Below are 144,179 nucleotides of genomic sequence, written 5' to 3' on the forward strand. Positions count from 1 at the left end.
GCAGCTTTCAACAACAACAACAACAAAATCATGGGCCATGGAAAGCAATATGGAAGTATGGTCCACGTAAGAGAAAAAAATAAATCAACAGAAACTCTTCCCTCACAAAACAAAACAAACAAAAAACACTGATGATAGATCTAACAGAAAAGGACTTTAAAACAACTGTTCTAAAGATAATCAAAGAACTGTGGGGAACTAAGTAAAAGTAAAGAAATAATGTTTTTTAAAATGGAAATATCGATAAGCAGTTAAAAACCAAAACAAAATTCTGAAACTCAAAAGTGCAATTACTGAAACAAAAAATTCATGAGAGTGATTCAAAGGCAGATTTGAACCAGCAGAAGAGTCAGTGAACTTGATGAAAGGGTCATGGAAATAATCAAAAGCTGAGGAACTAAAAAAAAAAAGATTGCACAACCATGAACAGAGTCTAAAGGACTTATGGGACCCCATAAAGGATATCAACAAAGGCATCATAGGGGTCCCAGAAAGAGAAGAGAGGGGGATACAGGCCTCCCTGTCGGCACAGTGGGTTAAGACACAACCTATGAAGCTGTCCACAGCCACTGCAGCACAAGTTCAATCCTCGGCCAGGGAGCCACCCACATGGTGCTGCAGACCTCTCCTGTCTGCTCCCCTCAGCAGTGTATTTCAGTCAATCTGCCTGTTCTACTCCCCACTCTGTCCCTGGTGAATCCTCTCACCCCCCCCCCACAACTCTGGCCTGTACCCCAGTTCTTGTATGAATAAATAAATAAATCTTTTAAAAAAGAGATAAAGAAGCGAGGGGGACCTAAGGGCAGAGAGAACATTGGAAAATACAATGGCTGAAAACTTCCCAAATTTGATAAATGGGCATAAATATAAACATCCAAAGAGGTGAATAAATTCCAAGAAAGTTGAACTCAAAGATATCCATATTGAGAAAATATAACCAGACCTTCAAAAACAAAGAGAGAATCTTGAGACCAGTAAGAGAGAAGCAACTCAGGACATACAGGGAATCTTTAATAAGATTAACAACATATTTCTCAACAGAAACTTTGGATGGCAGCATACAAATATTTTATAATGTCTTTGCAAACCACCGCAAGAGGATGAACTCAGAAATTATAACAGTAGAAAATTCAGTAATTTGTGGAAATTAAACAACATGTTTTTAACCAACAATGGATCAAAAAAAATTATAAGGAATATTAGAAAAGACTTAAAAGACCAATGAAAATGAAAGCACAAAACTTATGGGTTATAGCGAAAGCAGTACTGAGGATGGGGAGGATTTAAAGCTATTTAAAAGAAAGAAAGAAAGAAAGAAATCTGAAATCAACAACTTAACTCTATAACTTAAGAAAGTGGAAAAAGAATAAACTAAACCTAAAGTCACATAAAGGATGGAAATTAGAGCAGAGGTAAGTGAAATAGAGAACAGAAATCAATGGAGAAAATTAATGAAACCAAAACTTGATTCTTTTTTTTAAATGTACCAGGATATATTTTTATTTATTTTTTAGATTTTTTTTAATTTTAACATTTATCATTTTTTACATTTTTTTAGATAATATTTGCTTCCCCCCCACCCCCTCAGATTGAGTCCCCATAGAATTTCCTTCCCCAAGGCACCCATGCACTATCACCACAGTCCCCTGTGCTCCTCCCTTCTCTCTCAACCTTCTCCCTCCTCCTCCCCTGCAGGTCTCTGATTTATAATTGTATGGTTTTGCTTTGCTGTGCTTTGTACTGCTATTATTTTTTTTTTACACTGATGTCTTATTTGGTTCCCCTATATTCCTGTTATAAGTGAAACCATCCAAAATTTTTCTTCTTCCTTCTGGCTTATTTCACTGAGCATAATTCCTTCTAGCTCCATCCACGTTGCTGCGAATGGCATGAGTTTATCTTTTTTGATTGCTGAATAATATTCCATTGTGTATATATACCACATCTTCATGATCCAGTCATCTATTTTTGGGCATTTGGGTTGTTTTCAGGTTTTACCTATTGTAAATAGTGCTGCAATAAACATATGTGTACTAGTGCTCTTTTGAATCACTGTTTTTGTGTCCTTTGGGTATATCCCTAGTAGTGGAATTGCCAGATTGTATGGTAGCTCCATTTTTGGTAGACTGAGGAACCTCCAGACAGCTTTCCACAATGGTTGGACCAGTTTGCACTCCCACCAACAATGTAGGAGAGTTCCTTTTTCACTGCATCCTTGCCAACATTCGTTGTTGCTTGTTTTTTTGATATGTGCCATTCTTATTGGAGTAAGGTGGTATCTCAGTGTGGTTTTGATTTGCATTTCCCTGATTATCAGGGATAAAAACTTGATTCTTTAAAGAGACCAACAAAACTGACAAAACTTGAGTTAGATGAACTAAGAAAAAAAAGGAAGACAATTCAAATGACTGAAATCAGATGTGAAAGTAGAAGCATTATTGATTTTACAGAAAAACACTTGAATGCCAGAAAAAATTAGATAAGCTAGATGAAATGGACAAGTTCCTAGAAATGAAAAATCTACCAAGTTTAAATTACAAAGAAATAGAAAGTGTTGAGTAGAACTAAAACTAGTAAGGAGATTGAATCAGCAAGCAAAACCTCTCAACAATGAAAGCTCAGGATTTGATGACTTCAACCAAACATTTAAAGATGAATTAAGCCAACACTTCTCAAAAATCTTCCAAATATTGAGTAAATAAAAATACTTCCATATTCATTTTATGAAACCAGCATTACCCTGATTCCAAAGCCAGACAAAAACTCTAGAAGAAAAACTACAGACCAATATTCCTTATGAACTTTAATGTAAAAATCCTCAACAAAAAACTAGCATATGACTCAGCTGCATATTAAAGGATTATGTACCATGACCAAATGGTATTCATTCCTAGATTGCAATGATTAGTCAACATACAAAAATTGATCAAGGTAATACCACATTAATAGAAGGAATAAAAACCCCATATGATCACCGTGGTTGATACGGAAAAAACATTTGACAAAATTTAACCCCCTTTTAAGATATTAAAAAAAAAATCAACAGAATAGAAAAAAACTATCTCACATAATAAAAGTTGCATATGAAAAATCCACAACAAATGTCATACTCAGTGGTGAAATATTGAAAGATTATCTTTTTGGATCAGAAATGAGGCAAAGATACCTGCTTTTACCACTTCTAACATAGTAATGGAAGTTCTAGTCACAGTAATTAGGCAAGAAAAAGAAATAAAATGCATATAAATTAGAAAGAAGGAATAAAATTATCTCTACTGCAGATGATAATTTTATATGTAGAAAAACCTAAAGATCATATCCTCCAAAACCCTATTAGAACTAATAAATGAACTCAGCAGAAGAACAGATTATAAAGTCAACACACAGAAATCAGGTGCACCTCTACACACTCACAATGAAGAATCTGAAAATGAAATTATGAAAATAATTTCAATATCAATTGCACCAAAAAGAATAAAATACTTAAGAATTAACCAAAAAGGTAAAAAAAAAAAACTTTTAAAATAAAAGCTATAAAAAAAAACACTGGAAAAAAAAGCACTGAAAGAAGACATAAATGGAAAGATATTCCATGTTTATGAATTGGAAGATTTATTAATTTCATTAAGATGTTCATACTACGCAAAGTGATCTACTAGTTCAGTGCAATCCCTACTGAAATCTCAATAACATTTTTCTTGCAGGAATATAAAAATCTATCCTCAAATTTATATCGAAACTTAAGAACACCAAATAGCAAAAACAATCTTGAAAAAAACATCTAAGCTGGAGGGCTTATACTTCCTGATTTCAAAACTTACTGGAAACACAATGGTACTACATACAGATAGACATATAGATCAATGGAACAGAATAGAATAACAAATTGTCCAGAAATACACCCTCATGTATATGGTAAAATGATTTTTTGACAAGGGTGCCAACATTATTCAGTGGAGAAAGAACAATCTTTTCAAAAAATAGTCCTGGGAAAACCAGATATACAATGCAAAAGAATGAACTTGGAGCTTTACTTGACATAAATAAAAATAAACATACAGAAGTAAAGATGCATCCCCAAATTTATATAGTTTAGTAAATCAACAGTGAATAAATAAAATGTATTAAATAAAATTAACAAAAATGGATCTAAGATCTAAAACTATAAAATCTTCAAAGAAAATGCTTGCCAAAGAATCATGACATAGGATCTGGCAATGATTTCTCTGATATGACATCAAAGTCACAGGCAACAAAAGCAAAAATGGACAAAGTGGATCTCATCAAAATGAAACACCAGCATACATCAAAAGGCACTATCAATAGAATAAAAAGACAATCCACAGAACGGAAGAAAAATATTTGCAAATCACACATCTGGTAACTAATTCATAGTCAGGGTATTTAGAGAACTCCTAAAATTCAACAACAACAACAAAAAGCTAAGATGGGCAAGGACTTGAACAGACAATTCTCCTAAAGAATAGATATACAAATGGCCACTGAGATCAGGAAAAGATATTCAAGTTTACTAATAAAAATGCATATCAAAGAGATACAATGTGATACCACCACCTCATATCCATTAGGATGGTTAGCACTTAAATACAGAAACCAACAAATTAAATTAGTAAGTACATGCTGGCAAGGATGTGGAGAAATTTGAATGCCTTTACCTGTTGTTGGAAATGCAAAATAACACTGCCTCTGGAAAATATTATGATGGTGCCTCAAAAAATTAAAAATAAAATGATCATATATTCAGCATTTCCTTTTCTGGATATAGACCCAAAAGCATTGAAAATAGAGTCTTAAAGTAATACCTGCACACCCATGATCATAGCAGCACTATTCACAACAGCTAAAACAGGGAAGTAATTCAATTGTCCATCAAGAGGTGAATGGAGGGCCTCCCCGGTGGCGCAGCAGTTGAGCGCTGGGTTGCAAAGCTGCCTGCAACCTCTGCAGCGCCAGTTCGATCCCCGGCTGCTCCCCGGCCACCGGAGGAGGGTCCCACATGGCGCGCAGACCTCTCCTGCCGCCCGCTGCTCCCCTCAGCAGTGTACTTCGGTCCTTCTGCCTGCTCTGCTCCCCGCTCTGGCTCTGGTGAATTCTTTCACCCTCCCGCGCTTCTGACTGTACCCAGTGCATGTATAAACAAAACAAACAAACAAATAAATAAATAAAAACATGCCTCTATTAAAAAAAAAAATCTTTAAAAAAAAAATAAAAAATAAATAAAAAATAAAAAAAATAAGAAAATGGTGTTTTGTTCAAAGGGTTTTTGGTTTTGCAAGATGAAAAAGTTTTAGAGATCTGTTGAATAACAGCATGAATATACATAACACTACTGAACTGAACACTTAAAAAGGTTAAAATGGTAAATTTTGTGATGTATTTTTTACCACAGAAAGAGAGATGATGGAAATAAGTTGTTGGGTTTTTTTTAAATATATATCCAAAAGGGCAGGTTTATTATAAAAACAGAAAGGAAAGTGCCTGCTTACAGAGACATGGTGGACAGAAGAGCTGCCCCTGAAAGGGATAGGTTTGTAAAAAGAGATACCTGCATAGTCACAGGTGGACAGGAGAGTTACCTAAAGTTCTTCTTTAAAAAAATGGTTGGAATCATGAAAACAGAAGCTAAGCAGCAAAAACAGTGGTGTGTGTTAATGATCTGGCTGCTTGCATTACCTACCCTTCCCCTATTCTGAATGTATCAGAGGTAGCAACATTTTTCAGACGTTTTAGTAACTCACCAGGGCTGAGGGTCAGCAAATGGCACGGTAGAAAACTGGAGTATAGTGGGGAGGGAAAGCCAGGGTCCTTGTCCTTCTCTTACTGTGATCCCCAACTCCAAGAGACAGCCCCTTTCTTTGTGATACCACCTCCCTGAGGCAGCCTCTGCTATGGATTTAGTCCTGATAACCCAATCGTCTCCTGATTTCTGCTGGCTTAAAAGTTGCAGTGGCTCGTGGATGTTGCTAATATCTGATTTGCCTCAACATCCATTGTTTGACTTCATTTTTTCCTCCCCCATTTAACTAATTACCTATATTATACTCAACTTGATTGAAATGGACTAGTTTCTGTTTTTCTAAGTGCATCTTAACTTAATGCAATTCCTTTTATAAACACTTTTAAACTTAATCCACATAAGATTGCAAATCCCCATAAATTGCACCATTTAATCCACATTGACCTTTAAAATAAGACCTACATGCTTATTTATAGGTTTTGCAGTTTTAAGTGCTTGGTATTTTCTTAAATAATATATATGTACATGCATGTATGTGTATATGTGTGCATGTGTATATATGCACATATGTGTATGTACGCAATACACCTGCACTTATATACATACATATACATTCTAGGAATCTTATATACCAAGTACTATAGTTTTCTGTAGCAACATTTTTAGAATCCAGGAGCACTAGTATAATTACCTACCATACATTTACCTTAGGAAACAGAATTCGAGGAGATTGGCATTTGGGAAAGTTTTCTTCTGGGGGTGGGGATAGTTCTCAGGATCAAACTCAGAAGTAAAGAAGCAATGCAGTCACAATGAAGGCCTTAGTCATTCCTATTGGCATGTCATTTTGAAATTCTCATTCCTTTGCCAGTTCTTGGCTGCAGACAGGCATCCCATCCCAGAACGGGACATAACCTGGGCAGGTCAGTCGCCCCTCCTCAGTCTAGGCTAATTCTTAGGGGAAGTCTCTGCAGGGAGCCCATTCCCATAGATGAATGAATATTGCATTCCTGAAGCGGGGAATAAGGGCAATGCATTATATCTTGGGCCGCTCAGTCACTAGCTTTGTGTAACATAAACCATCATAGAATGTGGAAAGCATCTCTGCTGCTCCTGCAAGGGAAACATTAGCCATTTCTGTTACAACTGCCCTAGGGCCACAATTGATACCTATCTTCTCCCTCTACTATCTTCACCCCCAAGCTAGCACCTCTGCTGATTTTGATGGCTGATCTTAGTCAGGTAACCTAGAATCTGGTTACTATGTCCTTTTCAGGTCATGATTTTTGCACTTGTCAATATAACAGCAAAACGGGTGAAGGGAGTATCACGAGTCACCACACTGTCCCCATGAGTGCCACGTGTATTCCTCCCTGCTCTTTGCTTCTGGACCTTTAACACCATAGCCTGCAGGGTCTCGTGGCCCAATTAGAATGGTCTCTTGCACTACAGCCTAGGCCTACTACTGTTTCCTGCATCACCTCATACCCAAGATCATGAATTTTTTGGGTTATTAACTTATCTGAGCCTCAGTTTCCACACCTGGGAAATTAAGATAATTAAATTTTTCGGAGGGCTATTGTGAAAATGAAATGAGTTAATGTGCATAATGCATATAAATAGTACCTGGCATATCTTAAATCTTCTAACAGTAAATTATAGTTTTTATATTACTTTACACATTTGCCAAGATCTACAAATAATAAAGGGATACAAGTGTATACAATATGTTTAGAAAAAGAGGAATGTTCTTTTAACAAGAACTTTTTCATTTACTGCTGTAACTTTAAGAATATTTCCTTGATTTGCTTAAATAGAAGGTTAAGATCCCTCATCATATTTGAAGACAAAAGCTAAGCCTGGACATATGAAAGAGTTAACATGCAGGTAATTCACCTTTGATGAAGAGGGTCTTGGAGTCATTAGATAAATCTTTTTCCAGTCCTCAGGTAGGCATGCTCGGGTGACTTTTACAAGGCTCCCCAGAGGATCCCTAAAAGGATCAAGACTCAACTACCCACAGAAGTGATCAGTTGAAGAACTCCCTGCTGAATTGATTTGTTCTTCCTCCCTGTTTGACTCTTCGTAGTTCTCATTTGTCTTGAGATCATATCCCGAAATAAATTACCTGCAAGGATGATCTCTCAGGCTGTGTACTTGGGAAAGCTTATGCTCAGAAAGTACAAGGTGGGTCACTTTTTCATCACTCTGTTGGTGGTTAATGATGCTGGTATAATTTCTTTGGTGATAGACATGAAGTTTAGGTGGAGGAGAAGCAACAGTTTATGTGGGAAGCAGCAGCACATAAACAGTATAGGCATACCTCATTTTATTGCACATCACAAATAATTGCTTTTTTTTTTAAAGTAAATTGAAGGCTTGTAACAACCCTGCAAGGAACAATTCTATTGCACCATTTTAGCAACATCAAGTGCTCATTTTTTCTCTCTATGTCCCATTTAATGGAGGTATATACATACACTGTTTAGAATTAGTGCTACTTAACAGATTGCAGTATAATCGTAATTTTTATATGTACTGGGAAACCAAAGAAATTGTAACTCGCTATATTTTCATTTTTGCTTTGTTTTGATGGTCTGGAACTGAACCTGTACTATCTCCAAAGTGTACCTCTATACTTTCAATTTTGTGTATTTAAAGTATTGTAAACCTGGAATGAAGTTACTCTAAAATCTGGGGTGAAGACATTTGGGTAGAAATTTTGGAGAAATTTTAATCCCCATTCTTGAGTCCTCAGGGCCCTCTTTCTTGGTGTAGGAACAAAAACTCCCTTTGCCTGTATAACTTGCAAAGTTCTCATTTGTAGCCAGTTCCTCAGAAGGTAACTGTCCTCCGACATAACTATGACAACATGGTCTGAGCAAAGGAATACAGCACCCACACCAGAAGAAAATAGCTTTCTTACCCAAAGAATTCTAAGACATGGGTTAACATTATGACCAAAACCTAAAGAAACATTTGTTAGTGGATATTGAAAGTATTGGAACAGAGAGAACTGAGTAAGACTGCAAAAGGAACAATTTATTGACATAGTGGCACTCCCCAGTGAGTCAAGATTTAAAGTCTTAGCATGAAGCTCTTAAGGCACTTCTAATATGCTGCTGGCATGACTTCTTCAAACTTGGTGAGGCAGACTGTGATCCTTGGGAATCTTACTCTGAGTGTGGAGGACACATTACTAGTGAGTGCTCTCAGAATCAAAGCCTGTGAAAGAAATGAGGACTGGAGCACACCCTGGGAAATTCTGAAGATGGAATAGTCCTTCAGAGTTGCTGAGACGGACGAAAATTTGGCTTTTCTACTCACACATTGTCCAGGCATTAGATGTGTTCTGTGCCCCCAGGAAGGTCATTTGAGGCTCACAATGCAGACACAGAATCAAGGATTCATCATATTGGCATAAGCATACAGGGTTGCTTCTACACAATGGAAGGCAGGAAGAAGCATGTCTAGAACCCAAGGGATTCTCTGGGAAGTTCTTGGTTCTTTTGTGCCCAGAGGTGAGTAGGCAAATTCAGCAACCACAGCCCAACAAGCATAAAACATGTTACTGGGTGAAGGTCTGAGTCACCCTACCTTAAAGGAAACTAGACCTCCGACATGGATAAAATCTGAAATGCTTGCTGGGAGAGGGACGATGACAAATATTAATCACAGTCCCAGAATCAGTTGCAGCAGTGGACTATACTTTGTTCCACTAATCCAACACTTTTTGTTGGCCTGTCATGACCTAGGAGGCTGTGATGAGATGGGCTTAACAGTTCTAAACATATCTCATGGTACTCATGTCAGACTCCTTTCGTGCTCTGCTTCTGTCTCTCAACTCACTTCCTTTTTTCACCATTTTCTTGGCAACAGTAGCACATAAAGTGTAACTTAATAGCACTTTGCTTGCAACTGTAACAATTCTTGCTATTTGTTACCTTTTACCCCATTTATCCACAATTTTTTTTTTAAAGATTTATTTATTTATACAAGCACTGGGGTAAAGGTCAGAGGTGCGGGAGGGTGAGAGAATTCACCAGAGATAGAGCAGGGAGCAGAGCAGGCAGAAGGACCTAAGTACACTGCTGAGGGGAGCAGCGGGTAAGACAGTTACCCACAATTCTATAGGATACCTGCCCTATGCTTAGTGAATGACAGATGAAGAAACATAAATACCTGAGGAGTAACCTTTGCACTATGGGAGATGGGTGCCCATATTCTCCACTCCTACCCCTCATGAAGACAACTGACACGCATTCATCTTCTCAGAAGATCTATGGCAGGTATATGCCCCACAGAGATGATCAGTTCAATTATGAACTCTTGTTTAGTTTTCCTTCTTCCCTAGTTTTCCCTTCCTAGTCCCCTACTTTGTGAGATTCACTCCCCCAAGTAAACTACTTGCATGCAAGCCCGTGTCCTGGTGTTTTGGTGACCATTTCATGAGATTAAATTTTTTATGTCCATTTTACCAGTGTGTTCTAGGTCACGTGGTGGGATGCTAGGAAGACATTTGGTGAAAGCTTTGATTGCCCTATTTTAGGGATCTTAAGGTATGGTCCTAAAACCTGGTGTCTTCAAGATCCACTTCAGGGGATCAACTTTTGGACAACTTACGAGAGGATGGCCAACATCAAGATCTCTATAAAGAGAAGTCCTTGAGTGGTAGACTCACACTGGATCCTTGGAAGACAGGACAAATCAGTATACACTGAGCTTTCATTCTGGAAATGAAATTTGTCAACATGAGCAATCTTTTCCATAATAATGCACTGTTACCTTCCTTAAGCACTCTTTAAGTTGGACAGGTCAGCTTTTTTTTTTTTGCTTTATTTTCTCCAAGAATAATAGGATATTAGACACACCATATCTTACATCATTTTTCAACTGCATATCCCCAAACATAGCTTTCACTGTGTACCCTGCCCTAGCCCCTTTCCAAGATTCTAAGATTCAAGATACCTTTACTCTGATTAAAGCGTTCCAATATATTTTTCTTTCTCATGTCATATATAGATGGGGCTTTTGAATGTGAATTCTTGGGGAATGGGGTCCATCAGCAGCACCTTGTTCATCATAGATTATTTGAATGTGGAATGAATTGTCTTCATTTTGGCAAGTTCACCTGTTGAGATTACTCAATACTAGTAAGTCGGCATATCTGTCTGATACTTGTAACATCTCAGGATGAACTAGAGTATGCCATAATAACTTTATAGTGTTAAGACACAGATTTGGTGGTTCTCACATTACATGTCCTACATAGGTCAGCAGGGTAGCTATGTTCACAAAGTCACTCAAGGATCTAATCCCACAACATACACTTCCTTGTTCATCAAGGCAAGAAATGAGACTATGGCAAATTGCACATTGGCTCTTAAAGCCCCACTCAAAAGTGGCACATGTCCCTTTGCTTTAGATTTCTTCAGCCAAAGTAGTCTCATAACCAACTTCTTCTCCAGTTAAAGCCAAGAATGTTTAAATAGTAATTAGTTTTCGCACACACCGAAAAAAAGTAGCATGAACTGAGTTTTACACTTGAATTACCTTGGCTTTTTACATCATTTTAAAGAGATATGCTGACCTACAGACACTATTCTTCACAGATAAAGAGTCAAAAACCAAGACAAATGTATGCAGTTGCAAAATGGCCATTTATTGCCTACAGGGGAAGGAAAGGGAGAGAAGGGGAAGTACACAGGTGCAAGGAAACAAGCATATATTTAGCCCTATACATCATGTGTGAGCAGTACCCAATCTCCGAAATGGAAAAAAGTATTTTGTCATCTGACATAGTAATTAAGGTTCTTAAGCACCTCCCTTCTGAGCTGCCACAAGATTTAAAAGGCAGGACTGCTTTGTTAAGTCAATGTTCACATTAATGAAAAAATACCCAACTGTGTCCTTTTGCACGCACATTTTGTACAGTGTCTATTGTGAAAACATCTCGGCTGAGCAGTTGGTCAAGATTCAGACCTCATCAACTGTTTAACTGTAATAAATAGAAAAATAAAGCAGCTGGTGATTTTGTCAGAGAGAATGTGTTCAGTAAGAGTAGAACCACTTTCTCCAGGGATGACAGAGTGTTAAATGATTAGACCACCACAGAACCAGTCTGTTAAACATCAAACACTTGTAAGCTACAATTAGATGGCACATCATAAAATTTTCTAATTAAAAAAAAAAAAGATAATATTTGATTTTAAACTAATTATTAGAACACAATAACAATTGATTTAGTACTTGGCTTTTTCATAGGACAAAAGCAAAATAAATATACAACCTAAGACAGAATTAAGTTTTAGAATAGTATCAGTAGAAACTACCAAGTACTCAGGGGAAAAAAAATACCAAAACATCTTAGTTTTAAACTCATGTGCTTTGCTTTCCAACCATTGTAATTAGCTACAAAAACACTTTATAGGCCACGAATGACTCAAATGTATGCAAAACAATAAATTATTAATTTAATGCCAAGTAATGACAATAAATGAACCCTTCCCTAGTCAAATGGTGAATTGAGTGGAAGAGTAGATCTCTCATGTACAACTAGTTGGCACTTGTTTTATAGTTCAAAGAAATCACAATAGAAGATATAAATTAATCCACGGTGAATTTGACCAACACCCTGGCCTTTTCAGAGAGAAAAGGAACATCCATCTCTTTCTCTTAAAGTAAAAAAAAAAAAAAAAAATCTCCCTCCATACCATCCCACTCCAGAAACAACACAAAACAAAGTTGAAACATTCATCCTCCTGAAAATATTCCAAGTACCCCAAAGAATTCGATTCCTCAGCTTCTCCTAGACAAAAGAATTGCTTGCATTTGGACTACTGTACGAATGCCCATAGTGCACTTCTCAGTGCTGCTGGTGTTAAGAAATTTGCCACTCACAACACTGAACAGTTCCAGATCCAGTGTGCAGTAACACAGCCATCCAAACCTCTCCCTCCCGAAAAGTTGGCAGAGCACCGCTCAGGAAATTTCACAGGTAAGGGAATATATTTTTAGCAAGTTAAGCACAGAGAAAGGACAGTACAGTTTCTGAATAAACACACATCCAGACTACTGCATACTTACTGCATCAAGATTGAAACAAGCAGCAGGAAACTAAGCCCGTTCAGAAAGAAGTCAAGTCACTGTTTGACACGTCAATGCTGAGCCATTTGTGTTAAGTTATTAAATAACTGTGGTGCATATAACCATTGATAGCTTGAAAGAAAAGTCACATGTCAGTAATTACAAATGAACACAAAACAAAAATGAGCAAAAAAGGACCATTTCTCAGGGTGCTACCACAATTCTTATGCTTTAGAGTTAAAAGTAGTAGACACACAAACAGGAAAATTATCTAAACTTGGGGGAATTATAACAAAAATAACAAGCAGGCACAAAAACTATGCCTTCTGAAAGTTTCTGGAAGCTGAATGTACCACATTATAGTGCCAAAAGTGTCATATCACTTGGTATTTGCATACCCTCTCTGTAATGTGATTGATTTCTAACACTTCTAATTTCAGTACAATACTAGGAGTTTATGCTGAATGCTATAAGAAGTTAACATTAAATAGGTGGAAATGTCCTATTTCATATGCTTTGAAAGTGAAAGCTATTTTACTAAAAAACATTCCATTACCAATGTCATAATGTTTGTTGAATAAAATCTCAACATGCTTGTTTTCCTTTGGTTCCAAGAATAACTAAAATCTAACCAAAGAAAAACACTAACTAGGTTAATAAAGCTTGCTTTTCCTGTTATCTCCCCATTTCTTGTTGTGGGACTTGTAATTTAACAGAAGAATTTACATGAAGGTAGACTTTAAGAGAAATTTACATAAAGGTAGAATTTGATTAAAACAAGAAACAGGCATGTTCTTTCTCACCCCCTTCCTGAAAAGAATTATGGGTTTTTGTTTTTTCCCTACATTTTGTGGCTTTTACTTAGAAAACCCTGCAGAAATGGCATAGGGACTTTCTAAGTTTTAAGTGACATTACACAACAAAGATTTACTTATCATTCTGCAAAATGAAAAGTATTCTTGGCATCCTGGTCTTAAAATAGATTACAACTTCAGTAAATAAGCCAGGTTAAAGATGCACTAATTTGCTTATGTTTGAATTAAAATTTGGTGATGATCATGTCATTAAAAATTTAAAATCACCCAAAGCAACCATAAGTGTCAAAGTTCTTACCTGTCTACAAATTCAAAACTTTAGTTGAAGTTTCTGGCTTCAAAAAATATTCTAATCCCTAGTTTGTCTACCTGTAGCTCACAGAGTTCTGACAAATATGATACGATTCAAAAGGAAAGGGGTAAAACAAATCTAATACACATTAGATTTTTTTTTTTTTTAAAGAGAGGTAAGGTAGGAGAAAGAGTATCTTACAAAAGTGAGAATTTACATTTCTGTCAAAATATACGTATGCTGTTTTGAAAACATGCCCTAAAAGCCCCTTGCTTGCTATAAAAAAAACTATTCTTACGGGCTGCCAAATCTACCAGAAACTTATGATGCATCCTGTGACCAGTATCAGTATATTTTACGGAACTATCAAAATTCCTCAGAAAATTAGGATATAAGACCTTAAAAACAATTAAATATTGGGACACAATCTAGCCTTGTATTAGAATGATGAACCATATACCTCTGGTTCTAAGAAGAACACATATACACGTTGAACCTGTTTTTTCTTGTGCTTTCTCTACTCTTTGCTATTTGATTTGAAAGTATAGATGGCGTCAGCAATTTTTAGAAAATCTTGGAAACGTAAATACAATTTTCACCCACTGAACAATATACATACTTAGGAGATACAATTTTCAAATGGAACACAGTATGTTTATTCCATGTTCCTGTTTAATTAGTGCTACATCTCCAATTCTAATTCACGATAGGGTCAAGTGATATGGGCCTCAGATATCTTTCAACTTTCTTGCTTCTCTGCAATTTAATATATAGCTTGAAAACACCAAATAATGGGGGACAGATAAGAAATGAAGCTTTATACTTCTACAAATTACAACACTAAAACACAGTGGCTTCTTTAATACATTCACACAGGATGCTTATTAGTAAAATTAAATATTTGCCTATGGATATCAGAAAAGTAATTTGAAAGAAAGCGCTTAGAACAAGGCAAATGGGAGGGGGGGAAAAGCTGGTCTCAGAACCCATTGTGCCATACCTGACTTTAACATGTGATATTCAAACGAATGTTCACACGCCTTACATCAAAGAAATGAAACAAAAATATTCAGCTACGTTGTACAAAATTTTTTTTTTACATAAAACATCATAAATCTTGAACAGATTTACTATATCTGAATTCTAAAAAGTTGCCTATAGAATGGTGCTGGGATTCTGTTCTCTGCTTGCTTTTAGGCAGTGCTGTTGCTTAAAAGTTGACACCAGGCACGATATTTTAAAACAAAGTCAACAAGCAAGGAGCAGTAAGTGGATTTGAGCCTTTCTCAGATGTCAGTCCTGAGGATGCTGCAATATTCCCCATCAAAATGTGTAAAGCTATGAGGCGGATACTGATGCCTGAGAGAGTGGGTGACTTGACATGCACTTGTATGACTGTTGTAATGGCAAACAGTGCAATTTTCCCTTCCTCAAACAACACTGTTTAATAAATTTAAAGAACACTCCAGTTCTTAGACAAATATCAGAAATCATATTTAACATTAAAAAAAACACATGATCACAATATAAAAATGCCCAAATTTTCTTTAATCTTCAGATAAAATAAGCAGCAGCCCCATGGCATAAAGTTTATTAACTTATTCTGAGAACTAGAAAGCATATGAGCATAAATATTTTACTTTCATTGAATATATAGACCTTATGTCATTCACCTCTTTCTTTTGGCTTTTTACTGCCAAAATTCCAAATGGCATGCGTTCTAACAAGACAATACTGAGGAGAGCAGCATTTCTGATCATCTGAATTGGCAACTCAAAACAGATACCACTCCTTTTACAAAGGGAACAAAGGGTGAAGGGTGTGTGAAATTTGGGCAGTAGGCTAAAGGGAAACCGTGCACATGAAATTTGGGTTACCATGCCCCAAGTATGTGTGCCACCCAAACCGTAACACAATTACCTACTTCAACAGAGTTACTACCAACATTTACTAAAACCACATGAAAAATACACAGGATAATGAATGGTTTGAAAGAGTGCATTTGGAAGCAGAGAGAACCCAATTACACACCTTCCTGCAACAGAGTGCCTCGATCATACACAAAATAAACTTAAGCTGTTTACAATGTTTCCCAATTTTTTTTTTATTTTTCCCTCTACATTTAACTATTAAAAAAGTTTTTTTTATTAATAAATGGGCTCCTCTGTGGTTCATATACAATCATAAGTGAACTTTAAATTCCATTTTATACAAACATCTCAAAAAATATTGGGAGTGAAGTATGGTAGGAAATATTGCTCACATTGCTAATTAACATGCGTATATGAAAGGAGGAAAATGTTTTGTTAGTGCATATACCTCCAGAGCAGAAAACCCACCCAAAACAGAAGATTTAAAATAAAACATACAGTAGCTAATTACAAAAAAAGGTAATGTCCACAAAATTAAGTTTTTCATGCTATTCTACTTTCCAGTACTATGTTCAGGTAATCAATTTGCATGGCTAGATGTTGAATGTTTGAGGTATATAAGAAGGGATACCTGCACATTGAGGAAAATCTGTCATCTTAAAGGTTGTCTCTTTGTTTATTCTGGTACTTCAACCATTTTTGAAAGACTATTTTATTTACATCCAACTTCACTCAACTACAATGACATTCCAATTATAATAGATGACAAACAATGCCTCTATCACTAGGCACTTTTAAAAGGGAGTTTAGGCTTTACAGAACCCTTCTGATGCAATCCCATATATGATATTACATCATCCCACCACCCTCATCCCACTAAAATTACCCTTCAGGGGAAATATTATCTTATATAGCCTGATTAGTTTACTATGGAAGAAATTAGTATAAAATGACCAAAAGAAATACATCATTTAAGACTAATAAAACAGCCTACGATGTCAGGTTTGAAAAAGGAGACAAATTGTATATATTTAAAACTAATTAAATAATTTAAATTTGACCTGTACTTTATATATTACTGAGACACAAATATAGGCTATTTTTATTTTAAAATTTCATTCACATAATGGAAAATTTCTTGTTTATTAAAAATATCACATTTTGAGACTAGAAACAGTAAAGTGCATGAAAAGTTTAAAATATAAATTTCAGAAAACTCTTATAGCAGCAAAAAAGCAGAATAAAGAAAAACTTAAAAACACAGACACAACCTTTTCCTGTTACTCTGCCATAATTAACATCAAGTAGCCAACCAATTTTTCCCCCAGAAAATGATTATTACTTTCACTGCCTCTTGAGTCATGGATTTTCAACTGGCCACTCTTGGGCAAAAAAAGGATTCCAACATATCTAAAGAGCATCAACAATTGGGAATAAACCAGTAGCTTCTTAATTCAACCCTGACAGACAATGGAAACAAAGATTAAAAGCATATAATGGCCATTTGGCAACTAGAGTTAGCAAAAATGATCTAAGGTTTCAACTACTCCCTGTTCTCTCTCCCCCAAATTCTTTCCATTGTCACCTCAAAAAGCCAAAACCAACCAACATTTGACTACTTTGGGAAATAAATGAAAGTCTGTATAGTTTCCCCCTTCTAAAACTTTGATCAGGACTTTTCATTTCCTAGTCAGTTAACATTTGACAAACATAGCAAAAATGAAACAGATCAGATAGTATCTGTTTCACCAGCACAACCTGCCAGAAAAAGGTGGGTGGGAATAATGAAAAGTACTGGACACTAATTTTGTGGGCATACTAAATAAACTGTATTCTATTTTCAAAATGTGTGGCAGTGGAAATTATCAGCTGTTTCCCTATAAATAAATTGGAGAGACAGTTAGAATTAATACTTCTAATAAGGGTACAACTAATAGGGAAACGAAAGTAAATGACTTCTCCCCCCCTTCAAAAAAAAAAAAAAATTACACTAGTGTTCAAGTGTTCACCTAACAAACGCCATGTACTGTTAAATATGTGATTTTGAAAGCATATTGTGCAACCATCTTCAATTTCTCAATTTTTCTGGCTAGAGGCTATATCATAGTTTACATGTACAAATCTAGAAATTTAAGTGCTTTGTTAATGTGCAAATGACTTGGGGAGCTAAAAATCCGTTTGTTATAATGGAAAACAAGTTCAAGAAAGTTTCCCCTGTGCAGCATGCCATCATTCAGTTTAAAAATTTATATTTATAGTTTAAAATTTCCTTTTACAAAAATGGTTGGCTCATTTGCAATCTTTCAAAAGAAAGTATTTGTTTTGAAAAACATATACATTGTTGTTGGGCTTCAAATTGTTGATTTCTCAATTATGAATGCTAACTCCATTTACAATATGCAGAAAGTCCAATTTAAAAACATGTTAAATTAAAAATTTGGGAAGAGAGAAATACTTTGGTTCTAGCCCTAGTGCCAAATGATACCAATATGCACAAAAATGTACAAAATCTTATAGCAAACACATAATGAAAGGAACCTGAAGAAGCAGCTTAAGGATGGCCATACTTCACTCCTACATACTTTGATTTACAACTGTACAGGTCCATAGCAACATATCCCCGGTCTTTGCGGGGCAATACTCCACTACCTCCGATTAGGCAAGTGAACACCATTGACAAGAGGCAGGAGTGGAGGGTGGAGTTCAAGTTGTGTTAACAGTGAGAAGTGGTCTGAAGGGATGTGAGGGTGTGGACACCCAGTGATGTTGTTCTCAACCAGCCATTGAGGATCTAAAGGCCCCAGGACACCAAGCACGTTCATATGAGTCTTGGAATAGAAAATGTAGTCAATCACACCCTGTAAAGTTGGGGAAAAAAGAAAGAGATATTTTAGAGAGAAAAAAAAAAAACAACAACCTCAGATTATATAAAGAACTATCCATAATTTATAAAGTCAAATAACTGAGTAACCTATACTTCTGTTACCAAGTCTTGACAATGGGTCAAACAAAGCTCAAGTCTTCAATGGATTTTCCATGAAATAAAAGTGGATTAATAGGGAAACACAGTACCCTACTGGAAACAAAGTCTTGCATTTGTGCATAAGTAGTAAGTAAAACTGAGAATCTAAACCACCAAACTATGTTTGGGTATCTTTAAAATTGATTTATTTGGGTTAGTGAACTCTAATATATCAGTATAAACAGTATAGAAATTGCACACTTTAATAGCTACAATAAGCAAAAAATTTGTACAGATATATAGGTAAATGAAAAAGTATGACTTAAATTAATTTTAATGATAATTGGCATTGTTTTCAATTATTGCACATCAAGATATTAAAATATGTCTGAACAAAATCATAGTAAAGCATATTTTTAGATTTGCTAATCCTAGTCATCTTTCCCAGATTTGCTAGCTACATACAAAACACTAAATACAGTTAATTGTTCTGTTTTTTTAGTTCAGAATATGCATTTTCACAAATCCAGGTATACTATAAGTTCTGGGTTCCTTGTTGCATACCAAGAAATACCTTATCAAAAACATCCAGCAGATACATACATATATCAGTTATCTCTCTCACAACTAGATGACTTGGGTTGTCTGATGAGTAAATTTCAAAGCTAGTATGTTTTTATTGCTTCAGGTCTTGTGTGCAAGAGAGTAAAGTCAAGTTTTTTCCGATCCACGTCAAAAGAATGGGAGTCCAAGTATAAGAAATATTTTCAGACCTGGAAATACTTATTTACAACTAACTACACATATGCACTCTAAGTAATATTTTAATTAGGATGAGATAATAAAAAGAATGATTATATTGTGAATTTTTGAAATAATTACCTAAGTTTACTCATTTTGACATAATCAAGACCAAAATTAAAAAATAGTTCCTTCAAGGGAGAAAGTTTTATTAACATTAGATACCTTTACCCTTCTTTATCACAAATTAAGGAACCTACTTTTATTCAGGGGAGGACTTACTGTCACTACTACTGAGTCCAAAGAATCAAGAAATGATTTTAGCATTTCATTGGATAATGTAAAGATTCAATAAAATTTCTGCTTCAATTAGCAACATGTATAAGATCTTTTAAAAAAACATCAAAGGACTTTAAAACAATTCAGGTGATCATGAAGGATGCTATTAATTGTTATTCCATTTTTATTTCTCTGATTTTTAGTTTACAGACAAGGAAGAAGTAACCTCTATAAAAATCCACGTGAAGTAGAAATGACTTGGTCTTTTACCCTACAAAGGCCAAAATAAGAGTAAGAGTTGTAGAATTACTGAACAATTATTTTGAGGGATTTTATTTTTGGTATTTTGGTTGTGCTAGTAGAGATGGACTATCTATCACTATAGTCACAATGATAGGATTTAATCTACAATAAACTGTATATCATTAAATCCAGATTTTTTCCTTTAAGCTTTAAAGAGAAGTGGTGTGCTAGACTCTGTTAGTATGGGTTTCTGAGGACTTAATCCTATTTTTGTGTTACAGAGGAGCTTGAAATTCATTACAGTGGGAATATTCAAACTACAGAAATTAGCAAACACAACAACTTAAGAGTTTCTTTTTCTCAGAAAGTTGATTATTAAATATTTACCATCACATCACTACATGAGTGATTAAAACAAATGAACAAAAACTCGACAGAATGACCTAATCTTATAGAAAAAAATACTGAAACTAGATTCAACTTCTTTCAAGCAATTTTTTCCCATTTCATGATTACAAAAGCTGACTAATATCAGCACACAAATGTCCTTTCTTCTCCCTACTATTAGTTTCTCAGAAAGAGGCTAACAAACATGGAAATTGGAAAAAGATTATTGGAGACATGTAAGAGCCAATTTCACGAATTTCTTTTGGTAGTTTATTAAATTCCCCTTAGGCTTCTTAAACTAAACTACTTTCTAGCATCAGCAATTTTTCAAGATAGTGTAATATTTAAGTATAGGTATATGAAATGCCAGAAAATCAAACAGATATACAGTAGAAGAGTTACAGATAGATAGTGATCAGAAATCTGGCAAAAGGAAATAGTACAGTAAATAAGAAAGCACTAAGATCTTTCTAAAGAACAACTGATCTTTTGCACTGAGTTCTCTAATTTTTTTCTTATTTTACAACAATATCTTCCATTTCCTTTATTAAGTTGGAGTGTCCCATTGCCTGGGAAAAAATTAGGATGACAACATGAATACAAAACAGATCCCACATACAACTGTCTCTATCCTTATCCCCGAAACAAAACTGTAGAATTAAAAGATAAATATCAATGGGCAGTACTAGGAAAATTCTGAAGAAATACTATATAAATTCATTCAAAGCGAGGTTATCTATATCAGGTGGCATTTATTTGGATCCTTTCTGAATGTTTGGGATGGTATGCACAAGTGAAAATTAACTACTTTAAAAGTGGTCTAATAATGAACCTGGCACATAGTAAGCATTTTAAAAGTTTTTGCTGTTAACAATATTACTTGAAATTTGAAAAAAATATGGGTTCAAAAGAATTCTCAAGTCAACAACAAAAGCCACAAAATCAACCAAACCTCCTATGCATATATGTGCATACTCCTGACTTAGTCAAGGCATTCTGAGAATGTAAACATTCCTGGAAATCCTACAATTAAGCATCAATAATATATTTGCATTTACAATACAGTTAAGCATTAGTATTTGAAATAGCTTCTACACCAGTCCAGAGGCTATACTCACTTTGAAATCAAAAGTGTAATTGGTGTAAGGCATCAAGTTATTTTCATAGGCGCTCTTCAGTTGGAAGCCATGTGTGATTCTCCCTTCTGAGCTTCCATTCTTTCCATTGCAGCTGAAGTTCATAAGACACTCATTGTACCTTAGTTCCTTGAAGTCTTTATGGTTGTCAGCTACTCCTCCATTGCTTAAATATTCCACAACACCTAGTAAAAAAAAGAAGGAAGCACTAATATACAGCATTTAGACTTTATACAAGACTTCATGGCTCAAATATGTTGCCAGGTAGATTGAGTTATGCAAAAGTGCCTTTTTATAGATTGGTCCAGCCCCTATGGAAAACAGTATGAAAGTCAATCAAAATATTAAGAATTGATCTGCCATTTGACCCAGCAATTCTACTCTTAGACATCTACCCAAAGAATACAAAAACACTAATTCAAAGGGATGTATGCTTATTTCGCTGAGCATGATCCCTTCCAGCGCCATCCATGTTGCTGCAAATTGCATGTGTTTATCTTTTTTGAATGCTGAGTAATATTCCATGGTATATATGTACCACATCTTCTTGATCCAGTCATCTACTTTTGGGCATTTGGGTTGTTTCCAAAGCTTAGCTATTGTAAACAGTGCTGCTATAAACATAGGGGTGCAGGTGCTCTTTGGAATTGATGTTTCTGTGTCCTTTGGGTAAATACCTAGGAGTGGAATTGCTGGATCATATGGAAGCTCTATGTTTAGTAGGTCCAGAAATCTCCACACAGCTCTCCATAGTGGTTGGACCAGTTTGCACTCCCACCAACAGTGCAGAAGAGTTCCTTTTTCTCCACATCCTCGCCAACATTTGTTGTTGCTAGTTTTTTTAATATGTGCCATTCTCACTGGTGTGAGATGGTATCTCATGGTAGTTTTGATTTGCATTTCCAAAAAGAAAAAGAAAAATACCGGATGGTCTCACTCATAGCAGGAGTCTAGAAAACTTAAATAAGGGACCAGGAAAATGAATATAAGAAAGTGAAAATCAAAATCAACAAAAAATTATGAACCAGAGACACTTTTTGGGGGGTTGGGGGCGGGAGGGGAAGGATTGGGGTCAGAATGGGGCGTTTGCAATTGTATGGGGGAATATAAAAATAAAATTTAAGATTAAAAAAATAAAATAAAATAACACCATCCCATCAAAAAAAAAAAAAAACAAAGGGATGTATGCACTTCTACATTCAGTGCAGAACTTGCAGAACGATTTACAATAGCCAAACTATGGAAAAAAACATAGGTGTTCAAATACAGTTGAGTGGATGAGGAATGTGGTATATGCACACAATGCAATATTATGCAGCAATTTTTTTTTTTTTTAAATGATGAACTCCTCCCACTGGCAGCAAACATGGAAGGAACTGGAGGGGATTACGACACGCAAGATAAATCAGAAGGAGAAAGACTGACACTGGATGGTGTCTCATGTGTGGCATATAGAGAAATAAAACAAAGAGTTTTGCAAAAAATCCTAAAAATGTGACTGTAGAATTGAGGCTACCAGAGAGGGAGAGGAGAGGGTTGAGAGGGGAGGAGGCACAACAGACTATTATGGAGGACTATGGGCATTTCAGTGGTGGGTGAGGTGTGATAATAGCACCTGAAGGAGAGGCTCCTATACCTCTAAACCACAAACAATGCTATAAACCAATGTTGCCTCAATTTAAAAAAGAAATCAGTCAGGAACTGGTTTTCAACAAAATTTTACTTCAACTTGCATTAAGGGATTAAACTGAAAATCCATGAGAAATGTAGTTTCATTAAAACAATATGATTTGGAGATAATGCCACAAAAAAAGGTAAATTAAAAAAAAAATGATGATCTTTAAGTCCTTGGGACAAAGTAAATAGGACTGCCTTTTGTTATTAAAAAATTCAAATATCAGAAATTTCATATGGTTCAATCAAAATTGAAGAGTATTACCTTATTTCGGAGCAAAGTAGCAAGAGCACCCAGAAATAGCTTCAGGCTAAGGATGGCTCCCTAGGTGAAGGATGATGGCATTCACCAAGCTCTTGACACTAAATGTTTTTAGAATATTATTGCAAACTACCTCTTCCGATTTTTATGTTTTTGGCAGCCAATCAACAACTTGGAGAATATGTAAAATGTAGCACACAATAAAAAAATTAAAATTTCAATGTCAGTTTCAGTTAAAATCATTTTGAGCTAAAGTTTTTTTTTTTTTTTCAGTCTGACACTATAAAGAACATTATATGCTAGAGGTATGCTAGCTTGTCAAAAATATTAATGAGTCTAAGGGAGCTGAAGAGAGTAGGAACATTCAAAAAAGTACAATGCTTTTACTGAATAAGTAAACATGGGGAAAAAAATCACAACTCTTCTATGATGATTAACAAACAATATTAGTCATCTATTTATGATTAGGAATGACAACAACATAAATGAATAAGTGATGAAAACAATATCAGTATTGTGAAAGCAGCTATCATTTACCTAGCATTTACTACATGACAGGCACTTTTCTGAAAGCTCACACACTTAAACCTCACAAACAACTCTATGAGGTAGGTAAAAATGATCATCGCCTTATTAAAAACGAGGAACTTAGTCATTGATTGCACAACTCATACGTGGTAGAACCAGAATCCAACGTGAATGGTCTGGCTCCAGAATCAAGCTCACTATTCTGTGCTGCCAGATGACAACTCATTGTCTTAAGCTAACCAAATGAGATAGTGGGGAACTAGTATAATTCAACTCAAAAAAAGGGTTAAAAAAGGAAGACACAGTTGAGGAAGGTCCCAACAGTGCTAGAGGCTGAATCAATGTTTGTGAAAAGATGATTTTTGCATCTATTTGCTGAGGATATAAAGTAGAGATGGGTTCCAGCTTTGTGACCTTTATGAATATCTCAAATTTGGCCTTTTGAGTTATTTAATATTGTTATTTTTAACAATTTAAAATAACATTAAAAATAAGCAAAATTTAGCACGTGCTTGTAAAGGCAAAAGAGTGATACTTAAACATTTTACATTTGAAATTTAATATCTACAAAACATAGCTAATTTTTTTCAAAGATCTGAAATAATGCAGTTTAGTGGAACTCAAGAATGTGGAGTCCTAGGAGAATTTTGATCACTCTTCTGCACCTAATATCAGTATTCAATATATTTTATGGAATTCACTTAAAAGTTGCTAATGTTATTAAACTAGATGCTACCTGTGCTGAAAATTGTCTGCTTAACTTTTCAGACCCGTTTTCCACCACACTCTGCCTCAGGAGGCTGAACTTCACTTGTATCAGTTGCAATCCCCTAGCTTCTATTTGGATTTGTTCAATGGGCAGCACTAGCAGGAGTTCAGAGGCCAGGAGCTGAGTGAGGTAGGAAGGTATACTCCCCTGGCTCCCTCTTTATCGGGTTGCTAAGGATTTGTCGCGTCACTTAATTCAAAGCTATTGCTCCTATTAGTGGCCCTCTCCTTGTTACTAGGTTTTCCACGTTCTCGTAACAGCTCCCACCACTTTCCCTTTAGAGGAGGTACAGGAGCTCTAATTCCCCAAAAGGCAGAATATTGCATCACTGATTGTTTCTTGTCCCTGAACCCCGCACACACCTTTGGAAATAGTTTCTTCACTAAACTCCTCAATTACTCCATTCTCCATCCTTAAATTAAATGGTTAGGATATAAAAAAATGCCTATTTTCAGTTCTTTTTACTGACACACTCTATTTTAGAAGAGAATTTTGTCACTCAAAAGTTAGGAGGTACTCAGCCCTTCAACTAGACCTAAAAGCAAAATAATGAGCAATGAGGAAATGAAGTTATAAATACCTGAATCTGGCAATGAGTTAAGATCTGCACATAGCACCAGCGGGATGGAATTAGGATCTGCAGTTGGGCTGCCAGGCCTACTAGAGGCTTTCTCCAGAATGTTTTTAACCTCTGAGACAAACATCATGGTCTGGATGAGTTTCACATCAGAATACTCTGGGTCCCAATGCATGTGGGCATTTGCCACTATAAGCAGCTGTTTGTCTGCAGCATGAATAGGCTTCATACCTAAATTTAAACATTAGAAAAAAGGCAAGGTATTAAAAGCAGTTATCTTAAAGTTTTCTCCTCAAAGCCCAGTTCTTTACTCTCTTTAATTTATATCTTTCCTTTTATCTCATGAAGTAGTTCTTAGAAGCTAAATTGTTCAGATTCTGGTAATCCAAAGATAGGAATTACTCGTGTAGACTGGGGTCAGCAAACAGCAGTCTTGGGCTAAATCTGGCCCACCACCTGTTTTTGTACAGACTATATGAGCTAAAGCTGGTCTTACACTTTCAAAGATTCTACAAGGAAAAAAAATTAAGCATGACAGAAACCATATGTGGCCCCAGAGTCATGTCTGGTTTACTGACACCTGCTCTATACATCCAAGTTAGAAATTATACCATGATAAAACCAACATTTGATTATACTACCTTGATTTGCTCAGTTGTTGGTATAAATAAGCACATTAAATATATCTGTCCCTTAAATATCACAAAAACCTACTGAGATAGGATTTCAGTTGTATGAGTCACCTAAATTAGCTTAATTTAAGTTTTTCCCATTTCCTAATACTCATTCACTTTGCACATCCTGACATATCAGTGACTAGTCAGTAACAAAATGTTGGGAAAATATATTAACCTATACAAAATAAAGTAAATTTGCCACCAAAATAAATTCAAATCATATACTTGGATGAAGAAATTTTTAAAATGAGAGTTAGGAAGTAGTGTTCTTTTCAAGACTAGATGCTCGTATTTTAGACCCAGCCTCATTATTATTTTGTGTGTCTTGGGCCAGTCACTTAAGCTTTTTGGTGTTGATATTGGATAATGAGAGATATTTAACTAGAAAATATGAATTTCTTTTTCCCCTAATTTTATCATTCTGGCAAACACACACACACACACACACGTTATATATGTATAAAAATCTCAAAATGGCATACAAGATTATACATTAAAAACTGTGAAAATTAAACTTAGTTAACATGTATTGACAGAGGAAGATGTCTACAAAACACTGAAGAGACAAAACCAATATACATGGTATGATGACATTTAAATAAAATTAGACACACATATTCTGCATGTTATTAATATGTTAAGGAATGAACAACAGTTACCCCTTGAAAGATGAGGGAATTCTTTTTATTTTAAATACCTTTGTACTATTAGATATTAGTAAAACCTAAAAAAATAATTTTTCTACTGAAATTTTTTTGTAAGTGTCTTATATTTTTCTACTGAAAATAATAACTATATAAAAATATAAGCAGGAAAATACCTAATTTTCTAAGTCTACTATTTTGGGAAAGCTTTATTCTGTCCTACTATAATTATCTTCAATGTTGAGTAAACACTTAACTAAAGTATCTGTTTTAAGTGACAGTCATTTTTTTTAAAGCAACTTTGATTTTAAAATAAAAGCTTACAGCCAAAATTGTCTAAACTGTCTTCTTTTTCTAAAAGTTTTAGTGTCACTTTTGACAGTAGATTAAATGTTCAATGTACTAAATGCTAAAAACCTGCCCCTTCAAAGAGGCCATAAACTACCTATTATAATATTAAACTCTTCTTCTAAGAGTATAGATAGATTTCAGAAAGTGAGAGTGCCTATTATATAATTTATAATCACTATTATATAATTTTTAATTTAAAAGTAGAGTAATACTCCAGAAGAAATTAAATTTTCAGATTACCAAGGGGAAAAAGTACCAAACTTTTAAGAAGAGTGAGACTGGAAAGGACAAAAGGTAGATAAAAAGGAATGCCTGAAAAAAAAAAAAAGAAAGAAAAATTTTAAATCTTTTATCAAAAACTGTCTTTGATGATGGATGAATTAAAGAATGGTGAAAAGGAGATATGACTGATATGGTCTGAAGAATTCAAATCAATGCACAAGACAAAAATCTTTTCTTCCACAGCTAATAAATACAGAAGGTAAAAAAAAAGTAAAAAAGTAAAAGCCCTGATGTGGTCTTACACCTTTTTCTTGGTCTTGCCTAAAATATAATTAGGTAAACAATGAAATTCTCAAAGGCAGGCAGTAGAAAGGGGGAGAGAAGGAAATAAAGCTCTGAATATGCAAAGTACATAATGAGTTTCTGACTTTGAAGGAAGCTATAAATAATCTAAAACACGAGAAAGAAAAGTACCAGGTAGATAAAAGTTCCCACTCCTACCTGACAATGACTGAGATATAACAAAGAAATTAGAGAAAACGTGCCAAGTACTTAACCTTAAAGACAAAAGATTTCACATTCAAGAAGCTAAAAATATGGCTAAAAAGAGAACCAATTCATCCTAATTTCCAAATTCAGCCTAACTAAAACATTTCCTATTTAAAATAACCTTTTGGAATTAATGGCATATTAAAGACTTTCCTGTTATAGATGAATTGGTAAGTAGTATCTCAAGAAATACACGATGCTTTATACAACTAATGTATTTCCTGACCATGTCCCGTAACTTTCCTCTAAAGACAAGAAAATAACTGCAATAGATAACAGCAAAGAGTCTTTGCACTTGTTTGAGATGGAAAAATGTGGGATGTTATTTATTTTTAATGAGAATACTTTAAACTGCACTCACCTGCTCCAAATAGTTCTTTGTGGACCTCTAATACCACAGCAACACCAATATTATCTTTTGTCATCACTCTGTTCAACATAGCTTCGGATCCATCTGAATTAGCCATTGCCACTTGGTTAAATTCCACTGTATGCTTCTGCACCAATGTAAATCTAAAAAGTACAATGCATTATTAGCGCGGTATTAGACTCTTCTACTATCATGCTAAAAGACAATAAGGGAGAACAAAATAAAGACACCACACCGTCTTTAGCCATTTTCTAGCTGAAAGGGGCAACATGACATAGTTCTGACCAATAAGACTGAAAAAGTCTGATTACTCTAAAAACAATCTTGGAAGAACCACCTATCAAAGATAGCATACATAATATATCCCTTTGCCCTTTTACACCTTTGTCCATATGGTGAAGAAGCAGGAGGACAAAAGTCAACCCACTTTAGATGGGAAAGCAGTTTAACCATTTCTGGACTTCTTGTAAGAAAATGACTCCTCTCTCACTTATTTACTGTTGGGATTTTCTGGTATTTAATAGTGAATACCATTTTAACTGAATCAGCAAGTTAATGAGCGAAGAGAGAATAAAATCTACTCATCTCATTTGCAGTATTTTCCTCACTTTATCAAGAGATTTGTTAAGAAAATAAAAGGACACACCCTAATCTCAGCAAAGGAATGACCAAGTTTCACATTGGACTTTTACTCTAGAAAGCTGGAACTGGTGTATGTGAATGTTCAGACGAACATGTTCTGTTCTTCTCAGGTTCTCCCTGTGATTACAGAGTTTACACAAATAGTATTTTCTCCCTAGTGTCAAATTAAGTATTGCAGGGCATCCCCAGTGGCACAGGGATTAAAATCTCAGTGGTATCAAGCTATCACCAGCCACAGTGGTATGAGTTCAATACCCAGCCAGGGAGCTACCCACATGGCACTCAAACCTCTCCTGTCTCACCCACTGCTCCCCTCAGCAGTGTACTTCAGTAGATCTGCCTGTTCTGCTCCCCACTCTGTCTCTGGTGAATCCTTTCACCGCCCCCCACCCCCGCCTCTGGCCTACACCCTAGTTCTTGTATGCATAAATAAAAAATTAAGTATTGCAGTTATAAGGATTTAATAGAATTGAGTCCAGCAGTGATATTTAATAGCAGTGTGAACTTGGTCAAGTTATTTAGCCACTTTCAGACTAATTTTATTTAGTTTGTGAAACATTTATTTATGTCCAAAACCTACTAAATTTATTGTCTGCTTTTCACTCACTGTTAAATGGAAAAGACATCTTTATTCTTACAACAAGCCTCCACCCCATCTTCCTCCTAGCTTTGAAACACATGCACACATCTCCTAAAAAATATTGACTAAAATCTTACTATGCTGCAGGATAGCATGCTAAATGAAATAACACCCCCTCTGTCCAATTGCAAGTATTTTGTAAGTGCTGACAGGAATAAATGGTCTGGTAATATGCCTACTTCTAAATCAAAATGACCAAAAGGTATACAGTTTCTATTCTCTACCCTAAAGAGATAACCTTTAAACTGAAACATGAAGAATGAGGAGTTACTGTGGTGAAGAATGGGATTAGGGCATTCCAGAAAGAGGAAGAAATGAAAGGTCCTGAGAAAGCAAAGAGCTTTGTATGCTTATGGATTAGAAAAGGAAGGGGACAAAATGTTGGAAATGTAAGAAAGAGAAAACCATTGACAGTTCTAAGTAAGGACATGATATCATTTGATTTATAATTTTTAAAATCACTCTTACAGAAGTAAGAGTGAAAATGGATTACAGGAGCCAAAGTGGGACTTAGGAGTCCAGTTGGAAAGTTTTTGAGTTATTTGGAAAACAGGTAATAGTGTCTTGGACTAAGGCAGAAGAAATAAAGTAGGCAGATTCAGATTGTGTTCTATAAGTAGAATTGACTATTTTCCTTATCAGATGTTTACAAATAACTTTAAGTAGAATACTTTTCATAAAACAATTTGTTAGATGACCACATACAAAAAAAATCAAAACAGTATTATGTTTTACTGAATCAACCGCGGAAAACAATTACTATAAAAATTTGAAATCAGAGGGTATAGATAATAATAGTATTCTATCAGTCACAGTACCCAACTTACTTAATCATATTCTTTTGGTTACAAAGTAGTAATAAAGAACCTGATTCACAAAAACTCACAGATACAAGATCGAAAACTGGCAATGCCCTCAGAAAAAGCAAACAAGGGGACAAAAATTTGATTCAGAGATATACACCAAAACTAACTAAACAGTACATGAGCAACATGTTACTGATTTCCAAAAGTGTTTAAAATTGGATGTTTGAGCAAATATGTTATTTTAAAATTACTTTTAAATAATGTATCGATAATTTCCATAGGACCCTCGGATTCTGTAGGAGAGACTGAAAATCCTGCTTAAAATATTTTTAGTACTGAAATATTTTACTTCTTCCAAAATCAAGACATTCTTTGGGAGAGAAAAGGTGTTCTAATTATCGGAAATGTACGCCCTAACTAAAATTTGTTTCTCTCTATCTTTCTTCCATTCAATATAGATCTTTCATTAGATTCCTTCATTCTTCCTAGATCTAGATCTAAATCTTTTCTTTAAAGGAATATAATATACCTCTTCCACTTGACACTACTTTAAATACCATTCCCAAGTCTTCTCCAGAAAAGAAAAGATCAATTCCTTATATCACATGAAGAACTCAAGTTTACCCAAAGATACAGTACCTAGAATAGGCCATAAATGAACTACTGCCTTCATTTTAGAATATATTTTTGTGAAGACTGTAAATGCATTCTGGGGATGGCAATATTAATTACAAGCCCAATAATAATTAATATAAACTAAAACTTTTTGGTCTTTTTTGCACTTTAAACTGGATCTGGTCTCTTCAGTCCTGCATTTACAAATGCTTAAAAAACCAGGTAAATGTTCATCCTATTTTTCCAAAAGATTAAATATCCCTGGCCAGAGTTTTGATTTTAAGTCTTTTGTGTGTGTGTGTGTGTGTGCATTCTGTTTTCTCTGAAATAATCAAAGTTCTTAACAGGATAGAACAAATAATAAAAAATAATAATAGTGGCCCATTATTGAGGATCTACTCAAGGTCTATGATAGGTACATCATACACATTTGTCCTAAAATTTACAGGACACCTGTAAAAGGGTGGACAGAGTGATATAGTGCTAGATTCCTCATCAATCCTTTAGGGACTGCTCCAGTTGCAGAGAGTTGCTTTCCTCAATGTCCAGTACTTTTGGGAGTGGCCTACATCCAATTACAGCTCAAAAGCAAAAGTTAAGATCTTGAGATTTTGGTCCCTGTGAGTTAACTTTCACGGACTCCAATGCTACCAATAAGATCAGTTGAGGCTGTTAGGCTTGCAACACAGTTCTCCTCTCTATACCCAGTACTGCTCCTTTCCAATTTCTTTCACAAGTGTTGCTCTCTAATAAACTCCTGAACACCAAACTAAACTCAGTCTTCTTTCCTTACTGGATAGAGAACCCAAATTGCAATAGGCTGCATTATCCTACTGCTATGAAGATGAGGAAAACTAAGGCTTGGGGAATATTTCTTTTTGGAAAACTGATGGTTCATTTGATATACTACAACTTCCTCTATATTCAAATATCAGTAATAGATCACCCAAGTCAGTTCTCTAATTACACTTTTGCAAGATCTTTTAGTATAATAGGATATAATTATCTTGATTTGGAAACCTAAGTAACTAGTTAATGCAGTTAAGTGACACTCTTGGTTTACCAATCTCATCTTCTCAGCTTGCCAATTTCTTCACCTGGTTTTAGTTAACTCTTTCTGCTTTGAAGATAATGCTTCTCAACAGAGATCGTGAAAGCAAAATAAAAGTTGTATAGGGGCCTCCCCTGGTGGCGCAGCAGTTGAGCGCTGGGCTGCCGGTTCGATCCTGGCTGCCGGCGAGGGTCCCACATGGCGTGCAGACCTCTCCTGCAGCGCCCGCTGCTCCCCTCAGCAGTGTATTTCGTCAGTCTGCCTGTTCTGTTCCCTGCTCTGTCTCTGGTGAATTCTCTCACCCTCCTGCGCTTCTGACTATACCCAGCGCTTGTATAAATAAATAATCTTTTTTTTTTTTTTAAAAGAAAAGTTGTATAGTTTTTTCCCTCTTCAATAATCAATTAGTGATTACACACAATGCACAATGGGTGTATCCCTTCTTTATAATGCACAATGTTATTAAAAATATACTCTTTGTTGCCTTGATACTTTGATCAAACTTTGCTTTTTTCTTAAATTTTCCTGATAAAGATCGTATGTTTGTTATTTTTTAAAAAAATACATGCTAGGTTACTCTTTTTAATGACAAAAAAATGAATTCCTTCTAAAATGAATCCTGAACAATTAGAGTTTATTAGGTAACTCCCATTATTCATCCAATTTTCTTCCTCATTGGCATATTTTATGACTGCACTGCCCTTAAGAAACCTCTGTATTTTTTTTTATTTATTTATTTAAAGATTTATTCAAGCACTTGGTATACAGTCAGAAGCGCGGGAGGGTGAGAGGATTCACCAGAGCCAGAGCGGGGAACAGAACAGGCAGACTGACAAAACACACTGCTGAGGGGAGTAGCAGGCAGCAGGAGAGGTCTGTGCGCCATGTGGGACCCTCACACAGCAGCCAGGGATCGAACCGGCGCTGCAGAGGCTGCCGGCAGCTTCACAGCCCAGCGCTCAACTGCTGCACCACCAGGGGAGGCCCGAAACCTCTGAATTTAGATTAAACAGTTATAATCCATATTGGAAAGAAAACTGGCAAAAGGCAGTAATTTCATGTTCCAGATTAAATAAAGGGGAAGTGAGTTTTAAAAATCGTAAGTCACAATCTCACTTTTTAAAAAAATTATATAGACAAATTCTAGATACCAACCATTACCCTATGACAGTAAATAAATAACAGACACTAATGAGATAGGATTATAAAGCAAGGGCAATACAGAAGGATTGAGCACCATGACAACCTACTTCCCACTCCTATGGGAAAAGAGTGTCTCTTCACTGTGTGATGATCACACAGTTCTAAAGCTACTGTTTTCATCTTTTGCTTTCTCACTTACTTGACACAAAGGACGATGAGATCAGAACTAACCTCAGGAACAAGTCTTGTAGTTAGGCCTGATTTTACCTCTATTTTTTCATTATGGATTTTTTCCAAATTATGTACCTGGCTTCAAGACACCATTTCTACTTTTAAGTCAATTAGGAAAAAAACATGACAAAAAACCCTTAAATGTCTGAATCTAAAAAATTTAGCTGTAATAATAATTTCTCTATAAACAAACATGCAGTATATAACACATGTATATACATATTTTATAAAATACTTTGGACAGAAGATAGTATTTATTGAGATAAAGAATAAAGCAAAAACTCATTTCTGGAATTTTATCAACTGAAACTTCTATTTCCCAGTATTTCTATGCATCTAACTATTAAAACAAATGACATTCAGAATGATGACCAAAAGGTATTGTCAAATCGTGAAATTCCCTAAAGTGCATAAAGAGCAAATTAAGCTTCAACGAATACATAATGAATTAATATGTTATCATATTCTAATTCTCTTAATATGTCGTAGTCCTTAGTCCTTTCATAGAAATGGATAGAAAATTATTATATTTGGCTAAAAATAGTCTACTTTGCAGTTATTATTACCTACTCTGTACCACTACTTACCAAGAAGGGAAAAGCTAATCACCTATGAGGATTAGTAATTATCAAACACTCTGATTTTAGAAGACTGAAATTTTGAGAGTACAGAGAGAACTGAAGTACTCTTCTATAGCTATCTTTTGACTTTGTTAGTTTTGTAAACTATATAAAGAAATTTACATAAAGGAAATTACCAAACTAGGTAATATACAAACATATATATATATATATATATATATATATATATATATATATATATGAGGAAATAAGCCTGAAAAGTGACTCACTCAAGATTTTACAGCTACATAAGTAGGAGAAACACTTGACTTCAAAACTATCTTTTCTTTGCAATGTATTATCTCTCCGATCTGAAAAAAGAATAAAGGCAGGGTAGTGTACTTTGTGTTAAATTCCAAATACTTTGGCATAGCTAAGATGACTTCAGCAAGTATTTGGTACTATTCAAAACAGTAAAATTAATAATGTATCACACCCAAGTCTATCTGTTTGTAGATCAAATTACTACTAAGGCAAACAGTGGAAGAAGGGAAGAATTTTCAAATGATGCATCTGAGTATTTCCTATATATAGTCATCTCTCAACTATTTTACTGTATTTTTAGTAAGTCAAGCAATTTTTAAATACTACTAGATTTCCCTAGATAAGTTCTCTAGATAAGAGATATAATTATTAGTTCAAAACCCTGACTAGCTCTAGAATTATCGAGGAAAATTTCAGATTTTCTTCTCAAAACTAAAGGGAATGCAAAAGAATTTTCTAAATGTCTTCCTTCAGAAAGAAACAATAGGATATGGAAAAAGGTCTTGATGCTATACACCTCAATGTTATCAACATATGTAATTTATAATTAAGGTGTTTTTGAAATTTGCATATCAATGTAGGCAACAAATATATTGAAGAAAATTTTTCCAAATGAGGTAAACTTGTAAGGTATACAAGTAATACTAAAGCTCAAACAAGAAGTGTAGAGAGTCAGTTTAGTATAGTGGTTAAAAGCATTGATTATAAAGCAAGACTCGGTGCCTTGGTTTCCTCAGTCTAAAAAAATGAAGAAATAGCTCTAGTCTTACCTCTGAGGGTTGACTTAAAAATACAATAATCCATATAAATAAAAGACCTGACATGTAAACAAATTAAAGAAAACGTTTACACTATTATGTTTTGTTTCTTTAACTCCTGAACTCACTTTTCTGTTTTGAAGAATATTGCACAACCGTCCACATGCTTTCTCTCCTGCTCAGACATGATTTTGGCACGTGACTTTGGAGAAAAAAATCCATCATATCCACGCTCCTTCAATGCTGGCAGAAAGAGAGTGAAGTATTGCTCTGTTTCCACTTCCTGAGGTGAAAGGAAAGTTATCAACATAACAGAGGAAAACTCTGATTAAGATTAAAAAAAATTTAGCATTATGAGTAACATGACTAAGTTAAAATAATTCACACAACAAGTATTATCTAACTATCTTACCTTTATGTTAGTAGCTGCCATTTCACAATGGCAGCTTTTTATACCTAAAAGAATCAGAAATGTTTTGTGATTTTCTCCTGCTCACAGAGCTAATTAGTCCCAAATCTCTTCACTACCATTTTAGGATTCATTTCATTATAGTTCACTTCCTTAAGATTGATAAATTTAAAAAAACTTGGTGATATAGTAGATTAAGTGGTAGGGAATAGTAAATTGTATATATAAAGTAGAAATCTTAAAGAATATTTATCTTTCTCAATTGAGGTGAAAAGGAATGAGACCCAAAAGCAACAAGTTTAAGATCAACAAAAACTTCTACTTTAAGAAATTTTTAGATATCTGAAGACCAATTATACAAAAGTCTATTAATTTAGCAATCATTAGGTTAAGACCATTTTATTCTTTGACCCATAAAATATTTTTAACAAATCTGAAATAATCAAGAGTAAAATCAGCATACTCATAACATGATTTTTTTTAACAGCAAAAACTCAAACAACCTAAATGTCCAAATTAGGAAAAATGTTAAAATCAATATAAATTCACATAATTGTCTTTGAAGAATTTTTGGAATGTGGAAAGTACGTAATATGCAATAAGCAAGAAATATGTCAACATTGTGATCCCAATTTTATTTTGAAAATCTATCTTCAAATAAACAGATAAGTATATTAACAATGTGCACCAGAAATATTTCATAAGTTTTAAGTCAGCAACCACGTTTGGAATATAAAATTGGGTGTTTTCCCACATCATTATTTATAGTTTTCCAAAATTTTCAATGTCTCTAGAATGAAAACTTTATATTACCTTTATAATAAGAAAATTTTTTAAATTATGTTTCTATCTCCAAACTATACTGAAAAGAGTATGAGGCTATTAGTACCACAAATACTAAACCAAAAGGCAGACAACTAAGCAACTAAAACACCCCTAATTTTGTTTGCCCTTTTTCCCCTCTAGTCCTGTGTCAGTTCTCAGTGTTCAAAATAAAATTTAATTTTTGAAGTTTTTACTTCTTATTATTTCCCAGGAAGTCATGTGAATCACTGACAACATTAAAATAATTATCAATGTACTTTAGTACCAAAAAAATAATTTAAAAAGCAGTAGCTTCTCAAGTTATGCTGAAAAGGTAATGTAAAATTATAATCTTTAAATTTTTAAAACACTGTTAAGTGTTTAATATGCTTGGAAGTTTAGAAAAAATTTTTTTTAAATTACCCGTGAACTCTCTTGATTATTAGCAGTGTTGAAAAGAAGCAGTAAGGCATACATTTCAATGGAAAGATTATTCTTCAGTTAAATTCATTATAATAAAATGTTATAAAACTGAAGAATTGAAATTGCAGAGGTGGTTTTTAAAGTAAGGCAAAAATGACTTGTAGTACAATAATTTTTAATTTTTAAAATGTTTATCACTAAGAAATAATAGCAGACAATTTTTTACAGATTTCATTGTAAGTTAAATTATGTTCCTCAAAGATACACTTCTGCAGTTTTCTATTTCAGCCATACCAATGATTTGTTGGTGACAAGAATGATTAACATGAATAATGGATGACGTTATTTTCACTTAAGAAATAGTAAATAATGGATGACGTTATTTTCACTTAAGAAATAGTAAATGAGTGTAAGTGGTGGTTATACTTAGTAAAATAGTTTCACTGTGAAAATGTCTTAAGTGCTTATTAAAATTGCCCTTTTGTCCTTTTTGTTTTTAAGAGGAGAAAAAACATTTCCCTTTGAGTTTTGCTTTGAAAATAGGAATTCTAGTAGAGGTAAAAGCTTCTGTTATTTTTAAGTTCACCTTTATATTAAAGACAATTTAATTTCTCGAGTGTTACCTGAAGACTAATGATATCTGCGTCACAGTTAACAATTTCTTCCATAATTCCCTTTTTCCTGTATTCCCAGTTTAATGCCCAGGATGGGCAATAGCCATATAGCTGCCGGGTGGCGTATTTATCACATAACACATTGTAACACATAACTGTGAATGATGCTAAGAAGTGGGGGGGAAGAAAACAGACAAAAGGGAGAAAATTAGGCAGGTTTTTCTAAAGCAATATCATGTGCACACTTGCACAAGCACACATGGCACAAAGCGTATCCCAAATATCATTACTATAAAACGCCTTGGCAAGATTTTGTTAAACTACATTCATTAAAACACTTCATTGATTCTATCACACCATTGTCCTTTTACAAGAATTAAACTAACATGGGTTAAGTCTCAGCACTATCACTGCTATGGCCCGAGTTCAATTCCTGACCAGGGAGCTAACCCACATCTGGCATAGCAGACCTTTCCTGTCTGCCCACTGTACCCCTTAGCAGTGTATTTCAGTCAATCTGCCTGTTCTGCTCTCCATTCTGTCTCTGGTGACTCCTCTCACCCATTGTCTACACTCCAGCTCTTCTTCACAAAAATAAATATAAATATCTTCAAAAGAAAATAAAGCTAACTTTATATATGAACATTTTAGGAAATTTATTTAATAAAAATTTAAATTTAAAATCAGAATGTTACTTTACTGCGGGGAAGGCTTCTCTGTAAAAATGGAACAAAAAAATTTTAGTTTCACTGCCATTTAAAGATTCTAATTTTATTCATCCTTACAAAATATCCACACTTTTTTGAGCCTCTTACTTTCACTAATCTGAACTGAAAAAAGAACATGGACTAACAAAGTTTAGTAATAACAGAATCCTTTATACCAAATCACAAGTTTATTTCTGAAATTAAATTCTCCCTACAAAGGGATTGTGAGCAAATTAATAGTCAGAAGGCCATGGTTTGTTTCATGCTACTCCAAAGTGTGCTCTTAGGACCAAAAATCATGAGTTATCACCTATGAAGTTAGAAATGCAGAAAACTCTGATTCTGCCAAGATCTGCTAATTCAGAACCTAACAATTTAACAAAATCCCCAAGTGATTCATATGCACATGGAATATCAGTTTGAAAAGCCCTGTCAGTACACCCCCCCCCACCTGCAACATTAATTCTCTATTGTGGCTTTCCATTAGAATTACTTTGTAGAACTTTAAAAAAAAAATTGCTTGCAGACACCACCTATGGACTTACTGCAGACTAAGTCAGTAAGCCTGTGTGTGTGTGTGTGTGTGTGTGTGTGTGTGTCCATATTTTTAAGAAACATCCCATGTGATTATAATGGGCAATCAAGATTGAAAATCACATATTTAAATAAAAGGCAAAGCATTCAAATAATAAAGTAACACTTGATTAAAGTTGATTCCATTTCAGAAAGTGAACAGTTTTTAAGAGAAACAGTTCACTAGTCTATTGGAGAGATTATTGGGCATTTTAAACAACAGTAGTTTTTTCACTATCTAGGATTAAGTCTAATGTAGTTAAATTATGCTTCTGTGGATATAAGTCATCCTTAACCACCGTTAGTTATACACATTTCCCTAGCCACCAGAAGTGAAGGCATCTTAGCATCTACTTTTTTTAACACTCAGATTCCACTAAGGGAAGTGCCACACATTCCCAAGAAAAAGAACCATACTGGTTTTTCAATAAAGACCTAATAACACATTCCTTTGAGAATTCAACAACTAATGAAAATTTGTTTTTATTGTTCCTTTTCTTAATGGAAATGTAGGTATGCAGTATAAGGAAAACTCTTCTCATGATTATGTTCATTCATGCTCAAAGAAATTACTCAAAGAAATAGAAAATGGAGTTTTGTATTATCAAAAAGATCAATTTATACAATGGGGAAGGCCACACCTAAAATAAATCTGCCTAACTTTAGGCCTTGCAGAAAATCTGAGGTTTTACTCAGACCATCAATGTGTATGAGAAAATAGAAATATAATTCATGATAACACTGACACAGTGCATCTTAAATGTACTGATACTACGGTTCTAGAGGTGTGGTGGTTTTAAAATGAGTAGCCCTGGAAAACACTGAAGTATATGTATATAATATTTCTCAGTGTTTTTAAAGTGCAAATAGAAATATAAGATGCTACATTTCCCAATACCAAAGCGACTGATTTTTTTCTTAATCCTCTTAATTAAAAAAAAAACCCACAAAGTGGTTTAAAAAAAAAAAAACAACAAATTTGTGATTTACCCTTCAAAAATTATTAAAACGTTAATATTCAGTAATTGGTTTAACCTTCATATTAAAAGAGTAAAATTTTTCATATGCTAATTTAAAAATGGAAAATCATTACTCTTAGGACATAAAATAAGATATCTGGCATGTCTATTTTAAATAGAATTCCCAATCATAAAACATTTAATAGGCAGTGAAGAGATATACAAATAATGTCAAGTCATTATTGGTTGTCAAGACGAGATAAAAATTTTTATTTCTATATTACCGCAGTTCTAGAAATGCTTAAGCCATATCCTTAAATTTCTCAAATATTCAACCTACACCATTTCTACACCTCTGGTATGACATCACATTTTTCCCCCTAAATTTGTTTATTCTCTTATACAATTGTTCATTTTTGTACAGTATCTGGTTATTCCCCTCAGGTGTAGTGCCCATAGTTCTCCCACCACCGTAACAACACTATAGTCCTTGTGTTCTTTTTGTTTACAATATACCAATAGCATATGTAGATGCAGACTAAATTATTCCTTTAGAAGTGTTATCAATCTACCTACTCAAGAAGGATAAAGCATCCTAGTTTCTTTTTCAAAAGAAAATTCATTATTACTCATTTTCCTGAACTCAACCATTACTACCCTGTGTAAAAATGCCATTTTACAGGCTGTGTTACAAGGTACATTTGATTCTTGTACCCAAGTCTTAATGTAAATTTATGTTTAAAAGTCTATGTCGGTATTTTTAAAGTCATCTACATAGAGGAGTTTTGTAAAATGAAGACAAGTTTATCACTAAGTCAAAATGGTATTTCAGGTATTTCTGAAAGAAGTCAAGGAAGAATAAGAAAAACTACTTACCTGATGGCAGAATTTGGTCTCGTTCTTTTAATGTAATCCATGGCCTCGGAGGAAGCTGCTCTGGATGAACTGAAAAAAATTTTGACATCATTTCATGTGCTTCTAAAGTCAGTATCATTTATTTTATGAAAGCAAATGAACTTCTATTTTTCCTTCAGCCCACAAAATGACTTAACAATTTAACATGGAAATATAATGATTTAGAAGCTAAAGGAAGTTAAAAAAGAGCTATACAGAAAACACGTACCTAATATCCAAAAAGAATATTAAGGAATTCACTGATGACACTACTTACATGTTACTTATGAAAAAATCCCTATTTTAAAACCTTAAGTAGGATCTTGTATCTGACATATGTAAAACTGTACTGACTCAGCCTTGTGTCTTACTGGGAAATCGAAACTATGTGCAGTTCCAACATACTGATAAACCATACATAATACTCAAGCATATTTAAAATACAAAATAGCACATATGAATGTATAATAACCAATACTGAATTTGCTAATAGGGATTTCATTTCCTAATATTAATCTTTTTCTCTTATAATGTCAATGCAAAGCAGGAGAGTCTACATAATTACATTGTACAGAAAAAGAAAGGCACTGGTAATTAAACATTAATTGTTCAGATATGGTTATTGATATCATGGAACTAAATGCAACACAGCTATAAGATAAAACAAAATTCACTAAGATTTAACTACCTCCTTTTCTTCTCCCATTTAAAAGTTTGCAAAAATAAAAACATTTACAATTATAGGACTATTTGATTCAAGGTTGTAGATTTGTCCAGGCTTAGCTGAGAAATGTAATCCTTTAAAACAAAACACCCCATCTTCATCCACTCCACCTTCATGCAGTCACAAAAATTTTGACCAAAGACATGGGATCTTAAAAAAAAAGTGTCACTTTACTAGTCATTTTGGGTTCCAAAACTCTAACTAAAGGATGCCTACTTTAGCATACTTTTCATAAAATGGAATGAACACTGCTTTGCTTATTCTACATCTCGCCAGGAAAGGAATGAAGGTTATCATAAACTGACAAACCACCCAGCTGGTTCAACATATTGAATCCTGGAAAATAATCATGCCTGCTAGGCGTGCCATGCTAGGATCATGGCAGCTATCTCAAAAATGGAAAATCCAATATTTAAATACAAAGAAGAGTAAACAAAGAACTTTTTAGCGATTGGTGTCCATATTAGCAAAAGGTCAAGAATTCAGAAATATATAAAATCCTCAACATACAACTAGTAAGATGATTTAGATGCTTTCCAAATCTTAACTAATACATTTTAACTAATAAATCATGGTATGTAAGTATAAGTGAAATGAGCCGAAAAGACAGGAAAAGACATTATCATACCAGGAACCAAGAAAAATAAAAAGCATAGTTTTATTCAGGTTGACAAAAATAATGTTAAGGTTAATTTTATTCAGGATTGATGATGACAAAACATAGATACTTGCATGTACAGGTGGTAGGAATATAAATTGGTATAGCTAGCTATCTGGAAAGGCAAACTGGATTGTCTTTGAAATTTAAAACAACTGTGTCCCTGTAATCCAGCAATTCTATTTCCTGGGGTCAGCACTATGCAGCAATCAAAAAGATATTCATTACACCATTGTTTATAATAGCAAAAACAATGGTACATAAAATTGTATCCATTTTATGGTAGTTACCATTACAATTTAAAAGAAAAAGAATAAACACTTGGGTGCCAAAGTAGAAAGAGAAACTGCTGCATGAAAAAAAAGTAGAAAAAATATATTTTATTAAAAAACTTTTTAAAAACACATGAAAAGTATCATAAAATCTCTAATATAATTTTTGTATGTAAATATAAAAATGTGTATAAGATAAACAGTCAAATTGCAATTGTGCTCATCTACTTGGAAGGGAATAGACTATAGGTAGTAGTCAAAGGAAATTCTAAGTCTAACAAAAATTTTTAACATTTTCTTATAAGGAGGATAGTATGTTCAGATGTGATAATCGCTTAAAATTAATTTTTTTTTAAAGATAAAACTACATGGTCAATGGCATGACAAGAGACAGGTATATAAAGTTATCTGGGCTACGATCAAATCAAATAAAAACTGTGTGGTCCTAGACGTATTACCAGAATTTGGATCAAAATTGAAGCCTGCTCTCAGTATGAATACTGGAGACAGCAGTTAACATCTTAATACATCTCTCAGCATCATAACTAAATGTGACAAATCAATAATAATTCTCTCATTTTTACCCCCATAAATAACACACACCAGCAGCCAACCCTGCAGTCACTAGAAAAGCTGGGGGAAGGGAAGGTGGACAAAGAGGAAACAAGAACAACCTGATTTCTCTGGCTAATGGAGTGAAAATGAGAAGCATAATGAGGACTAGGGAGGAAATGTGTACCAACTGGCAGTGGTGACCCAAACACTGATGACAACATCTTCAGTACAGAGAGCGCCAAGAGAATCAATCCATCCCATACCACACATTTGTTGGTAACATTAGGTAACACAGTTGCCTGCAAGGAAGCCAACTGAACCTAAAGGGTCAACAGAACCCAGAAGTTAAACTGTCAAATTTGAGCCTTTAAAAAGATCAAAAGTCTCCTAACATAATATTCAAAATGTCTGTTACTAGTGGAAAAACACTGGTTTTTCCCAATATCAAGATAATCACAATTTAACAGAGAGAAGAGCAGCAACAACAAATACCAAACAGATTAATCAGATGTTGAAATTATCTGACAGAAATTTACAGCAGTCCTCACAAAGCTGCTTCAAGGATTAAAAATTCTTTAAAACAGATGAAAAAGTAGGAAACCCCAATAAAAAAATAAAAGTTATTTTTTAAAGGACCGAATAGAAATTATCAAGCTGAAATGCAATAACCAAAATAACAAAGCTTGCTAAAAGGGCATAATAAAGGTAGCAAAAGATAAAATGTTTGAATCTGAGGCTAAATCAAAAGAATTTCTTCAATATGTACAATAAAAATTAGATTTTTAAAAATGAACACCTCTTGAATCGGTGGAACTGTATAAAAGATCTAAGATTTATATCATCAGAATCCAATAAGAAAGGGGCAAAATGTGGGCTTAAGACATATTTTAAAAGATAATAATCAAAAACTCCAAAGTTAGTGAAAATATAAGAAAGTGAGCAAACTTTAAGTACAAAAAATCCACTCCAAGAGACATGATAATTAAACTGTTGAAAAATAAAGACAAAGAATCTCACAGAGAGACGTGACATACCTAAGGGGAACAGTGGCTTCTTTTCTGAAATGATGGAAGCCAGAGGAAGTAGCACATTTTTTTTTAAGTGTTGAAACAAAGAAGTATTAACCCAAATTCTGTATCTAGCAAAACTATCCCTCTAATAACAACATAAAGATGTTATCAAAGGAAAACTAAGACTTTGCTGTTGGCAGATATGAGCATTAAAATAATAAAGGAAGATTTCTAAACAGAAAGGAAACAATAGCTAAGAATCAAAACATCAAAAAGATCAACAATGGGTAAAATTAGGGGTGATTATCATAGATTATCCTTCACAGTAGTTTCTTAAATCATGTCTGACAGTTGAAGTAAAATTATAACATCTGTGATTATGCAATGTAGGGAAATACCAGACAATTAGATTTTAAAAGTGGAGAGAGTAAAGAAGCATATATATAAAAGGCAACAATAATTCATTTAAAGTGACAAAACATCATTACCAGTAGATTGTGCTAATTATGTATTTGTAATATCTAGAGCAATAACTAAGAAAATAATACAAAATATGTACTAAAAAAATCACAAATAAGACCAAGTGTAATCCTAAGAAATATTTACATAACCCTTAAGAAACCAAGACAAAATAAACAGAGGATGAAGAAATAGAAGGAAACAGAAAACATAATAAAATGACACTTAAATTCTACATAACATTAATTAAATGTAAATGGCCTAAATACACAAATTAAGAGTGGACTCTTGGTAGAGCACATAATAAAAATAACATGACACATCACTCTACTGTATGCATCTAGAATAAATTTGTTTCAAATATAAGAGCATAATAAAATTGAAAGTAGAAAAAAACAGAAGACGTATCATATTACTATTAAACCAAAAAAGCAGAGTGATTATAGTAGTATCAGATAAAGTAAACTTAAAAGAAAATACAGTATGTTCCCACTTAATGTGACCGATAGGTTCTTAGAAACTTTAACTTTAAATGAAAAAATGAATACAATTAAAACAGATACTTAAGGGTCTCCCCGGTGGCACAGCGGTTTAACGCTGGGTTGCAAAGCTGCCCGCAGCCTCTGCAGCGCTGGTTCGATCCCCGGCTGCTCCCTGGCCACCGGAGGAGGGTCCCACATGGCGCGCAGACCTCTCCTGCCGCCCGCTGTTCCCCTCAGCAGTGTACTTCAGTCCTCTGCCTGCTCTGCTCCTCTGCCTGCTCTGCTCCCCGCTCTGGCTCTGGTGAATTCTCTCACCCTCCCGCGCTTCTGACTGTACCCAGTGCTTGTATAAATAAAATAAATAAATAAAAATAAATCTTATATAAAAAAAAAAAAAACAGATCCTTAAATAACCTTTTTTGTTAAACCTCAGTGGGGACTGATTTTTCTCATCAACTTGTAAGAAAATTACATTTAAGGAATCATTATTCCTGGACCTACTGTATTAGGAACAAAACAGATTATTACACAATGATGAAAGAACCAGCCCATCAAGAAGATGTAGTGATACTAAATATGTATGCACCAAACAATAGTGCTTCAATATATGTGAAAAAAGAACTGATGGTGCTAAAAGTAGAAATACACAAATCCACAATTGGATTTCAATTGTGAGTGAAGATTTCAAAACAATAATTAACATTTGTTAGGAATACCAGAAAGTTAGAAAAGATTTAGAAGAACTGAACACCAACAATGAACATGATTAATTCACATATACAGAACAGTCTACCCTAAAATTGCAGAACATAGACTTTTCCAAGCACCCATGGGACATTCATCAAGATAGACAAAATAAACCTCAACCAGGTTAAAAGAACTAAAATAATACAGAATGTTTGCCAACTGATCCCAAACTAGAATCAAACAAGAAGCTAATGCCAGAAAACTAAGAATTAAACAACGTACTTCTAAATAATCCTTAAAAAGAGAAAATCTCAAAGGAAAATCTTTAAAAATGTACTGAATAGCTTGAAATGAAACTATAACAAATCAAAATTTCTGGCCTGCACCTCAAGTGACTCGGAAATAGAAAATTTATAGTACTTTATGTTTATATGCAAAATAAAGAGGAAAGTTCTCAATTAAACAAATTAAGTTTTCAGACTGAAAGAAATACTAAGATAAAGGGACACAGAAAGATTAACCATTTACATAAAAGAACAGAATAGGATATAGTGCAAATTCTAACCAAAAGACAACTCATTTAGCCATTTTCTTCATGTCGCTATATTAAGATCAAAGTAATATGAATACTTTAATGATAAAAGGTTCAGAAAACCAGAAAGATTAAACATATGAAAATATTCCTTCAATATATACAATATGTACAATATATACAAAAAGGTTGTAAGAACTAATAAGAAATCAACAAATTTACAAAGTAGGTGTTACCAGTAATGAATAAAATCGAAACAAGCAATAAGTATATGTAACGATTAACAAATTTAAACAACATATATAATGCTGCACCAAACTACTATAGAATGTGCATTCTTCTTAAATGCATACTTAGCATTTTCAAATATTAAGTATGCCCTGGGTAATAAACATTTTAAAAACTTAAATCATTCACAATATGTTCTCTGATCACAATGGAATTAAGATACAATAACAACAACAACAAACCTAGAACTCCTCTGGAAATAAAAACACTCCTGAAATGTCTGATCAGTCATGAGAGCTATTAGGAAAAAAGCTGAACAGAATGAAAATAAAAAACAACATATATTAAAACATGTGGGATGCAGTTTAAAGATATGGCTACAGGGAGATTCATAAATGAATATAATACAGGTGAAAAAGTCTACAATGTATAATTTTGGTGTTGATCATAAGAAGTTAGAAGAACAGCAAATCATAAGAAGTTAGAAGAACAGCTCAAAGAAAGCAGAAAGCAGAAATAAAGGTAAGAAATGAGTGATTATGAGTAAATCAGAATAAAGACCAGTGAATCTAATAAAATTGATAAACTCCTGATCAAGACTATGCATGAATTAAATACAGGTAACTAAAGTAGCAAAGAAACATCACTAGATATCAAATGTATATTTAACACACAAACATTCTGAACAAATTCAAAGATTTATATAAAATAAAAGTACAACATTCAGAAAACAGTAGAAAGAGAAATGGAAAATTATAAAAATACTACAGTTATTATATTGCATATTATATAAGTTCAATCAGTAATGGAAAACTTCCTAGAAAAAAAACCCAGGCTTAGGCTATTTAACCAAACACTTAAGAAAGAACACCAACTGGGCCTCCCTGATGGTGCAATGGGTTAAGACACAACCTATGAAGCTATCCACAGCCACTGCAGCACCAGTTCAATCCCCAGCCAGGGAGCTGCCCACATGCCGCAGCAGACCTCTCCTGACTCACCCGCTGCTCCCCTCAGCAGTGTATTTCACTCATTCTGCCTGTTCCCCACTCTGCCTCTGGTGAATCCTCTTCCCCCACACACACACTTCTGGCCTGTATCCCAGTTCTTGTATGCATAAATAAATAAATCTTTTTTTAAAAAAAAAGAGAACACCAATCTTTACCCTTCCAAAGAACAGAAAATGAGGAACTATTTCCCTATAAATTTTATGAAACCACTATAATCTTTATATCAAAACTTAGCAGGATATTGAAGAACTATTAGCCAATCTTACTCAAACACACATGAAAAAAATCCTAAGTAAAAAATATTAACAAATTGAATAAGGAATATATGAAATAATATATTACAATCACATATTACAACCTACTTGGATTTATTTCAGGAATATGTCACATAACACACAAAAAATAATGTAATTACCAAATTAACAGGATAAAGGACAGAAACTATAGATTCATTAATAGGAAAAAAAATTATAAACTTCAACATATATTATTATTTAAAAATAAACTCTTCTAGCAAACCAGAAATAGAAGACTTCCTTAATCTACTAAAAAAGTATATAAAAAGTAAGGAGAACATCACTGCAAATTATTATAACTAGAAGCTATAAATTATTAAAAGCTAAAAAATTATGAAATTAGAGAAGGATGCCTATTACTACCATTTTCAGTTAGCACTTCAAGGGTAGTCTCAGCAAAAGTAATAAAGCAAGAAATTAAGAAGAGTAAAAGGTGTTATTTTTGCAAATGATACAATCATACAAACTGAAACAAAAACGCATTAGGATTAAAAAGAGTTTAGCAAAGTGGTGGAATATGTACTTAGCAAAGGCATTTAGCAAGAATTCACCAAGGTGAATTTACAAGTAGGTAAAATTCAACTGTACTCCACAAATCAGCAATAACTATTAAGATTATTTTGAAAAAGACTACTTAAACTCATCAAGAGAAATTATGACAGGCACAATGAAAGCATACTCTACACTGCTAGAAGACCCAGTGTTCTTGCAAACATGTCAGTTCTTTACAGAGCTATCTATAGATTCTATATATTCCCATCAAAATGGCTACATTTTGTGACAGGAAGAAATTTGAAAAAACGATCCTAACAATTTTAAGATAAAGAAATACGGAATCTAAAACTCAACAATTTCAGAATCTAAAGGGAAGATCCCTTTACTGGATCTCCAGATAGTTTATAAAACTACCATAACAAAAGACACCAATTTATTGCCACAGAGACTAGAGGAAAAGAAGAGAAACTCCAGGGCCTCCCCTGGTGGCGCAGCGGTTGAGCATTGGGCTGCAAAGCTGTCTGCAGCCTCTGCAGTGCCAGTTCGACCCCCAGCCACCGGGCAAGGGTCCCACATGGTGCTCAGACCTCTCATGATGCGCCTCTGCTCCCCTCAGCAGTGTATTTTGTCAGTCTGCCTGTTCTGTTACCCACTCTGGCTCTGGTGAATTCTCTCACCCTCTCGTGCTTCTGACTGTACCCAGTGTTTATATAAATAAATAAATAAATCTTATGTGGTACATATACACCATGGAATATTACTCAGCATTCAAAAAAGATAAACACATGCAATTTCCAGCAACATGGATGGCGCTGGAAGGGATCATGCTCAGTGAAATAAGCCAGAAAGAAAAAGAAAAATACCGGATGGTCTCACTCATAGCAGGAATCTAGAAAACTTAAATAATGGACCAGGAAAATGAATAACTAAGAAAGTAAAAATCAAAATCAACAAAAAACTATGAACCAGAGACACTTTTTGGCAGGTGGGGGGTGGGAGGGGAGGGATTGGGGTCAGAATGGGGGAGTAGCAATTGTATGGGGAATATAAAAATAAAATTTATTATTAAAAAAAAATAGTGATACTTTTTAATAAAAAAGATAATAGGGCCTCCCCGGTGGCGCAGCGGTTGAGCGCTGGGTTGCAAAGCTGCCCGCGGCCTCTGCGGCGCCGGTTCGATCCCCGGCTGCTCCCCGGCCACCAGAGGAGGGTCCCACATGGCGCGCAGACCTCTCCTGCCGCCCGCTGCTCCCCTCAGCAGTGTACTTCGGTCCTTCTGCCTGCTCTGCTCCCCGCTCTGGTTCTGGTGAATTCTCTCACCCTCCCGCGCTTCTGACTGTACCCAGTGCATGTGTAAACAAAACAAACAAACAAATAAATAAAAACATGCCTCTGTTTAAAAAACAAAAAAAAATTAAAAAACAAAAAAAAAAAAAGATAATACTTTAAAATAAATAAATAAATAAATAAATCTTTAAAAAAAAAAAAAAAACCAAGAAACTCCAGGAACAGATTTTTATATACAGGGACAACTTATAACAAAAAGGATACTAAAAATAGTAATGAAAGGATAGTCTTTTCAATGTGGTTTGCGATCAATTTAATATATATAGGAAAATTTATGAAAATTGCCTCCTGAAGTACACAAACACCATTCCAGAAAGATTAGTTCTAAATGTTGCACATAAAAAATAGGTGTTTTTAGATAATAACATAGGAGAATACATTCATAACCACGAGGTAGGAAAAGTTCTTAAAGAGGTTCACAAAAGTAGTATAATAACAGATCAATAAATCCTATTATAATTTTCTGTTCATCAAAAGATGATTAGCAAGTTGAAATAGGAATCAACACCATGGGAAAAGGTATTTGTGTGTGTGTGTGCGTGTGCATGTTATATATTCATATTCATATATTCCAACAAATATGCATGTCAACAAACCACATATGTTTAAAACATATGAAGATCTCCTTTAAAATTACACACGCACACACACGCACCCTCCCTCCCTCCCCCACTCCTCCTCACATGTGCTATATGGCTGAGTTACTGGCTACCCCTATACAATAGACAAGAGACTATTTAATTCAAAAGCAAAAAAGAAATAAAATACACATGCTATTCATACAGTCAATCAAACCACTACATTTTCTTAGTTGTTTACTGAAAGTACCCCTTTCCTAAGTTTACCTCTCTCCCATCTATCAACTTTTAGCCAAAAACTTTGAAATAACATGAATTTTGTTTTACTTTGTTGGAAATCTTACTTTTTAAAAAATCTGTATGTAGGTATCTTATAAGATGGAGATAGTTATACAGTATTGCCACAATATTGTGAGTATGGCCTCTATGCTGAAGGCTACATTTCTCTAGCTGCATCAAGATTCTGTATTTTAGGGACTCCCCGGTTGCGCAAAGGGTTAAAATGCAACCTATGAAGCTATCCGCAGCCACTGCAGCACGAGTTCGATCCCCGCCAGGGAGCTACACACATGGCGCAGCAGACCTCTCCTGTCTTGCCCTCTGCTCCCCTCAGCAGTGTATGTCACTTAGTCTGCCTGTTCTGCTCCCCGCTCTGTCTCTGGTGAATCCTCTCAACCCCCACACCTCTGGCCTGTACCCCAGTTCTTGCATGAATAATTTTTTTTTTAAATTTTTAAAAAGATTCTGTATTTTAGAAAAACACTATTGCAAAAAAAATCTGAATTTTAATAGAATCTCCAAACTTTTATAGCCAATATTGAGTATTTAAGGAAAAAATTATAAGTTTAATACTTAATAGCCTTCATATTATGAAAGTATTTCTGAGATATTTATATCTCAAAACGGGAGGTGGGGGGATTTCCACCTGGAAGATAACTATTATAGTCAGATAAAACTAGTGTTCTTAATTAAAATACTGCTTGCAAAATTTCCACAAATGTGTAGTGAATCAAACTAATCATTTCATTCATGAAAAAACGTATACAGTGTTTGGGTTTCAAGTAATAGGCACAAATTCAAACATTAACTATGTATCTTTGTGCTTAAGAACCAGACAATCTTGAGCCCATAGCTGACATTAATTAGCTGTATGACTTGGATAAATTATTCTGTGTATATCTGAATTTGCATCTGTCCAATGCCAGCAAATCTTCCCTCCTCTTAATTCCTAGCAAGATTAAAGGAGATAATGTAACTGAAGTTCCTAACATATTCCTTAGTAAAAAGAAAGTACTCATATGAAAAAAAGAATGATCCGCTATGATGGTTTATACTAGTGGCAGGAACTCCAAACCTATAAGTAGCTTTAAAAAATGGTCAGATACTTTTAAGAAACATGTGATACATTCGCTAAAAGTAATATCTGTCGAGTCTACTGCTTGTCATTAATAATTACCTGCAAGATTGTCAAGCATGAAGTTCAGTAGCTTTCGGGTTCCATCTGGGTCCTGGTATAAATTGAGAATATCCTGTGATAAAGGATTGCCTAAAGCAGAAAAGAAAAATAAAACCTGTAAGACTTAAGTGCAAAACAAAAAAAAATGTACACTATAAAGTAAAATACTAATTTGCTTAACTGAATTTTACTGTTAAATCTTTCTTAACAGAAATGTAAAGAAATTATATAAATTAAATTATTTTCTTTAAGATAATCAGAAAAACTTCAAAAGAGTTACTTCTTTGCAGATTTCATTGTTTATAATTTATACCTATAATTTGGGTTTAGAAAAAGCATATCTGCACATGAACACACAAAAAGTGATCTTAGTCAATTCTGAAGTAATATCACAATTTGGTAGCTTAAAGTAATCCTAGAGATTTTACATTCATCTTTAAATATAGTATTCTAACCAAAAGACAAGAAATTCTCTGTGAAATGTGATTAATATAAGAGGGGGATCTTCTTAGAGTGAATATTTCTATTACAAATGGAAGAAAGGAAGGTATTTCAAGTGAGGGGGAAAAAAAAAACCCTATTACCAAAATGAAGTAAATAAAAATTGAGAAGAAAATACGAACATTTTTGTGAGTTATCAGGAATAGCTCAGTACTAATAATATAGATTTATCAATGATAAACCAAACAAGCTATTGTTGACATAGATTCCTCTAAGAAATAAATAAAATACGCAGTAACAGCCTAGCAAACAAATTCGGAAAACAAACAAAAGCCAATGAAAATGAAATGAAGACTCTAAATATTAATGCAAAACAAACTCACATGCAACAAACTCAACCAAAATGGTTAAAATGAAAACATAATGACCAAATGAAGTGTTAGAAATACAGTAGATTAGCACCTAGAACTCTCATGTTTTGCTGGTAGAAGTATAAGATAATAGTAGTAAGACGAAAATCTGGCTGGCAGCTTCAACTGAGTTGAGAGTAAGAAAAGGAAACTTCCTGGGGTGATGACAGTGCTCCACATACTGAGTTAGGCAGTAGTTATACTGGTGTCTACTTTTGTCAAAATCATTTAAGCTGCATACGTAAGCATTTGGGTATTTTACTATATGTACGACTCAACAAAGTATTACAGAAAAATTACGTGTTCAGCGATATAGTCAGAGCTGAAAATAGTTAATAGAAAAAATACATTCAAAGAAATTACTCAAAAAGCATCACTAAGAGTCAGAAAGACATAAAATAGGTGATAATAAAAGATAAATGAGAGTGAGAACAAGAAATTTTGATAGACATTAAATTGAAATTCTGGAACGAGAACACGACTTTAGTTTCTGATTCAACATGAAAAAAATTTAGAAACTGCCACTCCTATTCTCACCAACTGAGTTCCATGTAAACTGCTGTCTGTCTGGTACATACAAACAAAATGGTGGATATGGAAAATCACAATCTAGTAGGAATAGAAGCCTTTAACTGGAATTAATATTATGAGGATTATTTTAAATTGTAACTAACAAAGTGTTGGAAGTTCAAAGATGACTATTTTGAGAGTTAAAAATCTTATGGATGCCAACACTTTCCAGAGTTTTATCTCTAGGAACTCAACCAGGTTCTTACCATACAGACTGAAGAAACTTCCCATTGTGCGCTGGCAGAAGGGAGCTAAAGTAACATTTATCTTTTATAAGAATTGACACAGAATAAACTATTTTAGCAGAGCATAACCAAGTGGGTTTTACCAAAGCTGAACTGACCTGGGGTAAGAGAAATACCCCACACTAGCCTGAGAGAAAGGGGGTGTGTATAGACATATACAATTCAGGTTTACTAAAAAACAAGAGAGCTAATCAGAGAATTACAGAACTCTTTCTCTCCCTTTCCACTTCTTCACATCAATCACATCAACAGAGCTCCTTTATAGATAATTACAACTTGAGAACTGAAAGCCTCAGACCAACTTAGAGTCTCTTGAAAAACCTAATGACAAAATAACAAATGAAAACAAGGACACAAAAGGAATTTTTAAACTCTAAGAACACAGCTTACTTAGCAAGAGAGAGAAAGAGAAAATAAGGTAGAAGAGGCAATATTTGCAAAGAAAAAGACTACATATTTTCAAAAGCAAATTTTTAAAATAACCAATACAGGAATTGTAATGCATGAAAAGAAGTTTATGAAAGGGTTTCATTTTGCTAAAATATACTGTGCTGCAAACCAGTTAATGCAAATGACAAATAGAAGACTTTAACATCAGATAGGAATAGGGACCAAGGGAAAAAGAATCAATTGTTTTCAAAGAAAAAACATGAAAAAATCCATCAACAATGAGAGCTAGAATACAGAATATCAGCTCTTAACAGTTGCAAGAATAGTATTTTAGACTTTAATAACTCAGCTACCAGTTACTGATATACAGAAGTCATTACAGATAGAGTAGACAGGAACACTTTCAACCATCCTGACCATATATATACACATATATATATATATATATATTTTTTTTTTTTTTACAATACCCTACTCAAAAACTGGAAAATACACATTGCTTTAAAGTGTACATAAACATTACCCAGGAGAGGATCATAAGCGAGGCCAGAAACAAACAGTAATCTATTTAAATGAACAAAATCATACAAAACTTACTATGTGACCTCAACAAAATAAAGCTAGAAATCACCAACAATTATCCAGAAAAATCCTAAGGGTTCTGAAATTAAACATCACTTCTAAATAATCTATGGATCAAAGAGGAAGAAGTCACAATTTTTAAGTGCTTTAAGTGAATTCATAACAAATCAGCAAAATTTGTAGGGTGCAGCTGAACCTGTGTCTAAAGATAAATTTATAGCATTCTGAAACACATTAGTAAGAAAAGATCTAAAATCAATGATCAATGGAAAAAAAGGATTGAGCTTCAAGGAAAGCAGAAGGAACTTATAAAGGACAGAAAGCATTAAAGTTTAAAACAAAATTTAAAACAAAAAAATAATAGATTTAACAAGCGCAAAAGATGTTTTGAGAAAAAGGCAATAGGCAGTAAAGTTAATAAACCTCTCTTTTATAAATTATTTATATACAATTATCAAGAATAAAAGAGGGAATTGCTTCACTTCCCAAGGACACAAATTATAAATATCAAGAGTAAAAGAGGAAACAACCTTGAGGCATTAAAAGAATAGGGAATATCAAGAATATTTTGTGTCTGTAAGTTCAATAATCCAGAAGAAATTAAACTCACACAAAGACAGAAATTACCACAGCTCAATCAAAATGAAATGGAAAAATTTTGTCCCTCCACACAAGCACTAACAAAAGAACAAAATATCTTGGTAAAATTTTTCAGAATCAACTATTTCAGAACTCTGGAAATCAACCAACAATTGCAAAAAAACATAGGGGGTGTTTACTTAATAAAAAAAGCAGAATATGGGAAAGGTCAATGATTTGTGATGTTTTATTTTGTCATTCCTCAATGCCAGGGCAGCTTGGCAACCACTGGAACAATTAAAATTGAACTAGAATTCATTCAAAACCTCATTCCCTAAGACTGGGCAATATGTGGTTTGTGTCATGTTTCCTTGACTCTTGACTAGTTATAAAGACTTCTACCTAAAGCATAGAGGAAGAGGTTGGGGTAGCCATTGCCGGCAAATATTTTAACTTCATGGGTGAGAGAGGCCATGGAAGCAGCTGAGCACAAGAGACTGACTAAAAAGATTAAAAAGAAAACTTTGGGAATAAGACATCTACAGAGTTTTGGAAAGTTGTGACATTTTCCTGGGACTCTAGAAAGCCATATATATGTAGAAGGCTATGTACATGGCTTAGGAAAGATAGGAAATATAATCTAAGCTCTCACCTCTATCTGACCTCCAACTATGCACAAGTAAGAAGTAACGGCTAAGATAGAACTGTAAAATTCCTGGCTGAGTATTGAAGGTATGTCCCAAACACACAGTCACTTGGCCAAGAGTAGATTTACTCATTCCAGGCATTTAAGGAAATCTTTGTCCAAGCATTAGCGACCACTCATCTAAATAGACTTCATTGTTCATGCATGATAGAAAAGAATTGATTTTACAGAATTAGTTCTGAAAAATCACTAAAGCAATAAACACACACAACAGCAGCAATAAAAACAACCCTGAGAAAAGAGTCTGATTTCAGAGTTGCCACATTATTTTGAATGTCCAGTTCTTAACAAAAATTATAAGACATGCAAAGAAACCTGAAAGTATGTCCCTCATACAGAGGAAAAAGCAATCAGCAAAAACTGTTAAGGACAACAAAAACGATACCTAAAGATTTACTGGAAAAGACTTGTAAAATCCACTATTTTAATGGACAACTAATTTATAACAAAGAACCAAGCACACACAAAGAAGAAAGAAATCAATAGATGGCACTGGGAAAAAGGGACAACTGATATGCAAAAGAACAAAACTAACTACTATCTTACACCAAATATAGAAAGTAATTCAAAATGGATTAAGCACTTGACTATTAGTAAAAAATCATCAAGTACATAAAAGAAAACAGAGGCAGTTGAGTTCTTGGATATTAGTTTTAGTGTAGTTCTTTGTGAATTTGACTCTTAGAGCAAGGGAAACAAAAATACAACTAGTACAATTACAACAAATTAAAAAATTCCGCACAGCAAAAAAAAAAAAGCATAATACATTCAACAGATTAATATTCAAAATATAGAAAGAACTCATATAATTCAACAACAAAAACCAAACAACCTGATTAAAAAATGCATAGATTTGACTGACACCAAAAGACATACATAAGGCAAACTGGCACATGAGAAGATGTTAGTCATTAATTATTTCTAGGGAAAGGCAAATCAAAACCAAAACGAGGTATCAACTCATACTTCTCAAAATGGCTGTTATCGAAAAAGGACAATAAATAACAAATGTTGATGAGGATATGGAGAAAAAGAAACTCATATACCCTATTGGTGGGAATGTAAATTGGTAGAGTCATTAAAGAAACAGTATGGAGAGTTTTCAAAAAAATTAAGAACAGAAATAGCATGATAAAACCATTACACCACTGGGGTGTTTATCCAAAGAATTTGTAAGCACAAATTTGAAAAGGTATCACACTTCTTGACTTCAAGCTATATTATACAGAAACAATAATCAAAACAGTATAGTACTGGAATAAAAACAGAAATTCAGACTAATGGACTAGAACTGAGAGCATACTGATAAAGCCATATAAATACAGACAGTTAATCTTCGACAAAGGAGTTACAGCCATACTATGGAGAAAAGATAGCCTCTTTAATAATTGGTGTGGGGAAACATGGATAGTCACATGCAAAAAAATGAAGGGATACCCATATTTAACTCCATACACAAAAATCAATTCAAAATGAATTAAAGACCTGGATCTATGAACTAACATCAAATAATTGAAACTGGGAGACACACTACAGGATACCTCCACAAAGATGTATTTGGAAATACAACCCCACAGCAAGGAAAACATGCAAAAATAAACAAGTGAGATTACATTCAACTTTAAAGCTTTTGTACCTCAAAAACACCATCACAAAACAAACCCTACAAAATGGGAAAAAAATATTCGCATATCACATATGACAAAGGCTAATCTCTAAAATTTACAAAGTTCTTATATAACCCAAAAACAAAGAAACAAACAGCCCAATTAAAAATGGGGACAATGGGGGTCTCCATGGTGGCCTAAGGGTTCTCAGCACTATCACTGCTACAGCCTGAGTTCAACCCCTGGCCAGGGAGCTAACCCACATACGTCACAGCAGACCTCTCCTGTCTCATCCACTGTCTCCCCTTAGCAGTGTATTTCAATCTGCCTGTTCTGTTTCCCACTCTGCCTGGCGAATCCTCCCACCCTCTCCCTCTGGCCTACGCCTCAGTTCTTCTACACACAAAAAAAAATTGGGCAAAGGTACTCAATAGGTGGCATCTGGGACAAAAATGGATGGACCCCGAGGTGATTATGTTAAGTGAAACAAGTCAAAAAATGAAAAACAGGAATCAGATGGTTTCACTCATCTGTGAATACAATTATCCCCCTCCCCAAGAAAACCATTTACATGCAAAGAATGGAAGGAATAAAACTTGAACTTGGCAAAAGGATAATGGTTACCAGAGGGAATAGGGGAGAGGATGGAGGAGGGAGGCAGATGACGTATGGTGTAGGGTGGCTTGATGGAAGAGAATAAAAAGTAAAAATAAAATAAAATTATGAACATTAAAAAAAAAGATACACGGACCGTTAAGTTTACTGCATTATTTATGACTGCCAAGGTATGACAACAATCTAAGTATCCACTAACAGATGAATAAAGAAAATGTGGTACACACACTCTCTCTTACACACTGGAATGTTACTCATTTAAAAAAAGTAAAGATGAAATCCTGCCACCAACAACATGGACAGATCTTAAGGGTATTACACTAATTGAAATAAGTCACATGAAGACAGACAAATGCCATGAATTCACTTATATGGATTATTAAAAAAAAATCAAAACTCTGGGCCTCACCTGAGGTGTTATGCACAGCACTGTGAAGCTATCCACAGCCTCTGCAGCACGAGTTCGATCCCCCCGACAGCCAGGGAACTACCCACATGGCACAGCAGACCTCTCCTGTTGCGCCCGCTGCTCCCCTCAGCATTGTATTTCAGTCAACCTGCCTGTTCTGTTCCCCACTCTGTCACTGGTGAATCCTCTCACTCCCACTCCCCACACCTCTGGCCTACACCCCAGCTCTACGCATAAATAAATAAATCTTTAAAAAAAAATCAAAACTCTGACAGAGAATAGACTGATAGTAACCAGAGTTCGAGAAGGAGGTTGAGGAGTGGGTGAAATAGGTAAAAAGGCAAAGGGGAAAAACTGTACAGTGATGGAATGAAGTTAAACTTTGCTGGAGATTATGATATAGTGTATATAGATGCTGAAGATAATGCTGTATACCTGAAACTTACATGATGTTATAAACTAATGTTATAAACTAATGTTAACTCAATAAAAATCTTAAAAATAATAAAAGCACACTGTTTTAACACATTCAAAGATCCAAAGAAAACCAAACCAGTAGGATAGACTAACTGGCAGTATACTCGTATATATTTGGGTCAACTGAATTTTTACGAAATTGCAAGGGAATCTTCAACAAATAGTGCTGCAACGAAGGGATATGCCTATGCATGCACGCCTTCCTGGTGGCGCAAGGGATTAAGTCTCAGCACTATGAAGCTGTCACAACTGCAGCATGCCTTTGATCCCTGGCCAGGGGGCTGACCCACATGGCACAGCAGACCTCTCCTGCCTAGCCAGCTGCTCTTCTCAGCAGTGTATTTCAGTAGATATGCCTGTTCTGCTCCCCACTCTGTCTCTGGTGAATCCTTCCCCCATACCCTGTGCCTCTGGCCTGTACCCCAGTTTTGTATGCATAAATAAATAATCTTAAAAAAAAAGAACAAACCTTACAACATAAAGTGAAATTAACTCAAAAAGTTCACAGACCTAAATGTGAAACTGGAAAGTACAAAATTTATAAAAGAAAATCTTCACGTATTCAAGTGAAGCAAAGATTTCTTAGACCCAAGGACATCACCCATAAGTAAAAACAAGTGGTAAATTAAACTTCATTAAAATGGAAAACTGACCTTTAAAAGGTCATGTAAAGAAAATAGAAAAGTCACAAATGGGAAGAAAATATTTGCAAAACAGTTATCCAAAAAAGGACTTGAGTGCAGAATATGACTCTCAAACTTCAATAATTAGAAAAAGCAACTCAACAATAAAAATAGAAAAAGATATGAAAAGACACTTTACCAAATAAGGCATATGGATTATAAATATGTGAAAAGATAACACACAAAATCATGTCAGAGAAACAATAATTAAAGCTATGAGATATTACTACATCCTATAAAAATGGTAAATATTAAAATGTTGATAATACACCAAAGCACTCACAAAGATGAATAGCAACTAAATCCCTCTCACAGTTTCAGTGGGAATACAAAATAACACAGTTGCTACTGAAAATTGTGGCAGTTTCTTATGAAGTTTAACACACAGCTACCATACAAACCAGCAATCCCACTTTTAGATACTTACCCAATAAAAATAAAATGCTAATTTTATTTTCCCAACTCCTAATAAGATTAAGCATCTCTTAATATATTTATTGGCCATGTTGCTTCTGTGCAACTGCTATTGTCTTGCTTATTTTCACTTGGATTATTTGTTTCTTATGGATCTTTTCAGGGGTTTTTTTTTTCTCTTGTATTATAAATGTACCTTTCTGTTACTTTTCTCTTTGTTTTCTCTGTCGGTATCTTTTAGTGAAGGTCTGATATTTTTTATTGTTGTAGCTTTAATTGTAAGATTTTTAAATTTATTTCATGTGTTGTTAAATCCTGCCCTATCCAAGGTGGGAAATATGTTCCCTATTATCTCCTAAAAGTTATAAAGGTTTACTTGTCCCTTTAATGTATTTTATTTCATAAATAAAAAAAACTTTATTCAGTAAAAGAGCCTGCTACTGCCATGAGGTATACAAGCAATTTTTGGAAAAATGTTCTCAATTAATGGAAATTCTAAATTATTAATTTGGGAAATCGAGGTCCAATATCTGAGGACAGCTCTTTGGCCCATATGTGAGAGACAGTATTGACTTATGCCTTAAGACATAAATTATAAATTATTTTAAAATAATTATGTGAGAATTTTCTTATTTCTTCTCTTCTACAGAATTAATACACTTTGGGTCTACTTGAGAGAACATTCTAAGTTACTGGATTGGCCATATCTATTGCTTAAAGAGGTCTACTTACCCTAACCCCAAATATCCTACCCTCTACACAATCACCTCAAATCTAAAATAGAATTTCTAAAAACTAGCTTCTCTGGGCCAGGACGATCAAAATTGTTATCAAAATTTCAGTATCTGTTTCAGAAGAAAACAGAAAAAAGACATACGTTTTTCCTATTTCAAGACAGAATGATATCTCAAAGGCAATCCATTCTCATTGTTCCTTTTAAATATAACAATGTGCCATTTTAAAAGCTCCATTCCAATCGCTCACCTTTCATAGATACAAAATACTAATTTGTGGTATCTAAAACTGATTATGAGATTATTTCAAGTTTTACCTTCCTAGGACTATAAAGCTATCTTTCACTAGGGACATTTTATTTTTTTCAATTGCTTCATAAAACCAACCCTGTTTTTACCATTCTAAACTTTTAAAAGAAGGAACAAAGGGCTCTGGTTTTCTTTTGCTCCTAAAAGACCCTTGTTCTTCCATACTGGATCTACTCAACAGAAAGTGGCACTGTCAGAACAACAGATTCTTAAAGAAAAGGCCTGTATAAGTTTGTCATAAAACAAACTGAAGTTTAAGAAACACACCATATCTACAGACGATGAACAAATTTCAGGTACAGCTGGCGAAGCAGGGCTGGTGTCTAATCTAAAAGACTATCTTAAAAAAAAGTTTCTACAAATGTGAATCAATAGACAAAAGGATGCTAAAAGAAGTCCAGGCAAAAACAGTTGTTTGGAAGACAAATATTTTACTGGTAAAATAAGAATGTAGGACTAAGGAAATAACAGATATTCATGATTCATTCTGTTGATACTTAGCATAAATTTTCTGGAAACATTCTCTATAACATAACATGGAATGGAGTAATGAAACAACTGGTTTTTCAGGAATGATACTTGGTACAAAGGACAAAGTGGCTGAGGTCAATAGCAAATTATTCATTTGTCACTGATGTGTTCCATCAATAAAGGAGAAATATCTGTTCTGACATATATTAAAAGTGAGAAACTGGTTATTTTTTTTTTTTTAATAGAGGCATGTTTTATTTATTTATTTGTTTGTTTGTTTGTTTATACAAGCACTGGGTACAGTCAGAAGTGCAGAGGGTGAGAGAATTCACCAGAGCCAGAGCGGGGAGCAGAGAAGGCAGAAGGACCTAAGTACACTGCTGAGGGGAGCAGCGGGCGGCAGGAGAGGTCTGCGCGCCATGTGGGACCCTCCTCTGGTGGCCAGGGAGCAGCCGGGAATCGAACCAGTGCCGCAGAGGCCGCAGGCAGCTTCGCAACCCAGCGCTCAACCACTGCGCCACCGGGGAGGCCCGAAACTGGTTATTCTTAGAGACAAAAAAATCCTTTCTTATAATGAGCACAAAAGTGTGAATTTCGTATTTCATGAATCTAAGATTATAAAAAATGGTAAATATTCCATAATTTTTTTAAGGGAACAGTTCCCACTCCAACTCTAGCTGGACAGTTGTTTCAATTCTATTTAAGAATAAGATTTAGCTGATATAGCTGCTAGCAAAAGTAAGAAAGAAGGAAGAAGATATTTATCAGATCGTTTCACTTACATGTGGAATACAGAGAAGCCAAACAAAACGTCAAGAAAAAGTCCAAACTAGCAAGTTGACCATAGATCTGAGGCATATAAGCAAAGGATGTGGAGGGAAGAGAGTCAAAGGAGGTAGGGAAGAACACAAGGGAATATAATGATGGTTCACATGGGTGATATGTTAGCGAGAGAACTATGGGGGCCTCCCTGGTGGCGCAAGGTGTTAAGCACCGCCCTATAACACAATCTGCAGCCTCTGCAGCATGAGTTGAGTCCCCCAGCCAGTCAGGGAGCAACCCACATGGCCAAGCAGACATCTGTCTCACACGCTGCTCCCCTCAGCAGTGCATTTCGGTCAGTATGCCTGTTCTGTTCCCCGCTCTGTCTCTGGTGAATCCTCTCAACGCCCCTGCATCTCTGGCCTGTACACCAGCTCTTGTGTGCATAAATAAATAAATCCTTTAAAAAAGAGAGAGAGAGAGAACTATGGGGACTACGATGATGTAAGAAAAAAAATTTTTCTGATTTTTTTCCTTAAATCTAGAAAAAATAAATTAAAAAAAAAAATAACAAGGTACAATATTCCAACAGCTAAATTTCAAATGCCCTAGGTTCATCCTCAAGAAAATATTTTGGATATAAGCATACCCCTGTCCATTGTATAAATGGCTAAAAAAATTATCAATAAAATATCACAGAAATTAAAAACACAAGAACCAGATCATTTATATAATTATCAAATTTAACAAGTATTTATTGCACAAAGAAGTTAAATAACATTTCAGTCACTTCAAACAGTAATATGAGCACTCTTCCTATTCTTATTCAAGCTTTATTCTTAAAACTCCATTATATGAGAAAAATAAATGCAAACACAACATGTTCATGGAGATAATCATTGAAAAAAGGAAAATAAAATATATCAGAGTATACACTGTATAAAACTTTGATTAATGCTCAATTCTTATGTTCATAGAATAAAATCTTTAACCAATAAAGCGTAACTGTATTAAGTCTTCTGATTTAAAATAAACTGTTCGTCCATGTTATGCCTTAAGAGAAAATTACACAAATTTCACTTTCTATATCAGTATTACTTGCATCCCAAATTGAGATAAGATTATCAAAGGAGCATGGACTTTTGGATTGACATATTTTATTTAGAGTAATTACAGTTAATAGGTAAAGCTCACTTTTACTGCAATGTTTTCCTCTCTTTATAATCATATGAATACTCTTTTATCTACTCTATCAAAATTTGACAAGTGACTTTCTGACTAAGGTTAAGTTTTACTCTATTAAGTCATTGGTTTTTTTTTTAAAAAAAAGTGGGGCAGGCAAATGGGAAAAAATTACAGTGTTAATTTAAAAAGAACTATCTGAGTGTTATAAAATACTAATGGTAAAATATAAAAACCGAACAAAAATCTTTCATCATACAAAATTGTTAATATGGTAACAGCATGCTGAAATCCTACAGCTCAAATAAGACACCAAAGAACCACTTTTCTTTCAAGAGCAAGTACAGTCATATTCTCAAAATTATACTAAAATCTGCTATATTGTAACCAAAATGGTCTTTAAAAGACTCAGAAAACCTTAATATTGAGTGCTAATACTATCATTTTTTTTTTTATTTTTTAAAAATCACTCACCTTTCAAACCTAGAGTTTGTAGCTGGAAGAGCCGACCAAGTTCATAAGGCAAAACCCGTAACAGATTGTTATTTAAAAGCAATTCCCTGTTAAAAAAAATTTTTTTTTAGTTTAATATTTCAAACTTTATTTTCCCTAGAAGCATTTTATTACATTCAAGGAACATTTCTACACTCTCATCCAAAAATTTTGAGCAGTTATTAAAGTACTATAAAACATATAATTTCTAAAATTAACACTGTTTCTAAGATTAACTCATTCTCTAGCACAGATTATTAAAGGTGTAGGACTTACATATTATCATCTATCAGATGTAAATCAGAGTAGCAAAGACAACAGGTATCCTTGAACATATCTTAATTCATAGAAAAAAAGTAATTTTTTTTTTTACAAATTTCAGGATTTAATGATAATTAATAGCCAATCACCTGTATCAATTTTTATAATTACATCAGATATTATATAAAATCACAGCTATCACAGAGCAAACTCAAAAATAAAGCACAGGATAACATAGGTAGGATAGCATAGTTAAGATTTGAGTTTATGATTGTAAAATTTGGGGCAGACTACAGAAAAAAATTAACAGTTCTCATTAAATGACTAAAAATTATCTTTAAAAAACAAACAGTAAGGGGATGGTGAGAAACAAGATTCTAAAAACAACACAAATCTTCAAACATATGACAATCAATTTTTAAAATTACTACTCAGCAAGTAAGGTAGAAAATAACCCTTGTTTATTATAAAAACATTTATAAAAGATTTTTTAAACTTTTTTTTAAATTTTTCTCTATGAAAAGTTCTTAGACCACTGAAAAACTACAAAGGAATCCATTTATTACTAGGTTTAAAGGTCTTCTGAAGGAGTTGTATGTAAGAATACCTTGCCTCAGAGATATGCTTGTAGAAGTTTTACTTGTAAGTAAATCATATTTTCCCAATTATTTCTGACTAGTCTCATCATACACATATGCCTGAAATGAGATTTAGTACTTAGCCCTATTCTTATTCCTCAAGTCTATCCAAAGAAATTAGTGATATAAGCATACTTTAGCCAAAATTTCCAAAATCAAAGAAAGGGGAAAATTGCTCAATAGATGCCAACACTATGCTTACACAGTTTGTATCATCTGATCTTCACACACTTAAGGAAACCCTACCGTAAGATGGGTAACAAATTTTCTTATTTGGCAAATTTAGAATGTATATAGGAGTCATATTTACCATATTTCCTCACCTGAGAGACACCATGTTTCCTAGTTCTGCTGGTAAACTTCTGAGTTTATTGGATGACAGATCCAGGTAAACCAGATTATGAAGCTTGGCAATATCAGGTGGAATGCGACTAAGGTAATTGTCATTTAGGTGCAGTGCTGTCAAGTGTGTCAATGACCAAAGTGATGTACTTAAGCTCCGCACTCTACCTAAAAGGCAAAATATTGAAGTATTAAACTTTAGGCCCAAGCTGAAGAACAAACTATTGTATTTATAAAAGGACTAAAAAGTGGTAGAAGAGCCTTCAAATATACACAGACATTTCTATATAAAAGACATTGTCTTTGATATTTTAATTTTGTTTTTCATGCCATGTGATTGCATCCCAACACACCTGGCCCTTCTTAAATTTCTTGCCACTTTTGTTTCACAACCATTTCCTCTCCTGGACCTCCCATGTATTAAATGAGATGTGGCATAATGAAGAAATCCTTGGAATCAGAGTGATCATGTTGCCTCAAGAGAAAATGGGATTGAAATGAGCGTCTATGCTAGAAAAGTCCTGAATGATTTTTAAGTTATAGTCCTAACAAAAGTATTTTTTACATACTCCACAAAAACTACCAGTTTAACTGGACCACCACATGCAAAAAAAAATGAAACTGGTCCAGTGGTTAGTAGTCTACTAACTTTCACCGTGCACAGAAATCAACTCAAAATGGATGAAAGAACTGGACATAAGACCTGAAACCATAAAATGTATAGAAAAAAGTATAGGTAAAACACTACAAGACATACATCACAATAACATCTTTAAAGACTCATCACCCAAAACAAAGAAAGTCAAGAAAAAGATAAGCATCTGGGATTATATCAAACTGAAAAGCTTCTGCACAGCAAAACAGACATGAACCAAAAGAGAGAGACACCCCACACTGAGAAAAAATCTCTGCACTGCAGTCAACTGATAAGGGACTGACCACAAAGATATACAAACAACTCACATAACTCAACAAAAACAAAATAAACAATCCAGTCAAGAAATGGGTAAAAGAACTTAAAAGACATTTCTCCAAAGAGGAAATGCAAATGGCCAACAGGCATATGGAAAAAATGTTCAACATCCCTTATAATCAGGGAAATGCAAATTAAAACCACATTGAGATACCACCTTACACCAGTAAGAATGGCACATATCAAAAAAAAAAAAAAAAAAAAGCAACATCAAATGTTGACGAGGATGTGGTGAAAAAGGAACGCTCCTACATTGCTGGTGGGAATGCAGACTGGTCCAACCACTGTGGAGAGCTGTCTGGAGGTTCCTCAATCTACTAAAAATGGAGCTACCATACGACCCGGCAATTCCACTCCTAGGGATCTACCCAAAGAACACAGAAACAGTGATTCAAAAGAACACCTGTAACCCTATGTTTATTGCAGCACTATTTACAATAGACAAAACCTGGAAACAACCCAAATGCCCAAAAATAGATGACTGGATCAGGAAGATGTGGCATATAGACACAATGGAATATTCTTCAGCAATCAAAAGAGATAAACTCATGCCATTCGCAGCAATGTGGATGGAGCTAGAAGGAATTATGCTCAGGGAAATAAGCCAGAAGGAAAAAGAAAAATATCGCATGGCTTCATTTATAGCAGGAATATAGGGGAACCAAATAAGACATCAGTGTAAAAAAAAAATAACAACAGTACAAAACACAACAAAGCAAAAACAGACAATTATAAATCAGAGACATCCTGCAGGGGAGGGAGAGGGATCAGAGGGAGGGAGGGAGGAGCACAGGGGACTGAGGTGATGGTGCAAGGGTGCATTGGTGAAGGAAACTCTATGGGGACTACACCTGAGGGGGTGTGGAAAAGCAAATATTATTTAAAAATGGACAAGGCTGTTAAGAAAAAAATAAAGTTCAAAGTTTTATATGCATATATATATACATATATATATATATAAATAAAGAAAATTACCAGTTTAAAATTAATCTATATCTAGGGGCCTGAATAAGTCTACAAACTTTAAATAGACAAAAGTATTACTATGAATTAGAAAAAAAATTGATAATCCACCAGGAAAATTGTTTCACTCCTGGAAGAGAGAAATCCATTTTTCTGATATTACAATTATAATCACTCTGGTTTAGATTTTGCATTAAGTACAATATACTCAAGGAAACTGTCACACATTAAACTGAATCAGTCAGTCAGTATCAGAGGATATAGTGGAGTATGTGCACTAGAAAACGTTAGAAGCTCTGGTTCAAGATACTGAGTTTTAACATTTAATAACTATGTAAGTGTGGGTAAATCACCTAGTCTCAGATTCTATAAAATGATGTATTACCTTAATTAATGTATACAAAATATATTCTATAAAATGGTATTTTAACTGTATTATTACTTTACAAATGATAGATTTTGATTAAAAGAACAGTGCAAGGTAGAAAGGGCACAAAATCTCAAATGTTACTTTTCATGTAGTTATTAAGGAGTAAACTCAAATTCACATCTTCTGTCCAGGATTCTACCACAGGTTCCTTCAGGCAAAGTGTCAAAAAGGGTTTTGCATTTCCATAGGAAACAAAGCATGCAAATGAAAAGAGGTTCCAATAAAAGAGAAACTTATTTCCGTTTTACTCAGGGTTTAACTGAGTGATCCTCAATCAAGGGTGAGTTTGCTCTCCAAGGGACGCTGGCAATCTTAAGATATTTTAGGCTGTGAAAACTAGAGGGATGCTACTGGCATCTGATAGAGGGTAGAGGCTCGGAATGCTTCTTAACATCCTATAGTGCACATCACAGTCCCAACCACAAAGAATTATGCAGTTTTAAATGTCAATAGCATCAGGTTGTGAAACTGAGAGTTTTTCATATTCATCCTTTTGATTACCACTTACCCACCCACTTACCTTTTTGCTAAATGTGGAGATAATTTTTGCACTCATACTATGGGGTTAATGCTTCCAAATGAAAGTCTACTGAGAAAAAAATTTAATCCTACATATATAATCTGTACTGTTTCAATTCATGAAAGAAAAACAGAACTTACAAACTTTTAACTTTGTACTAATTTTAGACTTACAGAAAAGTTACCAAGATAACACAGAGTTCCTATATACCCATGTAGTTTCCCTTAATATCATCTTATATTACCATGGTAATTTGTCACAACTAGGAACCCAATATGGGTTCCTTGCTTCTAACTAATTTACAGTCTTTATTTGGATTTCATCCGTGTTTATACCTTTTTGTTCCAAGATTCAATTTAGGATACCATTGTGCATTTTAGTCATCACATCTCCTCAGTTTCTTACTTAGTCTTTCCTTGCTTTTTATGGCCTTGGCAATTCTGAGTATCACTAGTTAGATATTTTGTAGGATATCCTTCAATCTGAGTTTGTCTGATGCTTTCTCACTATTAGATTGGGGTTATGAGTTTCTAGAAATCATATTCTAAGAAATCATAAACATGTGAAATCACATGACAATATTTGTTAGAATAAAGAGCTCCTAGGTTTCCCACTCTGTCAACACTGGGATGACAGGAGGATGGCAAAATTTCAATTTGCAAAAAGCATTATTCCACAATAGCCAAAACAAAATCTACCATAACAAAGACTGAGGCTTTACTTAGATATTGAACTCCCAATGTTTTCAACTCCAGATGCCAACTCTGGTTCAAGGTATTAATCTCAAAAAAAAAAAAAAAAAGGATGAAAACAGATCTTGAATCACAGATAAAACAAATAAACCCTAGTACCATACCATCTTATATTTTCTTAATAATAAAAAATGCACAACAAATAAAATAGCAAAAGTTAAGTCTTGTTCATTTTGCTATATTATCCTGGATTAAATGCTTCAGATTCTACTCACCCGAGATTTCTAATTCTGCCCAGTGAGATTTTTTCCCATTGGCTACCTCCTCTGCTGACATGATGGTATAAATTCTGCGAGGATCTGGAGGATCATATTTTTCCTTTGGCATCCCTATTAGTCTGTTAAAAAAAAAAAATCAATATTATTACAACCATACAGCAAAACAAAAGAAAAATGGGATGGTAGTTTTATTTTGTTTTTTCCTCTCTCCTTGCAAAGAAATTATCTTATACTATCAATTCGCACTAGAAGGAAAATGCACCCTCAGTATGCTAGGTTCTTGCAGGAACTCAGTAATAGATGCCTAAAGGAAATGCAAACAAACAATGGCACTGGACTTCACTGTAAACACTGTAGTTACTTGTAGAACATCTGTCCCACCCCCTTTCTCCTTCATTTAACTGCCTGTTTTCCAAGAAAGATTGACCCTGCATCAGTTTCTTGAATGGACTCTGATTAGTCTAAGAGAATCAGGGTAATCCTATTTAGATATCCCATATCTAAGACAATCCGCACAAGACATTTCCCTTGTCACAGAGATTAGTTCAGAAGTAATAATAAGGAAGCTTCAGAATCATTCTATATTCATGAGAGGAACAAGTTTCTTTCTATTACTGGTCATAAATGAAGTCTATACCCCAGACTATTGTTAGCATGATATCCAAAAACTATAAGGGAAGCCAGCCACAGAAGTCGGTAGCCTAGAAAATATAGAAACAAAGCTAGAGTCCTCACCAAACCATATCTACAGTACTCCAAAACACTGGACTTTTAGGAAACTAGTAAATTTCATTTTGTTTAAGCCAATTTCATGTGTGTTTTCTGTTACTTGCAATCAAAAGCATTAGGATTAGGATGATCATATACCTTGATTTACATGGACCAGTCTTGGTTTGTATCTATTGTTCTTAGGTAATCATTAATAGCATATGTGCTCACTCTCTAAAGTGTTGAATTTGGATGATGAGTTACATGGCCACACTAATTGAAACTTGTAAGTCCTCATGCAACTACGAAAATAATCCCGAATTCACTATCAGTGAATTTAAAAAGGAATTATACCTCAAGTGTATAATATAGAGAGCAAATGACAAATGGTCCTAAAGAGTAGCCACTCAAAAAGGGTGACCAGTACAAGAATTACTGGTTACCCTAGGTAGAAAATCAAATTTAATTCGATCTATCAAAAACAGCAAATAACAGTCTTTGGTTATTTGGTTTTCTAAAATACACAGAGACACCCCCCCAACCCCACAAAAAGAACTATTGCATAAATCTGGGAGTGTTTCTAAGTAGAGTTCAGAATTTACATCTCCTCCATTCTGTTACATACATGAAGTTAAGAAAAATTTAGAGGTATTCTATAATGTATCAAGAAATCAAAGCTGCTGTTTTAAAGAGTACAATCAAAATTTCCCAACCATAATTTGCCCTCATATTTGTGAGGGGCAAATAAAAAGTCATTCCTTCCCCTTACTATATGAGGCAAAGAGAAAATTTTTCAGTTTGCTCATCTGTCAATGGTCATTTGCTTCCAATTTCCTGCTCTGATCTTGCCATACGATTTGGGTGATACCGAACCATATTTTATTTTCCATAAATGTCCCATATCTTCACAATAGCACAAACAATATTTTCCACAGGAGAAAAACTTGATTTATAACACATTCAGCCTACATAAAATACTTCTGAAAATAGTATTTTTAGAAAACAAGATTTTCAGATTGTCTACTGTGCACCATAAAGCGTATGTGCCTCATGGATACTTCTGTACATAAATATAAGACTTTCAAAAACACAAGATTAAACAGGACCAAATGAAAAAGCTCGAAAAAGACATATTACAGATCCATTAACTATGATAAGAATGGGTGAAAACAAAAACTACTAAATACGCAATAGTATATGCGTCATTAACTTACATAATTTTTATAAAACATACAGCATAAGATTAGAGGTCGACTTAAATCATTACTGCCAGTGTCTAAGGGGACTATGATTTATTTCTGTGGAGAGGCATTGACCTTTTATATTCTACATACTAGCACTTACTATGTGGAATGATTCTATGCTTTATAAACCTAAAATCTACCACTTTCCTCCCAATTTTCCTCCTCTTACAGTCAACTAAGTCAATGCTTTTCTAAAAACAGTAATATCAAAAAATGGTAATAAAGCCATTTGCTCGATTTCCCCACATAATTTTAAAATCTAGATAGGAAATTAATAATTGCCATCTCTTGTAATCCCCTAACTCTAACCTCTGATTATAGGATTACATAGAATTACTTTTATCTTTTTTTCTTTAATTTTTCATGTTTGCATCTGTCTAAGTCCGTTAAAATTTACAAAATCTGTTTTGGCAGAACTGATCAGTATAATGTTTACCAGTGCCTATATTATGTAAAAAAACATCAATTATATTAATACTGTCATATTAGGGGTCAGGATCCCTTGGATTTGGTAAGTAAGCCAATAAAAATATAAGCATTTAATTCTTCAAGATGAATCTAGATTTGGGTAATCTGATTAAAGCTAAAACATTTTTGTTTTGGTGATCGCTACTGTTCCAAATGTTTAGGAACTTGGTATCACTGAATTCTCCTGTTCAGCTTTACATTCTCTCTCAGGTCCTCAGCATCAACTTTCCACCTTGGAGACATACCACAAGCACTTATTTCAAAATAAATTAAAATACAAGATAATAACAAACATAATTTAAATCTCTAGATGTGGTATTGTGGTTTCTAACTGGTCAGTCCACTCTTAAATACTGAGTGATGGGCACTTTTCATCAAAGAAATAGAAATGTTTTATTTTGGAAAGCCTAGGAGTCCCTATCTTCTTTTTCAAACTGACAAAGAGGCAGGTTTTGAATTGGTTTTCCTAAGAGTTACATCAGTTCCCAGTGGATCATCCTATTATAGGAACCTAATTTATTCTGGGGATTCTGGTCACATAACAAGGAAACTATATGCCCCTTCTCAAACTCAACCTTTTTAAATTCCAAGCCTTCAATCTCATTTTAACACTAAAAAGTACTCCAGGGCCTCCCCCGTGGCGCAGCAGTTGAGCACTGGGTTGCGAAGCTGCCCGCGGCCTCTGCGACGCCGGTTCGATCCCCGGCTGCTCCCCGGCCACCGGAGGTGGGTCCCACATGGCGCGCAGACCTCTCCTGCCGCCCACTGCTCCCCTCAGCAGTGTACTTCGGTCCTTCTGCCTGCTCTGCTCCCCGCTCTGACTCTGGTGAATTCTCTCACCCTCCCGCGCTTCTGACTGTACCCAGTGCATGTATAAACAAAACAAACAAACAAATAAATAAATAAATAAGTAAAAACATGCCTCTATAAAAAAAAAAATAAATAAATAAATAAAGTAGATGAGTTTTTAAAAAAAAAAAAAAAAAAAAAAATAAAAAGTACTCCACATAAGCTCCCCGATGTCTTCAATGACACATGTGAAATTTCAATGTGAGGCATATTCACAGATGACAATAACGCAAACATTTGAAAACAACCCAAAGTTTTCATGAGAGCTCCTGTTGTGTCACTACTCTAAACCAAAACCTGTATTTCATAATGGTAAAGTGACAAATCATTATGAGAAAAATAACCTTCAAACATTTGTACTCTCTTGTTTCTGATCAGTTTAATATTACCCAACAAATACATACTTGAGACCTACTATCATCATGTATTATATCAAGCACAAGGTCTTCAACAGTGAACAAGATGATCATCCTTGCCCCCATGTTGCTTACACCTTATATTACATGAAAAAGAAAGTTAGAGAATATTTTCCTTTCAAATATCAATAATTCTATAAAGAATTTGGTATTTCTTCCTGTAACTATATTTTCTTTACCTTTTTTTGTTAGTACTTTTTCCCCATCATTGGATAACCTGCACTGCTTCCATCATCACTATTTTGAAATAAGTACAAAGGGAAAAAAAAATCCTCATCATAAAGGATGAGGATAATATATAATAGTTAACATGTAGAATAGTCAGGAATAAGTAGAGTTTCCAGGACAACAATGGCATGTTTTAAATGGTCTACTATTGGAGAAGACGACTAAACATAACCAGTATATTTAACTTAAGGTAATAACAAGTGGTTTACTAACATAGATCATATTTCTCTATGATTCTTACTGGGAAATCAAATAATCAGATAACAGTGGTAACAGGATTCTTTTGGTCTATAGAAATACATGGTCTCAGTATGTCTTACTTGTTGTAGTCAGTTTATTCTTGGGGATCTACTTCATATCCCAAGTAAAACTAGTTATTTAGCCAAACAAAATATACAGACTTGTAAATCCTCACGATGAGAATGAGATGAACAGAATTGTCATACTTCTTTCTGAAAGTAATTCAAAGATACTTTCATGGTAATCCACAAAGACAAGTAAAGGAAACTTCTGATTCTGTAAAGGGGGGAGGTCATAATCTACTTGTCATAGTACTATCAGGAGAAAACAAAGTCAGAAAGAATTAAAATACAACTTTTTCTTCATATTCAGAAACTTTCTCCTATATTTTAAGATATCAGAAAACAACAGCAGCTACAATAGGAGACCTAGAATTTTAAGTCTTCCAATCACTTCAAAATTCCAAAATAGTGCTACTATTAGACAAGCTTTATTTTATTCATTGGTAACTAATTTGGACAACCAAAGTTTATGATTCTTGTCTTATCATTACATAATAGGTCTTACTCAACCTAACAATCACAAGTCTTTAAGGCCTCTTGCATTTAGTGCCTCCACTTATGTAAAGATATTGAATACAATCTAATTATCTTACTTAAATAGGAGATAATTAGACTAGATTAAAATATTCAACATCCATTTTTCCAGGACTATTTCTTCCCTTACCCCTATCTTTTAAAGTTTTTGGTTTAACCTCTATTTCTATTTCCTCTGATCTATACTTTCTCATTTCTTTGAATGGGTGTGAAATTACTAACCACCCTTCATGATTAAAGTAATCTTTCACCTCTTCTTCAGTTCTTCAGAACTGAAGAAAGACAAAGTATACAGAAAGACAGAAAGACAAAGTATACAGAAGAGCCAAAATATTCTTGAAAGAGAAATATACCTGGATGTATATTACTACCTGTCATTAAGACTTATAATAAAGCTATGGTAATCCACACAATTTGGTGTTGATGAAAAGTCACAGATAGCTTAAAGGAAAAGAAGAATCTGCAAATAAGACCAAACACATACATATTTTCCAAATGGTGTTGGAATATCATATGTAAAAATAAACAATGATCCATATCTTGCACTATAACCAAAATTACAAGGATTAAGACTTTGTGTAAACCCAAAACCTACACAATTTGTTTAAGAAAACACAGGGAAAAATTCTTTGTGCCTTGGATTAGTCAACTATTTCTTAGGTAAAACACGAAAAGCCTGATCCACAAAGAAAAATGTAGATAAATGGTATTTCATGAAAATGTGAAATTTATGCTCCCAAAGATTAATGAAAAAACATGCTTCTCAGGATTGAGAATATTCACAAACACTTAACTGGAAAAGCACCCCAAATTATACAAAGAACTCTCAAAACAAAATCATAAGAAAAAAATTGACTAGATATTTCCATAGACACTTAACCAAAGAAAATATACAGATAGGAAATAAGCACATGAAAAGAAGCGCAACAGCAATCATTAGGAAACTGCAACTTAAAATCATAATAAGGAGCCTCCCAGGTGACGCAAGGGGTTGAGACACAACCTATGAAGCTATCAGCAGCCACTGCAGCACTAGTTCCATCCCCAGCCAGCGAGCTAGCCACATGGTGCAGCAGACCTCTCCTGACTCACCCACTGCTCCTCTTAGCAGTATATTTCAGTCAGTCTGCCTGTTCTGCTCCCCACTCTGTCTCTGGTGAATCCTCTCACCCCCACACCTCTGGCCTGTACCCCAGTTCTTGTATGCATAAATAAATAAATCTTTTTAAAAAAAAATACACAGTAAGATATCATTACACATCTATTAGAATGATTTAAAATTTAGCAAAACCTAGGGCTGACCAAGATTCCTCATACCCATGTGCACATACACATTCCTCATACCCATGTGCGCACACACACACATACATTTATATTTATACATATATATATATATATATATATCCACACTCATATTTTGCTATGGGAAAGCACAATGATACCCACCACTTTAGAAAATAATATGGTAGTTTCTCATAAAATTAGCTATACAATCCAGCAAATCCATTCCTAGGTATTTACCCAAGCAAAATAAAAAGTTATGATGACATAAAAATCTGCACATAAATATTTTTAGTAACTTTATTCATGATCACACAAACTAGAAACAACCCAAGTATCTTTAGCTAAAATAACCAGTGAAACAACCATACAAATACTACTTAGCAATAAAAAGGACTGAACTACTGATATATACAAGAATGTCAAATGCATCATGCTGACTTAAAGATACTATACTCACTCAAAGGTTACATTGATGTAACTCAACATAAAGTTATATATATAAAACAAGCCCACAGTAAATATCTTATTCAACAATAAAAACCTGAAAGCTTTTCCTCTAAGGTCAGGAACACAAGAACATCCACTACTGCCAGGTATAATCAACATAGTACTGGAAGTCCTAACCAGAGCAATTAGGCAAGAAATAAAAGGAATACAAATCAAAAAGGAAGATGTAAAACTGTCCCTAAAGATGATGTGATATTATACATAGAAAACCCTAAAGACTCTGGAAAAAAACTGTTAGAATTAATGAATTCAATAAAGCAACAGGACACAAAATCAGTACACAAAAATCAACTGCATTTCTACACACAAAAAACAAGTACTCAGAATGTTTTTAAATTGAGGTAACATTGTTTTACAACATTGTATATATTTTAGAATTATAGGATCACCCCATAAAAGTATGTTACCACACCCACAGCCAAGGCACTCACAGTCCTCCAAACATATTCCATTGTGCTCCCTCCCTACTTTTCTTTTCCCCCACCAATACCCCTCTGGTAGCCTCAATTCTACAGTCAAATTTCCAGAGTTTTGTTATTGGTTTGTTTTTATCTGACTGTTTTATTGCTCTTTATCCCACATGTAAGTTACACTATCTGGTCACTTTCTCCTTTAGACATTTTGCTTAGCATAAGCACCTCCAGTTCCATCCATGCTGCCTCAAATGGCACGTTTGTCTTTATTTTTAGAGCTGAGTAGTGTTTTACTGTGTGTGTATATATACACAGTATATACTAATCTAATCATCCTAATCTATTCATCTCTCTTTGGGCACTTAAGAAAATAAACTCATCTGCAATTATTTCAACAAGAATATTTAGGAATAAAATTAACCCAACTGAAAGATGTATCCAATGAAAACTGTGAAAGAAAGTGAAGGCATAAATAGATTCCCCATATCCATGGAGTTAAAGTGTTCATACTATATGACAGTGTTAATACTATACAAAGCAATCTTCAGATTCAATGCAATCCTTACTGAAATTCCAATGGCATTTTTCACAGGAAAGAACAATCCTGAAAACCACAAAAGACCCTAAATGGCAAAATAAATCTTAGAAGAACAAAAATGTATGCATCACAGTTCCTAATTTCAAATTATTTTACAAAACACTAGTAATCAAAACAGGTACATAGATCAATGGAACAAAATAGAGAGTCCAGAAATAAATGCATGTGTATGATTAACTTATGACAAAAGAACCAAGAATGTACAATGGGAAAAGGACAGTCTCTTCAGTAAGCTGTGTTGGGAAAACTGAACACCTACATGTGAAATCACAAAAATGGAACACTATCTTACATTATCCATAAAAATCAACTGTACTAAAGATTTGAATGAAGACCCGAAATCACAGAACTCCTAGGAAAAAAACATAGGAGATAAGCTCCTTGACAGTGATCTTGGCAATGATTTCCTGTATTTAACACCAAAAGAAAAAAAGAACATTTGAGGCTATGTCAAATGTAAAAGGTTCTGTTCAGTAAAAGTAATTATCAACAAAATAAATAGGAGAAAATACTTGCAAATCACATATTTGATAAGGAGTTAATATCTAAAGTATATAAAGAACTCACACAACTCAACAGACACAACATCAATCAAAGAATAGTCATATATCCAAGTGGGCCCACATTCTTAAAGATATTACAGTACTTTAAAAGCCCTATACTTATATTAAATATAAATGAATATATATTAATTAAATATAAATATACTAAACAAAATTTTCCTAAGAAGGTATACAGAAGGCCAACAGGTACATGAAAAGGGGTTCAACATCACTAACTACAAGGGAAATGCAAATGAAAATCACAATGACATACCTCAAACTTGTTAAAATGACTATTTTAAAAAAGATAAGAGATAGTTAAAGAGTGAGAATGTGGAGAAAAGGGAGTCCTTGTGCACTGTTGGTAGGAATATAAATTGGTGCGGTCACTACAGAAAGCAGTATGAAGGTTCCTCAAAAAATTAAAAGTACAACTACCATAAAATCTAGCATTCTCACTTCCCCTCTTCCATTATATGGGAAGAGATACCTGTATCCCTATGTTCCTTGGAGCATTATTACAGTAGCCAATAAACAGAAACAAAACATGAAAATGATGGATTAAAAAAGAAAGAAAACATGGTTGAGATATATATACACACTCTGGAATATTATTCAGCCATAAAATAAAAGGAAATCCTGTCATTCTCATGGATAGACCTTGAGGGTGTTAAGTGAAACAAGTCACACAAAAACAAAAACCCTATGATCTCACTTATAAGTGAAATCTGAGACAAGGAAAAAAAAAAACGAACCAGGGCCTCCCTGGTGGCGCAGCGGTTGAGCGCTGGGTTGCCAAGCTGCCCACAACCTCTGCAACGCTGGTTCGATCCCCAGCTGCAACCCGGCCACCGGAGGAGGGTCCCACATGGTGCGCAGACCTCTCCTGCCGCCCGCTGCTCCCCTCAGCAGTGTACTTCGGTCCTTCTGCCTGTTCTGCTCCCCACTCTGGCTCTGGTGAATTCTCTCACCCTCCCGCGCTTCTGACTGTACCCAGTGCTTGTATAAATAAATAAATAAATCTTTAAAAAAAAAAAAAAGGCTCTTGCCACAATAAGATAAAACTTGTAATTTTGTCTAACTAGACTAATTGTGGTTATCATTGCACAATATATATATCAAACCAATATGTTATATACCTAAAACTAATATAATGCTATAGATCAGTTATATCTCAACTTTTAAATACTATGTGAATCCAGTGATATGACATTCCAGAATAATCAAAACTACCTAAGGAGGAAAATTATAAGTGGTTTCTAGAAACTGGGGGTGAAGGGTAGACTACAAAGAAAGCATGGGAAATTTTGGTGAACTGAACATACTGGTTAATCTATACTTACTAATAATTATCATCAGAAGTACAATCAATAAATTAAATACAATACATACAATAAATAAAATAATTTAAAACTTCTTGTTTCTTGGTGAAGCAGAACATCTTGGGGGAAAACTGCTTTACCATCCAAAAATCCACTCAAGATTGTACAAAGGAAAATCAACAATGGATACAATTCCTCTAACTTTATCTTAACTTCAATGCATTTCTAAATGTTATTCTAAAAACAGTATCAACTGACTTTAGCAAGTAAAATCACAAAAGTTAAATCCATAGCATTTTACTGAGTCTTGGTAACTGAATGGCAAAGAGTCAAAATAAGTTATTTTTGTTACTGATAAAGCTAACAGGACATATGGGACTCAGGTCATATGAAAACCAAACAAGTTTCTCTCTCTCTCTCTCTCTCTCTCTCTCTCTCTCTCTCTCACACACACACACACACACACACACACACACACACACACACACACACACACACACACACACAGAAACTACAAGCAGTTCAGGATTGCTGAATGTACTGCTATAGGCATAGAGTGATGGTTTTATATAGGTGGGCAGAATAAAGATCATATAAAGTTCAAAAATCTGTTCATGCTTTCCTGACTTTTTCCTATAGAGCACCTTCCTTATATGAAGACTTGCCAGTGATAAGAGAGTCCACTAGTTAATACGATACTTTCAAATCTGGTTGCCTCCTTCCTTTATCCCCTATTACTTTATTTTGTTCAACATTTCTTCTAGGGCCTCCCTGGTGGCACAAGGGGTTAAGCACCGCACTATGAAGCAATCCACAGCCACCTCAGCACTAGTTCAATCCCCCGCCGGCCAGGGAGAAACCCACATGGTGAGGCAGACCTCTCCTGACTCGCCTGCTGCTCCCCTCAGCAGTGTATTTCAGTCAATCTGCCTGTTCTGTTCCCCACTCTGTCTCTGGTAGATCCTCTCACCCCCAACATCTCTGGCCTGTACCCCAGCTCTTACATGCGTAAATAATCTTTTTTTTAAAAAAAAGTATCTGAACAGCAAAAAAAATATTAAAAAAAAAATTTCTTCTAGTCATACATCCAAGTTGGCTTACATTCTTAAAGAAGTTACAATACCTTAAAATCTCTGTACTTATAGCAAATATAAAACTATTCTTAACCCATCACAAAAGTGGACTACAGCACATGACTATCATTACATTTAATGTAAGTTTCCCAGCATGCACAATTATAACTACTAGTGTAGTGAACAGGTTGTCAGTATAAGACTCAATCCTGGGCCTCCCCGGTGGCGCAGCAGTTGAGCGCTGGGTTGCGAAGCTGCCGGCGACCTCTGCGGCGCTGGTTCGATCCCCGGCTGCTCCCCGGTCACCGGAGGAGGGTCCCACATGGTGCGCAGACCTCACCTGTCGCCCGCTGCTCCCCTCAGCAGTGTACTTTGGTCCTTCTGCCTGCTCTGCTCCCCACTCTGGCTCTGGTGAATTCTCTCACCCTCCCGCGCTTCTGACTGTACCCAGTGCATGTATAAACAAAACAAACAAACAAAATAAATAAATAAAACATGCCTCTATTAAAAAAAAAAAAAAAAGTAAAAAAAAAAAAAGACTCAATCCTTAAATGTGTACTCACACTCCACCCTGAAATTGAGAGAATCCACCTAGAATAGAATAGACTATCTCTAAATTCAAGATTCTGTAAAGTAAACAACTAGCCTATCTTTCCAGTTCTAACATAAGCCTTTCTTTCAGATTTTGAGAATAAATAAAAGATAAATATCTAGATTTAAATTATTCCATCTAAAAGTGTAACTTTATCATCCCAGAAAAATGTGCAGAATCCCCAACTTAAACCTGCAGGAGATAATTAAAACTTCTCAATGATATTGGCCATAGTTCTAGAAATTCAGATATTGAGTCTTTTACCAGGCTATCTCAGCAAATTTCTATTCAAAAATTTCAGAATTAAAAATGTGTTACTAAAAAGCACTATAATTTAATGTATACATAAATAGCTACATTAAAAACATCAGAAAATTTCTAAGAGCTTATTGAATGAAACACACTAATTTTTTTTACATGGATACATCAAATACAGTAGCACTAAATAAATAATATTACATTGTTGGGATGTATTAGTTCTATAAATAAAGTAGACAAATGAACTGCCTTGGGAAAAAGTTTCTAAAATCCAGTTTCCTAATGATTCTCTTTGAAGGGAAGAAATTAGAAAGCAAAAACTATACCTATAAATAATAAACCCTCATGTTCTTAGAAGACAATTCCAATGTGGACAAATGAAAAAGGACTCAATGATGATGGTTATAACTCATGCTAGTTATTCCAAATTGGTGAAAAAATTTCATAATTAACAAAAACTAGCTCCCAGTAAAACTGGTAACTACTTTGTAATAATAACAGCCTGTAAGTTTACCTTAATAATTACCAAAAAAGTCTATGATTTACGTAAACACAAGAGTGAAATAATTTTTCAAAGGTACATGAAATATAAATACCGTACCAGAATTCTATTTGGTCTCCTAATACCCAATATTTTGTGCCCATCTACTATTTTGCAATAAATAATTCCCCCCCAAAATTGAGTGCACATTAGATGTCTTTTTTTTTTTTTTAGGCTAACCTGAAAACTGGTAATCTATATTTAGCATAAGTCATCTCTCTAACAATCAGAATATTTCATTCTCCAATTGTAAAAGAACACTTTCTCTAAGAAATACTGAAACAATAAACCACAGTTTCTTGTGACAACATACACTGAAGCCCCTATTTAAAAAAAAAAAAAAAAATGGCTCTCCATCATGTGTGATTTTGTTCCTTGGGGGAAATTTGACAACATCTGGAGCCATTTTTCATTATCACAAATTGAGGGAAAGGTACTACTGACATCTATAGAGTAAGCAGAGGTCATGGATGCTGCTATATACCCTGTAATACTCAGGAGAGGCCCCTCACAACAAAAAATATCTGGCTGAAACAGTAACTGTGCCACATTTGAAATTCCTGCAAAAAAATGACCTAAGCATGAGTCCAGCATATAAGCTATGTTAAACAAGTGTCTAGAAAATTAAGCATTAGTGCAAAACAAATTATGACAAAGAGAAAGGGAAAAGCTACAGGTCATAAATTATTTTATAAATTCTTAATCCAAGAAGTTGGCCCAGTTAAAAATAACTCTAGTTGCTAAAAGAAGCAGATCGCTATTCCATCAAAGGCAGAACATCCCAGCATTTTCCAAGTAGAAATAAATAAAAGGTTATAACTACTATTCAATGTGCACCAACCATGTAAAAATTGTATCCATAGTGTTTTATATGTATTAATTCACTTAGTAATCACAACTAGTCTAACTTGTAGGTGTTTCAATTATCTCTATTTTAGAAAAGCACAGGGAACTTGCCTTTGGTTACATTGTTAGTGGGTGGCAGAGGTGGGATTTAACCTAGGCAGTCTGGTTTACAGCCCCACTCTTATTCACTACACCATTGTGCCTGATACTCTAAATCTAGAAAAGTATGAGGACAACGCAGGATAACAGAAAAGAAACAGGAATTCTACACTTTTTCCTGAATACTGGGCAGTCATCAGCTGTTAGGTGCTGGGCAAGGAAGCTGAGAATGACACAGCCAATATACTTACAAGAACTGCTCAACAGCAAAAAACAAACAAGCTCTCAGGGTGAGGAGTAGGGGAGTGTGTGATGTATTGATGGGCGTGATATTTGTTAAGAATTTTACTAAGAAAAGTATGTGTCACAAAATTAAAAATAAAATACAAAAATATTCAATATTATTTATTTCATATAATCAACTGACTCTCACAAAATGTTTTAGATTCTCCGTTGCTGAACATTTTTTTCTGTAGCCACCCTATGACTTCAACTGACAAGTACAGTTCCAATATAAATGATGGTTGATCTCATTTATGTTACAAAGATAAAAGTGGACTGAATGAGAGTAAGATGGTATCTGCTCGCTCCCAGGAGGAAAGCCTTAAGTAGCCAGAGGTACTGAAATCAGAGGACCCCATGAATTGGGTGAAATCAGATACTTAAAAAGCAACCTGAAAAGCTAAAAAATGGGATACAGAAACATATAACATATGGCACCTTAAATCCTCAAGGGATTATTGCACTCACCATAGAGAGAAAACAAATCTCCAGAAGCCAATCATAAAGACAAGGAAGATCTTTTCTTCCAATCAGATACAAAGTTCAAAATTGCCATCATAAAGAGATTCAAAGAAATGAAACAGAAAAGCTGATCAAAGATACAGAAATCCCAAAAAAAAAAAAAAAAAAAGTCCTGAGAATAAAAAACAGGAGATAGAAACTGAAGCTTTCAGTAAAAAAAAAAAAATATATAAAATACACAGAAGAAAACTACTCCGTGACATAGGATTCAGTATGACTTTGTGAATTTATCTCCAACAGCAAGAAAAACAAGTAAGATAAACAATTGGCACTACATCAAACTAAAAGGCTTCTGCACCAGAAGTGAACACCAGATGGTGTCACTTATATGTGGACTGCAGAGAAACATAACAAAGGTTCAGATAAAGCCAAACCAATAACCAACCCTGTGAAAAAAAATCTGTCACTAAATCAGGAATACAGCCTACAGAATGGAAGAAAATACTTGCAAACTATACATCTGACAAGGAGCTTACATCAAATATTTACAAAGAACTCATACAACTCAACAAAAACAAATAACACAATAAAAAATGGGCAGGAAAGCTAAATAGGCACTTTTCTAAAGAAGACATACAGATGGCCAGCAGACAAAAGCTCATCATCACTTATGATCGGGGGAAATGCTAATCAAAACCACCATGAGATAGTACCTTATATAACTGTAAGAACAGCCTGTATCAAAAAGACAAGAAACAAGTGATAATGAAGTGATGAGGATGTGGAGAAAAAGGAATCCTCATAGACTACTGGTGGGAATGTAGACTTGTCCAGTCCATATGGAAAACATTATGGAGATTTCTCAAAATATTAAAAATAGATCTCCCTAGGATCCAGCAATTCCACTCTTAAGTATCTACTTGCAGAATGCAAAAACATTAATGGAATGGGCTATAATACGCTCCCATATTCATTGCAGCACTTTTTACAATAGCCAAACTATGAAAACAACCTAAGTGCCCAAAGACAGAGAAGTGAATTAGGAATATGTGGTATGGAATATATATACACAATGGAATACTATTCAGCTGTAAAAAGATAAACTCTTGCCATTTGAGACAGTATGTATGCTAAGCAAAATAAGTCAGAAGGACAAATACCAGATGGTGTCACTTATATGTGGACTGTAGAGAAACATAACAAAGGTTCAGATAAAGCCAAATCAATAACCAACCCTAGAAGTCTGACTGTAGAACTGAGGCTACCAAAAGGGGAGAAGGAAAGGGAAGAACAAAGTGGGGAAGGAGCACAACAGGTTATGGTGGAGGATAGTGGTGTAGGAAACCATGCTTAAAAGGGATAATCCTGTATCTCTAAATCATACACAATGTGGTCAGCCACTGCTACTTCAATCAAAAAGAAAAAGTGGGGCCTCCCTGGTGGCGCAGGGGTTAAGACACAACCTATGAAGCTGTCTGCAGCACGAGTTTTATTCCCGGCCAGCCAGGGAGCTACCCACATGGCGCAGCAGACCTCTTCTGACTCGCCCGCTGCTCCCCTCAGCAATGTATTTCAGTCCTTCTGCCTGTTCTGCTCCCTGCTCTGTCTCTGATGAATTCTCTCACCCTCCCTCACCTGTGTCCTGTAAAAATAAATGAATCTTTAAAAAATAAATAAATCTTACAAAAAAAACTGGAAGAAGTAATTAAATCCCTCTTTATTCTCAGATAATACAACTATATATGTAGAAAGTCTTACAGGATGTACAAAAAGCTACTAGAAATAATGAGTACATTTAGCAAGATTGAAGATTACAAGATAATCTATTATGTTGCTGCAAACTGAAATTTTTTAAAAATCACTTACAATAACAGCAAAATTTACAAAATACCCAGAGATTACTATAAAAAAAGATATAGAAGACCTTTACACTGAAAACTACAACACTACAGTGAGAAAAATTAAGGGGCTAAATATATAGAGACACACATTATGTTGACAGAAGATAACATTAAGATGTTGATTCTCCCCACACTGATCTCAGATTCAGTTCATTCTCAATTCTGTTTCAATGATTAGGTTTTCTAGAAATTGACAAACTTATTTTAAACCTTACTTGGAAATACAAAGGACTTAGAACAGCAAAACACCTTTGAAAAGGAAACAATAAAATTAGAGGCTTCTCACTATACTTACTACCTAATTTCAAGAGTGATTATAAAGCCACAGTAATCATGGCAATAATGTATTAGCATGAAGATAAACAAATAGATCAAAAGAACAGGACAGAGTCTTGAAGTAGATTCACACATAAATAATTGTTTGTTGTTTTTTTTTTTTTAACAGAGGTGCCAAGTGAATTCAATGGGAGGAATGATCTTTAACAAGTATTGCTAGAGCAATTAAACTGCTATATTCAAACAAATGAACCTCAACATTTACCTTACACCATCTACAAATACTAACTCAAAGTCAGTCACATGTATTAATTCACATGCATTATTAATTCACTTAGTAATTACTCCTTATCTCTATTTCACAGATGCAAAGAGAACTATAAATGTAAGACCTAAAATTAGAAAACATCTAGAAGAAGCCATGGAGAAAATCTTAGAAATTCTAAGTTTGGGAAAGATTCCTTAATAGAGCAAAAAAGCATGATCCACTAAACAAAAAACTAATTCAGTTGAACTTTATCACAATCAAGAACTTCTGCTCTTTGAAAGACACTAATAAAAAAAATATTCAGATTGGAAAAAAAATATTTGAGTCATATATATAATAAAGAATTATGAAACCATCAAAATAAAATGGGAGAAGATTTTGCAACTCATACATCTGGCAAGGGGGTTAATAGGCATAATATGTAAAGAAGTCACACAACTCAACAACAAAAATGTGAACAACAGGATTTTAAAGTAGAGAGGATCTGAAATGGACATTTCACTAAAGACAAAATACAGATGGCCAACAGGCACATAAAAAGATATTCATCACCTCTTTATTAGGGGAATGTAAATTAAAACTAGGATGAGATGTCACCTCATATCTGTTAAAAAGGCTATTACCAAAAAGATAAGAAACAACAGGGTTAGCCAAGATGTTGAGAAAAGGAATACTGTTGGTAGGGATGTTACTGGTGCAGCAATGGGAAAACAGTATGGAGAGGTGTCACAACATTAAGAATAAAAATATCCTATGATCTAGATATTTTACTTTTAGGTATTTATCAGAAGGACATAGAAACACAAATTAGAAAGATATATGCACTCCCATGTTAACTACATTATTTACAACAGTGAAGATATGGAAACAACCTAAGTGCCAATCAGTGGAGGCATGGATAAAGAAGTGTGGTATATACATATATGCATATTATAGATTTTAGATTTTATATATTTTTATGCACAGGAATACTACACAGCTATAAAAATTCTTGCCATTTGTGACAACATGGAATGGACTTTGAATACACAATGCTAAGTCAAATGAGTCAGAAGGAGACAGACAAATGCCAAATGATTCCACTCACATCTGGAGAATAAAGAAGCAAGCAAACAAAACAAAAACAGATACAAAATCAAAGAGCAGAATCAGTGGTCAGCAGAGGAAAAAAGGGACAGGGGGATGGGTGAAATGGCAAAGGGGTTAACTGTATGGCAGTGGGAGGAAACAAAATTCTTGGTAATGATTATGATGCAGTATAGTATATACAGATGTTGAAATTTAATGCTGAACACGTTACTTTAATAAAAATTTATTTAAAAAAATGTTTATCAAAGAACTTTCAAAACTTACTTAGAAAATAATTTTAATGGACAAATTTTTAACATGTACTTCACCAAAGAAGATATATGGATGTCAAATAAGCACCTAAGAAGCTAAATGTTATTAGTCATTAGGGAAATGAAAATTAACCGACAATGAGATACCACTACCTGCCTATTAAAATGGCTAAAACTGACTGACCTAGCAAGAATGTGTAGCAATTGGAACTCTTATACAAGGCATGGAAGAATGAAAACCAGTACAATTTTGGGGGATAAAGTTTTGCAGTTTCTTAAAAAGTTAAATACATACCTATATGACCCAGACATTCCACTCCTAGGTATTTAATACCCAGGAAAAATGTAAACATGTCAACCCAAAGGCTCAACTGAACCCAAATGTCCACAGTAGTGTTATCTGTCAGTCAAAACCTGAAAACAGCCTAAATATCTAACAACAAACGAATAGAGAAATAAAATGTGGTAAAAAATTAAATCAATTAAATATATTATTCAGCATTAAAAAGCAATGGTCTATTTATAACAACAGATAACTTTTTAAATAATTTTGCTGAAAGAAAACAATTTTAGTAAATTGGTTTTTCAAAGCTATCTAGAAGCAGGGGTATTGAGTAGGAGGTGCATTCAGGACTTGATTTCAAAATAGCCCAGTCAATACAAGTTCTACATATTAAGTTGATAATTCAATTCTTATTTTTCTTTCTATGTATAGACCCCTCGGAAACCTAATTCCACTCACAGTACAACCTTAACTAGAAGGATAAATATACAAATGACGATATAGCTAGGGACCCAGAACACCCAAATCCTATTACTATCATATCCCTAACACTATGAATCCAAATAACCTGGTGGAATACACAGTGACTCAGAAACAGTTCATTTTTTGACACAGAAACACAGCAAATGTAACAAACACCCATTACAGAGCAGCTTAATTTAGGTGAAACCATGTTCCCATTTCATTAATGAATTCTCCAATCAACAGTGCCTTTCTTTTATTCCTACTTAATCACTAGTACAGACACTGACAAAATAAGTAAGAAAAGCAGTTTGGGATTTTTTTAAATCTGTAGTCCTGTCCAAATGATCTGTCATTCCCACTTCAGAGTCCCACATTCCTCTCTGAAGGGCAATTGTAAGGTATCCAGGTAAGCAAGAAAAAAGCCACAGAATGGGAACAAAGTTTCCATTCTGTTATATATTCAAGATGCTATTATGTAGTCAAGATTGACCTATCCATCTGGCATGTGTTCAAGCTTAAACATGCAAAGTCATTTGTTTTCCAGCATTCTCAACAATGATCATCAAAAATCACTGTATCCGACTGCTGCAAATTCTTTGAACACATACCTTTCTACTATAATGAACCTGTGAAAGTTAGGTGGGAAGAGTAAGAAACAGAAGCAAGGGTACTCCTATCACAAGGACGTCTAGAATTTAAGATCAGAAAGTTTCCTGCAACTATTCTTCTCAAACTACTAATCAGTAACAAATATTGCCCAAAGTATTCTCCTAAATCAATTGTGATATCTAAAAGATGAAGGAACAAAAATCCAGAGTACAACCTGTTTTTCAAACCTACCAGAAATGAAAACATCTTTTCTGCTATAAACAAATCAAGAGTAAATATGTTCAGGTCAACTGAGATGAGTTGCAAGGAAGCTGTAAAAGGATCACAGTTCTTTCAGATAAGTCACATTGTTAGAGAGTAAGCATATCAATGGTACAAGAGTTACTATCACTTAAAGTAACAAATCTACTAGAAAAATTGGACTCAACAGAAGATGTTTAAAAGTGTAAGAAAAAAAAAAAAAAGAAACCCTGAAGTAATATTCTAATCCATCATACAAAATAACTTTTCCTTCTCTGACTTCCAAGTTCTCTCTCTCTAGGGTTGTATGAAAATCAATGAATTGAAAAATATGTAACAAATACAATATCTTAAATTTGCTTATGTAAGCAAAGAAAAAAAATCACCTCTGTGTAAACTAAGAATGTTGCATTACATTAAGAGAATTCAAACGCCAAACACTAGTTCAATGGTTTCTATTACCAGAAAATGGAACTTGATAGCTTCAAAAATTAAGGAATTAACTAATGAGTCCATTTTATAATGAATAGGTTTCTGATTATTTTAATTTCTCTACTTTTTGGGAAATTTTAATTAAATCTTGAATACAAAGTTAACTTGTATGAAAGTCTGATAGTAACCATAATAACTGTCCCATACTCTTAACCTGAACCAAATTATATAGTGTTCGACCATTAGAGAGACGCAGCATATACGTGTGTGTATACATATATGGTGTTAAAACTGATTTTATTTATCTGAGAACGTGGTTTAGAATCTGGAAAAGCCATATCTAAATCTACAAATTTCCACTAAAAAACAATGAAATAGAAAAACCTTAGTAACTCTGGGACAAAAACTGATGAAGCACAAAGAAAAGCTTCATCCAGGAAAGAGTTCCAAGGTGCTACCATCTTAATTATGAAAGAAAATAAAAGGCAGGCTCACTGCTTACTCACATTGATCCCAAACAGATAGCCTTAAACAATAGAGCTAATCCTTAACTTACTGGCATGAATAAATGCCTAGCTACAGTACCCACTCTACTCATATAAATGACTGCCAAGGTGGTGCTTTGTATTGAGCAGAAAAGGTCTAAAGGGGATGGGTGTCAACTTTAAAATAGCTCCTAAAATAGTTGCTTTAAAAGATAAAGAATAAGAGAACTTACAAAGACTTTGAGTCAAGCCTGGTTCCAGGAAAAGGTTACTTCGACCATTCGTGAAAGCAAAAACCAGCCATTGTAAAATACAGATACCCAGATTTTATCAGCAGAACGAAGAGTATTGTTCATCGATTCCCACAACCTTAACTTGGATTCCTAGTTTTTTTTCCTGCCAGGTAGATACTCTGCAGCAAGCAACAAAGCAAAGTAAATATAAAACTCTTCTGAATTTCAATCCTGCAGTCAAAATGCCAACTTTACCAACTCATCAAAGGTCACAGAGGAACAAATTTCCTCTTTTATTACTTAAACTCATTACCTTCCTCCTGAGCTAACCAATACAGAATTTCCTTCTTGTTTTAAGGTTGCTGAAATGAAGACAGTATACTTACAACTTGCATAGCACAGCAAGCAGTTATACAAAGTCAAGGAATGAAATGAAAAATTGCATCTTTTTCTAAAACCCAGTTGCACAAGACTGATATTTCTCCATTTGAGGAAAAGCTAAATGAACATTTATTTTTATTGATAATTTTTAAGTTTCACATTAACGCTGTTATACAAAAAGATGAAAGAAAATGCTTTATAAAAATTTACCAAAAACCTATTATTTTTAATAGTTAAAACGTTTTTGGAAATCTTACAATCTAGGAAAGATGAAATAATATGAACAATGATTACTATACTATAAACATTCATGTACTTCCCATCTCTTTCTAAAATGAATTTAAAGCTGCTTTCCACAAAAGATGCTTAACGCTGTTGACAAACAGGGCCTCCCTGGTGGCGCAGGTGGTTGAGCGCTGAGCTGTGAAGCTGTCCACAGCCTCTGCAGCGCCGGTTCGATCCCAGCCTGCCGGCCAGCGAGAATCCCACATAGTGCAGCAGATGTCTCCCGTCTTGCCCACTGCTCCCCTCAGCAATGTATTTCGTCTGTCTGCCTGTTCTGTTCCCCACTCTGTCTCTGGTGAATCCTCTCATCCTCCCGCACATCTGGCCTGTACCCTGGTTCTTGTATAAATAAAATCTTAAAAAAAAAAAAATAAAAACACTGTTGACAAATAACTGTAATTTAATGAAAAAATGGCTAAGTCCCATAAGAGTTACTCAAAACAATAAAATTCAAATGTAGCAGCAGTTCTTGACCAGGTTGACGACTAACTATAAAATATGCCATAAACACTGTCATTTGTAACTAATTATAGCAAAAATGACCTACAATTCATACACACAACAAAATATATTTTACGTGTATTAACATTGCTATCCCTATCCTCTTATTAGCATTTTAACAATGAGAGGAAAAGGAACAGAATTATAACTATTTCTCAAAGATATAATGACTGATAGAGCTACACATACACATCATACTTCATGTATATCTTATGGCTTTATTTGGTCCTCGTCTTATTAAAATGTCTCTTATTATTCTAATGAATATGTTCCTACAAAACTTATAAATAACTTCAAATAGCTAAATCAGCTTTCAATCCCTTTTTTTAATCAGTACCATCCTGTACTGTTTCTCTGGTTTTGAAACTAAGGCCACACTCTACTTCTTGAAACCTCTCCTTTATCTTGTCAATCAGATTTTAACTAGACTGAAGAAAAATAGCTTGAGTGGGAGAGAGAAGGAAACATGCAAGGAATAGCCAGTCTGTGTGCAGATACTGTGCTAGACAATTTGCATGCATTATCACATTTAATTTCACTAAAATTATGAACTATGTGTAACTATCATTTTACCAGTGAGGACGCTCAAGTACAGAGAAGTTGTGAAACATCCAACACCTCACAGCTAATAAATGACTGGACTGGAATTTGCACACCAGTAAGTCCAACTCCAATAACTAAGCTTCTTCAACTAAATCATGACAAGTTAATTCTAAAATTAACTGAAAGAAAACACAGACTAATCTGATAATCTCCAAGTACAGACAACTTTTCAAAGGTGAAAAACCATTAAAAAAAATTACAGATTAGGCAATATAAAAATTTTAGTAAAGAGGAGTTAGATCGTCAAAAGAAAACAGGAAACTAGGCAACACCAACAATGAAGTAATGCTCTGAAAATAAAAACAGCACTTAAATATCAGTAAGAAAATGTAAACATCCCAGCAAAATAACTGGGGCTAAAGGTCAATCAAGCACATCACAAAAGAATAACTAAAACAGTCAAGAAGGTGCGAAAAGAATATAACCAAACCACTAAAAATATATGACTTTTATTATCAGAATGGCAAAGATTAATAACATGAATAAGAGTTTAGGGAAACAAGACTGCATTACATAAATGGTGACAGTAAAAATTTATACTTTTCTAAAAGCAACTTGACAATGTATATCAAAATTTTAATATTTTTATTTATGTATTTATTTATTTATACAAGCATTGGGTACAGTCAGAAGCGCGGGAGGGTGAGAGAATTCACCAGAGCGGGGAGCAGAACAGGCAGACTGACGAAATAAACTGCTGAGGGGAGCAGCGGGCATGGCAGGAGAGTCTGTAGCGCCACATGGGACCCTCACCAGCAGTCCGGGATCTAACTGGAGCTGCAGAGGCTGTGGGCAGCTTCACAGTCCAGCACTCAACTGCTGCGCCACCAGGGGAGGCCCTGTATATCAAGATTTTAAATGTATAATCATTTTAATGTAACAAGTTTACTTTTAGAAATTTACCCTTTAAACAAGGGGCTTATGTGAATTTTTTCATTGTGATCGTGCTGATAATTGCTAAAAATAAGAAAATCAATTGTCAATCAAATGGATTATGATTCAGTCATCAAAAATATTTGTGGACATGCAAAAAGATGCAGTTGCTATGGAAAAGTTTGTCACTTTCTCAAAATGTTAAATTTAGACATTCTACATTCCAGTAATTCCACTCCTAGGTATATATCCTAGAGAAGTGAAAACATGTTCAGAAAAAATGAATGTTCATGACAGAATTATTTACTAATAGTGAAAAAGTGGAAACAATTTAAATGTCCACCAGTTGATGGGTGAACAAAATATGGTCTATCCATACAATAGCACACTATTCAGTATAGAAAGGAATGAAGTACTGTTACAGGCTACAACATGAACTAATCTTGAAAACTTGCTAAGTGAAAGAAACCTGACACAAAAGGTCACATACTGTATGATTCCATTATATTAAATGTCTAGAGTAGACAAATTCATAGGAACAGGAGATTGGTGGTTGCCAGCAAATGGAATAATGGGAAAACTGGAACTGCTATAGGTATTAGGTTTCTTTTAAGGGTGATAAAGTTCTGGAATTAGATAGTACATGTGGTTCAAAACACAGTAAAAACACCAAAGCCAGTGAAGCATACACTCTATGATGGCGAATATTGTGTTATGCTACATCTCAATTTTTAAAATTCCATAAAATTTTTCAAAGTATGAGGCATGTTGATGGTGGGGAAATGGTCACATGTTAAACCAAAAGTTTTTTTAAGCTATATACATATATATGTGTATGTATACACACATGCTACATACACACACATATAAAACAGGCATATTAAAAAGTGTTCACACTTATCAGGAAACTGCTAATCAAAACCACAATGAGAGACCAGCCCACATCAGTGAGAATGACCCATATCAAAAAGACCAGAAATAACAAGTGTTGGCAAGGATATGGAGAAAAGGGAACCCTCATATACACTGGTGGGAATATACACCAGTCCATTCTCTATGGAAACCGTGTGTAGGTTTCTCAAAACATAAAAATTCGCCTACCTACCAGAATAATACCAATACACTAATCTGAAGAGATATGTGCATTCCATATTCACCGCAGCACTATTTACCACAATAAAGTTATGGAAACAACCTAAATGCATAACGACAGAAGAGAAGCTATAGATGATGTGATGTCTACACACAATGGAATACTACTCAGCTGTAAGAAGGGAGGGTGGGAAGGATCTTGCCATTTGCAACAACATGGATAAATTGTAGGTAATTAAGTAAAATAAGTCAGAAGGAGAAAGACAAATACCAGGCCAAACAGCAGATGATTCCACTCCTATGTATAAGGTAACAAAGTAAAGAAACAGGGAAAATCAAACCAAAATAAACAGTTGAAACCTGACTGCAGAACTGAGATTACTAGAGGGGAGGGTGAAATGGGCAGCAGGGAGAAGGCCCTATGACCTAGGGTGGAAGATTACTGGTGCTTTGGTTGCAGACATTTCAAGAGATGTGATCCTATATCCCTAAAACATACACAGTATTGTAAACCAATGTTACTACAATAAATATAATTTAATTTTGATAAAAATTAAATCAATAACTTTTTAACAGTATATGATTTATTTGTTTTTGATTTACCATTGGTTTATAAGGTTTATACTTATGTTTATACTTCTATAGAAGTATCAAGAGTACACCTTAAATAATGTATATACTACAACACACCCATCACCACAGCTATAATACCATTCACCGCTATCAATTTCACCTCCTCAGTATGATTCTATTTATGCATGCTTATGTGGGTATACACACACCCAAAAACAAATCATGGTACTACACATATTACACTTTTAACAGTCTTGAACTCTGTGACATAGGATAACCAAATCATGCTCTTCAGAATTTTTTTTCAACAGAGTTCACATTTCCAAAAGCAGATATTAAAAAAAAATCATCTGCAAAGAAAAACACAATACCACAACAAAAATACACATGCTAAAATGAAACTAGGAGACAAAACAAGCAAAGATTATTAACCTGGGGACTATAAATCTAGGGAATCTGTAAATTTTTATAGGAAACAAATTATATCACTATTTTCAATAAGTTCTAATAAAATGTAGTACACCTTTCAGCTAGACAATATACCATCATAATACTATCAGTACCTGTGATTTTTGCCACTAACAAGTTATAGTTTCATATCAAATTAGAGTTGTTACAGAGAGCTCAAAATACCTATATACACATATGTATGTATTACTACTTTGAAATTATAGTTTAATTATTGCTTGATTTTGATATTTAAATGCATTGACAGAGGCATATATATTAATATACCACAAGTTTGGTTTTATAAATTTTAGCATTTCAATGTAACAGATTCCTTTTTATCTAATTTATTTTCTTTCATTTGTTTAAAATGAAAGGCTCCACAATCTTTTCTGACTGCCACCATCTATATACCACCAAATATCCACCTCAGCAACCATGCATTAGAGGCAGAAAGAAATACCAATCATGAAGCTATTTTAACTCTTCATACATAAAGTTGGACCTAAATTCAGGCAAAAATAGAAATCACTCCAATTTTAATCAACTTGTATAACACAAATTCTCAATTTAATTTCCCTAAACTGCCCCCTCCTTCTGATTTGTCATCCTGACTTCTTCCTTCACATTTAATTACCAATGTTATTTACCAATGTTATTACCAATGTTATTTTCTATCCCAACCAACATATCTACACTAATTATCACTTTATATAATTTAACTCTTTAAAAAAAAAAAAAAAAAAAGCCCCTCCCTCCTCCCATTCTGATCACCTCAACTGATTCTGAATATGGCAAATAGATTAATCTGCATCAATAATTATTTTCAAACTGCCACCAATCTCTTCAAAATCACTCCATGACAATAAGATTCTAGAGCCATATTTGTAGCATTAATCAAAACTATCACATAGTAATAGACTACAAAATATCATCTAAAATAATAACATAAAATTTAGGCATTAATAAGAGAACATAGCTGTAGATAAAATGTAAAAAAAAAAAAAAAGCAAAAGCAAAGAACAGTTGCTACTGTAGAATTAAAAAGGATAGAATTAAAATCCCTTACCCAGAAACTCAACCCATAAATAAAAATCTTGCTCCAATGTGCTTTAACAACATCTTTTTTCTCACTGAAGCCCTAAAAGTTGATCAGAACTTAACTTTCCCTGAATGTGTATATTTCTATACTACATATTTGTTGATGTAATTTCTACCATTTGCAATGTCATTTTGCTATTCATTCATTTAAAACATTTACTAAGCCCTCACTACATACCGAACACTAAAATAAATACCCACTGTGTATCAAACACTTGAGCTAAACAGATGAGGTATTTCTTTCTTTTTTTTTTTTTTTAAAGATGTATTTATTTATTTATACAAGCACTGGGTATAGTCAGAAGTGCGGGAGGGTGAGAGAATTCACCAGAGCCAGAATGGAGAACAGAACAGGCAGGCCAATGAAGTACACTGCTGAGGGGAGCAGCAGCGGGCAGCAGGAGAGGTCTGTCGCACCATGTGGGACCCTCGCGGGCAGCCGGGGATTAAGCCAGCGCTGCAGAGGCTGTGGGCAGCTTCGCAGCCCAGGGCTCAATGGCTGAGCCACCAGGGACGCCCCAGATGAGGTATTTCTGTCCTTAAAAGTCCCAGTCTAATGCAAAAGAGACATAAACTAGGAAAATTCAAGATAATGTGGCAAATGTTATAAAAGAAGAATGCACAGGATGCTACTGGGAGCATAGAGAAAGAACATAAGGCAAAGACTGTGTCAGGCAAGGTTTCCCAATGCAGGGAGCATCTGAGGTGAATTATTAAAGAAGTGACATCATAAAGTCTAAGGTATCATAGGCACATATAAAACATAAACCAGGCGTTAAGTCACTCAGTATAGCTAAGTTAGGGAGCATGTTCAAGAAAGAGAAGTAATAATAACCAAGTGGAGAAATATGCAAGGTCAAGTTCATGATGTACCTTACATATAAAGCTATAAAGCCTCCAATTTATTCTAAAAGCCATTAAGAGGCAGGATACGGTAGAAAGTGCCCAGGTAAAGGAATTCATGTGACCAAAATCTGAACCACGCTCTGTCATTTACTTGTTATATGACTTGTATCACATTTGCCTATCTAAGCTTTAGTCTCCTCAAATGTTATCAATTTTGCAAGGATTCTAGTAAAAACTTAATTTATGTAATCTCCTAGGACAGGGGTCAGCAAACTATAACTTGGTTGCCAGCAATGAATGGTTTTACATTTTTAAAACATAAAACCACAACCAAGAAAAGAAATATGGTACAGAAATCTTATGTGACCCATAAAGCCAAAATACTTATATAAAGACCTTTACATAAAGAACTTGCCAACTCCTACCCTTCACATACATTAGGCTACAAAAAAGTAACTTATTACTAAAGGATTTTAAATAGAGAATTTAAGTTTTGTTGAATGTAGTTTACAAGGATTTCTCTGATGACAATGTATACAAAGAACAATAAATAATAGTTCGTCTCTAGCATAAAAGATAATATTCTAAACTTCTTTTTATTCATATACACATATACACACATCATGTGTGACTGTACTCAAATACCTCAGAAAACTCCAGTGTAAAACTGGGAAAACTGAGGTAATATTTAAGGATCTAATCTGGTTACAACAGCTTACAGCCAGAAGCATTGTACTCACATACCAATGGATATACATGTAAAGATCCCAACAAAGTCTTTGTATAGAAAGATATTAAGGTTGGAATATCCTAAATTTAGTTCTATTCTCTTAGCTGTTATTTGTAACTGGTATTATATAACTCTGATCTAGTTACTCATTTAAGGAATCTAAGTAATTTAGGAAGAGAAAAGTAAAGATTCTGAACTGAAAGATTAGAGAGATTCTCTCTGCAAAAGGTAAGTGATACGGGGGCCTCCCTGGTGACGCAAGGGGTTAAGACGCAACCTATGAAGCTATCTGCAGCCAGTGCAGCACAAGATCAATCCCCAGCCAGGGAACTACCCACATGGTGCAGCAGACCTCTCCTAACCCGCCCGCTCCTCCCCTCAGCAGTGTATTTCAGTCAGTCTACCTGTTCTGTTTCCCACTCTGTCTCTGATGAATCCTCTCACCCGCCCACACACACACCTCTGGCCTGTACCCCAGTTCTTGTATGCATAAATAAATAAATCTTTTTTAAAAAAAGATAGTGTTGGACCTCCCTGGTGGCACAGGCAGTTGAGTGCCGCACTGTGAAGCTGTCTGCAGCCTCTGCAGCACGAGTTCGATCCCGGCAGGCTGGCATGAATCCCACATGGCGAAACAGACCTCTCCAATCTCACCCTCTGCTCCCCTCAGCAGTGTATTTCGTCAGTCTGCTTGTTCTGTTCTGTACCCCAGTTCTTGTATGCATAAATAAATAAATCTTTTTTAAAAAAAGATAGTGTTGGGCCTCCCTGGTGGCACAGACAGTTGAGTGCCGCACTGTGAAGCTGTCCACGGCCTCTGCAGCACGAGTTCGATCCCGGCAGGCTGGCATGAATCCCACATGGCGAAACAGACCTCTCTTATTTCACCCTCTGCTCCCCTCAGCAGTGTATTTCGTCAGTCTGCTTGTTCTGTTCCCCACTCTGTCTCTGGTGAACCCTCTCACCCTCCCACACATCTTCCCTATACCCCGGTTCTTGTATAAAAAAAAATAAATCTTTTAAAAAGAAATAGTGTTATAACTTCTACTTTATGTCACCAATTCTATTGGTAATAAATGAAAACAATATGAAAGCCCAAAATTACCAGACATCTATTTAGTATGAATGATGAGTCTCACACAGCAAAATAAGCCATTTACTTCTTAAAAAAAGAATTTGTCTGTAATGAGATTTTAAAGTAGAGAAAAAAATTAATGAAAAGTAATAATCCTGCTACAAAAGAAAATACAAAATAAAATCCTATTAACACCTTCCAATTTTACCTTGTGAACAGGAAAATTTAACTAAACTCAAAGTTACTTTAACTTCTGCACTCCAAAGATGACAGCAGTAGAAGAGGTTCCTTGCTTGGGTCCCAAGAGGACCATTTAACAATTGACCAGAGGGACACCACACTGAGAGTCCCAAAGCTTGGGGTGAGACTGAAACACCTCTAGCAACTCAGAGACCAACACAGACTGCACCACATGGGACTTGGGAGATTCCAACTCCAATGGATATGAAGCAAATGGAGAGAAATGCCTGGAGGCTGCAGTCTGGGGCCAAGGACTCTCAAGTCAGAGGCCCTGGGTAGGGCAGAGAGCTGAAATAGTGGGGAGGCATGCATCTGTGATCTAGGTGAAACCCCTAAGAGAAAGGAGACAATCCCATTAAGGAAATCAACTGAGAAGCCTCTCAGGATTACATTCCCCTTCCTTCAGGACTGAAATTGACCTCTTTGAAGTAGACTGACAGTGAAGAGATTGCCAAATCTCAAATATGGAATGTTACCCACTTCCCCCCCACCTCAAAGAGGAGAGGTGTGGGTAGTGCCACAAACACCTGCTAACCCCTCTCCACCCCACCCTCTAGCATATTCATGAAAGTGGCTAGACCCCCTAGAGGCCCCTCCCACAACCTCCTGACACAACTGCAAAAACAATTCTCAGTATTTAACTTCCGAGACTAACATTAAGAACAGAAATAAGGGCCTCCCAGGTGGCCCAGCAGTTGAGCTCTGGGTTGTGAAGCTGCCCGCGGCCTCTGCAGCACCGGTTCATTCCCCGGCTGCTCCCCTGCCACTGGAGGAGGGTCCCACATGGCGCGCAGACCTCTCCTGCCACAGACCTCTCCTGCCGCCCGCTGCTCCCCTCAGCAGTGTACTTCGGTCCTTCTGCCTGCTCTGCTCCCCGCTCTGGCTCTGGTGAATTCTCTCACCCTCCTGCACTTCTGACTGTACCCAGTGCATATATAAACAAAAAACAAACAAACAAACAAACAAATAAATAAAACATGCCTCTATAAAAAAAAAAGAACAGAAATAAAATTTTTTTTATTTATCTAATCAGAATGTAGCTGCATGGAAACACAATTAAAGTTTCAAAAATTAAACAAAAGGTAATCACATAAAGTGAACAGGTCTTGTAGAGCAAAATTTCCTAAGAGATCTCATAAACTTTTCAGAAAACTTAAAAAAACAAAACCACAAATGCTGAAATGTTCAGAGGAAAAGTCAGGTGACAGTCAAATTTAAAGTACATTTGACAAAAAAAGGAATTCTTCATTAACCACACCCTGACTATCACAAAAGGTTTGTTCCCTTTTTAATTCTATGGTTGGCAATTCATTTATTATTTACCATAGTATTCTACTTCCGGTGTCCCTTCCCAATCGCTCTCACAAACAAATAAGGAAAAAAGAAAAAAGTTCCACACTGTTTTTACTTAATGATTTTCAAAAAAGCCAATATTCTTCACTGCTCAAAAAATCTGAATTATTCAAAAAGCCTGAAAAATTAAGAGTCCTCCAAATGGGAATATGGATCAATGGGAAGACAATTAGCATGAAAAAAACAGGGAAAGGAAGAAAGAAGAGGGGGTAGGAAATGAAATTTAATCCTTCATTCCCAACAAACATTATTATCTGCTCATAACTGGACATGATGTCTATATTTCTCTTATCCATATTTTCACACTTCCCTCAAAACTCAACCTTAATACCCATTCATGATAAAAATACTCAATAAATTAAGCATAGATAGGAACTTCCCAACCTGATAAAAGGCATACACAAAATGCCACAGCTAAAAAGAAAAGAAAAAAAAAATCCCACAGCTACCACTATACTTAATCGTAGAAAACTCAATGTGTTCCCCTGCTAAGATCCAGAAGAAAACAATACCTGCTCTTGACACTTCTTTCCAACAATGACCTAGAGATTTTAGCAAGGGCATTTAAGCAAGAAAATGAAATAAAATGCATCCAGATTAGAAAAGAAGTAAAACTAGGTGACATGACTCTTGTTAGAAAATCTTGCAGAATCCACTACAAAACTAATAAACTCAAAAGGTTGCAGAATACAAGATCAATCTACAAAAATTAATTATATTTTTATACACCTGCAATGAACAACCCAAAAATAAAATTAAGAAAACAATTCCATTTACAGTAGCATCTAAAAGAATACATCAAAAAAAGTACAATACTTATATCTGAAAACTACAAAGCATTGTTGAAAGAAATTAAAGATCTAAATGGAAAGATCCCGGGTTCATTAATAGGAAGACAATATTGTTAAGACGACAATGCTCCCCAATTTGAAATACAGATTTAACACAATTCCTATTAAAATCCCAGTCACCTCCTTTGCAGATATGGACAATCCTAAAACTGATTTTTTAATACAACAGCCAAAATAATCTTTAAAAAGAACAAAGTTGGAGGACTCACATGTCTCAGTTCCAAAGCTACAGTAGTCAAGACAGCACTGGTAAAAACAAAATCACAGAGTTCAACGGAATAAAACTAAATCCAAAAATAAGCATAGATGGGAACTTCCCAACTTGATAAAAGGCATATACAAAACCCCTCACATTTATGATTAACTGATTTTCAACAACAATGACAATTCAAGAGAGGAAAATGGTCTTTTTAATAAGTAGTACTACTGGAACTGAATAGCCACATGCAAAGGAATAATGTTAGACTCCCTACACCAGCCCAGATACAGAAATTAACTCAAAATGGATCAAAGATCTAAGTGTACAAGCTAAAACTAAAACCTTTGGGACAAAATAGAAGGAAAAATTGTTGTGACCTTAGATTAGACAGTGGTTCCTTAGATATGACACCAAGTACCAACAAAAACACAAGCAAAAAGGAAAAATAAAACAGACTTCATGAAAATTAAAAATCTTGTTCTGGGCCTCCCTGGTGGCGCAGGGGGTTAAGATGCAATCTATGAGGCTGTCTGAAGCCACTGCAGCACGAGTTTGATCCTGGCCAGCCAGGGAGCAACCCACATGCCCAGTAGACCACTCCTGTCTAGCCCGCTGCTCCCCTCAGCAGTGTATTTCAGTCATTCTGCCTGTTCTGTGCCCCCCTTCTGTCTCTGGTGGGTCCTCTCACCCTCCCACTCTGGCCTGTACCCCAGTTCTTGTATGCATAAATGGATGAATCTTTAAAAAAAATCTTGTTCTTCAAAGATACCATCAAGAAAGTGAAGACAACTCATTGAATAGGGGGAAATATCTGCAAATCATGTATGTAATAAGGGGTTTGTACTGAAAAACAAAACAGATTCTGATATCTCAATAATCAGATAAATACTTTTTAAATGGGTAAAAATCTGAATACACATCTCTCAGAAAAAGATATACAAACACCAAGCATCATTAACCATCAAAGAAATGCAAATCAAAACCACAATGAGATACTACTTAACACCCACTAGGAGAGCTATGATCAAAGACAGAGATAATAACAAATGTCAAGGATGCAGAAAAGGAACTCTCAAATATTGTTTGTGAGCCGTGAAAAGAGTCCACATCTGAGGGGGCGGGTGGGAAGCAAACATTGTTTAAAAATGAACAATGATGTAAAATATTTATAAATAAAAAAAGGAAAAAAAAGTTTAAACACAAAGGCACCATATAACCCAGAAATTCCACACTTAGGTATATTACCCAGCAGGACCAAGAGAATTTACACAAAAAACTTGTACATGAGAGTTCATAACAGATTATTTTAAAAAGACAAAATGTAGTAACAACCCAAATGTCCATCAGCTGACAGAAAAATTAAAATGTGGCATAGCAATACAATGACAGCCATTAAAAAGAATGAAGTACTGGGCCTCCCCGGTGGCGCAGCGGTTAAACGCTGGGTTGCGAAGCTGCCTGTGGCCTCTGCGACTACGGTTCGATCCCCGGCTGCTCCCCGGCCACCAGAGGAGGGTCCCACATGGCGTGCAGACCTCTCCTGCTGCCCGCTGCTCCCCTCAGCAGTGTACTTCAGTCCTTCTGCCTGCTCTGCTCCCTGCTCTGGCTCTGGTGAATTCTCTCACCCTCCCGCGCTTCTGACTGTACTCAGTGCATGTATAAACAAAACAAACAAACAAATAAATAAATAACATGCCGCTATTAAAAAAAAAGATGAAGTACTACTACATAAGAAAACATGAATGAACCTTGAAACAGGATAAATAAAGGAAGTTCCTGATAAAAGGCTGTTTATTAAGAGTCCATTTGTATGAAATGTCCAGAATAGATAAATCTGTGTCAGAAAGTAGATCAAGAATCGCCTAGAACTAAGAATAATAGAGAATAAGAGTTAACTCAGAGAATAATGGATTTATATTTCAGGTGATTAAAATGTTCTAACATTGTGGAGGCTGCATAACTGTTAATATATTCAACACTACTACAGTATAGTATTTTAAATGGGCTACTTCTATAGTACATGAAGTACCTCTCAAAAAAGCGGTTACTAGAAAAAAAAAAATCTGTCAACTCTCTAATCTCTGACACACCCACCAATTTTATGTTATTCCCTCTCTGAATGTCTGTAAACAATTTATACTATAGTGTCTTGCATTTGCTCATTTATTGTTTTGAAATGACTAGATTATGTTTTATCTCCTTACTCATAAACTATAAGTTTCATCAAGGTGTCTTCTACTTCTTTAATACTTCTCTTCAGAACTGGGCATAATAATGGGTACAGAATGTGCCCTCAAACAAGGTTTTTAATTTTCAAGATGCAAAATATTAGAAATAATTACCATGGAGATGCAAAATATTAGAAATAATTACTGTGGAGAAGTTAATCAGACTTTGAAAACTTCCTTTTGGGGAACACAGATTTCTCCCACCCTCCTCTCTCCCCATATCCTTAATCATTCTTCTGAAAAAAATAAGTGAAGGTAAACACAGAGATAAGGTTTCATATTACAATAATCCTAGGCAATAAAAGAATAAGTTGTGATTAAAGTTGCCAAAAATAAAGTTCATTTAATGTATTAGAAATTCAGCATTGATGCACTTCATAAAAGAAAGTGTAGTATTTTCACCATGAGACATGAGCACAAGTTAATAATTAATCCTTTGTTATTTACTTGATGATTTTATTGTTCTTTCTGGGTTAAGGCTCACATATATTAATTATTATGACTTTAGAATTAGAAAAACAACAGCAAATCAAAACATAATAAGGTCCACCTAAGTAGTATTTCTTTAAAGGAAAAAATAATAATGGTAATGCACTATGCAAACAATATAAGAGGAAATGTCTCTCATGACACTATTACCCATCAACTGAAACTCACTGATTTCAAAGTACAAAGGAAAATAACAAACAGCTAGAACCCGGTAAACTACAATAATAATTAATAACTGAATAGTAGAGAGACTCACTAAAGATTATAAAATCCAACTGTAATAGTCTATGTAAAATGTACATCTGTCTCCTGAAGTTCATTTGTCATTCAAAACCCTCACAAAAGAGGGCTCTTCCTTCTCTTCTTCCCAGGGCTTCACCTCCCCCCCCCCCAATGTTTTACTCTTTGAAGATTTTTAAAGCAGTTTCTAAGAATTTATTCACCTTTCAGGTGTAATTTCATAAATACCTGCTACTATCTAAAACCATATCATGAAATGCCCCAAGCTGTTGAGCATCCAGGTATTCCATTCCCACTGGCCGTACATTCAAATATGGCTCTGTGACAAATTCTGACAGTGAAATGTGGGCAAACGTTAGTCACTTTAAGTCTAGTTCTTAAGAAATGGGCCATGGGTAATAGGCAGGGCTCCAAAGCCCTAGGGAATGTTGGAACCACAAGATATAAGGCATCTAGGTTCTTCAACTACCACATGGAGGAAAGTCACAGCCTGTTAAACAGGAGCACCTGTGTTGAACAGTTAGCTAAGCAAAATACAAACTTGTATGTGTTAAGCCACTGAAATGGTGGAGTATATTTATTACCCTAATTAGCATTATCCAAAGCTATATGTACATTACATGTACAAAGTCATCAGTATCAAGTTCCCCTAATTAAAGACATTTATAAGGGATATTTTGGAAGTCTGTTTAAAAGCCATTAAAGTAATACTAATTTTAAATCCTAAATAATTTTCTAATTTGATTTTGTTTTAACATAACCCCTTTAAACAGCAGAAGCAGTTCCACTGGTAATAATAAATTTCATTGCCCAAATATCTTCAATATATCACCTACTACAAAGAAATGATTTCTTCGGTTTTTCCAAATTAAAAAAAAAGCAGCAGCAATTTTAAATACTCCATAATATCCAATAAAAGTACCTAAGTTAAGGGCAAAATTCATTTCTCTGTTACTGGTTTTAAAGTGTTGAAATTATAATTTAAAATTTTGAAGATAGGAATTTTTACTTTAAATACCATATGGCAGGTAATTCTGTTCACATATCCATCACACACACACTTTTAACGATAACATTCTGGCATTCTAATAAAGTTGCCGGTAACTATCCTTTATAAAAATCCTTCATAAATGTGTTGAAATTCTGTAGCTCAATATTTTTTTTAAAGGTTAACACTGTTGGTTTAAATAACAATGATATAAGGCCTAACTGTGAAACTTGGCTTTAGTAAACAGACATTACAAATTTAAACCAACCAAACTACTCCCACATTCTTTTCACCATATCTTCATTAAAAAAAAAAAAGAAAGAAAAGAAATCCTTTTTTTAAGCTCTGTTGCATTTACCTTAAATTCCATACCATTATTTTTTCTACCACAATACAATTAAAATTAAAGAAACACCACATCTACTACTCCACACAGAATAAACATGGAAATTTATTGAACGTTGATAGAAGATTGAGGATAACATTCAAGAGGTTACATTTCCCAGAATTAGTCAACATAAACTATAAAACATGAATTTTTGTGACACTTACACTTTGTAGGGCTATACAAAGTAAACTCTAGTTCCTTGCTCCTTTTTAATACTTGATTGTCTTGGTACACATATGTGCTATTTAGAGGTTTAAATTTTTTTGCAGGGCTAGATAGCAACAACTTAATATATATATATATTGAAACTAAGAGATGGCTATTCAAAAATGTAAAACAATTCAGTATGACTATATATTCTTTAAAACTAATATACTGTGTTATCTCAGTGAATCTTATTCCTAGAAAGTTTCTAAAATATATTAAAATTGTTTATATAGTTTATGTATATCAAAGGGTTTTGAAATCTTCTATTGTCCTGATTTTTAATTTAGTTACATAATATTGCTCTCCTAATTAAATGAATGCTTACATTTTTCAAATGCCCACAAGCAGGACTGCAGGAGGAGGAACATGTATTTCACTAAGCATCTACTATGTACCAAACCTGTTTTCTCCTCCATCCTCACAACAAGCTTACTATAAAAGCATTATCTCCTTGTTACAAATGAAAAAAAACAGAGGCTTACAGGTATTAGGTACTTTGCATATGGCACAGCAGGAGTTCTAAAGTCTGTAAAACAAGGGCTTTTTACTGAACGACAATGGTTGCTTTTACAGTAGTAGTAATACAAAACAGTTCTCCATCCCTCCTACTCCTCATCTGCTTGCCCTCCCCACCCCTCTCCACTTCTTACTGAACAACAGCATGGAACATTTCCAGACCAGCTTCATAAAGAAGCAGTCCCTGGCCATTACACAGAGCCTGGCATGCGAGGCTCGAATCTGTTACCATGACTTTTCTTAATAGTAAGTTTTAGCCTGATAAGCTAACTAGTTGCAAATGGAAAGAGGATAAAGTGATCAACAATTACCTAAATACCATTTATATTTGATTTAGAAATGCATAGTACGCCTATGGGCAGATTTATTTTACAGTTGCGTTTTGCTTAGACCACTCTCAAAATAGCTTTCCAGAAGTACAGATTGAGCAGTCAGTAAAAGTTGCTTAATCTAGGTTTTGGAGACTGTGAGGGTAAACGAGTTAGTTTGTGCCTGACTATCCTGATGATAATTAAGATAACTCGAGGCAATAAGGTAGCATCTCCTAAGTGTAGTACTATGCTTCCAATGTGTACAAACGGCTCTGCAAACTCCCTGAACACAAGCCATCTTAACAGCCTAAGGGAAACAGACAGCCAAGTTGAGGAGGATGACAGCTCCAGCAACTTCCTCTTTCCCCGCCGACCGCCTCGGCTCGGCGCGTACACGCCTTTCCCCCTAGGAGGCAGGATAAAACAATTCCAACTGCACAGAATCGACCCCGTCCTACCACCACAGGACGGGGAAGCCAGCTTCCATTTCTTCCCTCGCCCCTCCGAGAGAATCTTTACCTCAAAAAAAAAAAAAAAAAAAAAAACATACATTTTATCAACGAGAACATATTTTCTACGAGAAACGAAAATCTGTGCTTGATCCCGCCACACAGCCTTGAGAGGGATGAAAAAGGGGGGATCTAGAAACCGGCTATTTCCGAGATTTACTGCTTCGAATCACTTTCCCTCAGGTCCCACCGCCGACCAGGGGGACAAGCTTGGGGTTCAAACGCCCCAATCTGCCTTCCCCTCTCCTCAGGAGGCGCGGGGGCGGCCGAAGCGACGGCCAGCGACCCGTCGGCGCCCGGGTCTCACCTGCCCAGGCCCCAGGCGGAGCCCCAGGCCCGCAGCCGCCCGGCGTCCCGGGAGGCGTCGGGGTAGGTGGCGAGCGGGAGGCGGGCAGAGGCGGGCGGGCGCCCCGGCGGTTAGGCCGCGCTGCAGGCCGGCGCGCTTCCTGGCGCGGCCCGGGGAACGGCGGCGCGGCCCTGACCCCGGCTCTCCGCACGCGCCCGCGCCCGCGCCCCGCGCCCGGGCCCGGCCGCGCAGCTCTCACCTGCGAGGCGCCGGCGCCTGGGCCACTAAAGGCGAGGGACGCGCCAGTCGGGGTCCGAGACCCGCGGAACCGTCCCCGGAGCCCGGGCCCTGGGCGCAGAACCCCCTCCGACACACACACACGCGCGCGCGCGGGAACCTTCGCCGCCGCCGGCCGAGGCGCGGGTCAGCCCCACACCCGACACACACCCACTCGCCGCGGGTCCTCAGGCCGCCTCCCGCCGCCCGAGCCCCGACTCGCACCCCCACACGCACATTTGCTCCTCTCCCACCTCCTCTCCCCGGGGACGCGCTCCTCTTCCCGACGCGCGATCCTACTCCGAGGCCCGCACACACTCTACCTCATCCTGCTGCCCCGGCCCGGGAGCAGCACCAGCAGCCATTTCCCCGCGGCCGGGGAAACACGCGCGCGCGCGCACCAGGCCCCCACAGACGCTTCCCCTCCGGAGCCGCGGCCGCAGACGCAAACACAAACACCCACGGGCGGGCCTCGCTCCCGCCCGCCTCGAAAGGAAGCTGCGGCGGCGGCAGTGGCGGCGGGCGGGCAGGGCCGGGACCCCCGCGCGCGGGGCCCCGGGGTCGCCGCCGGCCCGGCCCCCTCCTCACCTGCATTCAGCGCGCCGGGGTCCGGGCGGCGGCGGCGGCGGCGGCGGCGGGGCTGCTGCTGGCGCTGGGGCTGCGGCGGCGGGGGAGGCGGCGGCGGCGGTGGCGGCGGGGCTGAGGGCAGCAAAGACATGCAGGCAGCCCGCCGGAGGGAGAGGCACCGGCCGGAGGGGACGCGGGGCTGGCGGGCCGGGCCGGGCCGCCCGAGGCCGGCGACAGAGGCGGCGGCGAGAAGGGCGGCCGGAGGGAGCGAGACGGAGACGGGCGGAGGGCGGGGAGGGGGCCGCGGGCCGCGCCGCCGGGCTTCGGGGACGGTGACCCCGGGCTCGCAGGAGAGGCCCCGCGGCCGCGGCCGCCGACGCGAAGGCCCCCGCCGGAGGAAGCTGCGCCCCCGCAGCCGCCGGAGCCGCGGCTGTTACTCCGAGAGCCGAGCAGAGCCTGGCCTTGGCCTTGGCCTCCGGGCGCCGGGGCTGCCGCCGCTGCGGGGGTTTCTGCTGAGGCTGCCGCTGCCGGGGCCGAGGCTGCCGCGCCGAGACGCCAGCTCCTGGGGCCTCCGCTCTCGCTCACACACGTTCACACCCCCGGGGGCCGGGGAGAGGCGTCCGCGCGATATCGGTATTGAGATTAATAACAAGGTGCAGAGAGTGCGAGGAGGAGGGTTGATTGACGTGGAGGGGCTGGCGGGAGTCCGTCACTCCCCTGCGCCTCCGGAGGGTGGGGTGAGGGGAGGGGGCGGGGCCCCGGCGACGCACCTTGGCCCCGCCCCCTGGGCCGCGCGTTGGGTCGCGCTGCGCGTGCGCGCCCCGCGGCCGCGGCCGGGGTCGGGCCCGTTTTTCCCCTTCGCGCTTGCGGCTTCCTGAGCTCTGTTTTCGGGTTCGCGTGATGAGCGCCCGAGAGTCTCAGAAACCCACGTCCGCAAAGACCTGGTGGAAAAGACACTGGCGAACCGCCGCCCCCGGCGTTCGCGAGTGAGTTGGGAGCGGTTTACTGCGCGCTCGCCCGACGCGGCCTGGCGGCGGAGCCCAGCGCGGGCCTGGGCTGCTGATGAGGCGCCAGGTGAGCCGAAGGGAGCGAAGGAAATGGTGCCCGACAGCCTCATTGGGCTGTGGGGTTTTTGGTTTTTGGTTTTTTTTTTTAACGCGTAACGACTGGTAGTTGTATCGCGAAAGGTAAATAAAGGAACCTGTGACGCTCTCCCATACCGCCGTCTTATTTATTTTCTAATTCTGCCCTTCTCGCGAGAGAATTACGTTCGGCAGGGCCAGCTACAGAATGAAAACATCCAAATGTGAACTAGAAATATTAATGTTTATTTGATATATGTAAACATTAATGATGGATGTCAACAAAATGTCAAGGCCTTGGCATTTTGCGTGTCTGGGGTTTTGTTTTTGTGGATCAGCTTCAGCTTTTACCACCAGCGTTCCAAAACAAACTATACTAGTTTTAAGAGGCAAAATACCGTGCTTGGCTTCGGCAGCACATGGACTAGAGGCAGAATACTGCTGTTGCAGTTTTGTACAATTTCCATCTCGGTGCTTGCTCGGTTGTTGTGTACTTAACCCGTGTACTTACCGGTCAAGGTTTCAGTAGTAGTAGTCAGTAATTTTTCCCCAGAGGGGAGTTGTTTAGCGAGCTAAGCACATGGTGTTGGTGGCAATTAATCTTAGACCCTATTATTGAACGTGAAAGGCCTTCATCTCCTGGGGAGAAAGGTGCGATAAAATGCAAATCGTCATTTAGCCAGAACTGATCAGCTATTAAGAGTCCACCATTGCAACAGAACAATTGCCTCTTTCATCTTTGTCATCAAGAAGTGAGCCAGTGAGTGAAGAAGCCCCTCAGGACATAGAAGACCCGAGGCTGCTTCAAGTTTCCATTTCCCTGCCTGGCAAGACCACCTCTATACCAGTTTCTGTAATCCACGTCAAAATGGCCTTACTCCTGAAAGAAGTCCCACTCACCCCCAGCTATCTGTTCATAGTCGAGACTGACATATAATGAATAATTAGTCTTTGACTTTTTAAAGCAACAAAGCCAAACAAGTGACTTGTTTGGAGCCCGGAATAGCAAGCCTGCCTTAATGGCACCTTGCCACAGCAATTTTCCTTGGCACAAAAACACACCTCCCCAAGGAGAAATACTACAAAATGTTGAAGAAAAGAGGGAAATAAACACCTGAAAAATATCAGATGGTGGAATGTTCTCACAGATTTAAGCTTCTTCAAATACGTATAGATAACACAGATTCCTAACCATGCAGGTACAATAAACAAACATCTATAGAGGGTATATTATGTTCCAGACATTCTATTTAGCATCGGAGATACAAAGATAAGCATTGTAGTCCCTATTCTTAAGTACCTCACAATTGTTGTAGGGGAAGCAGACATATAAACAGGAAATTCTCACAGAACAAACCAGAAATGAAAGTATGAACAGTGACACAAAATTAACAGTCACAACAATGCTCAAGAAAATAAGGCTGATGGCACTGACATTTTCACTTGCATCTTAATATCTGCCACTTAAACTGCTACGGGTGACTACTGGGGTGAGAGAAAAGGAGTGAGCCTTTGTCAATGTTAAAGAAGCACTAATAAATGATGGGGGTTGCTGACCCTGGAGCCTAGCTTTATATAGGGGATGTTCATTGTTGGCCTCTAAATTTTAAATAGTAAATGCACAATTCATCAAATAATTGTGACTTTCAGAGTTAACAATAGAGGATTTTATTATAAAAAGGTCACTTGAACGCTGGTTAAGTTTAAATAATCTTTACTCAGATGTTTGCTTTATAGTAAATGAATTGACTCCACTAAAAACAAAAGGAAAGCAATACTTCCTTACCAAGAATGATTATATTATCAAAAAATAGATTGTTTTTCTCATTTTCAGTGATATTGAGATTAAAGAAATAATTTTCAAATACTTGGCACTATACAAATGCTGAGAAATGAAATCTAAATTTATATAAAAAAAAAAACTAAACTTCCTCATAAGATTAATTCAAAAGACATTCAAACAGAACAGCACTTAAGGCATTTATACAAGCAGATTTATAGTAGATCAAAGTTCGTAACCTATTCTTGATAGTTCATGAAAATTTTCCCTATTTGTCAGATATTGCAATGTTTTATTAAGATTAAAAATAAGAGTATTTGTAGCAACATTATTTACAATAGTTAGGACATGGAGGCAGCTTAAATATCCATTGATGAATGATTACATCAAGAAGATGTAGTATATACACATCATGGAGTATTAAACAATCATAAGAAAGGAAGAAATACAGCCATTTTCAACAAAAATGAAGGGAATTTGAGAGAATTATGTGCAGCAAAGTAAGTCAGAACAATAAAAACATACTAGATATTTATATAGCAGATAATTTGATAATGTGCTTTAATGTGGACATTAATTAACATACTGAGGGCTCTGGATTTAAGAGACAGGGGCAAGGGAAAAAGATAGAGGACACAAGGAATGGGAAGGGAGAAATTAATAAGTCAATAAAAAAAATTTCCAGACTTCAATATGTATTTTGTCAAGTAGTATGAAAGCCACAGTTTAGCTATGGTGTTTCCACAGCAGATAAATGTACTGCCAAGATCTCCCAGACATTTCCCAGAAATTCCTAGATCTTTTGGGGTCAGGAACATAGGACACTTAAACTGTGTTATTTATAACCCAAATTAAAATTTCTTTAAAATGTTAAAAATAAGAATACAAAAATCTCTCTTTAAAGACGTATCAATAGTGTTTCCAAGTGAAAACTTCTGCCTTTCTAAGTCGGTTTACTAGCACTATGTAGTTACAAATTGTTCTGAAACAACACTTAATGTTTATTTGTATTACAGAATTAGTTCATTCCTTCTTAATAAAAAAAAAAAAGTACTTGATGGTCCAGTGACCACCTGTGTCTTTTCCAAATTAACAATTACTATTTGATCTGAGTAAATCATCTGATCATTCCATGCTTTTGTTCTCTTGATAGCACAGGTAATTGGACCTATGAAACCCTTTATAACGATGTTCCTTTATCAGTTTTCTGAAGTTCTGCTGAACAGCTTGCCCCAAAGGCAAAGATCTAAATTTTTTAGTTTACAAACATTATTACAGTTTGATAAAGAATTAATTACATTAGATTTTACGAACTGGCTTCAATAACACTTTATGCAACATCACTTTTCAAGAGAAATGTCATTTATTATTCAGTGTAGTTAATAATTCAGTGCAATTTACCTGATATTCATTAGTATAACTTTTAAACAAGTGTGAACCAAGATGACCTTGAACTTTTACTTCCCAGACTTCCCCATAATGACATATCTTACCTCTTACTGAGCTATGCTCTTCTCCATCTTTCCATCTTTACTCATCTTTTCCTTCTTCCTCTGTTTCCATTGCTTTATTTCTAATATTTTGAGGGTACTGCCTAGCATAGGTACATTTGTCCAAAAAAGGTGACTACTCATTGTCCCTGTCCCTCTCCAGATATATGACTTCTCTCGCCATCAAACTCTCCTTTGTTCCTTTCTCTAGAACAACTGTGAATGACCAAGGATCATCCCACCATCTTAGCCAAGGATGAATACTTTCCACCATTAATCATGTGCCATATCATATGTTAGTTCTAGAGAGAATACAGAATATGCAAAGTTAATTTTGGTGCCTCCTGCTTTCTCTTTCTACACTCCCTATATCAAGTCCCTGTCTCTCTGAATATTCAGACTCCTATCCCAATTCCATCATCATCAGTACCACTCTTTCTAGTTCCACTCTTTTCTATTATAGCAAATTTCTGTATTCCAGATATTTTCTACTAGGTAAGTGTTACCACCATCAATAAATATCTAATGCTTCAATTTGCCAAGGACCCACAGGCAGCTGGCACACTCACTATCCAATCAATTAAATCAATTGTAATACTGTGCTCCAAGGAGTCCTACAGGATCTTCAAAAGTATACCTCAGAAGTGACCCAGAGTACATAGAGTGGACTAGATAGATGAACCTCAATGAGAAAAACCTGTTTTACATATTTTTATATTAGGTTTTTTTTAATTTTTTTACATCATTGTTCATTTTTAAACAATATTTGCTTCCCCCACCCCCTCAGGTGTAGTCCTCATAGAGTTTCCTTCACCAATGCACCCTTGCACCATCACCTCAGTCCCCTGTGCTCCTCCCACCCTCCCTCTGACCCCTCTCCCTCCTCCTCCCCTGCAGGATGTCTCTGATTTATAATTGTCCATTTTTGCTTTGTTGTGTTTTGTACTGTTTTTTGTTTTTTTTTTACGCTGATGTCTTATTTGGTTCCCCTATATTCCTGCTATAAGTGAAACCATGTGATATTTTTCTTTTTCCTTCTGGCTTATTTCACTGAGCATAATTCCTTCTAGTTCCATCCACGTTGCTGTGAATGGCATGAGTTTATCTTTTTTGATTGCTGAATGATATTCCATTATGTATATATGCCACATCTTCTTGATCCAGTCATCTATTGTTTTACATATTAACAATCTATTTGTCTGCCTGGTAACTTTCTTTTTTCAGCGAACAATGTTTCTTTTCTTTAGGTAGAAGGTTCCTGAATATAGTATCAACAGGTGATTCTAGCAAGAGCTGCAGCTCCAGAGTCCTTCAACTGTTGACTATAAGGTGGGCAATATGACTGAAGCCAAAGCAAGCAGAGTGTTTTCAGGCGGATCTAAGGGATAGAAGGGCTATTCTATCATAATAGTAACCTGAGACAAAAAGAAAGGAAGGAAAAAGGAAGTCTTGAGAGTGGGCAGTGCTACATACTGCCTTGTTCAGAGTAAAGCCGTCACAGAGGTGAGGCATGTAGAGAGCTCAGCTTCCACTCATTCGTGGGGTCCAGCTTTTCACTTACTAAGGTAAATTAGGTAATTCTCTTCTAACAGCTAAACCACTTTGGGCTAAACCTTTGCAACCAAAATATCTGACTAATACACTGTTTTTCTGCATGAATTTCTTTCAAGGAAGGTTAACTTCTGCTAAATAAGTTTGAAAATGACAGAATGAACTACGATAAAACTTTATTATTTGTTGATGCAGTCTAGCAAATGTCGAAGCCCACATGGTCATGCTTCTTCATTTTCCACACAAAGAACCTAAGGTAAAGTGACTTTCTGAGCATCACGTAGGCAATGACAAAGTCAGTGTTAAGCTGATCTCTAAATACCTAGTTTAGCTCTCTTCATTACATTATGGCATCTGTTTAATTCTTCCCAACTGTATTTTTAAGAGTCAATTACTTGAGATACAACCTTAACCTAACAGCATAAATCTCAGTAACAGCAATTTCAGACACTGACTGCTTAGAGGGAAGATATTTGGCAGTAAGGAGGCATAATGAGACCCTTTTTCCCCTTTGAGCATCTCACATGCTTTTCATATTGGACCCAAACAAACATTTTGAGTGGTAGATGGTCAGATCTACAAGTTTTAACCACCATCTTTATGCTGTAACTCCCCAATCTACATTTTCAACCCAGATTCTTGCCACATACTCAGATCTATACTGTCAATTTCCTCCTGGATATTCACACCTGGAGAGTCTGCACATATTTCAAGATGAGCTGAGTCTAAAACTCAGCTCATTGTCTTTCCTCTAAAATCTATCACTGCCTTTGTGTTGCCTTCTCATTAAATTTTAATGCCATCATGCTGATGACCATTTAATCATATAAATAGTTACCATGCAGAATCCTAGAAATCATCCTTAATTTTTCTCTCATCCTCATCATGATCTACCAATTTAACCTACTAAATACTTTTACTGATCTCTTTCCCTATCCACATGCATTGCTAATGTCTTAATCAGCCATCTCTTACTGAGTTTATTCACTTAGTCTATTAACGTATCCTTACTAAGTATAATCCCAACATACTCTACTAATATTTATCTGCTATTTAAAAGCTTTCAAATGTCTTCCCACAACTTGTCGACAAAATCTAATTTCATATGCATATATGTCCCTTAATGATATGGCCTTCTTATCTCCACCACCTGCAGCCTCTTTCTCTCATCCCTGTGTTTAATGAACTACTTGACATTTTTGAAATAGAACATGTCTCTTAGATATCTTTGAAAATGCTATTTCCTTAACATGGTATTCTCTTTCCCATTTTGCCCTACTCTTGAAATTACCCTTCAAAATTTAGCTCAAGTATCTCTTCCTCTGTGAAGCCCTCTCTATAAGCCCTACTATGTATTCCTTAGCATACTGTGTCTACTTCTACTACTTATCTTATATAAGTGTGGTTATAATCATCAGTAAATTCTCGTCTGCATCTAAACTAATTTGACTTAGATCACTACATTTAAAATATCTGGATTAAAACGTCATGTTTCTGCATGAAGCTTTTCAAAGAAGACTGGCTAAAACCAGTCTGGGACTCACTGGCCTGAACAACAATAAGGCATTATCATTGGGTATATCGTAGTCTTTAAAGAGGCATTCCATTTGTGGAGATGAACTAGAAAACTTTCCCCCACTGGGTGAATCAGTCTCCAAAGCATAGCCAACAATCACCTCTTAGTAAGATGTCTGTGCAATTGGGGCCTACACCCCCACACACCCCCCACCCCTTCCCAGTGGTGCAGTGGTTGAGCGCCGGGCTGTGAAGCTGCCCGCAGCCTCTGCAGCGCCAGTTCCATCCGCAGCCACCCGCGAGGGTCCCACATGGAACAACAGACCTCTTCTGCCGCACCCGCTGCTCCCCTCAGCAGTGTATTTCTTCATCAGTCTGCCTGTTCTGTTCTGTTCCCCGCTCTGGCTCTGGTGAATTCTCTCACCCTCCTGTGCTTCTAACTGTACCCAGTGCTTGTATAAATAAATAAATAAATCTTAAAAAAAAAAAAGATGTCTGTGCAATTTGCATACTGAATAACCATAACACAGTATATTGTAGTTACCTACATCTGTTTGTTATATCCTAGAATGTAAGCTGTGTCTTTGTCCCTTGCATATCTCTGAGTATCTGATATATAATATGCAAAGATTATTTGTTAAATTAATCATTAATTAATGACAACACTTCTCAACCATACCATATTACCTTAACTAAGAGTAAAATAAATCAGAAATAATAATAAGTTTGAATAAGTGGATTTTTCTCTCACATAGAAGAAACATGAAGTAACTATTCGGGTCTGAAATAATGCATCCATGGTCAGCAGGGAACTGTCTCCTTTTCTCTTTGACTTTGCTATATTTAGAACATAGTTTCCTTCCCCACCTCATACTCAATAGCCCTCATAGAGTTGTGCAACCTCAAGGATGTGCAGTTTATTTACTGCAAAGGCACCTGACCAAATAGTGAGGTCTACTGTAAGGCCAGATCTACTCAGAGGAGGAAATTTTTCTAATTAATTTACAAGCATGGATGTTTCTTTCTCTTCTATTCAAGGCACCAAACCAGTTATGTGAAATAGCGTGACCATTAGGATTCCATCTATCCCAATCATTTTCCTAGCAGGGCAAAACTTTCTCCCATCTCTGAGCACTTGCCTGGAAGGCTGACCCAAAGATAATATTTGCTTGTATCTCCTTGGTAAAAGTGTAATAGCTAGCTGAAATGGAAGCTGGGAAACAATGTTTCAGTTAAACATACCACCACCATAAATAAATTATTGGGCAGCCTTAGTATAGGTGCAGCATACACACAATTCATGACTTCAACATTGGATGGTTGATGAGTCCAAAGAAAAAGAAATAGAGTTAAAGCACTTTAGTGAGCTTCCTAACTAGAAGTTTTAAGTCTAGCAAAAACAAACTTACAATTATGTTTAACTAAATTTTTAGCTTTCTCTCTCTCCCTCTCTCTCTCTCTCTCTCTCTCTCTCTCTCTCTCTCTCTCTCTCTCTCTCTCTCTCATAAGCATTTTGTTTTTGGGATCCCAAACATTATCTATATAAACTCTTAAGTTTTGAGGTAGAGGGATTTCCTTATTCTTTTTTAAAAAGCAAATTTAAAAATCCTCTTAAGAAGAGAGTCATTTTCCTAACACTGATATTATTGAAATTTAGGATAGTGTGCTTTATAGTCATACCACACTTCTAATTTATGGTAATTAGTAAAAGTTCCCACTACCTTTCGTTCAAGGTTCTTAGAACCTGGATTGAAACACCATCACAAACTTAGTATATTTCTCCTTCACGCACCCTATGATGCATCCAAACGTATTCCCGACATGTGCCCCATCTTTTCCACACTGTACCTTTGTTCACATTGTTCTTGGCTTTCACGTCTCAACCTTTCAATTCACACATGATCACAAGGATCTTTCAAGCATTGGGTCCAATGCTTTCTTTCATGAAAAACCTCATTCAGTGCTTTCCTTGCCTCCCTTCCCTCCCCACCCCACTAGATACATCTTTATATCTATCTGAACATCCACAACACTTGGATCAGAGCAACTCTGGTAAATTTAGTGTACTAGAAATCCTATGGTTTGGGGAGTAGAGCAGATCTGGATACAAATCCAGGCTCTGCTACTTACTCTATCTGAGATTCTAGACAATATAACTTCACCTAAAACAGAAGTATAGTACATATTTGCAATGTTGGCATGTAAAAAAAGAGAGACAGTACATGTTTTGCCTGACAATAGAAGACACTCAATGTTTCTTGGCTAAATTAATAAATACAATGTACAGGCTTAGCTGAATTATGCTAATATTGTGAAATTTTTCAGGGATACCTTCAAAAAGCCATTACTGTGCTTTCTTCCTTAGGACTAATCAGAAATAAAAGATGATGGAAACAAAAACATTGACATAATTAAAAGACATAGCTACGAATAGGAAATACTTAAAATACTCAAGAAATCTCTTCACAATTAATATCCAGGGAACAACAGCCTGAGAAATTGTGGAACTACACATTCCTGTTTGCACAGGATTGGAGGCGGGAGTGATACATTTTACTTCCAGTTTTGTCATTAGGGTTTGCTACTTTTGGCAATTTGCCAAGATTTCCCCCCCTCAGTTTCCTTGTGGAATAAAAACAGGGGAATGAAAACAGGATATTACACACACTAAACAATTTGGAGGTGAAGATAACCTAATGAAAATATTGTGAGAAATAATAAATAACAAAAAATGCCATATGTTATTGTCTTTTAATTATGGTGGTAAAATAAAACAAATACATGGTTAACAGAAGTATGCCTGTTTAGACTCTTTTCATGCAATAAATTTCATTATCAGTTGTAATGGCTTGTTTTTCAACACTCTAATAGCATAACTTATCAGTTCCCCAGATCCAATGTACCCACCTACTTTACTTTTTCTTCCTGCCTTCCTTTAATAAATAGTGTAGAAATTATAATTGTCTGATCTCTTAAATTAATATTTTTACCTGACCAACTCTTTTGGAGGGTAAAAAAGATGAGCTATTAATGCATGGTAATCCACATAACTGCTTTACCAAAAATACCAAATGTCACTGTATTCTCATTCTAAAAGCATTTAGGAAGGATATACTTTTCTGTTTATCTTGTTCTTGTTTTTCAGAACAACCTACAATTCTGAGTAGCAAGCATGAGCTGGACATTGAAATCATATAAAGATTATGTGAAATCAACCCAGGTCTCACACTGGGGTGTGTGTGTGTGTGTGTGTGTGTGTGTGTGTGTGTGTGTGTCAAGAAAGTTACAGTCAGCTGATTCATGGGTAATTTTTCAGATGAGAAATTTCCATAAGAATGTAGATGTTCGACCTTGCATTTATTTTTGTTTTGACTTTCATTGTATGCTTTTTAATTAAAACATCAGCACATTCAGTAGAGAAGTAAAAGGCATGCATAAAAAAATTCAGAGGTGGAAAGACATTGTATATTTTATCAACATTTCACTACCTAGCATGTTATTCTGAAAGCATGCATATACCATAATTTCCCTAAATTATTGTGAGAGAAATTGATATAGTGAGCCCACTAAATTTTATATTTGAAGTAATTTTTATATTTCCTTCAGAAACAAAGTACATTTCTGGGAATTTCTTGTTGCAAAATACATTTACTTTAGCACCTAAAAATATGTCCCAGACTATTGAAGTAGCTACACTGTTGGACTGAGATTAAAACGAGGAATTCCTTCTCAGCAATGAACATAGTTGACTTACCCTACCATATTGGAGAAGCTGGAAAAACAAGTGAGAGAGCAGTGGCCAGGCAGCTACAGGTGGAATAGAGTGGGGCTCACAGGTCATAACCTGATGCTAAGAGGCTTTGAGGAGGTTCTGCACAGATTCCCACCTAACAGATTCGGCTAGAAACATAGATCATGCCATCTCATGTGAAAAAGAAAATGCAGAGTTGCGTTTTGGACCCAACAACCCTACTCATCAGTAGACTATGCTCTAGCGAGTGTTAAATACTAGCTCACTGGATTTGCCACTCCTCCATACTTCTTAGGTTCTGGGGAGTAGAGGACCCAACAGAGAAGGGGCTCCATCCAACATTTCCTAGATTAGGAATTTGGACTTCCAGAAATACTTGACTGATAGAAGAAAAGGAGGATAGGAGTGGGGTGGAGTGGAAATATTTTGCAAAAGACAGAAGGTCTGTATTATTCACTCATATAATTGAGACTCCTAATATATGACCTGATAAGTCATAGAGAAATGGTCATTTCCTTGAGGACCATAAATTTTGTTGTTGTTTTTGATAACCCTTTATTAATGCATGTGCATTGCAGAAAATACAGATAAATACAAAAACGTTACCTTTCCACTATATTTAACATCTTAGTGGTTTATATCTTTCTGATTCTTACATATTTTTAACAAAATGACCTTATACCATATGTGATGTTTTATAACCTTCTTTTATCAGCCAATGTTCACCTACTTCAGTAAGTATTTTTTTATCTGACGCAAATAATATAGTTTTAAAAATTCCTAATAACACAAAAAATGTCCTTTAGAACTGGGCTCAGCCTTTAATTCAGGACAGTATATTGCATCAAATTAATATGGCTAAGTCTCTCTTCATCTAACACTATTCCTTCTTCATGATCCTAACTTGTTGGAAAAATCAGGACAATTATTCTGGAGAATGTAACAGTTTCTGGTTTGTCTAACAGGTTTGCTCCACTATCCCTTGTTTTTCTATAAACTGGGTGCTATAGCCAAAGGTTTAGCAGATTCAAATTAAACACTTTTGACTGGATTACATCACAGGTACATTCTGTATGTCATGTTACCTTCCATCAGAAGTCTCATAATATCTGGTTGACTCACAATAGATAATACTGAATTTGGACCCGGTGTTAGTATAATGGCATCCCACTCTCCTGTCGTCCCCAGAAATCTAGCTCAATTGACATCATATTGTTTTTACCCTTAAGGATTTTGTATATTAGTTAAGAGTTAATTTGGTCTAGAATCTATTTTCTTACTGTTTTGTTTTGTTTTTATTTTGATAGTTGATTTATCTTTATGATTAAGTTTTATTTGGTATGTCACTAATTTTCATGCACCAGCCTCTGCAGGAAACTGATACAGCAGCACACTGTATAGCAAGACAAATACACTATGTGTGAAAATTTTGTAACAGATATTCCACTCATTAAGTCATTTGCATTTTGGAATTTGAGATTTATATCATTTAAAATAACTCTTCAAATATCAAACATTGGTTTTTTTAAAAAAAAAAAAAAACTAATACCAACTGCTAATTCACCTAGACCAAATAAATTCAGTGAACTTCCATCAGCTAACTTTAAAATAATTATGAATTAAAGGAATTTTGCTCTTCTCTGGAACAGGATAATCTTGTTACCTAAACTTCACTGTTTTATTTAACTTTTCTGTATTAGTTGCCCAATCCTCAAAATTAGTCAATAAAGTGGCTTCTCTGGTGGCGCAGGGGGTTAAGACGCAACCTATGCTGCTATCCGCAGCCACTGCAGCACAAGTTCAATCCCCAGCCAGGGAGATACCCACATCGCGCAGCAGTCCTCTCCTGACTCACCCGCTGCTTCTCTCAGCAGTATATTTCAATCTGCCTGTTCTGTTCACCACTCTGTCTCTGGTGAATCCTCTCATCTCCCACGCCTCTGGCCTGTACCCCAGTTCTTGTATGCATAAATAAATAAATCTTTTTTAAAAAGTCAATAAAGTACATTGTCCCTAATATTTTAAATCATCTCATTTCTTCCTATTTAGTTTCCATGTATAATATTACTTTTTATCTATACTGTGCTCTTTATCTATGCTGTGCTGGTCTTTTACTAACAACTTTCAAGCTTAACTATTTTAACTAAATAGGCTAACTGAACCTTTATTTTATTGACAGATTTATTTTTGGACAGATTAACCTTTATTTTTGGACAGATTTAATCAAACAGCAATTTTTTAATGTGAAGGGAGGCTCTCTTTCACGCTTTAGTTCTAAATGACTCATGCTCATCACATGTTTTAATTTGTGTTCTTTTGTTACACTTTTCACTTCCTTCTTTCTGTCAGTCTAAAGTTCCAAGTTAGGATTCCACCATATGATGTAATTTGAGAGAATAACTACACAAAACCATTTTCCCCATTGCTTGGTATAATGCCTGAAAATAAGCCATGGAGATTCAGTCCACTGAAAATAAAAGGCTTTCTAAAATACCATATGAAAATAGTACATCATTTTAAATCAGTGTATCCCAATACCTGCTATTAAGAACACTTTTTTCATGAAATTCTCACAGTATAGGGAGAAGAAAATGATGTGGTCAAATAGATACAGGAAATGCTGTGCTTTTCTGTATCTCTTGAAAATTCACAACACTCTGAAGTTTACAAGAAAGTTTGAAAGAAACAAATTTGACTTCATTTAACCCAGTGTCTTCTCAAATATATTGGCCACATAACTCTATTTACTTAACACTCATAAAAGTCTTATCCTATTCACATTCTATGGCCTGTATGTGGGAAATGTCTAACTTTAAAACCCATCATTAGAAAAGTCTTATTTTAAAATCAGAAAACTTGAAATTTTGTGTTATTGATAATTTATCTGAAGCCTCAGTTTTTTCACATAAGGAAATACACCTATAAATTACTTTTATATATTATGTAGTAACATATATGATATAAATATATATTTATCTAGTAATAAAGCCAAGATTAGAATCCATAGTTTGTTTCCCATCTGATTCCTGGAACACAGACTATACACTTCTATAAATTTGCAATTAATATGAAGCTCACAGAATTTTTGAACTAGTAAATCATAGAGCACATAAGCCTCTTCAGTTGGGTTACTGATATTCCATAAGCTATTCATAAGCTATTTTAGAGAAAGGAGTGAGTTCTTAGAGTGTTTGCTTATTTATAAAAGTGAGGTCAGTCCATAGTTAATGCTTGAAATGTGCTTTTTCATTTGACTTTATATTATTAGCATATTTACATGCTATTAAATATAATCCTGCAGTATTATTCTTAACCCCATCTGATCCAATACTCTTTTAATAGCAATTATTTTGTAATATTCTGGGATGAAATGCATACCTTATACATTGTACAAAAAGAAGAAAAATTATTTAAAAAGGCAATATAATGTCTTAGCTATAATATATAGGATAATTAAAAGCAAAGTAATTTATAATGAAATGATATGCTCAGACTTCATTAGAAGGCAGAATGACGAAATTAGATGTTTGTATCTATGTGTAGCTTTAATGTGAATGCAATGGCTACAAAAGCAAACAGATATACAGATGTAATTTGTCCTAAGAGTAACACTACCATGACTGACATGATTTTTCCCAAATTGTGACCTACCCTTGATAGAATTCCAGGCAAAACGAGGTGCATTCTTTCCTCCATTTATGTAATAGCTGCATTCTAGAAAATTTATATTAAAACTATGGGGGGAAAATCTTTTACATTTTAAGTAAAATGGAGTTGACCTCTAGGTTCAGATAATTACACAGAGGGTTTTTTTTTTTTTTAATTTACATGAATGTCTAGAGGGACATTTGAAAATCATGTAGGGTCCATAGCCATGCATACTTCTATGTGCAAGACCTTCCTAAAGTTCCTAGGACATCTACTATCTACAGCCCCCGTGGATGTTGTCAAGGATCCTAAGTGATATTCCCCACTCCCAACCACATGCCTGTATTACCCCAAATGTTCTCTACAAACTCTAAAAATGCCCCATCCATGAGTGGAGACACACCAGTTACGAATGGCTGTTACAGAACATGTTTTAATGATTGCTTAGCATTCCATCAAATGCATATGGCAGTAGTGAATTACTAACTATTCGCTAAACTTAAACAATCTCCTTAAATCACCAAAAATCTTAATAGGTGCCACTTCCTAAGCACTTACCTTGTCCCAGACATGGTATACACATTTTCTTATTTAACCTTGCCAAAAGTATTATTACTTCCCCCATTTTACAGATGAGAAACCCAGCATTAAAAGATGTTAAATAACATTCTTCAAGGAAGCCAGGATCCAAATTCAATTTTTTTTTTTATTTTTTAAGTTGGAGTGCTTAGCTACAATACACTGCCAGATGTCATTTTCATTACTTCTTGGAGCAGTCATTCATTCTATTTCTGTTCAATGCTTCTCTTACCTTCTAATGCAGTTTCCCTTCAAAATTGCCTTTCCTTTTTGATCTTTCTGGAACAATTCTTTTCTGAAAACATAAAGCTGTTCCCCACCCCTCCTCCCACTGCTTTTTAAAGTGGAGATCTGTGTCAGATTTGGATCTGCCACAATTGGTTCTAATTAATGTCCCTACCCTCGGGCTGTCTCTGAATGAATGACTCAATATAACTGAACAAATTCAATTTTTAAAGGAGCTTGAGAATTTTTAACCTGAACCAACATGTCCAGGGATTTAGTACGCTGTGTTCATTGCCTCCTTTCCTCAACAGCCACTTATTTTTTAAACTACTGGATGGTTGCTTTCACCCTCGTGAATATCATCTGAAAATATTATTCAGTGATTATGAGTAACATCCTCATTAATGGACTATTTTTCCCCATTACTAGGGTGAAAATAAATTGAGGGCAGTAAAGGGTTGGCACTTTGTTTCTTCTACCATATACTGTAATGCTTGTATGTAGTAAATTCGCAGTGGGCAGCTCATCAAAATATTTTCTTTCTATCTGGCATTCATGTGGAATTTGGCGGGACAGCTGGACACAATCAACAAACTTTTTATTATTATTTTAATCATTTCAATAATTTATGTAACTATTCAAAAATGTTAATAGAACGATTAAAATTATAATGCTTTTGAATTATTTAATTATTATTTTAATAGATACATAATAGATCCCACTTTCCTAATTAAGAATGAAAGCAGAAACTAGAGAGTATAGTACTCTTCTGGTACAGACTTCCCATTACATTATAAAGGTATGTATATCTCTCAAGAGAATATTTCCCTTAGAGTCTGAAGACCAATCTTTCTTTTTGATAATTGCTAAGAAAAACAGCTAGGAAAATTTTTCTGCATGACTGAGTCAGAATGTTTGGCTCTTTACTTTTGTATGATTACTGTTAAAGATGGCTGCCATGATATTATATATGGTGGTAGAAGAGGAGTCCAGAAGGGAGGACATACGATGGATAAGATCTATTTGTTTTTTCCCCCTACAGGGTAGCACAAGAGATTTGGAAGCAACGTTTAACATAATCCAAGGTGTAAGGTTATCCAGATTATCCAAGAAGATTTACCTTTTGTTATCGCCCACTCTTTTTTTTTATATTCCCCATACAATTGTTATCTCCCATTCTTTAATATACAATTTTTAGCTATATTACAGGAAATAAGGAAAAGGTCACTTGTCTGTGTCTGCACCAGAGTGTCAGAAGGAGGAATTGCAGCCCTCCATCCTCTCCTAGTATGGTTATACTGTGGCCACCACTTTAAAGTCAGTGGCTAGGGAAATCCAGGGGAAATAGGTAGGGCTATGTGGTCCAGCTGTTTATTCCACACCATCTGGGTATTCTTCTAATGCTAAACTTGGAAGGTTTAGGTTACATTTTTGTAAAGAAAAACATATTCCTGTGGCCTCCCTGGTGGCACAAGGGGTTAAGACACAGCACTATGAAGCAATCTGCAGCCACTGCAGCATGAGATCGATCCCAGGCCAGGGAGCTAAACCACGTGACGCAGCAGACCTCTCTTGACTTGTCCACTGCTCCCCTTGGCAGTGTATTTCAGTCAGTCTGCCTGTTCTGCTCCCTACTCTGTCTCTAGTGAATCCTCTCTCTGGCCTGCACCCCAGCACTTATATGCATAAATAAATAAATCTGCCCACTAAGAATTTATAGAATGATTAGTCTCTCAATTCCTGATCAGTGAATAGTTTTCCATTTCTTTTGTGTCTTCTTTTATTTCTTTTACCAGTGTCTTATAACTTTCAGTGTATAGGTTCTTCACCTCTTTTATTAAGTTTACTCCCAGTCATTTCTATCTTTTTTGGTGCATTTGTAAAAGAGTTTATTTTCTTAATTTCTCTTTCTTCTAACTCATTGTTTACGTATAGAAATGCAGCAAAATTTTTATGTATTGATTTTGTATTCTGGCACTTTATTCATTTATTAATTCTGGTAGTTTTTGACAGTCTTTTGGATGAAAAAAATGAGTCAGTATAAACTTACTGAGATTTGTCTTGTTCTGTTCCTATCACTATGTCTCATAGCCAGCATTTAAGCAGACTGTTTCATTTTTATTCAGTTTCAACTGAACAGCCGTTAAGTATCTTCTGTGAACAAAAGACTGAGCTAGTAGATCTAGAAAGCACAGGTATGATGATTATTATTGGCTATATCTTACTTTAAGGTGCAAAAAATCTAGTGACAGAGGTAACAAAGACATAAATAACTTTTTTTAATATGTAACGTCAGGGATGTCTGAAGTTCTCTAGCTCATTACCTTTCTCTCTTTTGTAAGCATTTTTCAATTTCTCTCTCCCTTAAGTACACTTGTACTTTTGTGCTTTATCTTTCTTGCCTGATTCACTCCCTTGGCACCATTCTTACGTTTTTTCATATCAACAATTCTTATTGTTCTAACAGCTCTTTCCTCTCTTTTAAGAAAGCCTTAAGTGCGTCCTTAGTGCCTAAAAAAAAAAACCAAAACAAAACAAAACAAAAAAAAAACAAAAAACTTCCCTAGAGGCTTTTCTTTGATTATCTTTCACCTTTGGCTTCTTTTCATTTTTAAAAACATTTTTTTGTACTTCTAGTTGGTCATTCTTGCACCTATTATCATTCTTTATTTTTTATTTTTTTTAAACATCATTTTTTTTTTAAAGATTTATTGTTTTATTTATTTATACAAGCACTGGGTACAGTCAGAAGCACGGGAGGGTGAGAGAGTTCACCAGAGCCAGAGCGGGGAGCAGAGCAGGCAGAAGGACCGAAGTACACTGCTAAGGGGAGCAGCAGGCGGCAGGAGAGGTCTGCGCGCCATGTGGGACCCTCCTCTGGTGGCCTGGGAGCAGCTGGGGATCGAACCAGTGCTGCAGAGGCTGCGGGCAGCTTCGCAACCCAGCGCTCAACAGCTGTGCCACCGGGGAGGCCCTATCCTTCTTTATTTTTAACGCTGTTTTATAAACAATATTAATTCATTAAAATTAGGTGAGACAATTAATATGATATCTGAAATGTGAATTAAGTTGCAAAAGTCCCATAGAATTAATTAAAGCAAAAAACACATAATTACATTCTAAATCTCTCCAATTTTCTCCAGTTTTGATGAAAGAAAGAAAATGAAATATTATTTTCAATTTATATATGTATTTTTCATCACTGTATTTCTGATTTTGTATAGCACTTTACAATTCACAAAACTTTTGATGTATAATCAGCTTATTTGATCTTTATAAAATTGTTTTGAAAAAATCAGTTATATCATAACTGTCATTTATAGTAGATAAGAAAACCTTGAGATAGTAAATTTTCAAATTTACAATATCTGCTTATATTTGGCAGATCTGGCTCTCCAATTTAGGCATTATTACCTTTACGATGTTATCCTTTTTCCAATTCATGCCATACATTGTTTTATCAAGCCACTTTATTTAAATGTGGTTCTAATTATCTTGAAATTTCTGAACCACAGCCTCTATTGTAGAAATATTTTTCACTGAACTGTTGTATAGAAAATTAGTATAGGTTATGTAATATGGTTATCTAGTAAAACTGAACATTTTACAAATAGAATTCAGACTACACCTCCCCACCCAGACATAAACTAAAACCCAGATATTAGCAATTTTTAATGCAGATAGTGTTGCTTGAAACATAAGTGCTAAGAAACCCAAGAGATGGACTCTAAAGCTCAAAATTATTTGAATCCAAAGAGAAATCTCTAATGAGCTCTAGTTCAAAGACTGCATTAGGGTAAGAACACTTACCCAATAGTCTATGTCAATGAATTAACACCAAAAATCAAAATATTGGTGCACTAAGGAGCTATTATATCATTAAATGAATATAACAATGATCTGACTCTTCATTCAAATGAAATTTTGGGAAATATTTATTTGTCTCAGTGAAACAACATGGGCAGGTACAATTTCTTAAAGTCAAGTTAAATGAACAGAAATCATCATTTTTTTATTGTGATATAATTGGCTATAACATATTAGTTTCATGTGTATAACATAATTATTAACCATGTGTATATATTGTGATATTTCATCACAATAAGTGTAGTTAACATTTGCCACCATTGTAACCATAGTTACAAATCTTTCTTTTTCTTTTAATGAGAACTTTTAAGATCTACTCTTTTCATCACTTTCAAATATATGATAGAGTATCATTAACTATGTCACTGTACCGTGCTTTACACACCAAGGATGTATTTATTTTAACTGAAAATCTGTACATTTTGACTCTTTTTACCCATTTTGCCCATACCCCACCCCCTGCCTCTGGCAGTCACCAATCTGTTCACTGTATCTATGAGGATTTTTCCCCTTCTTTTTGGATTTCACATATAAGTGAGATTGGATTACATTTGTCTTTGTCTGACTTTTTTCACTTAGCGTATGCTTTCAAAGTCCATCCACATTGTGACAAAAGACAGGATTTCCTTCTTTTTATGACTGAATTATAGTCCGCTATATATGTGTATGTGTGTTCATATAACCCACATTATTTATGTGGGTGTGTGTATATATATATATATATATCACATATCACATTTTAAAAATTCACTGATACCTTTGTCTCTGTGGGTTGGCCATTGTAAATAATGCTACAATGATATCTTTCTTAGTTATTTTCTAGTTTTCATTTCCTTCAGAAAAAATACCTTCAGAAGTGGAATTGCTGGATCATATGGCAGTTCCATTTTGAAGTTTTTGAGGAAACTCCATACTATTTACTATAGTGACTGTACCAATTTACATTTCCACCAACAGTGCACAAGGGCTCCCTTTTCTCCATATCCTCTCCAATACTTGCTATTTTCTGTCTTCTTGATAATAGTCATTCTAACAGGTGTATCTCATTGTGGTTTTAATTTGCATTCCCCTGATGACTGGTGCTGTCAGCCCCTTTTCAAATACCTATTGGCCATCTGGATGACTTCTTTGGGAAAAAGTCATTTTTAGATCCTCTGCCCATTTTTAAAAATCAGATTTTATTCTTAATGAATTGTGTGAATATTTTCCCCATATATTTTAGAATTTAACTCCTATGAGAGAGCTTTCTAATAGAAGGATTAGATAGAATAAAATAAATAGGAATTAAAAATGAAAGATTTTATAATGTAATACCTCCAAAAGTCTCCACTAATCTCACAGATGTCCACATTACTTCAGACTGTTGAGTAAGTCTCATGTACTTTGTTGGTTACCATACTGAAAGGCAAATTTCAAATTAGCCAATGGTAAAATTTAAGTCTTTCCTATTCTATGTTTTTCACATAAGCCCATATCTCAACTAACAAACAATTTGCTTTCGAAAAGTTTATTTTTAAGATAGTTGTCTAACAGTTTGTTTTTATTTCCTGGGTGTTTGTCAATTGGATGTGTATCGCTCAAGGAGTAGGACAATGCCAAAAGCAAGTAAGAGAATTCAGTAAAATCATCTAAGATATGGATTGAAGCCTCCTTCAACTCTTCTTTCTATCACATTTTATTTCAAAATTATATATTTGCACACTAAGATGTGGCATAAAGCAGAGATCATTGAAACAGAAACATGTCAGCATCAGTCTTAATCCTCAATATAATTGAGCATAGGGCCTCCCCGGTGGCACAGAAGTTGAGCGCTGGGTTACGAAGCTGACTGCAGCCTCTGTAGCACCGATTCGATCCCCAGCTACTCCCAGGCCACCAGAGGAGGGTCCCACATGGCGCACAGACCTCTCCTGCCGCCCGCTGCTCCCCTCAGCAGTGTACTTCGGTCCTTCTGCCTGCTCTGCTCCCTGCTCTGGCTCTGGTGAATTCTCTCACCCTCCCATGCTTCTGACTGTACCCAGTGCTTGTATAAAAATAAATAAATAGATCTTTAAAATATATATATATATAATTGAGCATAGAGCCTGATCCAAGATCTTAATAAATGCAACAGGCTCTTCGTGTAATCCTCTTAGCACTGTTTGTTTGTTATTTATTTAGCACTGGGGTTTATTCTGGCTGCTGGAATATCTTCTGATTGAAACCACCTTATGAGCAGTTTACCTGGGGCATTTAGAGTGTTTTACTCAGCCTGGACACTAAATTGTTAATTTCACTTTTGATGTCTCTTGTATGTTGCTCTATTTTTTTGCTTTCAGTAGTACTTTCTTGGAAGTCATAAAGGACTGTGAAACACCTTATCGTGTTATATTTTTTACATTTTTCTTAAAAATATCTTAAATTTTTTTTGGTCTATTTTCTTGGTGAACTTATACTTCCTGGAAGCTTCTTTCCCTGCTGTAGTACCTTAACCTGTATATAGATCCAGGTCCTGAGCTGATTCTGCTTAGCCAGGTATTAGTGTAATTTTGGAAAAAAGAAAACTCTTCCCCTCTTGGACTTCAGTTTTTTAATCTGTAAAATGAGAAGCTTGACTTTGATGTCCTCTTAGGCTATTCCTGCTTAAATATTCATTGATATAAAGCAGGTGTTCAAAAACACTAATTGAAGCAATAAATATTAGCCTGTTTTACACATACATGTTTGACCAGAATTATCACGGTCTCTCAGACTTTTTTTTTTAAAAGATTCATTTATTTATTTATACAAGCACTGGGTACAGTCAGAAGCACGGGGGGGGGGGTGTGAGAGGATTCACCAGAGCCAGAGCAGGGAGCAGAACAGGCAGACTAACGAAATACACTGCTGAGGGGAGCAGTGGGGCTGCAGGAGAGGTCTGCGCGCCATGTGTGACCCTCGCCTGGCAGCCGGGGATCGAACCGGTGCTGCAGAGGCTGCCAGCAGCTTCACAGTCCAGGGCTCAATAGCTGCGCCACAGGGAAGGCCCGGGTCTCTCAGACTTTTTTTTTTTTTTAAAGATTATTTATTTATTTATATAAGCACTGGGTACAGTCAGAAGCGCGGGAGGGTGAGAGAATTCACCAGAGCCAGAGGGGAGAGCAGAGCAGGCAGAGTGACGAAATACACTGCTGAGGGGAGCAGCGGGCGGCAGGAGAGGTCTGTGCGCCATGTGGGACCCTCACCCAGTGGCCGGGGATCGAACCGGGGCTGCAGAGGCTGCGGGCAGCTTCCCAACCAGCGCTCAACTGCAGCACCACCGGGGAGGCCCCTCTCAGACTTTAAATGGAATCAGAGGTGATATGTTAAGTCTCCCTACTGGAAATATCGAACATGTGGAGTCATGGAATTCAGGTATAAGAATCATTAACTGGACAAGCTAAAGTTCTATGAAGAGTGATGATCAAATGTTAATACTGTGATTGTTTTGAAGTTTTCAATTCTTATACTTGTGGACATCAAGAGGACTAGGAAGGGATTGAAGAGATTTGTTCTCTATACCTTGCTGCTCATACACTACTTTGGCAAAGAAACACAGCAGAACAATGATCAGCTGGGAAAGGCCTACAATATTCGCAGGCACTGTTAGAAATTTTGGGGTACTTTAAGATTCTCTTGGGGAGGGAGAGTAAATAGGTAAATGGTGTTAATTATATGATGAAGGATGGAATTTGACTTTTAATGTTGAACGTAATATAGTATATATGGATGTTGATTTATAATGCTTTACATCTATACCCCAGTTCTTGTATGCACAATAAATTTAAAAAAAAGAAAACTTTTAAAATAAGATGCCAGTTTGGGCTCGGAAAAGAAATTTCCCCTAGTAACCTAAAAGATTTTATTATTTCTCTAAAAGTTATCTTGGGCCTCCCCGGTGGCGCAGCAGTTGAGCGCTGGGTTGCGAAGCTGCCCACAGCCTCTGCAGCGCTGGTTGAATCCCCGGCCTCTGGGTGAGGGTCCCACATGGCGTGCAGACCTCTCCTGCCACCCGCTGCTCCCCTCAGCAATGTACTTCCTCAGTCTGCCTGTTCTGCTATGCGCTCTGACAGTGGTGAATTCTCTCACCCTCCGGCACTTCTAACTGTACCCAGTGCTTGTACAAATAAATAAATCTTAATGAAAAAACTTAAAAAAAATAAAATAAAAGTTATCTTGATAAGTTCTCTGAATTGGGGGGAAAATTTGTGTAATCAAAGATCTGATTTAACAAATAAATTGTGTATGATGTTTCAACTGCTAAAGGAATTACTAAAAATCATTCTGTATTTGTGAACCTCTTTCATATTATTTTAATTAGCTGTTTCTCACAAACACTCTTCTGGTGCTATTATCTGATTTCAAAGGGAATGATTAAACGAATGACTGGATGTATGAATAAATGCTTTGCTTAAGATCCCAAAGGCAAGGAATGGCAATGACAGATAAGTGTTCATTGACACTGTCTCCCCAGACTACTATTTCGTTCTGGAAACCCTGTTGCCTCCCAGAACAAAGAGATAGCACTGCAATGGTTTTTCCATGGCAGCAAATAAGTGGGTCATTTGTTGAAGTAAATGCATGGCAGGCATAGATGAAAGACTAAGCCAGATAAGAAATGTGTGTTTACTGCAGGTATGGTCTAGCATCTTGGTTTATAACTGATCTATCGTAAATGTTATGATCACCATTAGCAAGTCTATTTACAGTCTTGAAATGTACAAACTCATGTTTCTTTTCCAGTGTAAAAGATAATTTCCCTTTGTTCTATGGGGTTGGAAGGGATGAAGGGAGAGAGGTGGGGGAGAAAATGAATAAAGTTTAAATGTATCAGAAATACTAAAATTTCTAAGCTATACTTTATTGAATTCACATTTTAAAATTTATGTAATGGTTCTTACTGAAACAATATTGGTATGATAGATAACTTTGAAGAAAGAAAGGGAATACTAAGCTTTTGGCAGTAGGTCAACTTTTACTAAATCTCTTTTCCTTATTATATTCTCATTGACTCTTTTCCCATTGTTTTTGGAATTAAGTTAGTTGCTGGGGGAACTTATTTATACGCAGAAATGAATTTCTTTCCTGCTTCATTTGATGCTCACATAAATTTTTATTAAATTTCTTTGGCTTTGTAAATGTACTTCTCTTCATGTTTTGAATTCTGAATAAATTTTCTCTTCTACCTATTGTGGATCAAGAATTCACAATTGCATTTATAGAATATTCTGAAAATTAAAAGTTATCCTTTGTGGTATACATCTCTTAAGATACAATCCAGTGTCATCAAGCTTAGTAGTTCTCCCAGTCGCAAACCAGTAAGGTGATTGTTTGACACCAATGTTGTATTATAACTTTTAACTAAGAGACATGATCTCTCTCTTATCTCATAACTCTATTTAGAACCTGAATGTTCTGTAAATGATTTCTGGATTGTTTCTTTTTTTTCTATTCCAAACTCTTGTTTTTAGCTTATATTTGAAACATTTGCCAGCATTATGACACAGTAAAATTGCTGATAAATGTACATTATTATTGTTCTGGCTTTAATTCCCCACTAAAATTTAAATATATTTGAGGTATTAATAATATCCATTTACAATGTTCTTTTGATTTTTAATATGGAACAAATCCTGCTGGATAACATTATACAAAACACCAGCATGATTTTCTAAAAGTAAACCGAAGTAATGAAAATTCCTACCCTTTGGGCTTATACATTATTTTAAATGTCAGATCTACCTAGAAAAATCAACTATGTTCACCTTCCAGGTAGTTATAATCACAAATGAAGAAAAAAATGAAATCCTTTTATTTAAATATTGTTATAATATTAATTAAATTTGTCTTGAATTTCTAATAAAAAAATACCTAATAGAAGCCCCTTTTTACCAAAGATGCAGCCAACTTCCAGACTTTTGTCTGGGAACAGATCATTTGGAAATATTTGCATTTAGTGCTGTTGTATTTTTCTGTATTTCTTATTTTTTCAAGCACTGCATCAAGTATCACAAATTTTTTCAAAGGAGCTTTGTGATGAAATTATTACCACTTCTCCATTGTCTTAATATTATTAAAATCCTTCATTGCCCAGGTATTACAGTGATAAATCAAGCTCCTTAGCCTAGCAGGCAAGGACTGTATTTTTTGCCAGGCAATATCCAACATCCTACACCAGTTGCTTTCCAAGAACCATCTCTGAAAGTCAAGGTTTTGTGAAATGCCAAACCCTATCCAGAATCTCCTTCTGCCTGGACCTTCCTTCATAAATTTAGCTGTGAAAGCCTCCCTCATTCCAAACTTCTTCCCAGTTAGTTTGTAATTCCTCTAGGGCAGTCGTACTCCATTGGATTGGTCCCCTAATGGCATCAGCATCACCCCATCACCTGGGAACTTGTTAGCAATGGAAATTCTCTGGTCACATCCTAGACCTAGTGATTTAGAAAGTCGGGGGCGGGGCCTATGCTGTGTTTTAATGAGCCTTTCTGGTGTTTTTGACCCACCCTCCCTAGGGTTGAGATCAACTTATATCCATCTCAATGTCGTCAGACTCTCACTTGTTTTCACAGTAGGTGCTCAGTAAGGCTTTCATATGAAAACAATTCTTCTAAACAAACAAAAACAGTTGCCTAACTTTGTTAACTAAATGACTGAAGCCAATTTTCCCAAAGCTTATTTACTTAATGATCACAGCTGTTAATGACCAATTTACCTAAAATTCAGCCTCCTTTGAGTGTTTTTTACATCCTTTTCCATTGCCACACTTCACCATTCTTCAAGCCACTAATGAAATCTCAGCTTTCATTTGAAACTTGAGGTTTGCTTCCCCTGGCTTAAGGCTGTTCGCTCTTCTCTGCTTCCTGAGTTAGCTGCAGTTTTCTCCCATAACATTGTGACTTTTTCATCAGTAAAACTCTTATTTTTCTTATGTCTCCTACAATCCCTTGTGCATAGCGGACATTTGATGAGTTTTGTTCATTTCTATAATAGTATAGTAAAATATTAATAGTTGAGAGGACAGAAACAAAAACTTGTTTTCAAATGCCACTTCTTTTATTTACTAGCTATGTGACTTTAGGCAAGTTTTTTTTTTTTAATCAACCCACTCAATGCCTCAATTTTATTGTCTGCAAGATGGGCATAATATGATAGTACTCACCTCCTATGGTTGTGAATGAGTTTATATATATGAAGTATCTAGAATATCATATAAGGCTTAGTTATTATTATTTTTTTAGATCCCAAGATCTATTTCTGCATAATTCAACTATCTGCTTATGAATTTTCATTTCCTTTTCAGTGTTTCTTGATCTTCCTTTACGCCCTCTGCTTCATTTGGATTTAATAGAATAAATGTGTCATATAATTAAGAAAATATTATCACTCTTTAAAAGTTAGGATGCGTGCTTTAAATAGTTTATATTTTCTGGACTAGTAATTGTTCTTCTAGAACTGTATCTTTCTTTAAAATGGTCAAAAACTTAGCAAAAATTTATGGACTAAAATTTTCATTTTAGGGCAATATTTGAGTTCTTTACATTTTTAGATACATCTTTTATGAGATATGTGACTTGCATGTATTTTCTCTCAGTCCATGTCTTCTCTTCTTATTTTATTACTGTCTTTCACAGAAGAAAATTTTTGTTGTTATCACCAAGGTATTCTTTTAGAACAAAACTCCAAATATTGGATATATATTGCATGGGAAATGTTGTAAATCATGGGATAAGACCATCTCTTTTATGTACAAGAAGGGTTTCAGCAAAGACTGGTGTAGCATTGCACATTGGTAATAAGATGAAGGTGGTGTTCTTACTGTGAGACATAGAACTCAGGACACAGTTATGAATTAAAGTCAACCATGAGAGAAACTGTTGTGAGTGGTTTGACTTCTTGACATTTCCTTTGAACATGGAAATTATTGATACTAGCAATGTTAATTTTTTTTCTCCAACACATATAATTTTCTTTATCCTATCCATTCAGTTAAAGTCTGGTCTAGCAATATATTAACTTGGTGTCTGTAAGGGCCAGGGGCAGTACAGTTTGATTGATTGATTGATTTGCTGAACAGATCCTACTTTGGATTTATTTGTACAAACAGCATAGGAGGAACACTAGTGTCATGCAGACAGCAGTCCAAGAGTTGCACCAGTCCTCTATCCTCACAGGGAAGACAGGGTTCTCTACTCTGGAGTCTTTGTGAGGACGTAAGCATATTAAGGGGGTTTGAACACTGCAGCTGCAGCCTATGCATTGCTTTGGGACTTGATATTTGGTTGGCAGAGCTGGAGACTTTTGGTGATATGGGCCTGGGGTGAGAAATGCTGATTAAGCCTGCTGCAGCTGCTGCCCCTTGGGATGTTGGCCTTGACCTCCTTGGAATTGTCAAGGAACTTGACAACCTCAGCATTGGCCTTGGCATTGTTGACCTGTATCTTCTTCAGGTCCTTCCTGTTGTGCTTCTTGGCAAGTGAATATTCCTGAAGAATATGGGGTCCACTCCCTTAGTAGATTCATATCTTTGGGGTTGGGGTTTCTTGATATCATTTCTGTGCTCTTTTTTAAGAATGGTTATGCATGGTGTGGTTCTTGATCTTGGTCATATGTGCATTTGGTGGAGGGTGGAGAATAGGACTGTGGGCTCAATGATGAGGGCCTCACTCTGCCTCCTTGATTGAAACCCTAGGCTCCCCAGGTACCTCAGGAGTGGCACAGTTTAAAAGGGTCAGTCTTCTAGGGTAAAAATAGCAGGATAGACAAAGGTGAAGAATGGGTAAAGTCAGTGGGTATGGTCAGTAGATTATAACAATATGGTGTTCTTTTAAAATAAGAAATTGCTAGTAATTTAGCAGACCATAGTGAGGAGGAAAAAAATCTCTCAGGAAAAAAATGAATAAAGATAATGAAGCACTTTGTAGCAGGTGGTTTTATGAGAACATAATAAAGATAAAATAGTTCTATAAGAATAAATAGTTTCTTTCTACTCTTCAAGCTATACTACAAAGCCATAATAATTAAAACAGTTTGGTATTGAAGCAAAAACAGATACACAGGCCAATGGAACCGAATAGAGAGCCCAAAATAAAACTACATTTATATGGACAACTGATCTTTGAAAAAGGAGCAAAGAATATGCGATGGAATGTGGACAGTTTGTTCAATAAATGGTGCTGGGAAAACTGACAAAAAAATGAAACTAGACCACCACCTTTCACCATGCACAAAAATCAACTCAAAATGGATAAAAGAACTGGCCATAAGACCTGAAACCATAAAATGTATAGAAGAAAATACAGAAAAACACTACAAGACATACATCGCGATAACATCTTTAAAGACTCATCACCCAAAGCAAAGAAAGTCAAGGAAAAGATAAACACTTGGGATTACATGAAACTGAAAATCTTCTGCACAGCAAAAGAGACATGAACCAAAACAGAGATACACCCCACTGATTGGGAAAAAATCTTAGCACTTCAGTCAACTGATAAGGGCCTGATCACAAAGATATACAAAGAACTCACACAACTCCATAAAAACAAAATAACCAATCCAGTCAAGAAATGGGCAGGAGAACTAAAGGACATTTCTCCAAAGAGGAAATGCAAATGGCCAACAGGCATATGAAAAAATGTTCAACATCCCTTATAATCAGGGAAATGCAAATTAAAACCATATTGAATTGATGGATCATATGGAATTCCACCTAGGTATTTGCCCAAAGGACACAGAAACATTAATTCAAAAGGGCACAGGCACCTGCACCCCTATGTTTAGAGCAGCACTATTTACAATAGCTAAGCTATGGAAATAACCCAAATGCCCAAAAATAGATGACTGGATCAAGAAGATGTGGTATATATACACAATGGAATATTACTCAGCAATCAAAAAAGATAAACTCATGCCATTTGCAGTAACATGGATGGAGTTGGAAGGGATCATGCTCAAGAGAAATAAGCCAGAAAGAAAAAGAAAAATACCGGTGGTCTCACTCACAGCAGGAATTTAGAAAACCTAAGTAAGGGATCAGGAAAAAGACTAACTATAATAAAGAAAAAATCAAAATCAACAAGCAACTATAAACCAGAGACACACTATGGGGGGGGGGCAGGGAGAGGAAGGATTAGGGTCAAAATAAGAGGGGTGCAATTGTATGGGGAATATAACCAAAATGAAAATGCATACATTGTGCAAAAATGGAAAATGATGTAAGAATTATATAAAATAAAATATTAAAAAAAAAGATTCCAATTAGTGAAAAAAAAACACATTGAGATACCACCTTACACCAGTAAGAATGGCACATATCAAAAAAACAAACAACAACAAATGTTGGCAAGGATGTGGTGAAAAAGGAACTCTCCTGCATTGCTGGTGGGAGTACAGACTGGTCCAACCACTATCAAAGCTGTCTGGAGGTTCCTCAGTCTACTAAAAATGGAGCTACCCTATGACCCGGCAATTACACTACTAGGGATCTACCCAAAGGACACAAAAACATTGATGCAAAAGAAAACCTGTATTCCTATGTTTATTGCAGCACTATTTACAATAGGTAAAACTTGAAAACAACCCAAATGCCCAAAAATAGATGACAGGATCAAGTAGATGTGGCATATATACACAATGGAATATTATTCATCAATCAAAAAAGATAAATTCATGCCATTCACTGCAACATGGATGGAACTAGAAGGAATTTTGCTCAGTGAAATAAGCCAGAAGGAAAAAGAAAAATATCACATGTTTTCACTAATAGCAGGAATATAGGGGAACCAAATAAGACATCAGTGTGAAAAAATAATAACAGTACAAAACACAACAAAGCAAAAATGGACAATTATAAATCAGAGACATCCTGCAGGGGAGGAGGAAGGAGAAGCATCAGAGGGAGGGAGGGGGGAGCACAGGGGACTGAGGTGATGGTGCACGGGTGCATTGGTGAAGGAAACTCTATAGGGACTACACCTGAGGGGGTGGGGGGAAGCAAATATTATTTAAAAATGAACAATGTTGTAAAAAAATTAATTCAAAAAATAAAAAGATTTTGCCTGAAAAAATAAAATAAAATAAACTTTTTAAAGCTCAAAAAAAAAAGAATAGTTTCGTTCTACTCTATTAAATTACTTGAAAGAGGCAACATAAATGATAAAGGAAGGTTAGGTAATGATATTAATTTACTCAGATTTTTCAATGAATTGTGATAATACTTTCTTATTGATTATGAAACACTTAATTCTCATGAAATAAGGGGCATAGTAAATAGTCTTAAATAACTTGATAAGATTTAGCATTTTAGACAAGAATTCCATATTAAATTAATAGTACTTAAGATAGGGAACATCTCCCATATTTTAACCTGTAGCCTGGAGTTAGATGTTTTAGAAAATTATTAGATTAGATATTTTATTAAAAAGTGCAAGGGTTAAATAGTAAATGAGACCGAAGAAACTTTTAAAGCAGTGAATATCATTGTAAAAAAACGTAATCATACTTGCTTGCACTATTCTCAGATGGTCCTTGCATGCAATTGGTGTTTTCCAGACTAAGGATTAACTCGTTACAGTATTTTTCTGCCTTTTGGATCCCACCAATATTTTTGGCTCTATATTCATCGTAAGGTGCTCCCAAATTTTTGATGGATGTATGGATTGTACCAATGGTGAATCTCATTGGGTGTTCCCAAACACTCCAGCATGGTGTCAGCCCACTCTTGCCTCTCCTGCTGCTTTTGGTTACTGTCTACCTGTAAGAAAGGTGTCAAAGCCATCGAAGCTGTCACTGTCCCAAGCATGTCACAGGCTGCAGCATGTTGTGTGAGAGAATCTTTCTTGTACCCTCTCTGTTACCTGTTCTCCATAATAGGAAGGTTATTTATAAATAAGAAGGTTGCTTCCCTGCCCATGTGCTAATACTCAGCTTTGGAAGGCACTGGACAGAAGTAGAGTCCAGGGGATCATATTCATAATTGCTTTCCCTTTCACATTGGGCCTGTGCCCTTTAAATGATCTCCCCATCTTAATGGTGAATCACTTTTCAGAGCCATGAAAATATATCCTGTAGGTCCTCTGTATGTTCAACATGTGTCTGAATCTTGGGGTGCACACAGCTGGGGTTAAAGCAGAGCACTCCTCCTACACAGGCCCTACTTCCTGAATCTGTCTGCATGCTGTATAAATGGTGAGTTGTGGTAACATTGCAAAAAATCCCCACCCTCACTATCAACCACGAAGGTGTTGGGCCTCTTCCTATATATAACAGAAGCTTGAAAACAGGGCATCTTCCTCTCCTTAATCTTCTATAGCTCATCTTCTAGAAAGAGTTTAGGATCACAATGCATTCTTGTGCTTTCTTGAAGAATTTCATACTTTATACTATTGAAAAAGATTTCTAAGTTCAAGATGGAGCTGCTTTTGCCTGGGATGCCCATATCAGAAAAAAAAAAAAAAGCTTAGATGAATTTTAGATAAATTTCATGTCCCTGTAAATATTCCACTTGACCAAACACAATATATCCAGTCAGTCAATTCCTAAACACCAAGTCAACTCCTGGCCTTCTCACCCCAAACAAGGTTGACTATGTGGTTCCATCCAATCAGATGTACCATTATCTGTAGTTGTTTCGCATAAATAAACAAAGTGTCACTGAAGCTGAGGAACTGCAATAAAGAATCTTGTGCCACAAAATGATGTCATTAGTATTCTCAGATCAAACACTAAGGCACTGGGTTGGGACATAACTTGTTGGGGTTGGCTGTACCAGCAAAGCCTGGCCTGAAACTCTGGCTTCTTAATTATTGAAGGCCCCCTCATTTAGAGTCTCTTTTTTCCCCATCTTTTGAATCCCACCCTCACTCCTTTCAATATCACCAACCTACTATCTCTCCCCCTTCATAATTACTGGGAGAAGGAAAATGCTAACCCAATAGAAAAATTGTTAGTGGAAATAAAATAATTTGGACAAAGATTGGATGTTACTCTATGTAGGTGACTATTATAGTATCTGGACTCAATATTTTTCAGATAAAAATGACTAAGAAATCATTCCCAAGACTGTTGAAACCTTGGACTAATTTCCTGAAGCATTAGATAAGAGAAGTCTAGAACTTAACATCAGTTTGACCTAATCTTAAAAAAAAAAAAAAAACTCAAAGGAGTACAACAAAAAAATGTCAAGTTCACTTCTAAAACTACAAAACAATAAAGCCACACAGTACAACAGTACAAAAGGGAGGAAGAGAGTCACATCCTTTCAATTGCTAACAACATGCTACTGTGAATTGTGCACATTCTTCTATAAAAATAAAACATCTTCCTGAGAATTACTTTGTTGGCATTACTTTTCTCAGATCTATAAAATATTTTTTAAATACCTTCCTAGATTTTAGATAAATGTTACGAACAAGTTTTACCTCTGTATGCGTTAGAGATAAAAAAAAATACGTCTAATTAGTATTATGTTAGTACTTGTGATTTACATGCTTGGCTTTGAAGATCAAAAAATAATGTATATCTGCTTACATGTTATTTACTTTCTCCCACACACTCTGATATTATCTGGCTATTTTCTCATTTGAAATCTCAGCATGAAAACATGAAGTCATGGGTGTATGTGTGTATGAACACCAGAGTTTCAGGGTGTCAGTGAAGTATGAGGAGGGTGTGGGGTCAAATGCATTGGCTCAGATAGTAGGCTCTAGTACTAGCTGCATGGCCTTGAGGAAGTCACTGTTTTTGGCTTCTCAGTTTCTTCCTGTATAATTAAGCAAGATACTACATGTAAAATGCTTATTACAGTGTCCAGCATGCAATACATGCACAGTACATGTATAATAGCGAAAAAGGACACAGGCATCCTGGGTTAAAATCTCAAGCAAACTATTCATTTGTTGGAAATTTTGCTACTAAACTTCCCTGTGCCTCTGTTCTCTCATCTGTACAATGAGAATAATTAGAGTGCCTGTTTTACAGGGTTGTTGTGAAGATTAAAATATGTAACCCTTTTGGAAAAGTGCTCGTTATACAGCAAATATTCAATAAGCATTAACCATTATTATTATTATGCTATCCATCATGGTAGTCACATGTGACTACTGAACATTCAAGTTCATTAAAAAGAACCTAGTGCTGGACCTCCCCTGGTGGCGCAGCAGCTGAGCGCTGGGCTGCGAGGCTTCCCGCGGCCTCTGCAGCGCCGGTTCCTTCCCCGGCCACCAGCGAGAGTTCCCCCCGCCCCCACAAAAAAAAAAGAACCTAGTGCTAATTGTGATGCACTCTATGTGTAAAATACATGTAGAATTTTAAAGGCAATATAAAAAAGAATGTAATATTCTTTATATTTTAATGTAATTTTTATATTGCAGATTGTTGAACTAATGAAACAATGCACATATTGATTTAATTATTTTAAAATTATTACTTTTGCATGTTTCTTTTTACTTATGAACTGTAGCTAGGGCCTCCCCGGTGGCGCAGCGGTTGAGCGCTGGGTTGCGAAGCTGCCCGCGGCCTCTAAAACGCCGGTTCGATCCCCAGCTGCTCCCTGGCCTCCAGAGGAGGGTCCCACATGGCGCGCAGACCCCTCCTGCCGCCCGCTGCTCCCCTCAGCAGTGTACTTCGGTCCTTCTGCCTGCTCTGCTCCCCTCTCTGGCTCTGGTGAATTCTCTCACCCTCCCGCGCTTCTGACTGTCCCCAGTGCTTGTATAAATAAATAATAAATAAATAAATAAACCTTAAAAAAAGATTTATTTATTTATAAATAATAAATAAATAAATAAACCTTTTAAAAATATTTATTTATTTATAAATAAATAAATAAATCATTTTAAAAATATTTATTATAAATAAATAATAAATAAATAAATAAACCTTAAAAAAAAGATTTATTTATTTATAAATAATAAATAAATAAATAAACCTTTTAAAAATATTTATTTATTTATAAATAAATAAATAAATCATTTTAAAAATATTTATTTATACAAGCACTGGGGACAGTCAGAAGCGCGGGAGGGTGAGAGAATTCACCAGAGCCAGAGCCGGGAGCAGAGCAGGCAGAAGGACCGAAGTACACTGCTGAGGGGAGCAGCGGGCGGCAGGAGAGGTCTGCGCGCCATGTGGGACCCTCCTCTGGTGCAGGGGAGCAGCCAGGGATCGAATCGGCGCTGCAGAGGCCGCGGGCAGCTTCGCAACCCAGCGCTCAACAGCTGCGCCACCGGGGAGGCCCTGAATAAATAAACCTTTTAAAAAAATTAAAAAATAAATAAATGTAGCTACTAAAAACTTGAAAGTGCGTATGTGACATATTTGTCTTGGACACAGCTACTCTAAAATATAGAAATTTTTTTTTAAGATTTTGGGTTTTTTACGTAGAAGAACTGGGGTACAGGCCAGAGATGGGAGGGGGTGAGCCGATTCACCACAGACACAGTGGGGAGCAGAACAGATAGACTGCCCAGAATACACCGCAGAGGGGAGCAGAGGGAGAGACAGGAGAGGTCTGCTTTGCCATGTGCCTGATTGAACTTGTGCTGCAGTGGCTGCAGATAGCTTCATAGTGCTGAGACTTAATCCCTTGCACCACCAGGTAGGCTCTATAATATAGAAATCTTAAATCAATAACTTCATTAAAAAGAAATTTAATTTTTAGTTTAGTCAAAATCTGGAATCCTTTTCATCATAAATTAAGAACTACTGAGGAAAGGAAGGGAATCACAAATGCTAAGAGAAGCCATTGGAACTACCAAAGAAGATCCTGAAATTTTAGGTTACATTAATTTTTTTTCTGGAAAAAATTTGCTCCTCCAGAGTGTCTTCTTCATCTTTGGGATAAAATTTAAAGCGAGACATACATAATCTAGAGTATACTTTTGGTGAGCCTCCAGGAAGATGAGAGAGTCTCATTACTCTATCATGAAAGGGAGGAATTGTGAATGAGTATGGATATGGACATACTCGGCCAAGTGAGAAGAATTAACAGACATGAGATTCGTGGTCAAATGCCAGGAAGTTTGCTGTGTGGAAACAGAAGAACTGACCCAAAGAATTCAATTAGGTTCAAGTTACAGAGAAAATGATTTCAGCTGTAATGTAATGTAACAACTTTAACAATTAGAGTTATTAAAAAATGGAATGAACTATCTGAAAAAACATTCAAGGCTTTGTCACAAGAAATTTAGCAGAGAATTTAGAGTTTGTTTACATCAGGTAGCTTAAAAATCTGCAAAAACTTCTCCAACTATGAGATTTCATGAATAAGGCCTGTGCTACTAATTACAGAAGAATGCTGCCTATTTATGCGTTATGACTAAAATAAGTATAGACACACAAATTTAATTAAGGTTTGTTTGTTTTTCTCCAGAAGATATAGAAATTAACTGAAGCTAGCTCAAGAAAACAGGGGTTGGGACTCCCCTGGTGGCACAGGCGGTTGAGCGCGGTGCTGTGAAGCCGTCCGCAGCCTCTGCAGCGCTGGTTTGATTCCAGCCAGCCGGTGAGGGTCCCACATGGCATGGCAGACCTCTCCTGTCACGCCCGCTGCTCCCCTCAGCAATGTATTTCAGTCAGTCTGCCTGTTCTGTTCCCTGCTCTGTCTCTGGTGAGTCCTCTCACCCTCCTGCAAATCTGGCCTGTACCCCGGTTCTTGTATAAATAAATAAATAAATCTTTAAAAAAAAAAGAAAAGAAAAGAAAAGATAACAGGGGTTATTGTAGGCATATACCATTGACCTTTGGAAAATTCAGGCTTGAACTACACACATTCACTTATACCTGGATTTTTTTCTATATGGTTCCATATCGCCAAATTCAACCAATTATAGATGTAGATTGGTTGGATCCTTGGATATGGAATCTTGGCTAGGGAACTGGAAGTAATTATAAGGAAGTTGGGCATTTAGGAATGTTGTTATCCATGTGGGTCCTGAAAACAATTCCTGGTGAGTACCAAGGGATGACTGTAGTTAATTTTTTTTGGGGGGGGGGCAGTCAAAAGTATACACAGATTTTTAACTTTGTGAAGGTTAGTGCCCCTAACCCTTCAAGTTGTCCAAGGATCAATGGTATATGGTAGGTAAGGATCTCACAAGAATGCAGAGAACATTAGCAGGGATGACAAAAACTGTGATGGAAAGTGAAGCAACTCTGCTATTTTTCTCTCAGATGTTCATCTTTTTCTTCTTGATAGCTCTGCTTTCTTGGCAGTCTCACTACATCCTGTTTCTTAATAATTCCAGCTTGCCTTTCAAAGCTGCACTAGCCTTGAATCTATTCCATGAGCTTACAGCTTTAGTGCTCCCACAAGATGCTTTCTTTTCACTTTTTCCCTTTACCAGTTTCATGAAAATAACTTTTTTTTTCCCCAAGCCAGATCACTGACTACAGTATGGCTGGACTTGGGTCAGATGGCTTCCAGTGATCCAAATATCTGGGGCTGGGGAATTTTGTTTATGAGGGCAGGGAAGTTTCCACCAGATGCAGATGTAGGTGTGGCAATTCCAACATCATTATTATACAATTTTTCAGCTAGTAACTCAGGAGGGGACATATTAACACATGTACAGATAATCTGAATTTGAAATAAAAACAAGTGGTAAGGGTATCTAGGAGTTGGTAATACTTCAAATCCAAATAGGAAGAGAGGAAGACACTGGAAGTTCTCCTAGCTGAAAGTTTTAGAACTGAAACCTCTGTGTGGACAGTTTCTGAATAGAGGAAAAGATAAGAGTGGGTAGATTCTGTTCCTAGAAATATTCACATAGGAAAATTTGTGCTTTTACTTGCTGTAGTCTATTGAGCATAAAATTATTCAACAAAACAACAACGCCTCCTAAATTAATGGTAGGTATATATACAAATGTTTCATGGTATTATATAAAGACTGGTTCTTTTTTTTTTTTTTAAGATTTATTTACTTATACAAGCACTGGGTACAGTCAGAAGTGCGGGAGGGTGAGAGAATTCACCAGAGCCAAAGAGGGGAGCAGAACAGACAGACTCATGAAATACACTGCTGAGGGGAGCAGCGGGCACGGCAGAAGAGGTCTGCTGCACCATGTGGGACCCTGGCTGGCGGCCAGGGATCCAACCTGAGCTGCAGAGGCTGCACGCAGCTTTGCAGCCCAG

General features: G+C 35.8%; 1 protein-coding gene across 6 annotated transcripts; it reads right to left on the reverse strand.

Moving 5' to 3' along the window:
- Nucleotides 1–9,912: 9,912 nt before the first annotated feature.
- On the reverse strand, nucleotides 9,913–106,621 carry CNOT6L (CCR4-NOT transcription complex subunit 6 like). 6 transcript variants are annotated; one of them, XM_054688353.1, is made up of 12 exons: nucleotides 106,587–106,621; nucleotides 68,308–68,429; nucleotides 64,436–64,622; nucleotides 63,196–63,281; nucleotides 51,136–51,225; nucleotides 40,329–40,397; nucleotides 37,223–37,380; nucleotides 35,092–35,246; nucleotides 28,185–28,336; nucleotides 25,384–25,611; nucleotides 21,553–21,755; nucleotides 9,913–18,680 (listed from the first exon to the last, which is right to left on the reverse strand). In XM_054688353.1, the coding sequence occupies exons 2-12, from the start codon at nucleotides 68,417–68,419 to the stop codon at nucleotides 18,468–18,470; spliced, it is 1,653 nt and encodes a 550-aa protein (XP_054544328.1). In that variant the 5' UTR covers nucleotides 68,420–68,429; nucleotides 106,587–106,621; the 3' UTR covers nucleotides 9,913–18,467. The 6 variants fall into 6 exon arrangements, with proteins under 6 accessions (XP_054544328.1, XP_054544327.1, XP_054544331.1 ...); XM_054688352.1 differs by lacking the exon at nucleotides 106,587–106,621 and adding an exon at nucleotides 106,322–106,377; XM_054688356.1 differs by lacking the exon at nucleotides 106,587–106,621 and adding an exon at nucleotides 106,253–106,310.
- Between the last annotated feature and the right edge of the window lie 37,558 nt (nucleotides 106,622–144,179).

This window comes from Talpa occidentalis, unplaced genomic scaffold (genome assembly GCF_014898055.3).
Source record: "Talpa occidentalis isolate TD23 unplaced genomic scaffold, MPIMG_talOcc4v2.1 talOcc4.6, whole genome shotgun sequence".
NCBI classification, from domain to species: Eukaryota; Metazoa; Chordata; class Mammalia; order Eulipotyphla; family Talpidae; genus Talpa; species Talpa occidentalis.

Coding starts and splice junctions, on each gene's coding strand:
- CNOT6L (XM_054688352.1), bottom strand. Junction 21,756..25,383: donor TAACTCATTGCCAGATTCAG/GTATTTATAACT, acceptor TTTTTTTACTAG/GTGTTGTGGAATATTTAAGC. Junction 18,681..21,552: donor ATTACACTTTTGATTTCAAA/GTGAGTATAGCC, acceptor CCAACTTTACAG/GGTGTGATTGACTACATTTT.